Source organism: Mangifera indica, unplaced genomic scaffold (genome assembly GCF_011075055.1).
Source record: "Mangifera indica cultivar Alphonso unplaced genomic scaffold, CATAS_Mindica_2.1 Un_0002, whole genome shotgun sequence".
NCBI classification, from domain to species: Eukaryota; Viridiplantae; Streptophyta; class Magnoliopsida; order Sapindales; family Anacardiaceae; genus Mangifera; species Mangifera indica.
This window is the reverse complement of record NW_025401094.1, coordinates 1,199,420-1,343,598: the sequence shown is the minus strand read 5'-3', so window position 1 is coordinate 1,343,598 and position 144,179 is coordinate 1,199,420. Positions and strand designations below refer to the sequence as shown.

General features: G+C 33.1%; 8 protein-coding genes, 2 long non-coding RNA genes and 1 pseudogene across 36 annotated transcripts in view; 9 read left to right on the top strand and 2 right to left on the bottom strand.

Moving 5' to 3' along the window:
- Positions 1-395, top strand: part of LOC123205256 (disease resistance protein UNI-like) — a 3,194-nt gene extending 2,799 nt beyond the window's left edge. Inside the window, exons 1-2 of the mRNA XM_044622175.1 lie at positions 1-300; positions 384-395. The exon at positions 1-300 is cut by the window's left edge and continues 2,799 nt beyond it. Coding sequence (XP_044478110.1) covers positions 1-300; positions 384-395 — 312 coding nt within the window. The remainder of the gene's footprint in view (positions 301-383) is intronic.
- A 17-nt stretch (positions 396-412) lies between these two features.
- On the top strand, positions 413-2,976 carry LOC123205192. The gene is made up of 8 exons (XR_006499812.1): positions 413-458; positions 629-745; positions 1,062-1,171; positions 1,979-2,033; positions 2,158-2,344; positions 2,426-2,595; positions 2,691-2,800; positions 2,956-2,976. It is a non-coding gene; the product is annotated as an uncharacterized LOC123205192 (long non-coding RNA).
- A 15,857-nt stretch (positions 2,977-18,833) lies between these two features.
- LOC123205190 (probable disease resistance protein At1g61190) lies at positions 18,834-23,775 on the top strand. The gene is made up of 7 exons (XM_044622120.1): positions 18,834-20,369; positions 22,237-22,264; positions 22,408-22,955; positions 23,109-23,179; positions 23,297-23,378; positions 23,515-23,536; positions 23,616-23,775. The coding sequence occupies exons 1-3, from the start codon at positions 18,834-18,836 to the stop codon at positions 22,452-22,454; spliced, it is 1,611 nt and encodes a 536-aa protein (XP_044478055.1). The 3' UTR covers positions 22,455-22,955; positions 23,109-23,179; positions 23,297-23,378; positions 23,515-23,536; positions 23,616-23,775.
- A 5,174-nt stretch (positions 23,776-28,949) lies between these two features.
- On the top strand, positions 28,950-30,380 carry LOC123205255 (ferrochelatase-2, chloroplastic-like). Its single transcript, XM_044622173.1, has 5 exons — positions 28,950-29,002; positions 29,419-29,545; positions 29,767-29,836; positions 29,931-30,012; positions 30,086-30,380. Exons 1-5 carry the CDS (start codon positions 28,950-28,952, stop codon positions 30,378-30,380), a joined length of 627 nt encoding a protein of 208 aa, XP_044478108.1.
- Positions 30,381-34,323: 3,943 nt separating this feature from the next.
- Positions 34,324-39,887, bottom strand: LOC123205254 (annotated as a pseudogene).
- A 4,593-nt stretch (positions 39,888-44,480) lies between these two features.
- LOC123205253 (disease resistance protein UNI-like) lies at positions 44,481-55,280 on the top strand. Its single transcript, XM_044622172.1, has 6 exons — positions 44,481-47,692; positions 47,916-48,041; positions 48,172-48,198; positions 53,720-53,820; positions 54,980-55,109; positions 55,224-55,280. Exons 1-6 carry the CDS (start codon positions 44,591-44,593, stop codon positions 55,278-55,280), a joined length of 3,543 nt encoding a protein of 1,180 aa, XP_044478107.1. The 5' UTR covers positions 44,481-44,590.
- A 4,348-nt stretch (positions 55,281-59,628) lies between these two features.
- On the top strand, positions 59,629-70,542 carry LOC123205251 (disease resistance protein UNI-like). Its single transcript, XM_044622171.1, has 7 exons — positions 59,629-60,984; positions 61,261-62,730; positions 62,862-62,889; positions 68,172-68,311; positions 68,841-68,942; positions 69,306-69,356; positions 70,213-70,542. The coding sequence occupies exons 1-7, from the start codon at positions 59,629-59,631 to the stop codon at positions 70,540-70,542; spliced, it is 3,477 nt and encodes a 1,158-aa protein (XP_044478106.1).
- Positions 70,543-75,895: 5,353 nt separating this feature from the next.
- LOC123205250 (probable disease resistance protein At1g61310) lies at positions 75,896-79,174 on the top strand. The gene is made up of 2 exons (XM_044622170.1): positions 75,896-77,251; positions 79,118-79,174. Exons 1-2 carry the CDS (start codon positions 75,896-75,898, stop codon positions 79,160-79,162), a joined length of 1,401 nt encoding a protein of 466 aa, XP_044478105.1. The 3' UTR covers positions 79,163-79,174.
- Positions 79,175-80,029: 855 nt separating this feature from the next.
- LOC123205186 (probable disease resistance protein At1g61190) lies at positions 80,030-138,001 on the top strand. 22 transcript variants are annotated; one of them, XR_006499810.1, is made up of 19 exons: positions 80,030-80,113; positions 133,164-133,273; positions 133,427-133,497; positions 133,615-133,696; positions 133,833-133,854; positions 133,934-134,106; positions 134,202-134,311; positions 134,462-134,594; positions 134,738-134,808; positions 134,907-135,165; positions 135,294-135,955; positions 136,130-136,192; positions 136,453-136,499; positions 136,640-136,717; positions 136,805-136,873; positions 136,953-137,125; positions 137,222-137,422; positions 137,621-137,722; positions 137,816-138,001. XR_006499810.1 is itself a non-coding variant. In XM_044622100.1 (19 exons), exons 1-3 carry the CDS (start codon positions 129,144-129,146, stop codon positions 132,768-132,770), a joined length of 3,354 nt encoding a protein of 1,117 aa, XP_044478035.1. In that variant the 5' UTR covers positions 129,019-129,143; the 3' UTR covers positions 132,771-132,837; positions 133,164-133,273; positions 133,427-133,497; positions 133,615-133,696; positions 133,833-133,854; positions 133,934-134,106; positions 134,202-134,311; positions 134,462-134,594; positions 134,738-134,808; positions 134,907-135,165; positions 135,294-135,319; positions 135,611-135,636; positions 135,846-135,955; positions 136,130-136,192; positions 136,453-136,499; positions 136,640-136,717; positions 136,805-136,873. The 22 variants fall into 22 exon arrangements, 21 of the variants coding, with proteins under 21 accessions (XP_044478035.1, XP_044478029.1, XP_044478026.1 ...); XM_044622100.1 differs by lacking the exons at positions 80,030-80,113; positions 136,953-137,125; positions 137,222-137,422; positions 137,621-137,722; positions 137,816-138,001 and adding exons at positions 129,019-132,416; positions 132,547-132,574; positions 132,718-132,837 and having other exon boundaries at positions 135,294-135,319; positions 135,611-135,636; positions 135,846-135,955; XM_044622094.1 differs by lacking the exons at positions 80,030-80,113; positions 136,953-137,125; positions 137,222-137,422; positions 137,621-137,722; positions 137,816-138,001 and adding exons at positions 129,019-132,416; positions 132,547-132,574; positions 132,718-132,837 and having other exon boundaries at positions 135,294-135,319; positions 135,611-135,711; positions 135,846-135,955.
- On the bottom strand, positions 89,360-90,576 carry LOC123205197. The gene is made up of 5 exons (XR_006499818.1): positions 90,273-90,576; positions 89,963-90,180; positions 89,818-89,883; positions 89,528-89,708; positions 89,360-89,434 (listed from the first exon to the last, which is right to left on the bottom strand). It is a non-coding gene; the product is annotated as an uncharacterized LOC123205197 (long non-coding RNA).
- LOC123205188 (probable disease resistance protein At4g27220) lies at positions 112,815-116,957 on the top strand. 6 transcript variants are annotated; one of them, XM_044622115.1, is made up of 5 exons: positions 112,815-116,091; positions 116,222-116,250; positions 116,394-116,441; positions 116,673-116,782; positions 116,922-116,957. In XM_044622115.1, coding segments are annotated over exons 1-3 (3,126 nt in total). In that variant the 5' UTR covers positions 112,815-112,995; the 3' UTR covers positions 116,395-116,441; positions 116,673-116,782; positions 116,922-116,957. The 6 variants fall into 6 exon arrangements, with proteins under 6 accessions (XP_044478050.1, XP_044478048.1, XP_044478051.1 ...); XM_044622113.1 differs by having other exon boundaries at positions 116,394-116,548; XM_044622116.1 differs by having other exon boundaries at positions 116,394-116,548; positions 116,639-116,782; positions 116,931-116,957.
- Positions 138,002-144,179: the final 6,178 nt, after the last annotated feature.

The following is a 144,179-nucleotide window of genomic DNA, read 5'->3' as shown; positions in this document are numbered from 1 at the left end:
GAAGAAATAGTCACAAATGAGGAAGTATCATCATCATTAGTTGAGAAGATTGTTTTTCCTAGTTTGTCCAACTTGAGCTTTGAAGGGCTAAGTAACATTGGTTGTTTTAGTTCAAGCTCATATTCTATTGAATTTCCAGTTTTGGAGACACTTGAGATACGCACATGTCCAAATATGAAGATTTTTGGTTATGGAGAACAACTGACACCAAAGCTCAACAAAGATTTACATAGTTTTGACAACAAACGATGGATGGGTAACTTGAACTCCACAGTCGAACAATTGTTCATAGAAGAACAGGTATTCAAATTAGATAATTGTTTATTGTAAAAAATTATAAATATTTTTGAATAAATTGTATTGTCTTCTTAAAATATGTTTAGTTAGCAGTATGACATTAATAATCTAAAAATTGTGATTGGTTTTGCAGGAGAAAATTGCAAGGAAACGACTAATTGGTATGAAATATGTATCACTAATTCAATAACAAATTATTATTCTTGTTTGAGTAATTTAAAGATTTTATATTTATAATTACATCTTCAAATTTTGAATTTTTAAAAGCACTACTTCTGTTATGTCTCTGTTGTTTGGATTATAGAAGAAGAAGAAGAAGAAGACGAAGAAGAAGAAGATGAAGAAGAAGAAGAAGAAGAAGAAGAAAAAGTGAACACCTAACTGAGACAATGACAAGATTGATGGAAAGCTAGTAGGGAGACATGTTTCATAAGCTCGTTTAATCAAGGTACTGAAATTCCATCACTCTAAGGCCTACTCGCTGATAAAAGAGAAGGAAAGTCCTGAGTTCAACCTCTGTCACTCTTGTGAAAATTTTTAATTAATTACTTAATTTAAAAAAAAAAGAAAAAGGGAAGCAATTCCACAGGGGAAATTAGCGATAATTTTACAAGTATAGAGGGCTTTCAGTAATTTTATTCAAAGTGAGGGTCCATGTGCCCGGATTTGAGATTTTTTTAATATTATAAATTTGTTGTAACCGAAATGGTAGTTTTACCTTTATTTTTTCACGAACTGATCCCTACAATTACCTTTACTTAAAGGCGAAGGAAGATCTTCCTGTTAAAATCAACAGCCTTAGGCTTCCCGTCGATACCATCTGCCGCAACCCTAAAGGCTTTGAGTTCGACAAAGAAGTGTGCTCATGGCAGTGGTATGTGGTGCACTTTTTTCTTTTATTTTCTTTTATAATACTGTAGATTCTCTGTGTTGTTAATTTGCTCATTTTCTATGAATGCGGTGGATTTAGTTAGATTGAGCTGACTTTTCTATTAGAAATGAACTTTGATTTAATTAGTTGAAGATGGACAAAATCGGAAGTGTAATTAATTGATTTGATTGGATTTTTTTATCTTGTCAGAAAAAAAACAAAGTGAAAAAAGAGTTCAAAAACAGTAAAATCAAATTTCAAATTACATGCCTATATGTTCAGCAACTTTGGGCTTCAATGGCATGGGTCCTTGTTATGCAGGGCTTGAGTTATGTTCTTATTATGGTGGCATATATGCGTTCAAAATTTGAAACAGCTCCCATTAGATGTTTCTCTTTTGTTTGAATAACAATGAGAAGAAGGAGAAGAAAAAGCAATGAAAATTACCTGAAAATACATCAACTGAGACTTCATTCTGCAATGTATACTGGTGTGAATCAGGTTCATCAATTTTTTATGAACACAATGAAATTAAACATTAACTTAATATTGATTAATGAACTTCAAAGAGGCAATCTAATATCTAATAAATCGACGTGAGAATTGTTTTTAATGTTCATTTCCTAGCAATGCAAGATCTTGGGATGCTTATATATGAATTCAATTGAATTGTAAATATTTATACTATTCGTACAATATTTAGATGCAAAATACTTTTTTCTTTCTTCAATGGCTTGATTCCCCCTTACCATAATCCCAGCAAAATAGTTTGTTTAGATTCACATCAGAAAATTGTAACTGAAAATGCAGGGGAGTACAGGGCAAGGAATTGTAGCAGAAAAGGAAAAGCAGACAAGCTGAAGAGGTTTTCGATATCATTTGCAATTTATACTGTTGAATTTTAATTCCTTAAACTTTTCCTAGAAATAGCAAGGAATAAAATCCTTACTTCAATATTAATGATTATGCATTATCAATATCACAAACAGGTGGGCAATTTCAGTGTGGCAAGGTTGCACGCTGATGGAAACTTAGCAGATGAGATACTTGTCATATGCCAAATGAATTTGTCATACTGATACAGTTCTTTTCTTTTTGAACATAGAGTATTAAGAAAACATTCATTTGGTTGAAATTTGTGATGCAAAATTTAGGGGAAAATAAGCTTGAAAACAGGTATGTTAACAAATTGCCATCAATGTATTCTCATTATTACATTACGTGTAAGCTCAAATGACTTAGTGATCAAATATAAAGGAAATAATCATGAACAAGAAAGGAGAAAAGGCGGATGTTTGCATCAACAGAGAAGATGGTGTTCCTAGCTTAAATAAGATGAAACTTACTTTGTTTCAGAAGAGGATTTATCCACAGTTCTCTATTTCGACTACTAGGTCAAGAATCTGTCTGCTGGAGAGAATATTTAGGTGCTGCTTCTGTTTTAGTATATTCTCTCATTGCTTGCCTGTGGTAAATTAATTTTTATATCATAAACCATTTCTGGGTGAGAATAATATGCCAGGCAAGATGCATATATATCAAGGCTGCCTGTTTCTATCATACAGGCCCTAGTATCAACAAGTGGATGACGTGATTCAGAAAGCGTTGGAGAAATTCCCTAAGCCTGATGAGGTGCATTTAAATTTCTTGAGATACTCTTTCCTTATATGATTCTTTTGCAGCACAAAAATCAGTATATATATTAAAATATGACTTGCCTTGGTTGTGGTGATTTGATGGGATTAGTCTCTACAACTTTTCTTTGACTTTTATATGTGGAACTACAGGTAATGAAATTTTTTGGTGCCTATGGAGTACTAGTCAGTTATATTGAGAATGCTAGTGATCCATAAAAAAGGCCAGATGGAGGAGAGCAAAACTTGAAAAGCTGTGGATTTGGCAACAATCATACTCTGATTTGTCACATTGGACAGTAAAACCCAATTTCATAAGTTTTAGATTCATCTTTCTTGTCTGCCTGTAATGATGGGTACTGTCACAACTGTTGTTTATTGATTTTCTTAAGCTCTAATAATTTTTCCTACCATTAGGTTGGGAATGTTTTGTTGGTTAATTCCTTGGAATATTCATTTCTTTCCCCTTTTTTGGTTTTGTTAGTCGAGTAGGGCCTGTACAATGATGGAAGCCCGACAATGATGAAGTTCTCGTTGAGCTCGGCCAAAAGGGTGTTAATAGTCTTCTTGTAGTACCAGTCAGGTGCTTGACTAATTACAAAAACAGTAATTTTGTAGTTGATATTAGCACTAAAATGGCTATATACAAAATTAAATTAATTATAGTATTTACAATTGCAGCTTTGTGAGTAAGCACATAGAAACACTAGAAAAGATTGACATGGAGCACAGGGAGTTGCCTGTTGAATGCTTCATTCAAAACTAGGGATGTGTACCAGTTTTATATACACTTAAGATTTATGGATGTCCGATAATGAAGACCTTTGGTTATGGAAAGCAACACCAAGGCTCAACAATGTTGTGATACATCCATTGATTAAGATAGGAGGACGACGGATGCGTAACCTATAGTACAAAGATTTGTTCAGGTATGTGAATTAATTAGTTATTGATTGTAAACAATTATCATTTTTTTAATAAGTTGTGTTTGAAAATAATTCTTATGCGATAATAACTACTGTCTTCTTGTTTGAGTAGTTATATTTTATGGTAATTTATATATTTTTTTATAGTTGTGATTGTATCTTCAATTTTTCCTTTGTTTATGAATTCGAAGAAGAAGAAGAATCGGAAGAAGAAGAGACTTATTTTGCAATACGTTATAAAGGTGTGAATCATGTTCATCAATAATTTCCATTAATGTTTTCCAAAAAAAAAAAAGAATACCAACTACACATTTTTTTAGGCTTCCTGTCAATACCATCTGCCGCAACCCTAACACTTTGAGTTTGACAAGGAAGTGTGCTCATGGCAGTGGTATGTGCTGCTTTTCTCTTCTATCACAACTTTAGTTACTGTTTTTTTGTTAGTTTGCTCATTTTCCATCAATGTGGTGGGTTTAGTTAGGTTGAGCTGTCTTTTCTATAACAAATGAACTTTGATTTAATTATCTAGAGATGGACAAAATCTGAAGTGTAATTAATTGTAGTAGAAGTAAGAGCAGAAGGATTACCTGAAATACATCAACTGAGACATGATTCTGCTATGCATACTGGTTTGAATCTTGTTCTTCAAATTTTTATAATTAGAATCAAATTTAACATTAATTTTATATTTATTGAAGTTCATTTCCTAGTAATGCAAGAGCTTGGCATGTTTATGTAAGAATTCAATTCAACTGTAAATATTTATACTATTTGAACAATTTTTAGATGTAAAATACTTTCTTCTTTCTTCACTGGCTTGATGCCCCCTTACCATAATCACAACATAGTCTGTTTAGATTCACATCAGAAAAATGGTAACAGGAAATGCAGGGAAATACAGAGCATGGAATTGTAGCGGAAACAGAAAAGCAGACAAGATGAAGAGTTTTTAGATATCATTTGCAATTTATAGTCTGTTGAATTTTGATTCATTAATTTTTTTCCTAGAAATATCATCGAATAAAATCCTTAGTGCAACATTAATGATTATGCATTATCAATATCACAAACAGGTGGGCATTTTCAGTGTGGCAATGGGCATGCCGATGGACGCTTAGCAAAGCAGAAACATGTCATATGCTGATATAATTTTGGTTCTGCATTCCTCCACTCTTGCTGTTATAACTCCAATGCATATTTAATTTCTCATACTGATACAATTATATTGTTTTTGAGCATAGTATGGAGAAGGCATACATGTAGTTGAAAATTTGTAATGGAAAACTGAGGTGAAAACAAGTTTGGAAACAGGTATGTAACAGATTTCCATGAATGTTTTCCCATTATTACATTATATGTAAGCTAAAATGACTTAATGCTTGAATATAGAAGAAAGAATCATGAATGAGAAAGGAGAAATGGCTGCTGCTTGCATCAACAATTGGGTCAAGCATCTGTGTTCTGAAGAGAATATCTGGGTGCTGCTTTTGAAGAGTATATTCTGTAATTTCTTGCCTGTAGTAAATCAATTTGAACATCATAAACCATTTCTGAGTGAGAATAATATGTCAGGGAATATGCATATATATCAAGGCTGTTTCTATCATACGGTCCTGGTATCTGCTAGAGGTTACATCAAGTCTATGGCTGACATGATTCAGAAAGAATTGGAGAATTCTCTAAGCCTGAGGAGGTGCATTTAATTTACAGTTATACTTGTTTATGATTCTTTTGCAGCACAAAATCAGTAAATGTATTAAAATTTGACTTGCCTGGGTTGTGGTCATTTGTTGGGATTAGCTCTCTACAACTTTTTCTTTTGCATCTATATGTGAAACTACAGCTAATGTAATTCTTTTCTTCCCATGTAGTATCATTTACTTATGATGAGAACGCTAGTGTTCTATACAAAGACCAGATGGAGACGTGCAGAACTTGAAAGTCTGAGGATTTGACAACAATCATACTTTGACATAACAGGTCTAACTGTAAACCCAGTTTCATAAGTTTTAGCTTCCATCTTTCTTGTCTGTCCTTAATTATGAGCATTATCGCAATTGTTGTCTACCAACTTTCTAGATGACATATTTTTTTTCCTCTTCATTAGGTTGGGCACTATAATGTTTGGTTGGTTAATTCCTACACTGATGAAGTTCTTGTTGAGCTTGGCCAAAAAGTTTTTATTAGTCTTCTTGCATTTCGAATCAGGTACCTGATTAGTTACCAAAATAGCAATTTTGTGTGTTGATATGAGCACTAAAATGGCAATATACAGAGTTAAATTAATTGCAGTATTTACACTTGTAGCTTTGTGAGTGAACACATAGAAACATTTAAAAGAGATTTGCGAGGAGTACAGGGAGTTAGGTTTTGAATCCAGCATTCAAAAGTGGGGACATGTACCTGCCCTCAACAAACAGGTGTGTGACAAATTGCTATTAATATGTTCTCATTATTACATCATTTGTAAGCTCTTATGACTTAAATGCTTGAATATAGAACAAATAATCATGAATGAGAAAGGAGAAAAGGCTGCTGCTTGCATCAACAGAAAAGTTCGTGTTCCTAGCTTAAACAATATGAAACTTACTGTGTTTCAGCAGAAGTTTTTATCCACAGTCCTCTATCTCTACAACTGGGTCAAGCCTCTGTGTTTTGAAGAGAATATTTAGGTGTTGCTTCCGTTTTAGTGTATTCTCTAATTTCTTGCCTGTGGTATATCAATTTGTATATCATAAAACCATTTCTGAGTTAGAATAATATGTCAGGGAAGACGCATACCTATCAAGGATTTCTGTTTCTATCATATGGTCCTGTTGTCAACGAGAAGGTTACATCAAGCCTGTGGCTGACTTGATTCAGAAAGAGTTGGAGAAATTCTCAAGTCCTTAGTGGTCATGATATTCTTTAGTTCCTATGGAACCTTAAAGGCCAAGGAGTTGGCAACGATCATACTCTGACATACCAGGTTTGACTGTAAAACTCAATTTCATAAGTTTTAGCTTCCATCTTTCTTGTCTGCCCTAAATGATGAGCACTATCAGAACTATTGTCTATCCATCTCTCTTCATCTCTGATATTTATCCTCATCATTAGGCTTGGTATACAATGTTTGGTTGGTTAACCCCTTGGAATATTCATTTCTTTCAACATCTTTTGTTTTTTAGAGTTGAGTAGGGTCAGTACAATGGTTGAAGTCTACACCGGTGAAGTTCTCATTGAGCTTGGCCAACAAAAGTGTTTTGAGTCTTCTGACATTTTCATTCAGGTACACGATTAGTTACAGATGTAGCAATATTTTTTGTTGATATGAGCGCTGAAATGGCTATCTACGAAGTTAAATTAATTGGTGTATTTACAATTGCAGCTTTGTGAGTGAACACATAGAAACATTTGAAGAGATTGACATGGAGTACAGAGAATTGCAGATGAATTGAAAGCAGCTAGAAATGGAAGTAAATGACTGCATCCCATTCCCGGATGCAAACTGAGAGCCATACTCTTCACAAGCAGAGTGAAGGTCATGATGAAATTTAGCAGAGATCGAAGGAAAGGAAATTAACTGAAAGTGATGCTGTGTCCCACCAATTGGATTACTATGTTGTCAGTTGATGATAAATCATCGCAGTTTTCACATATTCATGAAATCATTTTATAGTATTGGATTTTCTTAGTATATTTCTAAATAGAATTTTTTAAATTTTTACAAGCCTGGTGTATATAGCTCTTCCTGTCGAGAAAATATTTTACCATTAGTTCTAACACAGTCTTGAGAGAAAAATCGTCACTGTAAAAGTACTCCTATCCATTGATCACGTTATAAATGGTTAATGTTTATTATCGAGTGTTGCCCAATCCCTCTGCAATAGCCACAGATTTTTTTGCAAGGTCGCTTTTTGAATATGTACTTTTAAAAAAAAAATCAATAAAATCATGTGTACTTGTAATAAGTAAATTTGGACACTAATAATAATATGTAACCATGCAATTGAGTGTTATTTTCCTTAATTCAAAACCACCAATCACAATTACATGGCAACATGTCATAATTGATATTTAAATTGAAACTTCATTCGACTTGTCAGACTCACAAGCTTAGGAAAGTATAATTCGAATAAATTAAAATGACATCATTTTGACAAAAATTTTATAATAATATTGTTTTGATTGATTTTGACTTAATTACAAAATATCAAATTATAATACTCACAAGTATGTCTCAAGCGTATGATAGTTATTTTATATGTTTATGTTTGATGGCAAGTGGATTTAAAGCTAAAATATGAATTTCGGGTTATACAAGACTATGTATGGGAAGGTTACGCCTGTGTGTTAATTGTCACATCAGTGAGATGAGGTTATTTTTGTGTGAAATTTAATTTGAATGATATATGACTGTGTATGTTGGAGACACACCCGTGTATAATGTATGTTACGTCTATTCAATTTAAATAAGGCATAAAGGCTGCATTTTAAGGATTTCAATCCTTATTGAAACACACACCTTTGAACAAAAAAAGAGTGGAGTGTTGACAATGATATTTAGGCCTTTTCATCAGCAGTTTCCGGCAACTTTTTCTGGAAACAAGGCGAGAGGAAGGTTAGACAGAAGGGGGCTTGTTCACCAACCTTGACTATAGCAACTTTTGATTAAGAGATAAGTAGGATTTACGCCCTTTCTCTGTCTAATATCGGTTCTTGTATGATTAGAGGGAGCCTCTTTTTGTCATGGGTTGGATCACAAGAATATATTGAGATGATTTCATGAAGTGAAGTTTAGAATTGAGATATTAAGTTGATTGTATAATATCAAGTTGAGTTGCTTTTGCTTGACTAATTTGCTGACGATGAGATTGTTATTAATGACATGTGAATTTGTGTACTTGAATTACTATAAAGAATGAATGGTATGATGATATTGAGAAGAAGGGCTTGATGTGCATTTTTTCATTGTAATAATGATCGTTTGAATTGATAATGTCTTGAGTTGGTGCTTAATGATCACTTAGATGTTTATTTGTGTTTAGAATTGGATTATGCTGATGTGTTTACCATTACTTCATGCCAAAGAATGTTTAGGCAGTGAATAAATGCATAAAAACAACTTAGGGATCGAATTAAGGTCTTCTCAATCTACTTTCTAAGTTCAATACACAACTATCTGGTATAAGATACATGCCCGTGTAAGTGAATTCCAGATTTCAGGTTGAGGTTTTTGGTGTTTTGATGACCGTTGGACCCCATTGACCAATGATCAATCAACTAGAACATATGGACTACCCGTCTATAATTTTAACACGACCCTGTGTGGGGTGAAATCACTAGAATACCCTTAATAAATAATGTAATCAGGATGAGTATATAAAAGGATTAAATATTTGATGGGCACACACCAGTGTTAACAAGACACACCCTCATGTATGTGGAAAATTGTTACACAGGGAGAGGCCACAAGGATGATGACTGTGTATAAGCAAATGTGGATACAACCCCAATATATTAGGAAGCACACGCCCATTTATATAGGATAGAGGAAAGAAAAGAGAAAAAAGAACTAGGCTAAGATCTATGGATAATCCCAAGTTAATAAAGCGATCTCGGGTATGCAATAGTACCCTAGGTGCTTAATAGATGAGAATTATAGGAGGCACAAGATATGAGTTGGGTGAAAGCTATACGAGCCAAGATGATTGAGAGCTCGTGACACATGCGTGTTAGATGTAACATCCACAAGTATACCCAAGGGTATATTGGTCTTTTGACCTTTTGTATAATGAATTGTGCTTTTAAATGATGGTGCCTACACCGAGTAAAGTTATTGTTATGTCAGATAGAAATTTAGAGAGTGATTTCTTGGTAATTGAGTAGGGTATAATGCGATCTGAGAGTTAAGATGTGTAGCCTAGACATTTTCTAGTATACTTATTTTGTGTACTCAAAATATATACACATAATATTACTCTTCTAAGAGAACTGACATACTATTTAGTATAGAAGACATTGCATAGACTCTTGGTTATTGTAATATTATTGCATTCTCAATGAAAGACTCTTGGCAATTTGTTAACATGCACAAATAGCATAAGTATGAGGGTCTTTTTGTCAATTTTTATTGAAAGTAAGGGGACATCTGGCTGGCTCTGGGTTATCTTTTTAATATTTTTTAAAATATATTGCAACCTAAATGATAGTTTTACCTTATATTTATTTTTTCAAAGACACCCCCACAATTATCTTTACTTTTCTCAAAGGCCAAGGAAGATCTTCCTGTTAAAATCGACAGCGTTTGGCTTCCTGTCGATACCAGCTGCTGCAACCTTAACACTTCGAGTTCGACAAAGAAGTGTGCTCATGGCAGTGGTATGTGCTGCTTTTCTCTCCTATCATAACTTTTGTTACTGTTGTTTGTTAGTTTTCTCATTTTCCATCAATGTGGTGGGTTTAGTTAGGTTGAGCCGGCTTTTCTATAACAAATGAACTTTGATTTAATTATCTAGAGATTGACAAAATCTTAAGTTTAGCAAGAGCAGAATCTTGTTCATCGAATTTTTATAATTCTGAAATAAATCAACTGAGACATGATTCTGCACTGCATACTGGTTTGAATCTTGTTCATCCAATTTTTATAATTAGAATCAAATCCAACATTAATTTTATATTGATTAAAGTTCATTTCCTAGCAATGCAAGAGCTTGGCATGTTTATGTAATAATTCAATTCAATTGTAAATATTTATACAATTTGAACAATAATTGAATGTAAAATACTTTCTTCTTTCTTCAATGTCTTGATGCCCCCTTACCATAATCACAGCATAGTTTGTTTAGATTCACATTGAAATATGTTAGCAAAAAATGCAGGGGAATACAGAGCATGGAATTGTAGCGGAAAAAGAAAAGCAGACAAGGTAATGTTTAGATATTTTTTGCTATTTATAGTCTGTTAAATTTTGATTCATTTAAAATTTCCTAGAAATAACATATTAGCATCAAATAAAATCCTTACTGCAGAATTAATGATTATGCATTGTCAATATCACAAACAAGTGGGCAATTTCAGTGTGGCAAGGTGGCACACCAATGGATGCTTAGCAGAGGAGACAAGTCATACTCTTGTTTAGTTTTGGTATTGAATTCCCTCACTCTTGGTGATATAGCTCTAATGCCTATCTAATTTGTCATGCTGATACAATTCTATTGTTTTTGAACATAGTATGAAGAAAACATACATGTTGTTGAAAATTTTTAATGGAAATTGAGGTGAAAACATACAATTCTATTGTTTTTGAACATAGTTTGAGGAAAGCATACATGTGGTTGAAAATTTGTAATGGAAAATTGAGCGAGAACAAGCTTGAAAACAGGTATTTAGGTGCTCTGAATAGAATATTTAAGTGTTGCATCTGTTTTAGTTTTCTTTTCTAATTTCTTGCCTATGGTATATCAATTTTTATATCATAAAACCATTTCTGAGTTAGAATAATATGTCAGGGAAGATGCATACCTATCAAGGATGTCTGTTTCTATCATATGGTCCTGTTATCAATGAGAAGCATACATCAAGCCTATGGCTGACTTTATTCAGAAAGAGCTGGAGAAATTCTCAAAGCCTTAGGTGGTCAAGATATTCTTTAGATCCTATGGAACCTTAAAGGCCAAGAAGTTGGCAACGATCATACTCTGACATACCAGGTTTGACTATAAAACTCAATTTCATAAGTTTTAGGTTTCATCTTTCTTGTTTGCCCTAAATTATGAGCACTGTCAGAACTGTTGTCTAACCAACTTTCTTCATCTCTGATATTTACCCTCATCATTAGGTTTGGCATACAAAATTTGGTTGGTTAACCCCTTGGAATATTCATTTCTTTCAACATCTTTTGTTTTTTAGAGTCGGGTAGGGCCAGTACAACGGTTGAAGTCTACACTGGTGAAGTTCTCATTGAGCTTGGCCAACAAAAGTGTTTGAGTCTTCTAACATTTTCATTCAGGTACATGATTAGTTACAAATATAGCAATTTTTGGTGTCTATATGAGCACTGAAATGGCTATCTACAAAGTTAAATTAATTGGTGTATTTACAATTGCAGCTTTGTGAGTGAACACATAGAAACACTTGAAGAGATTGACATGGAGTACAGAGAATTGCAGATGAATTGAAAGCAGCTAGAAATGGAAGTAAATGACTGCGTCCCATTCCCAGATGCAAACTGAGAGCCATACACTTCACAAGCAGAGTGAAGGTCATGATGAAATTTAGCAGAGATCGTAGGAAAGGAAGTTAACTGTAAGTGATGCTGTGTCCCACCAATTGGACTACTATGTTGTCAGTTAATGATAAATCATCACAGTTTTCACAAATTCATGAAATCATTTTATAGTATTGGATCCTGTTAGTGATGCCTGTCAAGAAAATATTTTACTATTAGATCTAACACTGTCTTGAGAGAAAATTGTAACTGTGAAAGTACTATTAGATCTAATGCTATAAATGGTTAATGTTTATTATTAGGTGTTGGCCTAATCCCTTCGCAATTACCACAGATTTTTCTTTTGAAAATTCACCTATTTAAAATGGTTAATGTTTAAATGGGTGAAAACTAATTATTTCAAACTTAAAGGGTAAAGAATTGTTATTTTATCAAACCTTGAGTGGGAAACGATCAATTGGCCTGTTAATAATAATTATATATATACCCATGCAAACCTAAACTACTTTTGATTAGTATATTGTGACATCAAAAAATCTTCAATAAAACCATGTGTATTTGTAATGAGTATGTTTGGACACTAATAATAATATATCATTATGAGAATATATCATAATTGATACCCAAATTGATGCTTATTAAGTTCAACTTGAGTTTGGTTATTGTATTATTATTGCATTCTCAATGAAAGTCTCAATTATCGATGTGTACAAAGCCATATTACCAAATTAAATAAAGGCATTTCAAATTTTAATGGTGGCATTCACCTGATCCGCATAATTGTATGTATGGTTAAGGAATAGAGTTCAAATATTATATATATAATGCTCTTCATGTGGTGGCCATTAGATGCATCAAACAAGCAAATTTGAGTTGGTTTCCATTTGACCCATTATATAGGCTCGATATAAGCTACTTGAGTTTGGCTCAACAAACTCTCTTCAAAGCAATTCGAGTTTGGTTACAATTTTCAAAATGAACTTGAATTGAGCTTGGTTTGACATAATGATTGAATCAAAATCGATTAAAATAATATCGTTTTAATAATATTAATTAAAATAATATCATTTTAATTTATTCGAATCAAATTTTTTTAAGCTTGTAAACTCGATGAGACAAACACCTCCAAATTAAGTTCAAGCTTGACAATATAAAATCTTTAAACTTGAGTTAGAACTTGGCAAAATCGATCTCTAGCATTATATATGGACATAAGAAATGCGGAGCCAGATCTTTAGGGTGAGGACAAGGTTGCATTTAATTTCTTGAATCCACTGTCATCGAAAAATTCTACAATTTGATTGTGTAGTCCTTAATGCACAACCTTTCCTTCCGCATCCAAATGATGCCATTTAAGAGTTCAAAGGTTTCTGATGCTGGTCGAAGAAATGAAATCAATACAATAGCATCTGTGATACTGTTAGAATAGGGGGACATTTGTACTTAATATATAGGTTAGATTTTATTATTTAAAAAAAGACAATCAAGGATATCAAAAATAGAAAGGAAAAAGAATAACGAAATTTGGGAGGGTTGTGGGTAGCTTTAAGGCTGATTGTAGGAGGTCTTGATGTCTAGAATGGTTGGAAACGAAACACTGACTCTTCGAATTGTTCGATTTATCCATTAAATACAACTATATTGAATAAAATGCACTCTGTTTTATTTATTTGTTGGTTGTATTAAATAAAATATGTATATTCCTATTTAATCTAATTTTGATTGGATCTAATTCTGATTTGATTAAATTTTGATTCAATATGTTTCTAATTTATAGTATATTATTTTTTCTATTTCATAAGATTAAGTTTATATTTTAGACTATATTATAATATTATATATTACACTATTAGGGTGAAGACAACATTGCTTTTAATTTAAAGAAATAATAACAATGATATAACTCTAAGGTTTGGGATTATTTATGCATCTATCCCTATAACTCGACAAAAACACATTAAAATTTTCTCATTTTGTGCATTAGGTATCTATCATTGTAAGATCTGATAGTTCATGTCATCAAATTTTATTCATATAGTATCAATTCGGGTTTTGTGTCAAAAACTTTCAACTCTAACTCGACCCAAATTAAAATCGTGTTAAATTTTTTTAACTTTAATCAAACCCTTTGATATTTAAGTTGACTTGACTTGACCCAAATTAATTTGAAATTATCTATTGTTTTCACTCTTCATAGTATTTTTATCATTTTAATTTATTCACCAAATTATCCTAATCAAATATTAGTAAAACACAAAATATAATATTTTATCTTATTTATAAAAATTACATACTAAGACCTTTAAAATGAGTCAATAATCTAACTAACCAAATTATATTCTTACTACTTAACAAAAAAATAAAATATTAAAGTAAAAAATAAAAAATAATATGAGTAATTACAATTATATAAAAATGCAACTATATGCAATTTGTAAAGTTTTCAATTATTGTTGATATTATTTTTCAATATTTCTATAATTTATCAATAGAAACTATGTGTTGTACACAATTGGCTAAAAAACTTGTTCCCATCAGAAGTATAGTAAAATTCCAAAGTCCTACCAAAGAACCAATTTTTGTTAAAATTTTTAGTTAGGTTTAAGAATAAAATCGTTATTTTAAAAATAATATTAAAAAAATATATAATTCATTATATTTTCCCCCGAAGTTTTAAAAATTTATAATTTTACCCTTGCCTAAAGTATTCTAAGTTTGAAAAGTCACATTTTCACTCTCAAACCTAGGGTTTCCATCTTTTTTCAACTTCAACAGCCCCTCAAAACTTTTAAAAACAACAGTTTCACCCCCCCCCCCCCACTTGAACTTTAGTTTTGTGGCATCCCTTTCGCCATCCTCTTCAACCTTCTCATTCACTTGAGCTAATGGGAAACAATGGTGTGACAAAGAGACAGCTCTTTGTCACACCACTATTTCCCATTGGCTTAGGGGAAATAGGATATTGGAGAGGATGTTGACAAAGGAGGATGTCAGAGAGGACGCTGATGATGGAGGATGTTGAAACGAATGTTGCTTTCAAGAGGGGGTGAAATGCTATTTTTAAGAGTTAAGGGGGGCAATTGAAGTTGGAAAAAGATGGAAACCCTAGGTTTGTGAAAAAAATATGATTTTTCAAAGTTAGAAAACTTTATGTAGGGAAGAAGTTATTAGTTTTTAAAATTAGTAGGGAAAGTATAATTAGTTATATTTTTTTAATATTATTTTTAAAATAATGATTTTACCCTTAATCATAACTGAAAATTTTAATAGAAATTGACCTATAAGTGAGACTTTATGTTTTTGAAAGTTAGAGGGTGGGACTTTAGGATTGCACTATACCTTTGGTGAGAACAAGTCTTTTGGCCTATACAATTTAGATACATAGATGATGTACTATTATGTAATTGGTCTTGAATTAAAGATAAAATAACACTCAATCATATGATGAATATCATTTGTGGATTCAAATTGTATACCAAAAGTGTATACACATAACATTACTCATAATTTATCCCTAACAAATTTTATTGAAGTAACATTTCTTCAAAACATTCAAGTCAATTCATGTCGTGTTGGGTTACTTTCATGTGAACCTTAATACTATCTGATTTAATTTCGAATCGTATTAGATTGACCTGAAATAAATTTCCTATTAGAAATACTTAATTCTAACATGATTTTTTTTGTATTGTATCGTGTTGGAATTGCAACTTAACCTAATCTCAACAACTAATCAAACTTTGAGAGCAACATACCAACTACTTTCTTTATAAAGTATAAATAATAATCAAATACTAAACAGTGAACAAGAATCAATTGCTTATAAGTTTAGTGTGAATGATTCAGTGTAAACTCAATTCATTCATCTATAGAAGAAAGTTCCACCGAATTCAATTTATTTAACTTTAATTGATTGATTGTGGAAACTTACCATGTGGACAGAATTATAATTTATCAAAGTAAGAAAAAAGAGACCTCCTTAATTAATTATTTTACAATTCAAAGTGGAGTAGTTGAACTTTATTCCTGTTTTTTCTGGTTTCACATTCTATTGTCGGGAAAGTTATCAATTATTAGGATTATCGGAGAGAAGTCACTGTCAAAATTATATTTATATTAATAAAATGTAATTCAATTTGATCTGCAATATATGGTATGGATTTAAAATTTTTAAATTAGATTAGATTTTGGAGAGAAATTTTGAGTCTCACCCATCTTCATCTTCACATAACACTAATTCAATATATCGCATAGGTTTAAAATTTTTCTTGCCTTTTTTGATTTCATACCTCGTAAACTCATTTGGATCTTCTAAGAACTTGTCGACTCACATTGACTGTACTCTTTAAATTAATACCCAATAAAATCAATATCTTCCTTGCATACCTGGTCAACAGCAAATTACAATTCCACACACTGTTTGTTAAATTATTTTCAAAACAAGAATCGAAAACTCCTGGCAGAAAAACATGGCATGTGTCTCTTTTTGTGATTACATTATAAAATCTATTAATTAATTAATTAGTATTTTCTAGTAGTTTGAATCAATACATATTCAAATAAAACTCAATTTGAATCTAATTCTAATCAATTTTGTAGTTTAGGAGGACTTCTACTATAACAAATTCTTGCAACAAATTTTAGACACAATCCATGAATTTTCAAATCAAGTTGAGGCTTGACAAGAAAGACTTGTGATCCATCATGATGCAATCTACAAAAATTAAAAAAATAAAATAAAAAATTATATTTACAATGAATTTGTATTGATTGATTTTTCTAAGTTTACTATAAATGATGGATCATCATCTCAATTCATTTACAATATGAAATGAAAGTTTCACGAAATTCAATTGATTTGACATTGGAAAATAACCACTCACTTTTTTTATTTGCAATGGAAAATCAAGAGTCAAGTTGTGGCTGGTAGATAATTAATCTACCAAAAACAGAGGCATCTTCCAGGAATAGCCACATGAAATTTAACTCCCATCCATCTTTATCTTCACCTTCACATAGTGGGTTTCCACTGTAATCTCTCTTTATCTTTAGTATCTTCTAGTCTCCAGATATCAACCATTCAAAAGTCACTCATAAAAAAGATTTGTTTATATACTCATAATTCTCGTTCACCCATTTTAATACCACTAAAAATACCTTTGCTCATAGCTTGATTTTTGGCTCCCATACATTCGAATATACATATTTAAAGGCTAAATTTTACTCTAATCCATCTTCATCTTCATAAGGTGGACCTCCACTTTAATCTCTCTTCCCTGCTTTTTCTTATTTTATACCTCATTAACTCATTTATGTCTTCCAAAAAGCAACCACATGACAGTGCCTATACTTTTCTAATGACAAAAATGAAAATACCGTAACTTAAAATGTGAAAGAAATCTTTTTGATTGTTGAGCAGTTAAATGAAGGATTTTGAATGAATTCTTAAATTATTTTTATTTTTCTTTTTCAAAGTCAGGAGACTGAATACACTTTCACTCCTACCCCTCTTTCACTTGGTGGGTCTCCTCCACAAAATTTAATGTCAGAAGGCATGATTACATGTTGTGTTAGTGGTTTCCAGCTAAAAAGTAAGGTCAGCTACTCTACGTTTTTAGGTCAAATGGACTTTGACAAAACAGAAGTTACTGTAGGAGAAAGACTTACATTAGTCCAATTGTTTCAAACATTTCATTGGTACTTTATTTTTCAAATTATTATCATTTTAGTCTTGTTCTTTTTCATTAAAAAAAGTTTAACTCAACTTCGATTTACCCAAAAAATACCTCAACTTTACTAATTGCATGGTTTGATTCTATGTTAAATTCAAATTATAATTTCAATTTGATAAATTATCCAAGAAAACAAAAATTCAATTAGATAATTTATTTTGAGTATAGTTTAAAATTCTGTTTGATAATATTTTTTATTATGTCAACAATATTATTTATCAGTTGTTGATATTATTTATTTATTAATAATATTATTTGTTATGTTGATAATCTTTAACAAAATATTTTTAAACAAACTCAATTTCAAACTATCGGTTGTGGATTCAAATTAAAATTAAATCAACTAATATTCAAATTTGATTCTACTCAAAATCTAATAATAATCAATTTTGTAGTCTATGCACACTGCTACCACTGTAGAGATTGAACTCTTCAAGCATCTCATTTGAAAATATGAAAAAAAAAATTGAAGTACAATAGAAAATTTGGTGTTGAAGGATTTTGAATGAGTTCTTTAACCTTTTTTACTTTTTAGATTTTGGAGACTAAATTTTACTTTCATTTATCTTCATCTTCATATGGTGAGTCTCCACTGCAATCTCTTTTCCCTGCCTTTTCTTAATTCTGCTTGTTCATCCATCTTCATCTTCATATTGTGAGTCTCCATTGCAATCTCTTTTCCTTGCCTTTTTTTAATTTCGCTATTTCATTACTGATTAACTCATTTGCACTTGCATAATTTGGTTCAATCCAACTCGAAAGTTGGGTAGTCTATGGTTTATTCTAGTTTAACTATGGAACCTAATTCGATTTGAATTATCTTAACCAATTATTACAAGAATTTCATTTTGTCTATTATCATATGAAATAATATTATTTCGTGATAGCTTAATTGTTTTAAATATTATAATTTTTAACCTTTTTTTTTCAAATTATTATTATTATTATTATTTTAATCTTGTCCTTATCTTTAAACATTTCTATCTTTAATTATTTTATAATTCAAAGTGGTGGAAAATGAAGATTAAACTAGGCAAAGTAGCATTAGCTTTATTAAGTGCTCTTGCAAAAGCTAAACTTTGTTATTAATTAATTAATAATTCATGCTTAATATAATAATACTTGTGCAAAACCTGAGCTGGTTTCCATTACCAAATTGTTGTAATGAGACAGTTTTTTTTTTTTTTTTCTGATTGTGGTGGGGAATCACTTCTACCACAAAAGGCAGAGGATAGAAGTATTATAAGAGATGAATTACATGCCATTCTCTTCTCTTTCCTACCTTCTATCCATCATTATTCATCCTCGATCTCTCGACAACCAAAAACACTCAAAATTTACAGCATGGAAATTGTTGCTTCATCTGTTAGTTCAATTTCTGAAATTATTTTCAGCCGCTTGTTCGATGCAGCAGGCCGCCAGATTGGCTACCTGCTTAACTACAATGACAACATCGAAGCATTACGAAATCAAGCTCAGCAACTCAAGGCTACCAGAGACAGCATGCAATTGAAAATTGATGCTGCTGAAAGAAACAGAGGAATTATCTTACCTGATGTCCAAAGCTGGATATCTGAAGTTGATGATGTCTCTGCAGAAGCAGAAAAGTTTTTTGAAGATGAAGGCAACGTGAACAAGATGTGCTTCAAAGGGTGGTGCATTAATGTCCGATCGCGTTACCGGTTCAGCAAGGTGGCAAAGCAGAAGATAACGGTGATCACTCAGCTCCGAGAAGATGGAAAATTTCAAACTCTGTCTCAGCCTGCTCCTCCTCCTTCAAGCATTATCATTCCAACTGTTGGATTTTCTGGAATTTTTGAATCCAGAGAATCAATCAAGAATGAAATTATGGAGGCCTTGAAAGATGACAAGGTCAGCATAATTGGAATATGTGGGATGGGGGGTGTGGGTAAGACCACACTGGTGAAACAAGTTGGCAAACAAACTGAGGAAGAGAAGTTGTATGATTCAGTAGTTTTTGTAGTTGTGTCTCAAACCCCAAATATCATGGAAATTCAAAAAGCAATTGCTTACAAGCTAGATCTGAAATCATTGTCGGATATTCCTGAATCAGCACGAGCAAGTTCCTTGTGGCAGAGAATTAAGCAGGAGAAACGAATTCTCATGATATTGGATGATGTTTGGGGAGAAATTGAATTGGCCGAGATTGGTATTCCTTTTGGGAAGGATCACGGAGGTTGTAAGATTGTGCTTACCTCTCGAAGTGAAAATGTGTGCGATGAAATGGATTGTGACAAAACATATATAGTCAAAACTTTATCAGAACAGGAATCGTGGGAGATATTCAAGGAGCACGTTGGAATGGATGTTGAAAATTCTATCAGAAGCTCAATCGCAAAAGATGTAGTTGCTGAATGTAATGGCTTGCCACTTGCAATTGTGACAATAGCAAAGACATTAAAGAACAAAAATGAGCATGTGTGGAAAGATGTAGCACGACAACTAAAAATGTCTGCTTATACAGATATCCCAGGGATGCAAAGAAGTGTGATTTCATCTTTAGAGTTGAGCATCAAATATCTAGAAAGCGATGATGCAAAATCATTGTTCTTCTTTTGTAGCGTGTTTTCAGAGGATTTTGAAATCCCAATTGAAGTTTTAGTTACATATGGAGTGGCTTTGAGGTGGTTCAAAAATGTTGAGACAATGAAGGATGTTAGGCACAGAGTTCACGCTATTGTAAGTACGTTGACCTCTTCTTTTCTCTTGATTTATGGAAAACATCGGTACAATATGGAAGAGTATGTAAAATTGCATGATGTTGTACGTGATGTTGCACATATAATAGCACCTAAGTACAATCAAATATTCTTGGTCAAAGCTGGCACTGGTCTAAAAAAGTGGCCAAACAGAGATACATATGAAGATCTCACATGTATCTCATTAATGTCAAATGATATTAAAGAAGTGTCAGATATGATGGAATGCCCAAAGTTACAATCTTTACTGTTGCAGGGAAATTCTAAAATGGTTTTCCCTAACAATTTTTTTCAAGGCATGAAAGATCTTAGAGTTTTAGACTTGAGTAAAACTCAATTATTGCCACTGCCAGAGTCACTTTCTTTGCTGGCAAATCTTAGAACATTGTATCTTAATGGTTGCGAGTTAGGCGACTTATCTATTATCGGGCAACTAAGTAAACTAGAAATTTTTAGCCTTAATGATTCTAATGTTAGGGAGATCCCAATATCTTTCAGTCAATTAATTCATTTGAGGTTATTAGATTTGAACGGTTGTGAAGAGCTTGCACGAATAGCACATGGTGTCATATCTTCTCTGTGTAAATTGGAGGAGTTGTATGTTTTAAGAAGTTTTGAGCATTGGGATTCTGAAGGAGATGAGGGGGGTTTGAGAAACAATGCAAAGCTTGCTGAGTTACAATCTTTGTCTAGATTGACTAGCTTGAAAATTATTATCCCAAACTTGAATTTCTTAATTGATAATGATGTGCCATTCAAAAACTTATCAAACTTTGCAATAATAATAGGTGGTGTAGGACGTTTTGAAAAGGTCAACTTCATGATTGGTTCAAAAGAATATTCAAGAAAATTGTTGATGTCAAATGATGATAAGGTTATGATTTCAGGATTGATTAATTGCCTAAAGAATTTGGTAATTGAACAAACGGAATATTTAGAAGTAGGCTGGTGTAAATCAATGGTATATGTATTTGATTGTGAAGTGCTTAAGGTGACATATGAAAAAACAAAGTTGCTTTCGTCATTAAAGGAACTATATTTGAAATATCTGCCAAACCTGACACATATATGGAAAGGTGAAACTCAATACATAAACCTTTGCAACTTGAAGAGAATAAAATTATGGATGTGCCCAAAGTTAGTTAAGATATTTTCACAAGATTTGTTGCAGAGTCTCATTTGTTTGGAAGAAATGGAGATATGTAGTTGTGACAATTTAGAGGAGATTTTCATAATGAGAGAAGAAGAGGAAATAATACCACCAAGGAAAGATCTCACCACAACCTCCCCAAGTTTGGGAAACTTAACTTCTATATATATTTTTAGTTGCAATAAATTAAAAAGCCTCTTCACCCCCTCCATAGTCAAAAGCCTTGTGAAGCTCTGGAAACTTAAAATATATGATTGCTCAGCATTGGAAGAAATAGTCACAAATGAGGAAGTATCATCATCATTAGCAAAGAAGATTGTTTTTCCTAGTTTGTCCGAATTGAAGCTTGTACAGCTAAGTAGCATTGGTTGTTTTAGCTCAAGCTCATATTCTATTGAATTTCCTGTTTTGGAGAAACTTATGATAATAAAATGTCCAAATATGAAGATTTTTGGTTATGGAGAACAACTGACACCAAAGCTCAACAAAGTTATGATGAGTTCTACCAGAGCATGATGGTTGGGTAACCTGAACTCCACAGTTGAGCAATTGTTCATAGAAGAACAAGTATGTGAATTAGATAATTGTTGAGTGTAAACAATTGTAAATATTTTTGAATAAATTGTATTGTCTTCTTAAAATATGTTTAGTTAGCTGTATGACATTAATAATCTAAAAATTGTGGTTGGTTTTGTAGGAGAAAATCGCAAGGGAACAACTAAATGGTATGAATCATGTATCACTAATTCAATAACAAATTATTATTCTTGTTTGAGTAATTTAAAGATTTTATATTTATAATTACATCTTCGAATTTTGAATTCTTAAAAACACTGCTTCTATAATGTCTCTGTTGTTTGAAATATAGAAGAAGAAGAAGAAGAAGAAGAAGAAGAAGAAAAAGTGAACACCTAACTGAGACAATGACAAGATTGATGGAAAGCTAGTAGCGAGACATGTTTCATAAGCTTGTTGAATCAAGGCACTGAAATTCCCTCACTCTAAGGTCTACTTACTGATAAAAGAGAAGGAAAGTCCTGAGTTCAACCTCTGTCACTCTTGTGAAAATTTTTAATTAATTACTTAATTAAAAAAAAAAAAAAAGAAGGGAAGCAATTCTACAGGGGAAATCAACGATAATTTTACAAGTATAGAGGGCTTTTGATGATTTTATTCAAAGTGAGGGTGCGCGTGGCCGGATCTGGGATTTTTTTAATATTATAAATTTGTTGTAACCGAAATGGTAGTTTTACCTTTATTTTTTCACGAACTGATCCCTACAATCACCTTTACTTTTTACTTAAAGGCGAAGGAAGATCTTCCTGTTAAAATCAACGGCCTTAGGCTTCCCGTCGATACCATCTGCCGCAACCCTAAAGGCTTTGAGTTCGACAAAGAAGTGTGCTCATGGCAGTGGTATGTGGTGCACTTTTTTCTTTTATAATACCGTAGATTCTCTGTTTTCTTTTACAAACTATACTGTAGGCTTATGGGTTCTGTTTCTTTCTTCAATGGCTTGATACCACAACAAAATGGTTTGTTTAGATTCACATGAGAAAATTGTAACAGAAAATGCAGGGGAGTACAGGGCATGGAATTGTAGCAGAAAAGGAAAAGCAGACAAGCTGAAGAGGTTTTAGGTATCATTTGTAATTTATACTGTTGTATTTTTATTCATTAAATTTTTCCTAGAAATAGCAAGGAATAAAATCCTTACTTCAATATTAATGATTATGCATTATCAATATCACAAACAGGTGGGCAATTTCAGTGTGGCAAGGTTGCATGCTGATGGAAACTTAGCAGATGAGACACTTGGCATATGCTCGTTTAATTAAGGTACTGAACTCTCTCACTCTTGCTGATACAGCTCTAATGCCAATTTAATTTGTCATACTGCTACAATTCTTTTCTTTTTGAGCATCGATTATTAACAAAGGATTTATTTGGTTGAAATTTGTGATGCAAAATTTAGGGGAAAACAAGCTTGAAAACAGGTTTGTTAACAAATTGCCATCAATGTATTCTCATTATTACATTACTTGTAAGCTCAAATGACTTAATGATCCAATATAGAAGAAATGATCATGAACAAGAAAGGAGGAAAGGCGGATGTTTGCATCAACAGAGAGGATGGTGTTCCTAGCTTAAATAAGATCAAACTCACTTTGTTTCAGAAGAGGATTTACCCACAGTTCTCTATTTCTACAACTGGGTTAAGAATCTGTCTGCTGGAGAGAATATACTAGGTGCTGCTTCTGTTTTAGTACATTCTTTGATTGCTTGCCTGTAGTAAATTAATTTTTATATCATAAACCATTTCTGAGTGAGAATCATATGCCTGGTAGGATGCATATATATCAAGGCTGCCTGTTTCTATCATTTGGGCCCTAGTATCAACAATTGGATGACGTGATTCAGAAAGCGTTGGAGAAATTACCTAAGCCTGATGAGGTGCATTTAAATTTCTGGAAATACTCTTCCTGTATATGATTCTTTTGCAGCACAAAAATCAGTATATGTATGTGTGTGTGTATTTATATATATATATATATATATATATATATATATATATGTTAAAATTTGACTTTTATATGTGGAACTGCAGGTAATGAAATTCTTTAGTGCCCATGGAGTACCAGTCAGTTATGTTGAGAATGCTTGTGATCCATAAAAAGACCAGACAGAGGAGTGCAGAACTTGAAAAGCTGTGGATTCGGCAACAATCACACTCTAACAAGCCAGGTTTGACAGTAAAACCCAGTTTCATAAGTTTTAGATTCATCTTCCTTGCCTGCCCGTAATTACGAGTACTGTCGCAACTGTTGTTTATTGACTTTCTTGATCTCTAATATTTTTTTCCACCATTAGGTTGGGCACTATAATGTTTTGTTGGTTAATTCCTTGGAATATTCATTTCGTTCCCTTTTTTTGTTTTGTTAGTCCAGTAGGGCCTGTACAATGATTGAAGCCCGACAATGATGAAGTTTTCATTGAGCTCTGCCAGAAAGGTGTTAAGAGCTCCTTGTAGCTCTGCCAAAATGGATATCCACAAGGTTAAATTGATTATAGTATTTACAATTGCAGCTTTATGAGTAAGCACACAGTCTTGAAAAGATTGACATGGAGCACAGAGAATTGCCTCTTAAATGCACTTCAAAACTGGGGAAGTGTACCAGTTTTATATACACTTAAGATTTATGGATGTCTGATAATGAAGACCTTTGATTATGGATGTCCTCCTATCTTAATCAGTGTTATGATACATCCATTGATTAAGATAGGAGGACAATGAATGCATAACCTGGACCCTCCAGTATAAAGATTCGTTCAGGTATGTGAATTAATTAGTTGTTGATTGTAAACAATTATCATTTGTTTAATAAATTGTGTTCGAAAATAATTTTTACGCGACAATAGCTACTTTCTTCTTAAAATATGTTTATTTAGTTAGTTATAAACTGTCTAAAAGTCTGATTTGTTTTTCAGGAGAATTAGGGAGGTTCAACTAAATGGTATGAATCTTTTATCACTAAATAATTTTTATTTTATTTTTGAATTCGAAGAAGAAGAAGAAGAGACTTATTTTGAAATGCGTTATAAATGTGTGAATCATGTTCATCAATAATTTCCATTGATTTTTTCCAAAAAGAAAAAGGAATACCAACTATATATTTTTGATGGTGCATTATCTTTTTTTTTTTTGGTTAACTTATTATGCATTGTCAATGTCAAAACACAGTTGGCAATTTAGCAAGGAGACTATTGTCACAATCTAGGTAGTGAAATTTCTACACTCTTGCTGATATGATATAGCTCTTAGGATGGGAAGCAAGTCTGCAATGGACTTAACGTTAATTTTACAAGTATGAGGGTCTTTTTTTAAAAATTTTATTGAAAGTAAGGGGACATCTGGCTGGCTCTTGGGTTATCTTTTTAATATTTTTTAAAATATATTGCAACCTAAATGATAGTTTTACCTTATATTTATTTTTGCAAAGACACCCACACAATTATCTTTACTTTTCTTAAAGGCCAAGGAAGATCTTCCTGTTAAAATCAAAGGCGTTAGGCCTCCTGTCGATACCATCTGCTGCAACCTTAACACTTTGAGTTCGACAAAGAAGTGCACTCATGGCAATGGTTTGTATGAATTCAATTGAATTGCAAATATTTATACTATTTGTACAATATTTTGGTGTAAAATGCTTTTTTCTTTCTTCAATGGCTTGATACCACAACAAAATAGTTTGTTTAGATTCACATGAGAAAATTGTAACAGAAAATGCAGGGGAGTACAGGGCATGGAATTGTAGCAGAAAAGGAAAAGCAGACAAGCTGAAGAGGTTTTAGATATCATTTGCAATTTATACTGTTGAATTTTTATTCATTAAATTTTTCCTAGAAATAGCAAGGAATAAAATCCTTACTTCAATATTGATGATTATGAATTATCAATATCACAAACAGGTGGGCAATTTCAGTGTGGCAAGGTTGCATGCTGCTGGAAACTTAGCAGAAGAGACACTTGTCATACGCTCGTTTAATTAAGGCACTGAATTCCCTCACTCTTGCTGATATAGCTCTAATGCCAATTTCATTTGTCATACTGATACAATTCTATTGTTTTTGAACATAGAGTATAAAGAAAACATTCATTTGGTCGAAATTTGTAATGCAAAATTTAGGGGAAAACAAGCCTGAAAACAGGTATGTTAACAAATTGCCATCAATGTATTCTCATTATTACATTACTTGTTAGCTCAAATGACTTGATGATAAAATATAGAAGAAATAGTCATGAACAAGAAAGAATAAAAGGTGGATGTTTGCATCAAAAGAGAAGATGGTGTTCCTAGCTTAAATTAGATGAAACTCACTTTGTTTCAGAAGAGGATTTATCCACAGTCTCTATTTCTACTACTGGGTCAAGAATCTGTCTGCTGGAGAGAATATTTAGGTGCTGCTTCTGTTTTAGTATATTCTCTAATTGCTTGCCTGTGGTAAATTAATTTTTATATCATAAACCATTTCTGAGTGAGAATAATATGCCAGGTAAGATGCATATATATCAAGGCTGCCTGTTTCTATCATATGGGCCCTGGTATCAACAATTGGATGACATGATTCAGAAAGCGCTGGAGAAATTCCCTAAGCCTGATGAGGTGCATTTAAATTTCTGGAAATACTCTTCCTGTATATGATTCTTTTGCAGCACAAAATTCAGTATATATATTAAAATTTGACTTGCCTGGGTTGTGGATATCTGATGGGATTAATCTCTACAACTTTTCTTTGACTTTTATATGTGGAACTATAGGTAATGAAATTCTTTAGTGCCCATGAAGCACCAGTCAGCTATGTGGAGAATGCTAGTGATCCATAAGACCAGATGGAAGAGTGCAGAACTTGAAAAGCTGTGGATTTGGCAAAAATCATACTTTGACATGCTAGGTTTGACAGTAAAACCCAGTTTCATAAGTTTTAGATTTATCTTTCTTGTCTGTGTGTACTGTCGCAACTGTTGGTTATGGACTTTCTTGATCTCTTATATTTTTTTCCATCATTAGGTTGGGCGCTTACACCAATGGTTGAAGCTCGACAATGTTGAAGTTCTCATTGAGCTCGACTAGAAAGGTGTTAAGAGTCTTCTTGTATTTCCAGTCAGGTACTTGAATAGTTACAAAAATAGTAATTTCGTAGTCGATATGAGCACTAAAATGGCTATCTGCAAAGTTAAATTAATTACAGTATTTACAATTGCAGCTTTGTGAGTAAGCACATAAAAACATTTGAAAAGATTGACATGGAGTACAGGGAGTTGCCTCTTGAATGCGGCATTCAAAACTAGGGATATGTACCGGTTTTATATACACTTAAGATTTATAGATGTCCGATAATGAAGACCTTTGGTTATGGAGAACAACTAACACCAAAGCTCAACAATGTTGTGATACATCCATTGATTAAGATAGGAGGACAATGGATCCATAACCTTAACCCTACTGTACAAAGATTTGTTCAGGTGTGTGAATTAATTAGTTCTTAATTTAAACCGTTATTATTTTTTTAATAAATTGTTTTTGAAAATAATTTTTACACAATAATTGCTATTGTCTTCTTAAAATATGTTTATTTAATTAGTCATAAACTGTCTGAAAGTCTGATTTGTTTTTCAAGAGAATTAGCAAGGTTCAACTAAATGGTATGAATCATATATCACTAATTCAATAACAAATTATTATTCTTGTTTGAGTAGTTATATTTTATAGTAAGTTAAAAATTTTTTTATACTTGTGATAGTATCTTCAATTTTTCCTTTGTTTTTGAATTCGAAGAAGAAGAAGAGACTTATTTTGCAATACGTTATAAAGGCGTGAATCATGTTCATCAATAATTTCCATTGATTTTTTCCTAAAAAGAAAAGAATACCAACTATATATTTTTTTGATTGTGCATGATCTTTTTTTTTTTTTGGTAATTGATAATGCATTATCAATATCAAAACGCAAGTGGCAATTTAGCAAGGAGACTCTTGTCATAATCTAGGTACTGAAATTTCTACACTCTTGCTGATATGATATAGCTCTTAGGAAGGGAAGCAATTCTACAAGGGAATTAACGATAATTTTGCAAGTCTAAGGGTTTTTTTTTTTAAATTTTATTGAAAGTAAGGGGATATTTGGCTGGCTCTGGGCTTTCTTTTTAATAGTTTTTTTAAATATATTGCAACCTAAATGCTAGTTTTGCCTTATATATATATATTTTTTGTAGAGACACCCTCACAATTATCTTTACTTTTCTAAAAGGCCAAGGAAGATCTTCCCGTTAAAATCAACGGCATTAGGCTCCCTATCAATACCATTTTCCACAGCCCTAACACCTTGAGTTCGACAAAGAAGTGTGCTCATGGCAGTGGTATGTGCTGCTTTTCTCTCCTATCATAACTTTTGTTACTGTTGTTTGCTAGGTGTCCCATTTTCCATCAATGTGGTGGGTTTAGTTAGGTTGAGCCGTCTTTTCTATAACAAATGAACTTTGATTTAATTATCTAGAGATTGATAAAATCTGAAGTGTAATTAATTGTAGTAGAAGTAAGAGCAGGAGGATTACCTGAAATACATCAACTGAGACATGATTCTGCAATGCATACTGGTTTGAATCTTGTTCGTGAAATTTTTATAATTAGAATCAAATTTAACATTAATTTTATATTGATTAAAGTTCATTTCCTACCAATGCAAGAGTTTGGTATGTTTATGTAATAATTCAATTCAATTGTAAATATTTTTACTATTTGAACAATATTTGGATGTAAAATACTTTCTTCTTTTTTGAATGTCTTGATGCCCCCTTACCATAATCACAACATAGTTTGTTTGGTTTCACATCAGAAAATGGTAACAAAAAATGCGGGGGAATGCAGAGCATGGAATTGTAGCAGTAAAAGAAAAGCAGACAAGGTGACGAGGTTTAGATATTTTTTTCTATTTATAGTCTGTTGAATTTTGATTCATTAAAATTTTCCTGGAAATAGCAACGATCAAAATCCTTACTGCAATATTAATGATATGCATTATCAATATCACAAACAGGTGGGCAGTTTCAGATTGGTAAGGTTGCACGCCGATAGAAACTTAGCAGAGGACGCACTTGTGCTTGTTTATGTAGGTACTGAATTCCCTTGCTCTTGCTGATAAAGCTGTAATGCCTATTTAATTTCTCATACCGATATTGATACAGTTCTCTATCTCTACAACTGGGTCAAGCATCTGTGTTCTGGAGTGAATGCTTCTGTTTTGTATATTCTCTAATTGCTTGCCTGTCGTAAATAAATTTTTATATCATAAATAATTTCTGAGTGAGAATGATATGTCAGGGAAGATGCATATATATCAAGGCTGCCTGTATCTATCATACGGTCCTGGTATCAGCAAGAAGGTTACATGAAGTCTATGGCTGAATTTATTAAGAAAGAGTTAGAGAAGTTCTCTAAGCTTGATGAGGTGCGTTTAATTTCTGGATATATTCTTCTTGTATATGATTCTTTTGCAGCACAAAATCAGCATATATATTAAAATTTGACTTGCCTGGGTTGTGGTCATTTGATGGGATTAGTCTCTACAAATTTTCTTTGACTTTTATATGTGGAACTTAAGATAATGAAATTTTTTTGTGCCCATCGAGTACCAGTCAATTATGTTGAGAATGCTAGTATTCCATACAGAAACCAGATGGAGGAGTGCAGAAAGATGAAAAGTCAAGGATTTGGCGACGATCATACTCTGGCATACCAGGTTTGACTTTAAAACCCAATTTCTTTAGTTTTAGCTTCCATCTTTCTTGTCTTTCTTGAATTATGAGCACTGTCTTATTTATCCTCATCATCAGGTTTAATTCCTACAGTTGAGTTCTCCCAGAAAGGTGTTAAGAGTCTTCTAGCAGTTCCAGTCAGTTATATGACTAAGGACTAGTTCCAAAAATAGCAATTTCATGTGTCGATACAAGCGCTAAAATGGCTATCTAAGGAGTATTTACTATTGCAGTTTTATGAGTGAGCACATTGAAACACTTGAAGAGATTGACATGAAGGCTCTTGAATCCAGCATTCAAAACTGGGGACATGTGCCCGCCCTCAACTGCATGTCTTCCTTCATCACTGATCTGGCAGATGCAGTACTAGAAGCCTTACCTTCAGCAACCGCTTTATCTTCCTCAAGGAACATCTCCAATGAAGATGACAATGACCTTGTGAGATATGCTATCAAAATGTTCTTCGGTTCTATATTAGCATTCTTTTTGCTTCTGTTGCAAAAAAATGATACTTGCATTCAAGAATAATCTCCTTTAAAGGCGATTTAGAGTAGTATGACACCAGATTTTCAAAAAAGTAGAATAGCAGCTGAGTATCATATGAACTGGTGATTTCATAGTTTGATCAAAATGGCATGACATGCCAGGGATTTTGTTTGCTGTACATGAAAATGGGGAGCTTTTATGCAGTGATGTTATTCTATCTTAGATGTTCTTTCTAATATCATTTATGTGGAAACATGTTATGATTTAAAGTGTCAAGTATGGACCAAATGTAAGATATGAAATTTGGATCCCATGTCAGAAAGTATGAGTTTCTAGTATGAGGTTTAAATGATTTTTTCTTATGCAATCAATAACTAACTTATAAGGTGTGATTCTTCTTAAATCGTGTAATTTTGTATTGGAGTCATCATCATATCTCTTAGTTGCAATCATGTGTCAAATGCACCTCAAAGTTGAACTTGACAGTGTAAAATCCCTTATGCTTGAATTTAAGCACGAACTTGATTAAACCGAGTTGACAATCGAGTTCGAACTAACTCACCTTAAATCTTACCTTATAAGAGAGTACTAAAACAAATACTCGCACCTATAATTTAGGCAAACTTCATTCGAGGCATTGTTTAAAACCCAAACCAAACCAATTGATCGAACTAGTTTGGTTGGGATTTGATGGTAATCTAGTCCAAGTCGATGTTTAAAATTTGATTAAATATTGAACTAGTAAACCACGTTAAACAAGACAAACCACATCAAGTCATGGTTCGACTATTGAGTTCATTCGGTCAAATCGTCATACTATACAATTTTACAATTGTTCAGACTTAAACTACATCTGATTTGTAAATAATATGCATCATATACTATTAGACCACAATTTTGTTTGATTAAATATCATTATAATATTTATTTATTCTATCTCTAACTGAACAATCAAGATTTAGAGCAGCCCCTAGACCGGGTCAAGGTCCACTATCAGTCTAAAAACATTGATTAAGTAACAGTTTTCCTTCTATATTCAAGAGAACAGCCAGAAATTATTAGAATCAAATGACACAATTTCTAAAATATATACAAGCACAAGGAGTTTTCACTTCATTTTCGCTCTTTGATGAGAGAATTTTTTCAACGTCTGGAAAGGATGAGCAAGCCAACGACTGTTAAACATGAAGCACCAACTATGGAGACAACAGGGGCAAATGCATAGGCAAGATTTGGAAACCTGAAATAGTTTTGGATCCTCTTCAAACCTGTCAACAAGTGAAGCCAGCGCTGCTGCTCCGGCAACTCCAAATGGCCTGGTTACGTTGTTCCTAGTCCACATGAAGATAACAATCTGAGGATTGATGGTGCACACATAATATCTCCATATAATAGTCAAAAGATAGGTTAAATGAAAAAAATTAGGCTGATGCCATGCTGGTGGTGTTTGCCAAGTTATGTGGTGGTGTCTACACTGTACAACCTTTGTTTCATGAATTTTATAAATTTCTACACAAATCGAAACATTACAAAACTTTGCTGGGGCAAAGAAGACATATAGATGGTTTACCAAAAATTATTCAGCTTTAAGAAACATATATAAAACTTCTCAAAAATTACTTCTTTCCACAACTCATGAACACAAACAACAGTTTTCAAGTTTGACAATTCAAGCTTCCAACAATTTTATAAAATTATATATAACTCAAAAATTTACAAAATTTTGCAAATATAAACTTAACATATTGATATTTTTCATCTGAAAATATGAACCTGAAAATATTTAAAAAACTATGTAAAACGAAATTTTTATCACAGACCATTAACACTGTCAAAAATATTTCAGATTGGACACATACTTTTGTAATAATTTTAATAGCTAGCATATAATTTATAAAATTTTGAAAACTTCCAGAATTAAACTATACATACTAATTTAATTATAAAAAAAAATTCAAGTCACAATTAATTTAAAAAAAAACTAAAAACTATATTTCTTTACTGGTCACAAATTCTGTCAAATAAATTTCAGGTTTAATACTCAATCCTATAACATTTTTAATAAATTATATTAAAATGATAAAATTACGAAAATTTTTAGAACATAACTAGACATATTGATTTAAATAAAAAAATATTTAAATTGAAAAAGATTAAGAAATATATATAAAAATAAATAAATCTTTTACAGGCATGAACTTCATCAAAAATTTCAGGTTTATCATTTAAAAATTCTAGCTAATTCTATGAAATTTTTATAACTTAGGAAATCTTAAAATTTCATAAAATAGTTAATAACTCTCTATAATATCTCAAATAAAATTTTTTTACAATTTTTTAAATAATATAAACTATCTATTTAAATTTACAAAGTTAAAATATCAGCAAATTACTAAAAATCCCTAGTTTTTTTATAAAATGAAATTAATATATAAAATAAAATAGAATTAAATGTATATAAATTTTTTTTTGCTTTTAGTTAATTTACAAACTAATCTAAAATTATCATGAAACAAACAATTTATAATACAAAATTGAATTGAATTCTAAAAAAAAGAAATCTAATCCTCAAATCATAAAACACCTATATACCCAAATAAATAAAAATATTGAGGCGTACCTTAATGCAATAAATTTATATCAACAACATTGTTTCACTATTCTAGCCTCCTTATCAACAATTCTTCTCTTTCTAAAACCAATACTCAAAGTCTTCCTGGTTGTTTTGAAAGAAATAAAAATCCTCTCTCCCTTTATTAATACTGATTTTTTTTTAAACGTAAGTTTTAAAATAAATCTATATTTATCACAAATAAAAATATCTCCTCTCTTTATAATAAATTTGACTATTATCTTGCTTTTACCTTATAAAAAATTTTTAAAATTTAAACTTACCTTATCCCCTAGAATTTAAACCTTATCCTATTTAAATAATAATAATAATAATAATAAATAAAGAGTGAATATTACACTGAGCCTGAATGAACGACTTTGAAACTATGTACAAAAAAGTAGAGCTTCCAAGCAACAAATACCGAAAGTGAAGTATTTCATACCCCTAAAAGTGCCTGGAGATTAGCAGCTGGGTTCTTGCCAGAACTTTTGTCATAGCCAAGGAATGCCAAGACAAAGAAAGTGGTATATGTAACGCCATCAAACAACCATTAAGCTGGCAATGCAGCAAGCCCAAGCTTTGCAATCTTTGGATTGATTTCAGCTGAGTTTAGCCTGGTGAAAACATAAAGAAAGATTCAAATACTATGTAGGTTGTCTACAACATGTAACTAAGGAAACAAAACTTCATTTCACCATAAGTTCCTAAGGAAAAACATTGTCAAAGTTTTGGTCGTTCTCTTTTTCTCCATTATTTTGGAGACAATTTCCGAAATCTTTAAGAACATATGGTTGTAACCAAAACACATTGTGATAGTTTATGACTCATAGACTATTTAATTAATCTTTTATTAGCATCTTTAAACGATACAAGATATTTATACATACTCAACACCTCTTTCGTGAATTATAGATGTGAAATTTTTCTAGAAGTGTTACAGTTATATTTTTCAACTAGTATTAAATGTTTTCAAGTCTCAAATACTCACAAAGCAGTTCCCAATTGTTTTTGCATAATGATAGAAAATATTAAATTATTAAAAAAAATTGCAATTTTAAACATTTATTTGACACATAGAAACTTAAAGAATCAATCTGAATTTTTTATTTCTTGGTGTGTGCACAAGAATATTTCTTGCAGGCTCGGAGACTTGGAGAGTACTTTACTGAAAATGATGAAAGTTACCCATAAAAGGAGTACTTATCTATCAAGTACTCTACGTACTAAGCAAAAGTTCGATGCAATTCATCTCCTTTTGGTCTTCCGGATACTTAAAAAATTTCTGCTATTCAATTTTCTGGTTCACTTTTGATGCTGCCAAGACTTGATACGTCAGCAAACAACCATAAAACTCAGAATTCTTTAACAAATTTAACCGTGTTCTGCTTGCCAAAGACCTGGAGTGGAGTTCTCCATTACCTCTCCAACTACAAATGCTTGTACCTGGTCCCCTGTTTGAACCCAACTGTAACCAGGATTTTTCTTTGCCCCTCTCGACTTCATCAATTCCCTAATCTTGTTTGCCTCATCCCATTTCCCAGCTTCTGCATACATGTTTGAAAGAAGAATATAATACCCACAATGTTCAGGTTTCAACTTAAGCAAATGCTCAGCTGCCCAAGACCCCAACTCTATATTACCATGGATTCGGCATGCCCCAAGCAAAGCACCCCATATATTGGACTCTGGTATGATGGGCAAATTTTTTATAAGTTCCACTACATCTTCCATAAGGCCAGCTCGTCCAAGGAGATCAACCATACAAGCATAGTGCATTTGTGTCGGCTTAATATTCTGAGCTTGCATTTCCTCAAAGTATTTCCTCCCTTTTTCAACAAATCCTCCATGGCTACAGGCTGACAAAACTGCAATATATGAAACTGAATCATATTGCACTCCACTTTCCCTCATATTTTCGAAGAGATCGATAGCCATGTCCAAATCACCAAGCATTCCATAACCCAAAATCATAGTATTCCAGGCTGCATCTTTATTTGGAATCCTCACAAAGATCTTGTCAGCTATATCAATCCGTCCACATCTGGAATAAAAGTCCAAAAGTGAATTAGCAACAAAGAGGTCTGTGTGTAAAAGCTTTCTCGTCACGACTGCATGGATTTCTATCCCTTGCTTGGTTGCAGCTAATTTTCCACAAGCTGATGTAGCACCCACAAAGGAAACCACATCATGCATCATACCCATGGGACCCATTTCTGAGAATAAACTCAAAGATTTTGAGCAATCACTAGTTTGAGCATAGCTTACTATTAATATATTATAAGATACTTCATCCCTACGGGATATGTCAAAAACACTTTGAGCCAGATCTAAGCAGCCACATTTTGCATACATGTCTGTCAGAGCATTGGTGACAAACAGATCAAGGTTGAACCCCATACGGATGGTCACTGCATGGATTTCTTTTCCCGGACGAAGGAAACCAACTCGTGCACAAGCTGGAAGAACATTCGTCAAAGTGACAGAATTAGGTATCTCGTTATGTACTGACATTGCTCTTAATAGCTCTAGAGCTGCTAATTCTTGCCCGTTTTGAGTAAAACTAGCAATCATGGCATTCCAAGTAACAACGTTCTTTACAAGCATATTGTGAAACACAGAGGAAGCTTCAGATTGATGGCCTGATTTTGCATACATATCAATCATTGGGTTGGCAACAAACGCATCAGATTCAATGCCCATTCTTACCCATGGATTTCCTTTCCTAACCCAAATAATTCTTCTTCAACCAATACAGGTAAAATACTAGAAAAGGCAATAGAGTTTGGTGTCAGCCCAGCACAAATCATCAGCCTGAACATATTTAATGCATCCTTGTTACACCCTGTATGAGCAAGACTAGCAATTATGGCATTCCAGGAAACTTCGCTCCTCTCTACCATTTCATCAAAAACTTGCCTTGAAGTAGACCTGGCCACGGTTCATGAACCGCCGGTTCAAGGTACGAAAATATAAGGACCCTGAACCGAAACTGTAACAGGACGGTTCGTCCACGGTTCGGAACCGCCGATTCTGGTTCGGAACAGATGGTTTCGGTTCGAAACCAATATTGAACCGTCAATTCTAATACATAATCTTGATTTAATTTTTAAATTATTAATTACAATAATTGAAAATAAAAAGAAAGGCTTGGACTTAATTTTTCAATTAAGCTTCTTATGTATCTTCTTGGGGTTTAGAAGAATCAAAGCCTACGTAGTTCTCTTACCTTTACATATCTAATAGCTAGCAGTACCTTCTTACCTTATCATTCACCTCCACTATCTTGAGTATTATTTCCCGTCGTCATCGAACTATCCGTAGTTAAATCAAGTGATTCTTCATTAAAGTCCACTTTCATTTCTTGTTGGCGTAATTCGGCTCTTGTCCAATCGTCCACGCATACTTGAGCTTCAATAGATTCGGGAGCCAAACTTGATCGTCTCTCATCCAATATATTACCCCCTTGACTAAAAGCTTGTTCTACTGCGACAGTTGATACTGGTGCTGTTAGAACTTGTTTAGCAATAGCTGCTAATATTGAAAAAGTTGATGTGTGTCGACTCCACCATTCTAAAACTGGAAAGTCTTTACCTATATTGTTGTCACCACACTCAAAAATAGTAGTTAAATAAATATCAAGCTCCGAGGTGGAGCCTAATGTTCCTCTTGGTCTTTTACCCCTTTGCATCATAATACGATCACCAGAACTCATATTTTGGGTTGATGATGGGGCAATAGGTGGTAGAGAGGAAGAAGAACCACCATAAATTAATGCATATTCAGCATAAATTTCTTTAATTAAATTCATAATATTAGTTATAGTTAATGGAATATTAACTTCATCTAATTGCAAACATTCATAATATAATGTTAAATAATCTGTGACACCATCTAATTTAAATCTAGGATAAAAAAAAGTGCAACAAGAAAAAGTTCTGGAATTATTTTATAGTAATTTAACCATTTTGTTTTCATCAAAGAAACAACTTCTTGTAGAATAATATCTTGTTCGGCTTCTTGTAAAGCGCCAATAATATTAACAGCTTCATTTAAAAACAAATGAGAAATGGGATAATAAACCCCACTAAAAGTATATGTTGCATTATTAAAATTTCTCAATACATTTAAAATTTTTTTACAAATATCCCAATGTTGGGGATATAATATAACTTGTGGCACATTTTGTGAAATAAATGAGCATAATAAATCCCTATAATCAAATGACTCATTGAGTAATTCATATGTTGAATTCCAACGAGTCGACACGTCTTTAGGAAATCTTTTTGATCTTTTATTATGTTGTTTACAAAATTTACCCCATTCTTTCATAGTTTGGGGATGTGTCCGTAAATATGAAATTGCTATTTTTATTGGACTAATAAAATTATTAAGACAATGTAAACCATCTTGTACACATAAATTTAACACATGACATGCACATCTAATATGAAAAAATCTATCACCTAAATTAGGTTTACAAATATCAATTAAATCATTTATTGAGACAGTATTTGAACGTGCATTATCAAATGAAATTGAAAAAATTTTATAAAGTAATTTATATTCTTCTAATATTCCTTTAATTATTCTATAAATATTATCAGCCGTATGTCGTTCATCAAACACCCTAAATGATAAAATTCTTTTTTGTAATAGAAAATCGTCATCTATCCAATGACAAGTTATACCCATATAAGAGTGAACTTGCCAATGGTCACTCCAAATATCACTACATAGAGATATACGTCCATTAAAATTTGTAAAAAATTGAATTAATTTTTTTTTTTGTTTTTTATATAAACTAAATAATGTTCTTTTTAATGTATTTCTTAGAATAGTTTTATGTGCAGGATTTAATGCAGTTTTACAATAATTATTAAAACCTAAATTTTCACCAAAACTAAATGCTAAATGATCTATTGCTACCATTTTTGCAAATTCTTCTTTACTTTTATTATCACTATACATAAATAAAGATTTGTGTGTAGAACCATACCCGGTTATTTGTGTTTGGCCTCGGCTTTATCCCATTTTTTCCGGATGCTTTGACTCCAATTGCCTTTTGAATGTCCCGTATCCACCTCATTGTTTGAATTTGTAAATTTGCCTACAATAATTGCAAGTAACATCAAAATTACCATCTTCCTTTTGTATTTTCTTGAAATGAATTTTGAAAATATCGGATGTAGGAATTTTTTGAGATTGTTGTTCCATCTCCATCTGTTGTTGATGTTGTTGTTGTTATTCCACCTCTTCATATTGGTTTTTACTTTCTTGTGAATGAAAATCATCTATAAATTGATTTTCATTCACATTTGATATATGTGAATATTGACCAAATCTCCTATTACCGGAAGAATTTCCACTACTTGTCATTTTTTTGATAATAAATAAAATTAATTATATAAATAAATTATATGATTAATTATAAAAGATAATAAATAAATAATAAATAAAATTAATTATAGAAATAAATTCTATAATTAATTATGAATTGTATAAAAAAAATTGAAATTGAAATTAATAAAAAATTAAGAAAGAATTTAATTAAATTTAAGAAAATTTGATTGAATTGAAAGATTGAGATAATATTAAGAGTTTAAAGAATGAGAATGAGAGTTTGAAGGATTGAGTGAGAGAGGAGAGAGATTGAGATTTGAGAGAATAGAATTTGAAGGGGTATATATAGAAAAAACTTTTTAAAAAAAAATTAAAAATGGGGGGGGGGGGGGGTGTGAATTGAAATTCTAAAAATTGCAGGGGACCAATGGTCCCCTACAACTTCTCTGCTCTGAAAATTGCAGGGGACCGTTGGTCCCTTGCATTTTTGCCTTCAAAGCCAACAGTTCCCTGCGCAGGGAACCGTTGGCTTTTTAAAAAAAATTCAAAAAAAAAATCAAATTTTTTTCGGTTCAGCACAGTAAACCGTCGGTTCATAAACCGATGTGAACCGGCAGTTCCACGGTTCCAATTTATGTGAACCAGAACCGAACAGTAGAACCACGGTTTCGGTTCCGGTTTAGTCCGGTTCCGATTTTATCCGGGCCGGTTTTGGTCCGGTTCACGGGCCAAACCGGCCCATGACCAGGTCTACCTTGAAGCCATCATATTTCCACATTTACCATACATATCAACCAATGCATTACTAATAGTCACCTGAACACCCAACCCAACCTTCACAACAAAACAATGAATCTGCCTTGCCATGACCTCATTTGCAAGGCTCCCGCAAACTGGCAAAACACTAACAACAGTAACTGAGTTTGGCTTAAACCCAGACCTTAAAATCATATCACAATATAAATCAAGCGCCTCCACATAACAGCCATTAACTGAAAGTAATCCTATAATTGTATTCCAGGAAACAATATCTCTTTCACGCATTTCATCAAACACACTCCTAACATTTTCCAAAAGCCCACAATTACCATAAAACAACAACAGGGTATTACCCACAAAAACATCCATTTCAAAACCAAGTTTGAACAGATGCCCATGAATCTCCATACCCTTTTGGAGTTCCAAATTATCAGCACATGCCTTGAGAACAAAAGGGAAGGTATGGTTATCAAGCGGAACTCTGGTCCTAACCATTCGATTATAGGTAACAAAACCATCATGAACACGGGCAACCAATAGAGCCGGAATGAAAGTATTCCACAGGAATGCAGTGTGGCAGTAACTAATAGCCTGTTCAAAGAGAACGAAACAAGCATTGGATTCTTGGAAAGGGGCATAGCGGAGGATCAAAGAGGCACAGAGAGAAACACTTCTAGGAAGAAATCCATTGTGGAGTGCAAAGGCATGGACTTGTTTAGTTTGGCGAAGAGATTTGGAGTTTGAGGCAATTGTGAGGAGATTCACATGTGTGTGGTTGGTTGATGAATGATAGGTACAGTGAGTCTTTCTCAACAGAAAGTGATATTTGCTTAAGATTCTTGAAGCTACTTGATGTCTATGCACATGAAAATTGTTAAATGCATTGTTCTGTAACAACATCGAAAGATAGCAAAGCAAAGGCCTTTTGGAGTTTGTATATCACCAATAGTTTTACTTTGCAATGGGGTTAGAATATATAATTTCCTATGCAGACACAAAGGTCAGCTGAATTGAGTTAAGTGGTCAAAAAATTCAAGTCACAATGCGAAAAGTTCCCCCTTGTTCCTTTTCTCTCGGTAATTTTCTCATCAGCCAAGTGAAAATTACATATAAAGAAAGAAAAAAAAAAAAAGAATTGATGATTGAGCTTATAGTTCAGCTTAAAAGGCTCTCACCTTCCATTAATCCCAGAACCCTTTACTCTCCTGAGACAACAAACAACAAAAACTAAATTTTCAGCCATAAAGTCCAAAACAGAGAAGCTGCAAATAAATAAATAATAAATATTTTTATCTGTACCTGTAAGTGCTGGTCATCTGTGATATTATCTCCAGCACTGGAAGTTCCCTGGCTGATGGAACAGTTGAGGCAAAGGCTCGATTCTGAGTGAAAAAAATGGAAGCCAGTCTAGTTGAAATCTTTTATTGCTAATGTTGTGTGAGTGATTGGTATGACAGAAATATGAAGAGCTGGATTTTACTTTGATGAGGTTCTAGTTGGGAAAGAAGAGTTGTTGTGGACAAAGGCTTGCAAGTGTTATGGCGGAGCTTAACATCTTCACTAGCTTTGGACATTATCAGTTGCATATCGGATTGATTCTGGAGGTTAAAAGTGAGAAGTCTGTTTTGTTAGGGGAATTAGTGAAAATAATCAGAATCCAAGGGTTATATTCAACTTTAAATAAAACTGGAACCGAATCGAGCTGTCTCGGTCTCAAAAACTGGCTTGGTTTAGTTTGGCTTGGCTTGTATTCATTTAAGTTAAACTCAAATTGAAATCGAATCAAAACAGTTGATTTGGATTTAAAACTGAATTGAGCTTAAATTACAAAGAGTTATGTTTGGTCTAACTTGCGAGTCGGACTGATAGCTTGATTCAGTTTAATTTGACTTACAATTCAATTCTAGTTATGTCAAATAATTATAAAAAAGACATTACTTTGTTTATTATGAGGTAAGTAACGTCATTGTCAACAGATATATATTTGAAGATCTCACATATATCTCATTGATGTCAAATGATATTAAAGAGATACCAGATGTGTTGGAATGCCCAAAGTTACAGTCTTTACTATTGCAGGGAAATTTCAAAATGATTTTCCATAACAATTTCTTTCAAGGCATGAAAGATCTTAGAGTTCTAGACTTAAGTGAAACTCAATTATTGCCATTGCCCGAGTCAAATTCTTTGTTGGCAAATCTTACAACATTGTATCTTAACGGTTGTGAATTGGGCAACTTATCTATAATTGGGGATCTAAGCAAACTGGAGGTTCTTAGCCTTAATGATTTTAATGTTAGGGAGATCCCAATATCTTTTAGTTAGTTAATTCATTTGAGGTTATTAGCTTTGAACAATTGTGAAAAGCTTGCACGAATAGAACATGGTGTCATATCCTCTCTGTGTAAATTAGAGGAGTTGTATGTTTTAAAAAGTTTTGAGCATTGGGATTCTGAAGGAGATGAGGGGGGTTTGAGAAGCAATGCAAAGCTTGCTGAGTTACAATCTTTGTCTAGACTGACTAACTTGCAAATTGTTATCCCAAACATGAATTTCTTGATGGACAATGATGTGCTGCTAAAAAACTTATCAAGCTTTGCAATAATAGTTGGTACAAATTATTGAATAGGTGAGTTTAGAATTTTAAAAGAATATTCAAGAAAATTGGTGATCTCAAATTATGATAAGGGTATGATTTCAGGATTGATTAATTGCCTAAAGAATTTGGTAATTGAACAAACAGAATATATAGAAGTATATTCGTGTGAATCAATGGCATACATATTGATTACGAAGAGCTTAAGGTGGCATCTGGAAAAACAAAGTTGCTTTCGTCATCAAAGGAACTACATTTGACAAATCTGCCAAATATGGCACATATATGGAAAGGTGAAACTCAATACATAAACCTTTGCAACTTGAAGAGAATAACATTATGGTGATTTGATGGGATTAGTCTCTACAACTTTTCTTTGACTTTTATATGTGGAACTACAGGTGATGAAATTCTTTAGTGCCCATGGAGTACCAATTAGTTATGTTGAGAATGCTAGTGATCCATAAAAAGACCAGATGAAGGAGTGCAGAACTTGAAAAGCCGTGGATTTGGCAACAATCATACTTTGACATGCCAGGTTTGATCGTTAAACCCTGTGTCATTGATTTTGGATTCATCTTTCTTATCTGCCCGTAATTATGAGCATTGTCGCAATTGTTGTTCATTGACTTTCTTGATCTCTAAAAAGGTTTCAGCGAAGAAAGTTTCAAACAGAGTAACATATTTTTTCAAAATGCCTAGACATAGCAAGGATTTTATTTGTTGTACAAGAAAATGGGGGAAATTATTTTTCCCATAACTAGGGAATAGATCTGTTGAACGCAGTTCTTGATTTAGTTTGATGTGTGAAAAGAATTTGTTTGGTGATACTTGGAAATAATCAATACAAGCACATTTCTGCTGCTTCTTTTTCTTTTAACATATCGTACATGTTCTTTTAACATTATCGAATCGATATTATAGAAACTTTAAAATGAGTTTGTACAGAAATTGGTTTTCTATGAATTAGAATAGTACTTGCCAATTTTATATGAAAATAATAGTAATGTTTTTATCAAGCCAGACTGAATGTGTCACTTCAAAGTGTTGAGAAATCAGAGCTTAGCTTTCTTGCTGAACTGAATCAAGTGTTGTGTAACCAGGTAACTGCTGATGGATTGCAGGGAACAAAAGCTGAAGAGAGTGCAAATAGTTCGCTGGGATCTAAAACTTATGCGAATGTGCAGGAGTTGCAGGGCGTAGAAACTGAAGCAAAATCCAGAGGTAGCCTCCAAGGGGTGGGCTTCCAAGGTGGAGAGCTTGGGTATAAATCCTTCGGGAGCATACTGAGATAATACTCTTGATTTATTGGCCACTAGACCCGGGGGTCAGGTGGGGTTTCTTGTTATCAAGGAAAGAAAAAACCCAAGAGCTACAAAAGGAAACAGAATCATTTATATGCATAAATTAGGGACTAAGACAATCATGTTTGTGCCATCTGTTAAGAAAATTGTTGCAGGAAGGATTGATTGTCAATCCTCGAGCAAAGTTTTCCTTCCCAATTTTGGAATGTGTTATGCAAGAAGGGTGCCAAAATGTTATGTGTTTTTTATCAATCAGAGAAGGGGACTTCTACCTTCCTTTTATTTAAAATTAAAAGAGTTAATTGGCCTCTCTCATCAAAAGCCTAATAACTTATATTAATTTACACTTATAACCTAAATTTGATAACTGACCCGTTTTTGAATGATTAAATTAGACTCATAAAATAATTTTTTTCTGAATTACACATTCACCTGATTTTTTATTAAAGGGTTAACAAATTTAATTCATGTATGCCCACGTTATTTCAACATATACAACATAATCAAAATTGTAGAGTAAATTTGTTATCTCTTAATTAATCTAATTTATCTCATGAGCAGGCTTGTGAAATCAGTAAATCATATTAAGTCCTTTTAGAATAAAAACAAGATCTCTACAAACACTTTAGTGATGATAGAAGAAAAGAAAAGAATATTAAGCTTGAGTTGAGAGCAAAACCTTTTGGAATTAGAGCAAAAAATGAGAGGAAAGAATAATCTTTTCAATTATATTAGAACCAAAGAAGCCTTGAGACCCAAAGCTTCTTCTATATGAAATCTTTTGTACTTTCAAAGCCTTTCTCTTTTCTCTTTCAATTGCTTGATGCTGTAATTCTTCTCCTTTTTGTTACAATGGATTCTTAATTTTGTTATGAGGATTCGAATCTTTCTTTAAGAGTTGAATTACGTGTCATTTACCTCTCTTTCCTACATTCTATCTATTATTGTACATCCTCAATCTCTCACAATCATAGACAATCAAAACAAAAGATATAAAGTATCCTATGAAAATGCCTTTGGCAGAAATAAATCAAAATATATACAAGTCATTTTCTATGGTCTTTAGTTTGAAAACAATATGTATATACTATATCCAACACATTTTCAAATATTAGAGTTATTATGATACATCAAATGAACAATCTGAATTGTGTTTAATTTTTGAAATTTTTTTAAAATAATAATCAAGAATATGTTAACTCTTATTAACTTCTTTTAAGGTAGAAATAATACATCAATCTGCATATTATAAAAGAAGAGAATATTAAGCAAGTAGCCTTGATTTAAGAGCAAAGGCAAAGATGGAACAAAGAAGACTTGAGAGGCAATTTAAAAATAAATGAATTCCAAAATACCAAAAGGAACTTTGGAAATTGTTTAAGTCATATAAGTCTATATGAAAGCTCCTCTGTTTTCCTCTGTTTTGTAGAATAGTTGAGATGATTCTTAACTCAAGAGTAGCTATGAAACAAAAGAATAACTTTGAAACGAATGGAACCAAGAAGCCTTGTGACAAAAGGCAAAGGATAGATGTATTATAAGAGATGAATTACTTGCCATTCTCTTCTCTTTCCTACCTTCTATCCATCATTATTCATCCTCGATCTCCCAACAATAAAAAACACTCAAAATTTACATCATGGAAATTTGCACTTCATTTGTTGGTTCAATTTCTGAAATTATTTTCACCCGCTTGTTTGATGCATCAGGACGTCAGATTGGCTACCTGCTTAAATACAATGACAACATCGAAACTTTACAAAAGCAAGCTCAGAAACTCAAGGCTACCAGACACAGCATGCAATTGAGAATTGATGCTGCTGCAAGAAACAGGGAAATTATCTTACCTGATGTCCAAAGCTGGATATCTGAAGTTGATAATGTCTCTGCAGAAGCAGAAGAGTTTTTGGAGGATGAACGCAATGTGAACAAGATGTGCTTCAAAGGGTGGTGTATTGATGTCCGATCGCGTTACCGGTTCAGCAAGGCGGCAAAGCGGAAGATAACGGTGATCACTCAGCTCCAAGAAGGTGGAACATTTCAAGCTATATCTCAGCCTGCTCTTCCTCCTTCAAGCATTATCGTTCCAACTGTTGGATTTTCTGGAATTTTTGAATCCAGAGAATCAATCAAGAATGAAATTATGGAGGCCTTGAAAGATGACAAGGTCAGCATAATTGGAATTTGTGGGATGGGGGGTGTGGGTAAAACCACTCTGGTGAAACAAGTTGGCAAACAAGCCGAGGAAGAGAAGTTGTATGATTCAGTAGTTTTTGTAGTTGTGTCTCAAACCCCAAATATCATGGAAATTCAAAAAGTAATTGCTCACAAGCTAGGTCTGGAATCATTATTGGATTGTCCTGAATCAGAACGAGCAAGTTCCTTGTGGCAGAGAATTAAGGAGGAGAAACGAATCCTCATAATATTGGATGATGTTTGGGGAAGAATTAAATTCGAGGAGATTGGTATTCCTTTTGGGAAGGACCATAGAGGTTGTAAGATCATGCTTACCTCTCGAAGCAAAGATGTGTGTGATGAGATGGATTGTAACAAAATATCTATTGTTGGAACTTTATCAAAACAGGAATCGTGGGAGCTATTCAAGGAGGTTGTCGGAATGGATGTTGAAAATTCTGTCATGAGTCCAATCGCAAGAGAAGTAGTCGCCGAATGTGATGGCTTGCCAATTGCAATTGTGACAATAGCAAGGGCATTAAAAAACAAAAATGAGCATGTGTGGATTGATGCGGCACGACAACTAAAAACGTCTACTCCAACAGATATCCCAGGGATGAAAGGAAGTGTGATTTCATCTTTGGAGTTGAGTATCAAATATCTAGAAATTGAGGATGCAAAATCATTGTTCTTCTTTTGTAGCGTGTTTCCAGAGGATTTTGAAATCCCAATTGAAGTTTTAGTTACGTATGGAGTGGCTTTGAGGTGGTTCAAAAATGTTGAGACAATGAAGGATGTTAGACACAGAGTTCATGCTATTGTAAGTACGTTGACCTCTTCTTTTCTCTTGATTTATGGAAAACATCGGTACACTATGGAAGAGTGTGTAAAATTGCATGATGTTGTACGTGATGTTGCATGTATAATAGCACCTAAGTACAACCAAATATTCTTGGTCAAAGCTGGCACTGGTCTAAAAGAGTGGCCAAACAGAGATACATATGAAGATCTCACATGTATCTCATTAATGTCAAATGATATTAAAGAAGTGCCAGGTGTGATGGAATGCCCAAAGTTACTGTCTTTACTATTACAGGGTAATTCTAAAATGGTTTTCCCTAACAATTTCTTTCAAGGCATGAAAGATCTTAGAGTTGTAGACTTGAGTAAAACTCAATTATTGCCATTGCCCAAGTCACTTTCTTTGTTGGCAAATCTTAGAACATTGTATCTTAATAGTTGTGAGTTAGGCGACTTATCTATTATCGGGCATCTAAGTAAACTAGAAATTCTTAGCCTTAATAATTCTAATGTTAGGGAGATCCCAATATCTTTCAGTCAATTAATTCATTTGAGGTTATTAGCTTTGAACTATTGTGAAAAGCTTGCACAAATGGCACGTGGTGTCATATCTTCTCTGTGTAAATTGGAGGAGTTGTATGTTTTAAAAAGTTTTGAGCATTGGGATTCCGAAGGAGATGAGGGGGGTTTGAGAAGCAATGCAAAGCTTGCTGAGTTACAATCTTTGTCTAGATTGACTAGCTTGCAAATTGCTATCCCAAACTTGGATTTTTTAATTGATAGTGATGTGCCGTTCAAAAACTTATCAAACTTTGCAATAATAATAGGTGGTGTAAGACATCTTGAAAAGCGCAACTTTATGATTTCTTCAAAAAAATATTCAAGAAAATTGTTGATGTCAAATGATGATAAGGTTATGATTCCAGGACTGATTAATTGCCTAAAGAATTTGGTAATTGAACAAACGGAATCTTTAAGTGTAGCCATGTGTAAATCAGTGGTATATATATTTGATTGTGGAGTGCTTAAGGTGACATATGGAAAAACAAAGTTGCTTTCGCCATTAAAGGTACTACATTTGACATATTTGCCAAGCATGACACATATATGGAAAGGTGAAACTCAGTACATAAACCTTTGCAACTTGAAGATAATAACATTATGGGAGTGCCCACAGTTAGTTAAACTATTTTCACAAGATTTATTGCAGAGTCTTTTTTGTTTGGAAGAAATGATGATATCTAGTTGCAACAATTTAGAGGAGATTTTCATAATGAAAGAAAAAGAGGAAATAATACCACCAAGGAAAGATCTCACCACAACCTCCTCAAGTTTGGGAAACTTAACTTCTATAGAAATAGGAAGTTGCCATAAATTAAAAAGTCTCTTCACCCCCACCATAGTCAAAAACCTTGTGAAGCTCAGTAGCCTTATAATACGTGCTTGCTCAACATTGGAAGAAATAGTCACAACTGAGAAAGTATCATCATCATTAGTAAAGAAGATTGTTTTTCCTAGTTTGTCCAAATTGGAGCTTTTATGGCTACGTAACATTGGTTGTTTTAGCTCAAGCTCATATTCTATTGAATTTCCAGTTTTAGAAACTCTTGTAATAATTGAATGTCCAAATATGAAGATTTTTGGTTATGGAAAACAACTGACACCAAAGCTCAACAAAGTTGTGAAAAATTTGATTAGTTTCGACAAAGAACGATGGATGGGTAACCTGAACTCTGCAATTGAGCAATTGTTCATAGAAGAACAAGTATGTGAATTAGATAATTGTTGATTGTAAATATTTTTGAATAAATTGTATTGTCTTCTTAAAATATGTTTAGTTAGCAGTATGACATTAATAATCTAAAAATTGTGATTGGTTTTGCAGGAGAAAATTGCAAGATTACAAACATCACTAACTGGTATGGATCAATAACAAATTATTATTCTTGTTGAAGTAATTTAAAGATTTGATATGTCCAAATATGAAGATTTTTGGTTATGGAGAACAATTGACACCAAAGCTCAACAAAGTTGTAACAAATCTTGTTTTTGGTGAAGGACGATGGATGGGTAACTTGAACTCTATAGCTGAGCAATTGTTCATAAAAGAACAAGTATGTGAATTAGATAATTGTTGATCGTAAACAATTGTAAATATTTTTTAATAAATTGCATTGTCTTCTTGAAATATGTTTAGTTGGCAGTATGACATTAATAATCTAAAAATTGTGATTGGTTTTGCAGGAGAAAATTGCAAGGGAACGACAATTGGTATGAATTATGTATCACTAATTCAATAACAAATTATTATTCTTGTTGAAGTAATTTAAAGATTTTGCATTTGTAATTACATCTTCGAATTTTGAATTGCAGAAGAAAATGAAGCAAAAGTGAACACCTAACTGAGACAATGACAAGATTGATGGAAAGCTAGCAAGGTACTGAAATTCCCTCACTGTACTTGCTGATAAAAGGGAAGGGAAGCAATTCTACTAGGGAAATTAGCGATAATTTTACAAGTATAGGGGGTTCATGGGAAATTCTATTCAAAATGAGGGTATGTCAGGGTGGCTCTGGGATATTATGAATATTATAAATTTATCGTCACCTAAATAACAGTTTTGCCTTTTAATTTTTCGCCATGTGATCCCCACAATTATCTTTACTTCTTCTTAAAGGCCAAGGAAGATCTTCCTGTTAAAATCGACGGCCTTAGGCTTCCCGTCGATACCATCTGCCGCAACCCTAACGACTTTGAGTTCGACAAAGAAGCGTGCTCATGGCAGTGGTATGTGCTGCACTTTTCTCTTTTATCATAACTGTAGATTCTCTTTTCTGTTAATTGCTCATTTTCTATGAATGCGGTGGATTTTGTTAGGTTGAGCGGACTTTTCTATTAGAAATGAACTTTGATTTAATTATTTAAAGATGGATAAAATCTGAAGTGTAATTAATTGATTTGATTGGATATTTTTACCGTGTCAAAAAAAAAAAAACAAAGTGAAAACAGAGTTCAAAAACAGTAAAATCAATTTTCAAATTACATGCCTATATGTTCAGGAACCTTGGGCTTCATTGGCATTGGTCGTTGTTATGCAGGGCTTGAGATATGTTCTAAGTATGGTAGCATACATGTGTTCAAATTTTGAAACAGCTCCCATTAGATGTTTCTCTTTTGTTTGAATAACAATAGAGAAGAAGAAGGAGCAGAAAAAGCAGTGAAAATTACCTGAAGATACATCAACTGAGACTTCCTTCTGCAATGCATACTGGTGTGAATCAGGTTCATCAATTTTTTATGAACACAATGAAATTAAACAGTAACTTCATATTGATTAATGAACTTCAAAGAGGCAATTTAATATCTAATAAATCAAAGTGAGAATTGTGTTTAATGTTCATTTCCTAGCAATGCAAGGTCTTGGGATGCTTATAAATGAATTCAATTGAATTGTAAATATTTATACTATTTGTACAATATTTAGATGTAAAATAACTTTTTCTTTCTTCAATGGCTTGATTCCCCCTTACCATAATCGCAACAAAATAGTTTGTTTAGATTCACATGAGAAAATTGTAACAGAAAATGCGGGGGAGTACAAGGCATGGAATTGTAGCAGAAAAAGAAAAGCAGACAAGCTGAAGAGGATTTAGATATCATTTGCAATTTGTACTGTTGAATTTTTATTCGTTAAATTTTCCTAGAAATAGCAAGGAATAAAATCCTTACTTCAATATTAATCCTTATGCATTATCAATATCACAAACAGGTGGGCAATTTCACTGTGGCAAGGTTCAAGCTGATGGAAACTTAGGAGATGAGACATTTGTCATATGCTCGTTTAATTAAGGTACTGAATTTGCTCACTCTTGCTGATATAGCTCTAATGCCAATTTAATTTGTCATACTGATACAATTCTTTTGTTTTTGAACATGGAGTATTAAGAAAACATTCATTTGGTTGAAATTTGTGATGCAAAATTTAGGGGAAAACAAGCTTGAAAACAGGCATGTTAACAAATTGCCATCAATGTATTCTCATTATTACATGTAAGCTCAAATGACTTAATGATCAAATATGGAGGAAATAATCATAAACAAGAAAGGAGAAAAGGCGGATGTTTGCATCAACAGAGAAGATGGTGTTCCTAGCTTAAATAAGATGAAACTCACTTTGTTTCAGAAAAGGATTTATCCACAGTTCTCTATTTCTACAACTGGGTCAAGAATCTGTCTGCTGGAGAGAATATGTAGGTGCTGCTTCTGTTTTAGTATATTCTCTGATTGCTTGAGCGTAGTAAATTAATTTTTATATCATAAACCATTTCTGAGTGAGAATAATATGCCAGGTAGGATGCATATATGTCAAGGCAGCCTGTTTCTATCATATGGGCCCCAGTATCAACAATTGGATGACGTGATTCAGAAAGCGTTGGAGAAATTACCTAAGCCTGATGAGGTGCATTTAAATTTCTGGAAATACTCTTCCTGTATACGATTCTTTTGCAGCACAAAAATCAGTGTATATAGATATTAAAATTTGACTTTTATATGTGGAACTGCGGGTAATGAAATTCTTTAGTGCCCATGGAGTACCAGTCAGTTATGTTGAGATTGCTAGTGATCCATAAAAAGACCAGACAGAGGAGTGTAGGACTTGAAAAGTTGTGGATTTCGGCAACAATCATTCTCTAACATGCCAGGTTTGACAGTAAAACCCAGTTTCATAAGTTTTAAATTCATCTTTCTTGTCTGCCCGTAATTACCAGTACTGTCACAACTGTTGTTTATTGACTTTCTTGATCTCTAATAATTTTTTCCACCATTAGGTTGGGCACTATAATGTTTTGTTGGTTAATTCCTTGGAATATTCATTTCTTTTCCCTTCTTTTGTTTTGTTTGTCGAGTAAGGCCTGTACAATGATTGAAGCCCGACAATGATGAAGTTCTCATTGAGCTCTGCCAGAAAGGTGTTAAGAGTCTTCTTGTAGTTCTGCCAAAATGGCTATCCACAAGGTTAAATTGATTATAGTATATACAATTGCAGCTTTATGAGTAAGCACGTAGTCTTGAAAAGATTGACATGGAGCACAGAGAATTGCCTCTTAAATGCACTTCAAAACTGGGGAAGTGTACCAGTTTTATATACACTTAAGATTTATGGATGTCCGATAATGAAGACCTTTGATTGTGGATGTCCTCCTATCTTAATCAATGTTGTGATACATCCATTGATTAAGATAGGAGGACAATGAATGCATAACCTTGACCTTGTAGTATAAAGATTTGTTCAGGTATGTGAATAAATTAGTTGTTGATTGTAAACAATTATCATTTGTTTAATAAATTGTGTCTGAAAATAATTTTTACGTGATAATAGCTACTTTTTTCTTAAAATATGTTTATTTAGTTGGTTATAAATTGTCTAAAAGTCTGATTTGTTTTTCAGGAGAATTAGGAAAGTTCAACTAAATGGTATGAATCTTGTATCACTAAATAATTTTTCCTTTATTTTTGAATTCATTGGAGAAGAAGAGACTTATTTTGTAATATGTTATAAAGGTGTGAAATATGTTCATCAATAATTTCCATCAATTTTTTCCAAAAAAAAAAAAAAGAATACCAACTATATATTTTTTTGATTGTGCATTATTTTTCTTTTGTTAACTTATTGTGCTTTATCAATGTCAAAACACAACTGGCAATTTAGCGAGGAGACTCTTGTCACAATCTAGGTAGTGAAATTTCTACACTCTTGCTGATATGATATAGCTCTTAGGAAGGGAAGCAATTCTACAAGGGAATTAACGATAATTTTTCAATTATAAGGGTTTTTTCTTTTTTTTAAATTTTATTGAAAGTGAGGGGATATCTGGCTGGCTCTGGGATATCTTTTTAATTATTTTTTTAAATATATTGCAACCTAAATGATAGTTTTACCTTATATTTATTTTTGCAAAGACACCCCCACAATTATCTTTTCTTTTCTTAAAGGCCAAGGAAGATCTTCCTGTTAAAATCAACGGCGTTAGGCTTCCTCTTGATACCTTAACACTTTGAGTTCGACAAAGAAGTGTGCTCATGGCAGTGGTATGTGCTGCTTTTCTCTTCTATCATAACTTGGGTTACTGTTGTTTGTTAGTTTGCTCATTTCCCATCAATGTGGTGGGTTGAGCTGTCATTTCTATAATAAATGAACTTTGATTTAATTGTCTAGAGATTGACAAAATCTGAAGTGTAATTAATTGTAGTGGAAGTAAGAGCAGAAAGATTACCTGAAATACATCAACTGAAACTTGATTCTGCAATGCATACTGGTTTGAATCTTGTTCATAAAATTTTTATAATTAGAATCAAATTTAACATTAATTTTATATTGATTAAAGTTCATTTCCTAGGAATGCAAGAGCGTGGCATGTTTATGTAAGAATTCAATTGAATTGTAAATATTTATACCATTTGAACAATATTTGGATGTAAAATACTTTATTCTTTTTTCACTGGCTTGATGCCCCCTTACCATAATCACAATATAGTCTGTTTAGATTGACATCAGAAAAATGGTAACAGAAAATGCAGGCGAATACAGAGCATGGAATTGTAGCAGAAAAAGAAAAGCAGACAAGGTGAAGAGTTTTTAGATATCATTTGGAATTTATAGTCTGTTGAATTTTGATTCATTAAAATTTTTCCTAGAAATAGCATCAAATAAAATCCTAATTGCAACATTAATGATTATGCATTATCAATATCACAAACAGGTGAGCAATTTCAGTGTGGCAAGGTAGCGCCGATGGACGCTTGGCAAAGGAGACGCATGTGATATGCTCATAATTTTGGTTCTGAATTCCTTCACTCTTGCTGTTATAGCTCCAATGCATATTTAATTTCTCATACTGATACAATTATATTGTTTTTGAACATAGTATGAAGAAAGCATGCATGTGGTTGAAAATTTGTAATGGAAAACTGTGGTGAAAACAAGTTTGGGAACAGTTATGCAACAGATTTCCATGAATGTTTTCCCATTATTTCATTATACGTAAGCTCAAATGACTTAATGCTTGAATATAGAAGAAATAATCAAGAATGAGAAAGGAGAAATGGCTGCTGCTTGCATCAACAATTGGGCCAGGCATCTGTGTTCTGAAGAGAATTTTTAGGTGCTGCTTCTGAAGAGCATATTCTGTAATTTCTTGCCTGTAGTAAATCAATTTGCCTATCATAAACCATTTCTGAGTGAGAATAATATGTCAGGGAATATGCATAGATATCAAGGCTGTTTCTATCATACAGTCTTTGTATCAACTGGAGGTTACATCAAGTCTATGGCTGACATGGTTCAGAAAGAGTTGGAGAATTCTCTAAGCCTGAGGAGGTGCATTTAATTTATGGATATACTCTTCTTGTAGATGAATCTTTTGGAGCACAAAATCAGTAAATATATTAAATTTGGCTTGCCTGGGTTGTCGTGATTTGATGGGATTAGTCTCTACAACTTTTTCTGTTACATCTATATGTGGAACTACAGATAATGTAATTCTTTACTGCCTATGGAGTGTCATATAGTTATGACGAGAATGCTGGTGATCCATACAAAGACCAGATGGAGAAGTGCATAACTTGAAAGGCTGAGGATTTGGCAACAATCATACTTTGACATGCCAGGTTTAACTATAAACCCAGTTTCAGAAGTTTTAGCTTCCATCTTTCTTGTCTGTCCTTAATTGTGAGCATTGTCGCAATTGCTGTCTATTGACACTAGATAACATTTTTTTTCCTGTTCATTAGGTTGGGCACTGTAATGTTTGGTTGGTTAATTCCTACACTGATGAAGTTCTTGTTGAGCTTGGCCAAAAGGTTTCTATGAGTCTTCTTGCATTTCCAGTCAGGTACCTGATTAGTTGCCAAAATTGCAATTTTGTGTTGATATGAGCACTAAAATGGCAATATACGTGGTTAAATTAATTGTAGTATTTACAATTGTAGCTTTGTGAGTGTACACATAGAAACATTTAAAAGAGATTTGCAAAGGAGTACAGGGAGTTAGCTCTTGAATCCAGCATTCAAAAGTGGGGAAATGTACCCACCCTCAACAAGCAGGTATGTAACAAATTGCTATTAATATTTTCTCATTATTACATCAGTTGTAATCTCTAATGACTTACATGCTTGAATATAGAAGAAATAATCATGAATGAGAAAGGAGAAAAGGCTGCTGCTTGCATCAACAGAGAAGATGGTGTTCCTAGCTTAAACGATATGAAACTTACTTTGTTTCAGCAGAGGATTTTATCCACGGTTCTCTATCTCTACAACTGGGTCAAGCCTCTATGTGTTCTGAAGAGAATATTTAGGTGTTACATCTGTTTTAGTATATTCTCTAATTTCTTGCCTATAGTATATCAATTTGTGTATCATAAAACCATTTCTGAGTTAGAATAATATGTCAGGGAAGATGCATACCTATCAAGGATGTCTGTTTCTATCATATGGTCCTGTTGTCAACGAGAAGCATACATCAAGCCTATGGCTGACTTTATTCAGAAAGAGCTGGAGAAATTCTCAAAGCCTTAGCTGGTCAAGATATTCTTTAGTTCCTATGGAACCTTAAAGGCCAGGAATTTGGCAACGATCATACTCTGACGTACCAGGTTTGACTATAAAATTCAATTTCATAAGTTTTAGCTTTCATCTTTCTTGTTTGCCCTAAATTATGAGCACTGTCAGAACTGTTGTCTAACCAACTTTCTTCATCTCTGATATTTACCCTCATCATTAGGTTTGGCATACAAAGTTTGGTTGGTTAAACCCTTGGAATATTCATTTCTTTCAACATCTTTTGTTTTTTAGAGTCGGGTAGGGCCAGTACAATGGTTGAAGTCTACACTGGTGAAGTTCTCATTGAGCTTGGCCAACAAAAGTGTTTAGTCTTCTAACATTTTCATTCAGGTACATGATTAGTTACAAATATAGCAATTTTTGGTGCCTATATGAGCACTGAAATGGCTATCTACAAAGATAAATTAATTGTTGTAGTTACAATTGCAGCTTTGTGAGATTGACATGGAGTACAGGGAGTTGGCTCTTGAGTCCGACATTCAAAACTGGGGATGTGTACCCGCCCTCAACTGCATATCTTTCTTCATCACGAATCTCCAATGAAGACGTCCATGACTTTGTGAGATATGCTATCAAAATGAGGAGGTGACAGAAGGAAACAGAATCAGAGTGATTCTGCCCCAACTAACATTTTTTGATAAATTGGAGACTCATGTTCCCATTTATGCAACAGAGTGAAACACATGCAGTTGCAGATGAATTGAAAGCAGCTAGAAATGGAAGTAAATGACTGCATCCCATTCGCATATGCAAACTGAGAGCCATACTCTTCATAAGCAGAGTGAAGGTCATGATGAAATTTAGCAGAGATCGTAGGAAAGGAAGTTAACTGTAAGTGATGCTGTGTCCCACCAATTGGACTACTATGTTGTCAGTTAATGATAAATCATCGCAGTTTTCACAAATTCATGAAATCATTTTATAGTATTGGATCCTGTTAGTGATGCCTGTCAAGAAAATATTTTGCTATTAGATCTAATGCTATAAATGGTTAATGTTTTATTATTAGGTGTTGGCCTAATCCCTTCGCAATTACCACAGATTTTTCTTTTGAAAATTCACCTATTTAAAATGGTTAATGTTTAAATGGGTGAAAACTAATTATTTCAAACTTAAAGGGTAAAGATTGTTATTTTATCAAACCTTGAGTGGGAAACGATTAGTTGGCCTGTTAATAATAATTATATTTATACCCATGCAAACCTAAACTACTTTTGATTAGTATATTGTGACATCAAAAAATTTTCAATAAAACCATATGTACTTGTAATGAGTATATTTGGACACTAATAATAATATGTCATCATGAGAATATGTCATAATTGATACCTAAATTGATATTTATTATAAGTTTAATTCGAGTTTGGTTATTGTATTATTATTGCATTCTCGATGAAAGTCTCAATTATCGATGCGTACAAAGCCATATTACCAAATTAAATAAAGCCATTTCAAATTTTAATGGTGGCATTCACTTGATCTACATAATTATATGTATGGTTAAGGAACAGAGTTCAAATATTATATATATAATGCTCTTCAAGTGGTGGCTATTAGATGCATCAAACAAACAAACTTGAGTTGGTTTTCATTTGACCCATTACATAGGTTGGATATAAGAGTTGGGCTTGACAAACTCTCTTCAAAGTAGTTCAAGTTTTGTTACAATTTTCAAACTGAACTTGAATTGAGTTTGGTTTGACATAATAGTTTAATCGAAATCGATTAAAATAATATCGTTTTAATAATATTAATTAAAATAACATCATTTTAATTTATTTGAATCAAACTTTTTTAAGCTTGTAAACTTGATGAGACAAACACCTCCAAATTAAGTTCAAGCTTGACAATATAAAATCTTTAAACTTGGGTTAGAACTTGGCTAAATCAATCTCTAATCTCTAGCATTATATATGGACATAAGAAATGCGGAGCCAGATCTTTAGGGTGAGGACAAGGTTGCATTTAATTTCTTGAATCCACAGTCATCGAAAAATTCTACAATTTGATTGTGTAGTCCTTAATACACAACCTTTCCTTCCGCATCCAAATGATGCCATTTAAGAGTTCAAAGGTTTCTTATGCTGGCTGAAGAAATGAAATCAATACAATAGCATCTGTGATGCTGTTAGAATAGGGGGACACTTGTACTTAATATATAGGTTAGATTTTATTAGTTAAAAAAGGACAACCAAGGATATCAAAAATAGAAAGGAAAGAGAATGGCGAAATTTGGGAGGTCTTAGAGTTGTGGGTAGCTTTAAGGCTGATTGTAGGAGGTTTTGATGTCTAGAATGGTTGGAAATGAAAACCCCGACTCTTCGAATTGTTCGATTTATCCATTAAATACAACTATATTGAATAAAATGCACTCTGTTTTGTTTATTTGTTGGTTGTATTAAATAAAATATGTATATTCCTGTTTAATCTAATTTTGATTGGATCTAATTGTGATTTGATCTAATTCTGATTTGATCAGATTCTAATTAAATATGTTTTTAATTTATTATATATTATTTTCCTTATTTCATATGATTAAAATTTCAGTTTAGACTATATTATAATACTATATATTGTACTATTAGGGTGAAGACAACATTGCTTTTAATTTAAAGAAATAATAACAATGATATATATAACTCTAAGGTTTGGGATTATTTATGCATCTATCCCTATAACTCGGCAAAAACGCATTAAAATTTTCTCATTTTGTGCATTAGGTATCCATCATTGTAAGATCTGATAGTTCGTGTCATCAAATTTTATTCATATAGTATCAATTCAGGTTTTATATCAAAGACTTTCAACTCTAACTTGCCCAAATTAAAATCATGTTAAAATTTTTTAACTTTAATCAAACCCTTTCATATTCGAGTTGACTTGCTTAACCCAAATTAATTTGAAATTATCTATTGTTTTCACTCTTCATAGTATTTTTATTATTTTAATTTATTCACCAAATTATCCTAATCAAATATTAGCAAAACACACAATATAATATTTTATTTTATTTATAAAAATTACATACTAAGACCTTTAAAATGAGTCAATAATCTAACTAACCAAATTATATTCTTACTACTTAATAAAAAAATAAAATATTTAAGTAAAAAATAAAAAATAATATGAGTAATTACAATTATATAAAAATGCAATTATATGCAATTTGTAAAGTTTTCAATTATTGTTGATATTATTTTTCAATATATCCATAATTTATCAATAGAAACTATGTGTTGTACACAATTGGCTAAAAGACTTGTTCCATCAGAGGTATAGTAAAATTCCAAAGTCCTACCCAAGAACCAATTTTTGTTAAGATTTTTAGTTAAGCTTAAGGGTAAAATCGTTATTTTAAAAATGATATTAAAAAAATATATAATTCATTATATTTTCCTCCGAAGTTTTAAAAAGTTATAATTTTACCCTTGCCTAAAGTATTTTAAGTTTGAAAAGTCACATTTTCACTCCTAAACCTAGGGTTTCCATCTTTTTTCAACTTCAGCAACCCCTCAAAACTTTTAAAAACAACAGTTTCACCCCACCTTGAACTTCAGTTTTGTGGCATCCCTTTCTCCATCCTCTTCAACCTTCTCATTCGCTTGAGCTGATGGGAAACAATGGTGTGACAAAGAGACATCTCTTCATCACACCACTATTTCCTATTGGCTTAGGGGAAATAGGATATTGGAGAAGATGTCGACAAAGGAGGATGTCTGAGAGGACGCTGATGAAGGAGGATGTTGAAAGGAATGTTGCTTTCAAGAGGGGGTGAAATGCTATTTTTAAGAGTTATGGGGGGCAACTGAAGTTGGAAAAAGATGGAAACCCTAGGTTTGTGAAAAAAAATGTGATTTTTCAAAGTTAGAAAACTTTATGTAGGAAAGAAGTTATTAGTTTTTAAAATTAGTAGGGAAAGTATAATTAGTTATATTTTTTTAATATTATTTTTAAAATAATGATTTTATCCTTAATCATAACTGAAAATTTTAGTAGAAATTGACCTATGGGTGAGACTTTACTTTTTTGAAAGTTAGAGGGTGAGACTTTAGGATTGCACCTTTGGTGAGAACAAGTCTTTTAGCCTATACAATTTAAATACATAGATGATGTGCTATTATGTAATTGGTTTTGAATTAAAGATAAAGTAATACTCAATCATATGATGAATATCATTTGTGGACTCAAATTGTATACCAAAAGTGTATACACATAACATTACTCATAATTTATCCCTAACAAATTTTATTGAAGTAACATTTCTTCAAAACATTCAAGTCAATTCATGTCGTGTTGGGTTATTTTCATGTGAACCTTAATACTACCCGATTTAATTTCGAATCGTATTAGATTGACCTGAAATAAATTTCCTATCAGAAATACTTAATTCTAACATGATTTTTTTTTTTGTATTGTATCGTGTTGGAATTGCAACTTAACCTAATCTCAACAACTAATCAAACTTTGAGAGCAACATACCAACTACTTTCTTTATAAAGTATAAATAATAATCAAATACTAACAGTGAACAAGAATCAATTGCTTATAAGTTTAGTGTGAATGATTCAGTGTAAACTCAATTCATTCATCTATGGAAGAAAGTTCCATCGAATTCAATTTATTTAACTTTAATTGATTGATTGTGGAAACTCACCATGTGGATAGAATTATAATGTATCAATAATTTGCTCAAATAAACCTCAGCTGGATTCAATTAGATAATTAATTATTTTATAATTCAAAGTAGTGGAAAATGAAGATTAAACTAGGCAAAGTAGCATTAGCTTTATAAAGTGCTCTTGCAAAAGCTAAACTTTGTTATTAATTAATTAATAATTCATGCTTAGTATAATAATACTTGTGCAAAACCTGAGCTGGTTTCCATTACCAAATTGTTGTAATGAGACAGTTTTTTTTTTTTTTCTGATTGTGGTGGGGAATCACTTCTACCACAAAAGGCAGAGGATAGAAGTATTATAAGAGATGAATTACGTGCCATTCTCTTCTCTTTCCTACCTTCTATCCATCATTATTCATCCTCGATCTCCCGACAACAAAAAACACTCAAAATATACATCATGGAAATTGTTACTTCATGTGTTAGTTCAATTTCTGAAATTATTTTCAGCCGCTTGTTCAAAGCAGCAGGCCGTCAGATTGGCTACCTGCTTAACTACAATGACAAAATCGAAGCATTACGAAATCAAGTTGAGGAACTCAAGGTTACCAGAGACAGGATGCAATCGAGAATTCATGCTGCTGAAAGAAACAGAGAAATTATCTTACTTGATGTCCAAATCTGGATATCTAAAGTTGATGATGTCTCTGCAGAAGCAGAAAAGTTTTTTGAAGATGAAGGCAACGTGAACAAGATGTGCTTCAAAGGGTGGTGCATTAATGTCCGATCACGTTACCGGTTCAGCAAGGTGGCAAAGCAGAAGAAAACGGTGATCACTCAGCTCCAAAAAGATGGAGAATTTCAAACTCTATCTCAGCCTGCTCCTCCTCCTTCAAGCATTATCATTCCAACTGTTGGATTTTCTGGAATTTTTGAATCCAGAGAATCAATCAAGAATGAAATTATGGAGTTCTTGAAAGATGACAAGGTCAGCATAATTGGAATATGTGGGCTGGGGGGTGTGGGCAAGACCACACTAGTGAAACAAGTTGGCAAACTAGCTGAAGAAGAAAAGTTGTATAATTCAGTAGTTATGGTAGTTGTGTCTCAAACCCCAAATATCATGAATATTCAAAGAGAAATTGCTTACATGCTAGATCTGAAGTTATTACCTGATTATCCTGAATCAGCGCGAGCAAGTGCCTTGTGGGAGAGAATTAAGAAGGAGAAGCAAATCCTCATAATACTAGATGATGTTTGGAGAAGAATTAAATTGGAGGAGATTGGTATTCCTTTTGGGAAGGACCACAGAGGTTGTAAGATCATGCTTACCTCTCGAAGCAAAGATGTGTGCGATGAAATGGATTGTGACAAAATATCTATTGTTAGAACTTTATCAAAACAGGAACCATGGGAGCTATTCAAGGAGCTTGTTGGAATGGATGTCGAAAATTCTAGCATAAGCCCAATCGCAAGAGAAGTAGTCGCCGAATGTGATGGCTTGCCAATTGCAATTGTGACAATAGCAAGCGCATTAAGGAACAAAAATGGGCATGTGTGGATTGATGCAACACGACAACTAAAAATGTCTACCCCAACAGATATCCCAGGGATGCAAAGAAGTGTGATTTCATCTTTGGAGTTGAGCATCAAATATCTAGAAAGTGATGATGCAAAATCATTGTTCTTCTTCTGTAGCGTGTTTCCGGAGGATTTTGAAATCCCAATTGAAGTTTTAGTTACATATGGAGTGGCTTTGAGGTGGTTCAAAAATGTTGAGACAATGAAGGATGTTAGACACAGAGTGCATGCTATTGTAAGTACGCTGACCTCTTCTTTTCTCTTGATTTATGGAAAACATCGGTACACTATGGAAGAGTGTGTAAAATTGCATGATGTTGTACGTGATGTTGCACATATAATAGCACCTAAATACAACCAAATATTCTTGGTCAAAGTTGGCACTGATCTAAAAGAGTGGCCAAACAGAGATACATATGAAGAGCTCATATGTATCTCATTAATGTCAAATGATATTAAAAAAGTGCCAGATGTGATGGAATGCCCAAAGTTACAGTCTTTATTATTGTAGGGAAATTCTAGAATGGTTTTCCCTAACAATTTCTTTCAAGGCATGAAAGATCTTAGAGTTCTAGACTTGAGTAAAACTCAATTATTGCCATTGCCAGAGTCACTTTCTTTGTTGGCAAATCTTACAACATTGTATCTTAATGGTTGCAAGTTAGGTGACCTATCTATTATCGGGCAACTATGTAAACTAGAAATTCTTAGCCTTAATGATTCTAATGTTAGGGAGATCCCGATATCTTTTAGTCGATTAATTCATTTGAGGTTATTAGCTTTGATCGAGTGTAACGAGCTTGCACGAATAGCACATGGTGTCATATCTTCTCTGTGTAAATTGGAGGAGTTGTATGTTTTAGAAAGTTTTGAGCATTGGGATTATGAAGGAGATGAGGGGGGCTTGAGAAACAATGCAAAACTTGCTGAGTTACAATCTTTGCCTAGACTAACTAGGTTGCAAATTAGTATCCCAAACTTGAATTTCTTAATTGATAATGATGTGCCGTTCAAAAACTTATCAAACTTTGCAATAATAATAGGTGGTGTAGGATATTTTGAAAAGATCGACTTTATGATTTCTTCAGAAAAATATTCAAGAAAACTGTTGATGTTAAATGATGATAAGGTTATGATTTCAGGATTGATTAATTGCCTAAAGAATTTGGTAATTGAACAAACGGAATATTTAGAAGTAGACACGTGTAAATCAGTGGTATATATATTTGATTGTGAAGTGCTTAAGGTGACATATGGAAAAACAAAGTTGCTTTCGCCTTTAAAGGAACTACATTTGACAAATCTACCAAATATGACACATGTATGGAAAGGTGAAACTCAATACATAACCCTTTGCAACTTGAAGAGAATAAAATTGTCGGGGTGCCCAAAGTTAGTAAAGCTATTTTCACGAGATTTATTGCAGAGTCTTATTTGTCTGAAAGAAATGGAGATAAGTTATTGTGGCAATCTAGAGGAGATTTTCATAATGAGAGAAGAAGAAGAAATAATACCACCAAGGAAAGATCTCACCACAACCTCCCCAAGTTTGGGAAACTTAACTTCTGTACAAATAGTAGGATGCAATAAATTAAAAAGTCTCTTCACCCCCTCCACAGTCAAAGGCCTTGTGAAGCTCAGAAGTCTTCTAGTATGTTCTTGCTCAACATTGGAAGAAATAGTTACAAATGAGGAAGTATCATCATCATTAGCAAAGAAGATTGTTTTTCCTAGTTTGTCCTACTTGGGGCTTGTGCAGCTAAGTAACATTGGTTGTTTTAGCTCCAACTCATTTTCTATTGAATTTCCAATTTTGGAGGCACTTCGCATATTTGCATGCCCAAAATTGAAGATTTTTGGTTATGGAGAACAACTGACACCAAAACTCAACAAAGTTACAATAGATATGTTTGGTTCAGACAGAGTACGATGGATGGGTAACCTGAACTCTACAGTTGAGCAATTGTTCATAGAAGAACAAGTATGTGAATTAGATAATTGTTGATTGTAAAAAATTGTAAATATTTTTGAATAAATTGTATTTGTCTTCTTAAAATATGTTTAGTTAGCAGTATGACATTAATAATCTAAAAATTGTGATTGGTTTTGCAGGAGGAAATTGCAAGGAAACGACTAATTGGTATGAATTATGTATCACAAATTCAATAACAAATAATTATTCTTGTTGAAGTAATTTAAAGATTTTATATTTGTAATTACATCTTTCATAATCAAGGTACTGAAATTCCCTCACTCTAAGGCCTACTTACTGATAAAAGAGAAGGAAAGTCCTGAGTTCAACTTCTGTCACTCTTGTGAAAATTTTTAATTAAAAAAAAAAAGAAGGGAAGCAATTCTACAGGGGAAATTAGCGATAATTTTACAAGTATAGAGGGCTTTTAATACTTTTATTCAAAGTGAGGGTGCATTTTGCCGGATCTGGGATTTTTTTAGTATTATAAATTTGTTGTAACCGAAATGGTAGTTTTACCTTTATTTTATCACGAACTGATCTACCTTTACTTTTTACTTAAAGGCGAAGGAAGATCTTCCTGTTAAAATCAACGGCCTTAGGCTTCCCGTCGATACCATCTGCCGCAACCCTAAAGGCTTTGAGTTCGACAAAGAAGTGTGCTCATGGCAGTGGTATGTGGAATATTATATATTTATAAAAGATTAATGTCATTAATAACAAATACAAACTATACTGTAGGCTTATGGGTTCTGTTTCTTTCTTCAATGGCTTGATACCACAGCAAAATAGTTTGTTTAGATTCACATGAGAAAATTGTAACAGAAAATGCAGGGGAGTACAGGGCATGGAATTGTAGCAGAAAAGGAAAAGCAGACAAGCTGAAGAGGTTTTAGGTATCATTTGTAATTTATACTGTTGTATTTTTATTCATTAAATTTTTCCTAGAAATAGCAAGGAATAAAATCCTTACTTCAATATTAATGATTATGCATTATCAATATCACAAACAGGTGGGCAATTTCAGTGTGGCAAGGTTGCATGCTGATGGAAACTTAGCAGATGAGACACTTGTCATATGCTCGTTTAATTAAGGTACTGAACTCCCTCACTCTTGCTGATACAGCTCTAATGCCAATTTAATTTGTCATACTGCTACAATTCTTTTCTTTTTGAGCATCGATTATTAACAAAAGATTTATTTGGTTGAAATTTGTGATGCAAAATTTAGGGGAAAACAAGCTTGAAAACAGGTTTGTTAACAAATTGCCATCAATGTATTCTCATTATTACATTACTTGTAAGCTCAAATGACTTAATGATCCAATATAGAAGAAATAATCATGAACAAGAAAGGAGGAAAGGCGGATGTTTGCATCAACAGAGAGGATGGTGTTCCTAGCTTAAATAAGATCAAACTCACTTTGTTTCAGAAGAGGATTTACCCACAGTTCTCTATTTCTACAACTGGGTTAAGAATCTGTCTGCTGGAGAGAATATATTAGGTGCTGCTTCTGTTTTAGTACATTCTTTGATTGCTTGCCTGTAGTAAATTAATTTTTATATCATAAACCATTTCTGAGTGAGAATCATATGCCAAGTAGGATGCATATATATCAAGGCTGCCTGTTTCTATCATATGGGCCCTAGTATCAACAATTGGATGACGTGATTCAGAAAGCGTTGGAGAAATTACCTAAGCCTGATGAGGTGCATTTAAATTTCTGGAAATACTCTTCCAGTATATGATTCTTTTGCAGCACAAAAATCAGTGTATGTATGTGTGTGTGTGTATATATATATATATATGTTAAAATTTGACTTTTATATGTGGAACTGCAGGTAATGAAATTCTTTAGTGCCCATGGAGTACCAGTCAGTTATGTTGAGAATGCTAGTGATCCATAAAAAGACCAGACAGAGGAGTGCAGAACTTGAAAAGCTGTGGATTCGGCAACAATCACACGTTAACAAGCCAGGTTTGACAGTAAAACCCAGTTTCATAAGTTTTAGATTCATCTTTCTTGCCTGCCCGTAATTACGAGTACTGTCACAACTATTGTTTATTGACTTTCTTGATCTCTAATATTTTTTTCCACCATTAGGATGGGCACTATAATGTTTTGTTGGTTAATTCCTTGGAATATTCATTTCTTTCCCTTCTTTTGTTTTGTTAGTCCAGTAAGGCCTGTACAATGATTGAAGCCCGACAATGATGAAGTTCTTATTGAGCTCTGCTAGAAAGGTGTTAAGAGTCTTCTTGTAGTGCCAGTCAGGTACTTGACTAGTTGCCACAATAGTAATTTTGTAGTCAATATGAGCACCAAAATGGCTATCTACAAGGTTAAATTAATTATAGGATTTACAATTGCAGCTTTGTGAGTGAGCACATGGAGCAGAGGGAGTTACCTCTTAAATGCACTTCAGAACTGGGGAAGTGTACCAGTTTTATATACACTTAAGATTTATGGATGTCCGATAATGAAGACCTTTGATTATGGATGTCCTTCTATCTTAATCATTGTTGTGATACATCCACTGATTAAGATAGAAGGACAATGAATGTGTAACCTTGACCCTACAGTACAAAAATTTGTTTAGGTATGTGAATTAATTAGTTGTTGATTGTAAACAATTATCTTTTTTTTTTTGATAAATTGTGTTTGAAAATAATTTTCACATGATAATAGCAATTTTCTTCCTAAAATATGTCTATTTAGTTAGTCATAAATTGTCTAAAAGTCTGATTTGTTTTTCAAGAGAATTAGGAAGGTTCAACTAAATGGTATGAATCTTGTATCACTAAATAATTTTTCCTTTATTTTTGAATTCGAAGAAGAAGAACAGACTTATGTTGCAATATGTTATAAAGGTATGAATCATGTTCATCAATAATTTCCATTAATTTTTTCCAAAAAAAAAAAAGAATACCAACTATATCTTTTTTTGATTGTGCATTATTATTATTTTCTTTTGTTAACTTATTATGCTTTATCAATGTCAAAACACAGCTGGCAATTTAGCGAGGAGACTCTTGTCACAATCTAGGTAGTGAAATTTCTACACTCTTGCTGATATGATATAGCTCTTAGGAAGGGAAGCAATTCTGTAAGGGAATTAACGATAATTTTTCAATTATGAGGGATAACTGGCTGGCTCTGGGATATCTTTTTAATTATTTTTTTAAATATATTGCAACCTAAACGATAGTTTAGACACCCCCACAATTATCTTTTCTTTTCTTAAAGGCCAAGGAAGATCTTCCTGTTAAAATCAACGGCGTTAGGCTTCCTGTCGACACCTTAACACTTTGAGTTCGACAAAGAAGTGTGCTCATGGCAGTGGTATGTGCTGCTTTTCTCTTCTATCATAACTTTTGTTACTGTTGTTTGTTAGTTTTCTCATTTTCCATCAATGTAGTGGGTTTAGTTAGGTTGAGCCGTCTTTTCTATAACAAATGAACTTTGATTTAATTGTCTAGAGATTGACAAAATCTGAAGTGTAATTAATTGTAGTAGAAGTAAGAGTAGAAAGATTACCTGAAATACATCAACTGAAACTTGATTCTACAATGCATACTGTTTTGAATCTTGTTCATCAAATTATTATAATTAGAATCAAATTTAACATTAATTTTATATTGATTAAAGTTCATTTGCTAGCAATGCAAGAGCGTGGCATGTTTATGTAAGAATTCAATTCAATTGTAAATATTTATACCATTTGAACAATATTTGGATGTAAAATACTTTCTTCTTTCTTCACTGGCTTGATGCCCCTTTACCATAATCACAATATAGTCTGTTTAGATTCACATCAGAAAAATGGTAACAGAAAATGCAGGCGAATACAGAGCATGGAATCGTAGCAGAAAAAGAAAAGCAGACAAGGTGAAGAGTTTTTAGATATCATTTGGAATTTATAGTCTGTTGAATTTTGATTCATTAAATTTTTCCGAGAAATAGCATCAAATAAAATCCTAATTGCAACATTAATAATTATGCATTATCAATATCACAAACAGGTGAGCAATTTCAGTGTGGCAAGGTAGCACGCCGATGGACGCTTAGCAAAGGAGACACATGTGATATGCTCATAATTTTGGTTCTGAATTCCTTCACTCTTGCTGTTATAGCTCCAATGCATATTTAATTTCTCATACTGATACAATTATATTGTTTTTGAACATAGTATGAAGAAAGCATGCATGTGGTTGAAAATTTGTAATGGAAAACTGTGGTGAAAACAAGTTCGGGAACAGGTATGCAACAGATTTCCATGAATGTTTTCCCATTATTACATTCTATGTAAGCTCAAATGACTTAATGCTTGAATATAGAAGAAATAATCATGAATGAGAAAGGAGAAACGGCTGCTGCTTGCATCAACAATTGGGTCAGGCATCTGTGTTCTGAAGAGAATTTTTAGGTGCTGCTTCTGAAGAGCATATTCTGTAATTTCTTGCCTGTAGTAAATCAATTTGTATATCGTAAACCATTTCTGAGTGAGAATAATATGTCAGGGAATATGCATATATATCAAGGCTGTTTCTATCATGCAGTCCTTGTTTCAACTGGAGGTTACATCAAGTCTATGGCTGACATGATTCAGAAAGAGTTGGAGAATTCTCTAAGCCTGGGGAGGTGCATTTAATTTATGGATATACTCTTCTTGTATATGATTCTTTTGCAGCACAAAATCATTAAATATATTAAAATTTGGCTTGCCTGGGTTGTGGTCATTTGATGGGATTAGCTCTCTACAACATTTTCTGTTACATCTTTATGTGGAACTAGAGATAATGTAATTCTTTACTGCCTATGGAGTATCATTTAGTTATGTTGAGAATGCTGGTGCTCAGAACAAAGACCAGATGGAGAAGTGCATAACTTGAAAGGCTGCGGATTTGGCAACAATCATACTCTGACATGCCAGGTTTAACTGTAAACCCAGTTTCATAAGTTTTAGCTTCCATCTTTCTTGACTGTCCTTAATTATAAGCATTTTCACAATTGCTGTCTACTGACACTAGATGACATATTTTTTGTCCTCTTCATTGGGTTGTGCACTGTAATGTTTGGTTGGTTAATTCCTACACTGGTGAAGTTCTTGTTGAGCTTGGCCAAAAAGTTACAATGAGTCCTCTTGCATTTCCAGTCAGGTACCTGATTAGTTGCCAAAATAGCAATTTTGTGTTGACATGAGCACTAAAATGGCAATATACAATGTTAAATTAATTGCAGTATTTACAATTGTAGCTTTGTGAGTGTACACATGGAAACATTTAAAAGAGATTTGCAAGGAGTACAGGGAGTTAGCGCTTGAATCCAGCATTCAAAAGTGGGTACATGTACCCGCCCTCAACAAACAGGTATGTAACAAATTGCTATTAGTATTTTCTCATTATTACATCATTTGTAATCTCTAATGACTTAAATGCTTGAATATAGAAGAAATAATCATGAATGAGAAAGAAGAAAAGGCTGCTGCTTGCATCAACAGAGAAGATGGTGTTCCTAGCTTAAACGATATGAAACTTACTTTGTTTCAGCAGAAGATTTTATCCACAGTTCTCTATCTCTACAACTGGGTCAAGCCTCTGTGTTCTGAAGAGAATATTTAGGTGTTACATCTGTTTTAGTATATTCTCTAATTTCTTGCCTATAGTATATCAATTTGTGTATCATAATACCATTTCTGAGTTAGAATAATATGTCAGGGAACATGCATACCTATCAAGGATGTCTGTTTCTATCATGTGGTCCTGTTATCAACGAGAAGGTAACATCAAGCCTATGGCTGACTTGATTCACAAAGAGTCGGAGAAATTCTCAAAGCCCTAGGTGGTCATGATATTCTTTAGTTCCTATGGAACCTTAAAGGCCAAGGAGTTAGCAACGGTCATACTCTGACATACCAGGTTTGATTATAAAACTCAATTTCATAAGTTTTAGCATCCATCTTTCTTGTCTGTCCTAAATTATGAGCACTGTCAAAACTATTGTCTATCCATCTTTCTTCATCTCTGATATTTACCCTCATCATTAGGTTAGACATACAATGTTTGGTTGGTTAATCCCTTGGAATTTTCATTTCTTTCCTCATCTTTTGTTTTTTAGAGTCGAGTAGGACCAGTACAATGGTTGAAGTTCTACACTGATGAAGTTCTCATTGAAATTGGCCAACAAAAGTGTTATGAGTCTTCTAACATCTTCATTCAGGTAAATGATTAGTTACAAAAATAACAATTTTTAGTGTTGATATGAACTCTGAAATGGCTATCTACAAAGTTAAATTAATTGTTGTTTTTACAATTGCAGCTTTGTGTGTGAACACATAGAAACACTTGAAGAGATTGACATGAAGTACAGGGCTTTGGCTCTTGAATCCAACATTCAAAACTGGGGACATGTACCCGCCCTCAACTGCATATCTTCCTTCATCAGGAATCTCCAATGAAGACGTCCATGACTTTGTCAGATATGCTATCAAAATGAAGAGGTGAGAGAAGGAAACAGAATCAGAGTGATTCTGTCCCAACTAACATTTTTTGATAAATTGGAGTCATGTTCCCATTTATGTAGCAGAGTGAAACACATGCAGTTGCAGATGAATTGAAAGCAGCTAGAAATGAAGTAATTGACTGCATCCCATTCCCAGATGCAAACTGAGAGCCATACTTTTCACAAGCAGAGTGAAGGTGATGATGAAATTATGCAGAGATCAAACGAAAGGAAATTGACTGAAAGTGATGCTGTGTCCCACCAAGTGGATTACTATGTCGTCCATTAATGATAAATCATTAATGTTTATCCATTGATCATGCCATTTATGCTTAATGTTTATTATTAAGTGTTGGCCTAATCTCTTTCAGAATTCGGGTCACCACTATACTATATAAATAAAATTGTGAAATAAATTGCTTTTCTCTTAATTGATCAAATTTATTTCATGCATAGGCTTGTGAAATCATTAAATCATGTAATAGAAATAAGATCTCCACAGCACTTTATTGATTTTATGAGAAAAGAATATTAAGCCCGAGTTGAGAGCAAAGCTGTTTGGAATTGGAGCAAAGAATGAAAGGAAAGCATAATCTTTTCAATTATATTGGAACCACAGAAGCCTTGAGACCCAAGGCAAAGTATAAGTCTATATGAAATCTTTTGTACTTTAATGCTTTTCTCTTTTCTCTATCAATTGCTTGACGCTGTAATTCTTTTCCTTTGTGTTACAACAGATTCTTAATTTTGTTTTGAGGAAAAGAATATCTTTTTAAGAGGTGAATTACAGGCCATTCACCTCTCTTTCCATCATTTTTCTCACATCATCTTTCAACAATCAGAAACAAAGAAAATTAAGAACAGGGAAATTTGTGTTTCAACTGTCAGTTCAATTGCAGGGAACATTTCCAATTGCCTGTTCGATGTAGCAGGCAGTCATATTGGTTACCTGCTTAACTACAATGACAACATTGAAGGACTAAGATAGCAAGGTCAGAGACTCGAGGCTATCAGAGGTGACATACAAGTGAAGATTGATACTGCTGAAAGAAACAGCGAAATTATTTTACTTGCTGTCCAAAATTGGATATCAGAAGTTGATAATGCCATTGCTGAAGCTGAAAAGTTTTTGGAAGGGGAAGTCAAAGCAAACAAGACAGGCTTCAGAGGGTGGTGCATCAATCTCAGATTGCGTTACCAGTTAAGCAAGCTGGCAGAGCAGAAGACGGCAGTGATCACTCAACTCCAAGAAGATGGAAAATTCCAGGCTCTATCTCTGTCTGCTCCTCCTCCTTTGGGCATTATCATCCCAACTTAGTTGAAATATGTCATGGTAACCTCTCAATTCAGTCTTTCATTAAGCTTAACTCTTTAATTGTGGATAATTGCTATAGGCTGTCGAATATTTTTACAAGTTATCTATTACAAAGGTTTCAAAATCTACAATATTTGAAAGTAAGTGGTAAATCAGTGGTATCTATATTAGATTGTAATGAGCTTAAGTTGGCATATGGAAAAACACAGATGCTCTCATCATTAAAGGATTTAGATTTGGATGATCTGCCCAAGATGATGCATATATGGAAGGGTGACACTTGACTTATAAATCTCTACAACTTGAAGAGATACCAAAAGTTAATTAAGCTATTTTCACAGGATTTATTGCATAATCTTATTTGTTTGAATAAATTGACGGTTATATTGTGTGATAATTTAGAGGAGATTTTCATAATGAAAGAAGAAAAGGAAATAATACCATCAAGTAAAGATCTCAACACAACCTCCACAAGTTTGGGAAACCTGACTTCTATTGATATATCATGTTGCCCAAATTTGAGAAAGCTCTTCACCCCCTCTACAGTTAAAAGCCTAGTAAAGCTTAGAACCTTCGGAATAATTGAATGCTCGACACTAGAAGAAATAATCACAAATGAGGAAGAAACATCATCAACATCATTAAAGAGGATTTTGTTTCCTAGTTTATCCTAGTTGAACCTTGAAAGACTAAACAACCTCGGTTCTTTTAGCTCAAGCCCATATTCTATTGCATTCCCAGTTTTAGAGACACTTCATATATTTGGATGTCCAAATATGAAGATCTTTTGTAATGGAGAATTGCTAACACCAAGACTCAATGAAGCCGTGTTGAATATTCATACTCATAAAGGAAGATTGATGGATAACCTTACCTCCATCATCCAACTATTGTTCTTTGAAGAACATGTATGTAAATTAATTAGTTGTTTATTATAAATTATGGATAATACTATATGTACAAACAAATCATTTAAACATAAGGTAATAGCATTTCATTAGGTAATTTTAAAATGAGAAAAAAAAGTAAACAATTATGTCACCTTGTCATAAGTTGTCACCTCAATTTATACATAAAATTTTGTACAATTCTTATGATTCTTGTTTTGAGTAATTTAAAGATTTTATATTTGTAATTACTTCTTTAATTTTTGAATTCAGTTGTTACTGAAATTTCCTCACTGGAGGACCTACTTATTGTCTGATAAAAGGGAAGGGAAACAATTGTACAAGGGAAATTAACGATAATTTTACAAGTATGGAGGGTTTTTGTGATAATTTTATTCAAAGTGAGGGGAAATCCGGCTGGCACTCGGGTTTCTTAATATTTTTTAAATTTATTGTAACCTAAATGATAGTTTTACCTTTTAATTTTTGGCAAAGACACCCCACTATTATCTTTACTTTTCATGATGGCCAAGGAAGATCTTCCCGTTATCAACAGGGCTAAGCTTCCCGCCAATACCATTTGCTGCAACCCTACTGGCTTTAAGTTCGACAATGAAGTGTGCTCATGGCAGTGGTATGTGCTCCACTTTTTCTCTTTTATCATAACTTTAGATATATATTTTTTTTTTGGTTTGGTCAATTTCTAATCAATGTGGTGGGTTTAGTTCGGTTGAGCTATCTTTTCTATTACAAATGAACTTTGATTTAATTATCTAAAGATGGACAAAATCCGAAGTGTAAATAATTGTAGTGGAAGAAAAGGCAGAAGGATTACCTGAAAAGGCATGGAATGAGACTTGATTCTGCAATGCATACTGGTGTGAATCATGTTCATCAATTTTTTATAAACACAATGAAGTTAAACATCAACTTAATATTGAATAGTGAGCTTCAAAGAGGCAATTTGCTATCTACCAAATCAAAGTGGGAATTGTGTTCAATGTTCATTTCCTAGCAATGTAAGTCCTCGAGATGTTAATATAAGAATTCAATTCAATTGTAAATATTTATACTATTTGAACAATATTTGGATGTAAAATAGTTTTTTCTTTCTTCAATGGCTTGATGCCCCCTTACCATAATCACAATATAATTTGTTTAGATTCACATCAGAAAACTGTAACAGAAAATGCAGGGGAATACAGAGCATGGAATTGTAGCAACAAAAGAATTGCAGGCAAGCTGAAGAGGTTTTAGATATCAGGTGGAATTTTATAGTCTATTGAATTTTAATTCATTAAATTTTTCCTAGAAATAGTGACAATCAAAATCCTTACTGCAATATTAATGATTATGCATTATCAATATCGTAAACAGGTGGGCAGTTTCAGATTGGCAAGGTTGCATGCTGACAGAAACTTAGCAGAAGAGACACTTGTCATACACTCGCTTAATTAAGGTACTGGATTCCCTCACTCTTGCCGATATAGCTCTAATGCCAATTCAATTTGTCATACTGATACAATTCTATTGTTTTGGAACCTAGAGTATGAAGAAAACATTCATTTGGTTGAAATTTGTAATGCAAAATTTAGGGCTGCCTGTAGTAAATCAATTTTCATAACATAAACCATTTCTGAGTGAGAATAATATGCCAGGGAAGATGCATATGTATCAGGGCTGCCCGTTTCTATCATACAGGCCCTTGATTCAGAAAGTGTGGGAGAAATTCCCTAAGCCTGATGGGGTGCATTTAATTTCTGGAAATACTCTTCTTGTATATGATTCTTTTGCAGCACAAAAATCAGTATATATATTGAAATTTGACCTGCCTGGGTTTTGGTGTTTTGATGGGATTAGTCTCCACAGTTTTTCTTTGACTCTTATATGTGGAACTACAAGTAATGAAATTCTTTAGTGCCCATGGAGTACCAATCAGTTATGTTGAGAATGCTAGTGATCCATAAAAAGACCAGATGGGGGAGTGCAAAACTTGAAAAGCTGTGGATTTGGCAACAATCATACTTTGACATGCCAGGTTTGACTGTTAAACACTGTGTCATTAATTTTGGATTCATCTTTCTTGTCTACCCGTAATTACAAGCACTGTTGCAATTGTTATTCATTGACTTTCTTGATCTCTAAAAAAGTTCGGCAAATAAAGTTTCAAACACAGTAACATTTTTTTTTCAAAGTTCCAAGACATAGCAAGGATTTTGTTTGTTGCACAAGAAAATGGGGGAAATTATTTTTCCCATAATTAGGGAATAGATCTGTTGAATACAGTTCTTGATTTAGTTTGATGTGTGAAAAGAATTTGTTTGGTGATACTTGGAAATAATCAATACAAACACATTTCTGCTGCTTCTTTTTCTTCTAACATATCGTAGATGTTCTTTTAACATTATCAAATCCATATTATAGAAACTTTAAAATGAATTCGTACAGAAATGGGATTTCTATGAATTAGATTGCTACTTTCTAATTTTATATGAAAATAATAATAATGTTTTTATTAAGCCAGAGTTAATGTGTCACTTCAATGTGTTGAGAAATCAGAGCTTAGCTCTCTTGCTGAACTGAATCAAGTGTTATGTTACCAGGCAACTGCAGATGGATTGCAGGAAACAAAAGCTGAAGAGAGTGCAAATAGGATGCTGGGATCTAAAACTGATGTGAACGTGCAGGAGTTGCAGGCATAGAAACTGAAGCAAAATCCAAAGCTAGGCCCCAAGGGGTGGACTTCCAAGGTGGAGAGCTTGGGTATAAATTTTCTGAGAGCATACTAAGATAATACTCTTGATTTATTGGTCACTAGACCCAGGGGTTCAGGTGGGTTCCTCGTTACCAAGAAAAGAAAAAACCCAAGAGCTACGAAAAGAAAACAGAATCATTTATATTCGTAAATTAGGGACTAAGACAATCATGTTTGTGCCATCTGTCAGGAAAATTGATGCAGGAAGGATTGATTGTCAATCCTGCAGCAAAGTTTTCCTTCCCAATTACAGAATGTGTTATGCAAAAAGGGTGTCAAAATGTTATGTGTTTTTTATCATTTGGAGAAAGGGACTTCTACCTTTCTTTTATTTAAAATTAAAAGAGTTAATTGGTCTCTCTAATCAAAAAGCCCAATAACTTATATCAATTTACACTTATAATCTAAATTTGATAACTACAATAGGAAGTATGTTGACCCATTTTTGAATGATCAGATTAGACCTATAAAATAATTTTTTTCTGAATTACACATTCACTCGGTTTTTAATTAAAAGGTTAACAAATTTAATCCATGTAGGCCCAAGTTATTTCAACATATACAACATAATTAAAATTGTAAAGTAAATTGATTATCTCTTAATTAATCTAATCTATCTCATGCGTGGGCTTGTGAAATCAGTAAATCATATTAAGTATTTTTAGAATAAAAATAAGATCTCTACAACACTTTAGTGATTATAGAAGAAAAGAAAAGAATATTAAGCTTGAACTGAGAGCAAAGCCGTTTGGAATTTGAGCAAAAAATGAAAGTAATGAATAATTTTTTCAATTATCTTAGAACCAAAGAAGCCTTGAGACCCAAGGCTTCTTCTATATGAAATCTTTTGTACTTTAAAGTCTTTCTCTTTTCTCTTTCAATTGCTTGACGTTGTAATTCTTCTCCTTTTTGTTACAATAGATTCTTAATTTTGTTACAAGGATTTGAATATCTCTTTAAGAGCTGAATTACATGTCATTTACCTCTCTTTCCAACATTCTATCCATTATTGTTCATCCTCAATCTCTCACAATCAAAGACAATCAAAGACAATAAAAGCAAAAGATATAAAGTATCCTATGAAAATGCCTTTGGTAGAAATAAATCAAAATATATACAAGTCATTTTCTATGGTCTTTAGTTTGAAAACAATATGTATATACTATATCGAACACATTTTCAAATATTAGAGTTATTATGATACATCAAATGAACAATCTGAATTGTGTTTAATTTTTGAAATTTTTTTTAAATAATAATCAAGAATATGTTAACTCTTTTTAACTTCTTTTAAGGTAGAAATAATACATCAATCTGCATATTATAAAAGAAGAGAATATTAAGCAAGTAGCCTTGATTTAAGAGCAAAGGCAAAGATGGAACAAAGAAGACTTGAGTGGCAATTTAAAAATAAATGAATTCCAAAATACCAAAAGGAACTTTGGAAATTGTTTAAGTCATATAAGTCTATATGAAAGCTCCTCTGTTTTCCTCTGTTTTGTAGAATAGTTGAAATGATTCTTAACTCAAGAGTAGCTATGAAACAAAAGAATAACTTTGACACGAATGGAACCAAGAAGCCTTGTGACAAAAGGCAAAGGATAGATGTATTATAAGAGATGAATTACTTGCCATTCTCTTCTCTTTCCTACCTTCTATCCATCATTATTCATCCTCGATCTCCCAACAATAAAAAACACTCAAAATTTACATCATGGAAATTTGCACTTCATTTGTTGGTTCAATTTCTGAAATTATTTTCACCCGCTTATTTGATGCATCAGGACGTCAGATTGGCTACCTGCTTAAATACAATGACAACGTCGAAACTTTACAAAAGCAAGCTCAGAAACTCAAGGCTACCAGACACAGCATGCAATTGAGAATTGATGCTGCTGCAAGAAAAAGGGAAATTATCTTACCTGATGTCCAAAGCTGGATATCTGAAGTTGATAATGTCTCTGCAGAAGCAGAAGAGTTTTTGGAGGATGAACGCAATGTGAACAAGATGTGCTTCAAAGGGTGGTGTATTGATGTCCGATCGCGTTACCGGTTCAGCAAGGCGGCAAAGCGGAAGATAACGGTGATCACTCAGCTCCAAGAAGGTGGAACATTTCAAGCTATATCTCAGCCTGCTCTTCCTCCTTCAAGCATTATCGTTCCAACTGTTGGATTTTCTGGAATTTTTGAATCCAGAGAATCAATCAAGAATGAAATTATGGAGGCCTTGAAAGATGACAAGGTCAGCATAATTGGAATTTGTGGGATGGGGGGTGTGGGTAAAACCACTCTGGTGAAACAAGTTGGCAAACAAGCCGAGGAAGAGAAGTTGTATGATTCAGTAGTTTTTGTAGTTGTGTCTCAAACCCCAAATATCATGGAAATTCAAAAAGTAATTGCTCACAAGCTAGGTCTGGAATCATTATTGGATTGTCCTGAATCAGAACGAGCAAGTTCCTTGTGGCAGAGAATTAAGGAGGAGAAACGAATCCTCATAATATTGGATGATGTTTGGGGAAGAATTAAATTGGAGGAGATTGGTATTCCTTTTGGGAAGGACCATAGAGGTTGTAAGATCATGCTTACCTCTCGAAGCAAAGATGTGTGTGATGAGATGGATTGTAACAAAATATCTATTGTTGGAACTTTATCAAAACAGGAATCGTGGGAGCTATTCAAGGAGGTTGTTGGAATGGATGTTGAAAATTCTGTCATGAGTCCAATCGCAAGAGAAGTAGTTGCCGAATGTGATGGCTTGCCAATTGCAATTGTGACAATGGCAAGGGCATTAAAAAGCAAAAATGAGCATGTGTGGATTGACGCAGCACGACAACTAAAAATGTCTACCCCAACAGATATCCCAGGGATGAAAGGAAGTGTGATTTCATCTTTGGAGTTGAGTATCAAATATCTAGAAAGCGATGATGCAAAATCATTGTTCTTCTTTTGTAGCGTGTTTCCAGAGGATTTTGAAATCCCCATTGAAGTTTTAGTTACATATGGAGTGGCTTTGAGGTGGTTCAAAAATGTTGAGACAATGAAGGATGTTAAACACAGAGTGCATGCTATTGTAAGTACACTGACCTCTTCTTTTCTATTGATTTATGAGAAAGACTCCTACTTTATGGAAGAATATGTAAAATTGCATGATGTTGTACGCGATGTTGCCCATATAATAGCACCTAAATACAACTAAATATTCTTGGTCAAAGCTGGCACTGGTCTAAAAGAGTGGCCAAACAGAGATACATATAAAGATCTCACATGTGTCTCATTAATGTCAAATGATATTAAAGAAGTGCCAGACGTGATGGAATGCCCAAAGTTACAGTCTTTACTATTGCAGGGAAATTTTAGAATGGTTTTCCCTAACAATTTCTTTCAAGGCATGAAAGATCTTAGAGTTTTAGACTTGAGTGAAATTCAATTATTGCCACTACCGGAGTCACTTTCTTTGTTGGCAAATCTTAGAACATTGTATTTTAATGGTTGTGAGTTAGGCGATTTATCTATTATCGGGCAACTAAGTAAACTAGAAATTCTTAGCCTTAACAATTCTAATGTTAGTGAGATCCCAGAATCTTTTAGTCGATTAATTCATTTGAGATTATTAGCTTTGAACGATTGTGAAATGCTTGCACGAATAGCACATGGTGTCATATTTTCTCTGTGTAAATTGGAGGAGTTGTACGTTTTAAAAAGTTTTGAGCATTGGGATTCCGAAAGAGATGAGGGGGGTTTGAGAAGCAATGCAAAGCTTGCTGAGGTACAATCTTTGTCTAGATTGACTAGCTTGCAAATTGCTATCCCAAACTTGGATTTCTTAATTGATAATGATGTGTCGTTCAAAAACTTATCAAACTTTGCAATAATAATAGGTGGTGTAGGATATGTTGAAAAACACAACTTTATGATTTATTCAAAAGAATATTCAAGAACATTGTTGATGTCAAATGATGATAAGGTTACGATTTCAGGATTGATTAATTGCCTAAAGAATTTGGTAATTGAACAAACGGAATATTTAGAAGTAGGCTGGTGTGAATCAGTGGTATATATATTTGATTGTGAAGTGCTTAAGGTGACATATGGAAAAACAAAGTTGCTTTCGTCATTAAAGGAACTATATTTGAGAGATCTGCCAAACATGACACATATATGGAAAGGTGAAACTCAATACATAAACCTTTGCAACTTGAAGAGAATAAGATTACTGTGGTGCCCAAAGTTAGTTAAACTATTTTCACAAGATTTATTGCAGAGTCTTATTTGTTTGGAAGAAATGGATATAGATTATTGTGACAATTTAGAGGAGATTTTCATAATGAAAGAAGAAGAGGAAATAATACCACCAAGGAAAGATCTCACCACAACCTCCTCAAGTTTGGGAAACTTAACTTCTATAGAAATAGGAAGTTGCCATAAATTAAAAAGTCTCTTCACCCCCACCATAGTCAAAAACCTTGTGAAGCTCAGTAGCCTTATAATACGTGCTTGCTCAACATTAGAAGAAATAGTCACAACTGAGAAAGTATCATCATCATTAGCAGAGAAGATTGTTTTTCCTAGTTTGTCCAAATTGGAGCTTTTATGGCTACGTAACATTGGTTGTTTTAGCTCAAGCTCATATTCTATTGAATTTCCAGTTTTAGAAACGCTTGTAATAATTGAATGTCCAAATATGAAGATTTTTGGTTATGGAGAACAACTGACACCAAAGCTCAACAAAGTTGTGAAAAATTTGATTAGTTTCGACAAAGAACGATGGATGGGTAACCTGAACTCTACAATTGAGCAATTGTTCATAGAAGAACAAGTATGTGAATTAGATAATTGTTGATTGTAAATATTTTTGAATAAATTGTATTGTCTTCTTAAAATATGTTTAGTTAGCAGTATGACATTAATAATCTAAAAATTGTGATTGGTTTTGCAGGAGAAAATTGCAAGGAAACGACTAATTGGTATGAATTATGTGTGATACCCCTAGGCGAATCCCACATCGACAAAGCACGGGAGAGATGCTGGGTCTATGTGTGCTCTGTCTTTGGATCCCACATTGGTTAGTGGTGGGAGAATTGGATTGGTTAAATAGCCTGTGAGCTCCTTAACTATTAAGACGCGTTTTGGGTTGCAAAGCCCAGAAGCAAACCCATGATGGACTGTGTGTCCAAAGTGGACAATATCTTGACAGTGGGCCGGGTTATTGGACCTGGGGTGTTACAAATGGTATCAGAGTAACTCCGCGTGTCCTCTTGAACGATGGTGGGGCAAACCTCAGCGAGGACGCTGAGTCCCGTAAGGGGGGGTGTATGTGATACCCCTAGGCGAATCCCACATCGACAAAGCACGGGAGAGATGCTGGGTCTGTGTGTGCTCTGTCTATGGATCCCACATTGGTTAGTGGTGGGAGAATTGGATTGGTTAAATAGCCTGTGAGCTCTTTAACTATTAAGACGCGTTCTTGGGCCAAGCCCTGACCAGGCCTCTGAGTCCAAGGAACAAAACCCCAAAAAGGCTGGGCCGTAAGGGGACAATATCTTGGCAGTTGAGTGAGGGCCCACTCGTTTCCCTGCAAGACGCGTTTTGGGTTGCAAAGCCCATAAGCAAACCCATGATGGACTGTGTGTCCAAAGTGGACAATATCTTGACAGTGGGCCGGGTTATTGGACCTGGGGTGTTACATTATGTATCACAAATTCAATAACAAATTATTATTCTTGTTGAAGTAATTTAAAGATTTTATATTTGTAATTACATCTTTGAATTTTGAATTCTTAAAAACACTACTTCTCTTATGTCTCTATTGTCTGAATTACAGAAGAAAAAGTAAAAACAGAAAAGTGAAAAGGATTAAACACCAACTGAGACAATGATGGGATCGATGGAAAGCTAGCAGGGGAGACATGTTTCATAAGCTCGTTTAATCAAGGTACTGAAATTCCCTCCCTCTAAGGCCTACTTGCTGACAAAAGGGAAGGAAAGTCCTGAGTTCAACCTCTGTCACTCTTGTGAAAATTTTTAATTAATTACTTAATTTAAAAAAAAAAAAAAGAAGGGAAGCAATTCTACAGGGGAAATTAGGATAATTTTACAAGTATAGAGGGCTTTTAATAATTATATTCAAAGTGAGGGTGCACGTGGCCGGATCTGGGATTTTTTTAATATTATAAATTTGTTGTAACCGAAATGGTAGCTTTACCTTTATTTTTTCACGAACTGATCCCTACAATTACCTTTACTTTTTTACTTAAAGGCGAAGGAAGATCTTCCTGTTAAAATCAACGGCCTTGGGCTTCCTGTCGATACCATCTGCCGCAACCCTAAAGGCTTTGAGTTCGACAAAGAAGTGTGCTCATGGCAGTGGTATGTGGTGCACTTTTCTCTTTTATTTTCTTTTATAATACTGTAGATTCTCTGTGTTGTTAATTTGCTCATTTTCTATGAATGCGGTGGATTTAGTTAGATTGAGCTGACTTTTCTATTAGAAATAAACTTTGATTTAATTAGTTGAAGATGGACAAAATCTGAAGTGTAATTAATTGATTTGATTGGATTTTTTTATCTTGTCAGAAAAAAAACAAAGTGAAAAAAGAGTTCAAAAACAGTAAAATCAATTTTCAAATTACTTGCCTATATGTTCAGGAACTTTGGGCTTCAATGGCATGGGTCCTTGTTATGCAGGGCTTGAGTTATGTTCTTATTATGGTGTTCAAAATTTGAAACAGCTCCCATTAGATGTTTCTCTTTTGTTTAAATAACAATGAGAAGAAGGAGAAGAAAAAGCAGTGAAAATTATCTGAAAATATATCAACTGAGACTTCATTCTGCAATGTATACTGGTGTGAATCAGGTTCATCAATTTTTTATGAACACAATGAAATTAAACATTAACTTAATATTGATTAATGAACTTCAAAGAGGCAATCTAATATCTAATAAATCGAAGTGAGAATTGTTTTTAATGTTCATTTCCTAGCAATGCAAGATCTTGGGATGCTTATATATGAATTCAAATGAATTGTAAATATTTATACTATTTGTACAATATTTAGATGTAAAATACTTTTTTCTTTCTTCAATGGCTTGATTCCCCCATACCATAATCCCAGCAAAATAGTTTGTTTAGATTCACATCAGAAAATTGTAACTGAAAATGCAGGGGAGTACAGGGCAAGGAATTGTAGCAGAAAAGGAAAAGCAGACAAGCTGAAGAGGTTTTCGATATCATTTGCAATTTATACTGTTGAATTTTAATTCCTTAAATTTTTCCTAGAAATAGCAAGGAATAAAATCCTTACTTCAATATTAATGATTATGCATTATCAATATCACAAACAGGTGGGCAATTTCAGTGTGGCAAGATTGCACGCTGATGGAAACTTAGCAGATGAGATACTTGTCATATGCCAAATTAATTTGTCATACTGATACAGTTCTTTTCTTTTTGAACATAGAGTATTAAGAAAACATTCATTTGGTTGAAATTTTTGATGCAAAATTTAGGGGAAAACAAGCTTGAAAACAAGTACGTCAACAAATTGCCATCAATGTATTCTCATTATTACATTATGTGTAAGCTCAAATGACTTAGTGATCAAATATAAAGGAAATAATCATGAACAAGAAAGGAGAAAAGGCGGATGTTTGCATCAACAGAGAAGATGGTGTTCCTAGCTTAAATAAGATGAAACTTACTTTGTTTCAGAAGAGGATTTATCCACAGTTCTCTATTTCGACTACTAGGTCAAGAATCTGTCTGCTGGAGAGAATATTTAGGTGCTGCTTCTGTTTTAGTATATTCTCTCATTGCTTGCCTGTGGTAAATTATTTTTTATATCATAAACCATTTCTGAGTGAGAATAATATGCCAGGCAAGATGCATAAATATCAAGGCTGCCTGTTTCTATCATACAGGCCCTAGTATCAACAATTGGATGATGTGATTCAGAAAGCGTTGGAGAAATTCCCTAAGCCTGATGAGGTGCATTTAAATTTCTTGAAATACTCTTTCTTTATATGATTCTTTTGCAGCACAAAAATCAGTATATATATTAAAATATGACTTGCCTTGGTTGTGGTGATTTGATGGGATTAGTCTCTACAACTTTTCTCTGACTTTTATATGTGGAACTACAGGTAATGAAATTCTTTAGTGCCTATGGAGTACTAGTCAGTTATGTTGAGAATGCTAGTGATCCGTAAAAAAGACCAGATGGAGGAGTGCAGAACTTGAAAAACTGTGGATTTGACAACAATCATATTCTGATTTGTCAGGTTGGACAGTAAAACCCAATTTCATAAGTTTTAGATGCATCTTTCTTGTCTGCCCGTAATGATGGGTGCTGTCACAACTGTTGTTTATTGATTTTCTTGAGCTCTAATATTTTTTCCTACCATTAGGTTGGGAATGTTTTGTTGGTTAATTCCTTGGAATATTTCTTTCTTTCCCCTTCTTTTGTTTTGTTAGTCGAGTAGGGCCTGTGCAATGGTGGAAGCCCGACAATGATGAAGTTCTCGTTGAGCTTGGCCAGAAGGGTGTTAAGAGTCTTCTTGTAGTACCAGTCAGGTGCTTGACTAATTACAAAAACAGTAATTTTGTAGTTGATATTGGCCCTAAAATGGCTATCTACAAAATAAAATTAATTATAGTATTTACAATTGCAGCTTTGTGAGTACGCACATAAAAAGAATACCAACTACATATTTTTTTAGGCTTCCGGTCGATACCATCTGCTGCAACCCTAACACTTTGAGTTTGACAAGGAAGTGTGCTCATGGCAGTGGTATGTGCTGCTCTTCTCTTCTATCACAACTTTAGTTACTGTTTTTTTGTTAGTTTGCTCATTTTCCATCAATGTGGTGGGTTTAGTTAGGTTGGGCCGTCTTTTCTATAACAAATGAACTTTGATTTAACTATCTAGAGATAGACAAAATCTGAAGTGTAATTAATTGTAATAGAAGTAAGGGCAGAAGGATTACCTGAAATACATTAACTGAGACATGATTCTGCTATACATACTGGTTTGAATCTTGTTCTTCAAATTTTTATAGTTAGAATCAAATTTAACATTAATTTTACATTGATTAAAGTTCATTTCCTAGCAATGCAAGAGCTTGTCATGTTTATGTAAGAATTCAATTCAATTGTAAATATTTATACTATTTGAACAATTTTTAGATGTAAAATACTTTCTTCTTTCTTCACTGGCTTGATGCCCCCTTACCATAATCACGACATAGTCTGTTTAGATTCACATCAGAAAAATGGTAACAGGAAATGCAGGGAAATACAGAGCATGGAATTGTAGCGGAAACAGAAAAGCGGACAAGATGAAGAGGTTTTAGATATCATTTGCAATTTATAGTCTGTTGAATTTTGATTCATTAATTTTTTTCGTAGAAATATCATCGAATAAAATCCTTATTGCAACATTAATGATTATGCATTATCAATATCACAAACAGGTGGGCATTTTCAGTGTGGCAATGGGCATGCTGATGGACGCTTAGCAAAGCAGACACATGTCATATGCTGATATAATTTTGGTTCTGCATTCCTCCACTCTTGCTGTTATAACTCCAATGCATATTTAATTTCTCATACTGATACAATTATATTGTTTTTGAGCATAGTATGAAGAAGGCATACATGTAGTTGAAAATTTGTAATGGAAAACTGAGGTGAAAACAAGTTTGGAAACAGGTATGTAACAGATTTCCGTGAATGTTTTCCCATTATTACATTATATGTAAGCTAAAATGACTTAATGCTTGAATATAGAAGAAAGAATCATGAATGAGAAAGGAGAAACGGCTGCTGCTTGCATCAACAATTGGGTCAAGCATCTGTGTTCTGAAGAGAATATCTAGGTGCTGCTTTTGAAGAGTATATTCTGTAATTTCTTGTCTGTAGTAAATCAATTTGTATATCATAAACCATTTCTGAGTGAGAATAATATGTCAGGGAATATGCATATATATCAAGGCTGTTTCTATCATACAGTCCTGGTATCCACTAGAGGTTACATCAAGTCTATGGTTGACATGATTCAGAAAGAGTTGGAGAATTCTCTAAGCCTGAGGAGGTGCATTTAATTTACAGATAGACTTTTCTTGTTTATGATTCTTTTGCAGCACAAAATCAGTAAATATATTAAAATTTGACTTGCCTGGGTTGTGGTCATTTGATGGGATTAGCTCTCTACAACTTTTTGTTTTGCATCTATATGTGGAACTACAGCTAATGTAATTCTTTACTTCCCATGTAGTATCATTTACTTATGTTGAGAACGCTGGTGATCTGTACAAAGACCAGATGGAGACGTGCTGAACTTGAAAGTCTGAGGATTTGACAACAATCATACTTTGGCATGCCGGGTCTAACTGTAAACCCAGTTTCATAAGTTTTAGCTTCCATCTTTCTTAGCTGTCCTTAATTATGAGCATTATCGTAATTGTTGTCTACCGACTTTCTAGATGACATATTTTTTTTCCTCTTCATTAGGTTGGGCACTATAATGTTTGGTTGGTTAATTCCTACACTGATGAAGTTCTTGTTGAGCTTGGCCAAAAAGTTTTTATAAGTCTTCTTGCATTTCCAATCAGGTACCTGATTAGTTACCAAAATAGCAATTTTGTGTGTTGATATGAGCACTAAAATGGCAATATACAGAGTTAAATTTATTGCAGTATTTACACTTGTAGCTTTGTGAGTGAACGCATAGAAACATTTAAGAGAGATTTGCAAGGAGTACGGGGAGTTAGCTCTTGAATCCAGCATTCAAAAGTGGGGACATGTACCTGCCCTCAACAAACAGGTATGTAACAAATTGCTATTAATATTTTCCCATTATTACATCATTTGTAAGCTCTTATGACTTAAATGCTTGAATATAGAACAAATAACATGAATGAGAAAGGAGAAAAGGCTGCTGCTTGCATCAACAGAGAAGATGGTGTTCCTAGCTTAAACAATATGAAACTTACTTTGTTTCAGCAGAAGTTTTTATCCACAGTCCTCTATCTCTACAAGTGGGTCAAGCCTCTGTGTTCTGAAGAGAATATTTAGGTGTTGCATCCGTTTTAGTATATTCTTTAATTTCTTGCCTGTAGTATATCAATTTGTATATCATAAAACCATTTCTGAGTAAGAATAATATGTCAGGGAAGATGCATACCTATCAAGGATTTCTGTTTCTATCATATGGTTCTGTTGTCAACGAGAAGGTTACATCAAGCCTGTGGCTGACTTGATTCAGAAAGAGTTGGAGAAATTCTCAAGTCCTTAGTGGTCATGATATTCTTTAGTTCCTATGGAACCTTAAAGGCCAAGGAGTTGACAATGATCATACTCTGACATACCAGGTTTGACTGTAAAACCCAATTTCATAAGTTTTAGCTTCCATCTTTCTTGTCTGTCCTAAATAATGAGCACCGTCAAAACTATTGTCTATCCATCTTTCTTCATCTCTGATATTTATCCTCATCATTAGGTCTGGCATACAATGTTTGGTTGGTTAACCCCTTGGAATATTCATTTCTTTCCCACTTTTTTGTTTTTTAGAGTCGAGTAGGGCCAGTACAATGGTTGAAGTTCTACACCGATGAGGTTCTCATTGAGTTTGGCCAACGAAAGTGTTATGAGTCTTCTAACATTTTCATTCAGGTATATGATTAGTTACAAATATAGCAATTTTTGGTGTCTATATGAGCACAGAAATGGCTATCTACAAAGTTAAATTAATAGTTGTATTTACAATTGCAGCTTTGTGAGTGAACACATAAAAACACTTGAAGAGATTGACATGGAGTACAGAGAATTGCAGATGAATTGAAAGCAGCTAGAAATGGAAGTAAATGACTGCGTCCCATTCCCAGATGCAAACTGAGAGCCATACTCTTCAAAAGCAGAGTGAAGGTCATGATGAAATTTAGCAGAGATCGTAGGAAAGGAAGTTAACTGTAAGTGATGCTGTGTCCCACCAATTGGACTACTACGTTGTCAGTTAATGATAAATCATCGCAGTTTTCACAAATTCATGAAATCATTTTATAGTATTGGATCCTGTTACTGATGCCTGTCAAGAAAATATTTTGCTATTAGATCTAACACTGTCTTGAGAGAAAATTGTAACTGTGAAAGTACTATTAGATCTAATGCTATAAATGGTTAATGTTTTATTATTAGGTGTTGGCCTAATCCCTTCGCAATTACCACAGATTTTCCTTTTGAAAATTCACCTATTTAAAATGGTTAATGTTTAAATGGGTGAAAACTAATTATTTCAAACTTAAAGGGTAAAGAATTGTTAATTTATCAAACCTTGAGTGGGAAACGATCATTTGGCCTGTTAATAATAATTATATATATACCCATACAAACCTAAACTACTTTTGATTAGTATATTGTGATATCAAAAAATTTTCAATAAAACCATGTGTACTTGTAATTAATTGATTTTTTATCGCTTGACCCATGGATCAAGGCCCGCAAATAAAACGGACCGCATCAGGGCCTCACCAGTCAACATGAAAGAACCCATCAAATTTTAAAAAATTTAAAAATTATATTTTTGTGGGTGGGCCTAAAAAAATCTCAGAAGGGTATAACTTCCCATAACGTGGGCTGTTATGGGTCTTAAGTTCGGTAGGCCAGCATAGTCCAAAGCCCTAGACACAACACGACACACGGTATGCTGAACCTTGATAAGCTCCATTGAGGATAAATTTTTGTGATGTTATAGTGATGGTCAAATTAGAGGGTGGGTTATTGGTCATGTAATGATTCAGCCAAATGAAGTTCATAAGGAAAATTATAGTCCTAGTTTTATTTCGACGGTTGGACACATATTTCTAGATTAAAATAACACATAAAAATGTGAAATTTTATTAAATTGTGTCTGATCTAGTTTAATTTCAATAATCAATAAAGATTTAGTAAAATTATACTATAGTCAATGTAATCTTATTATAGCCAACTTGTATTTTAATTTTTCCTTTTTTCAAAACTTTGAAAGTGTTAAATAATTATTACGCCATTCTATAATTTATTATTTTATTTTTTATTGAGTTAAGTTTTTTTATAAGAATTTGTAATTTAAGCATTCATACCGTGGGAAGATAGTTTAGGTGGGAAAAGTATTCGACTCTAAAATATATCTATGTATTTAAAGGAGAGAAGTTACAATAATTCAATTTAGGACATTTATATGTTTTTTGCAATTTATTTTAACGAAAATTTGATAAATTTATTGAGAATGATTTCAAATTTTAATATCAAAATTTAATTATTAAAAAACTATTATTTTGATGAAATAAAAAAAATAAAATTTAATGTAATTTGATGAAATAAAAACAGTAACAATGAAATTTAATGGATGAATGGGTGGGTATCTGGATTTTCAATAGGTAGTGGGTGGAAAGTGGATTTGCACCAAACCTTGGGTGGGAAATAGTGATTTGGCCCTGCAAAACAATGAGAAACAACAATAGCAGCATTCCAGCAACAACAACAACAATATTTCAGCAGCAAACAACAGCAAACTATCAGCAGCAAGATATTCTTCATACAGCCATATACCAGGTCCTCTAGCTTCTTCCAAGGCATAATTTCAGGATTTGCATCATTCTCAGTATTAACCATGAATTTGTCCTGCATGAAAAAAAAGTTTAACCAGTCACACAATGTTGTGATGTGCTTCCAAAGTCCAAAAAATACAAAAGATACCAGCCAATAACATAACAAATAATTTGATTTTAACGATGTTTTTCTTAGATTATAATTAAAATGTAATGAAAACAGAGCTTAATTACTTATTACCTGTGGCTTCAGGGTGTTAGTTATTGTTCACTTTGCACAAGATGACAGTTGACGAAAACAGAGCCTAATAACATGTTAAACATTGCAAGAAAATTTGTCAACAGTTTCCCAGATTGAGTCTTGAAGAGGGTAACAATGAAGGCTCAAGAAATCTCTCTAGTTGCCCACCTTTTCGATCTTAACATTAAAACTAGTGGAGAGTCTAGTGGTTTTAGAAGGGTCATCAGAGTAACTCTTCAACCTCCCACTCTCCGGCAGTTTGAAAAATTTTCTTGCAATGTTTAACATGTTATTGATCATTTCCCCTGAAATTCCGTGGTTCTTCACCTAGATGGACAGGTGTATATACATACACAGATTAAGAATTAGTCAAGTTAAAAGATTATCGCAAATAATAAAGGATAAACCTGAAAGAAACCCTCGTGGCGGCATGCTAAACCAATCTGTTTGATGATTTCACAGTGGCAGGGGCCGTCAAGACCATCAAGGTCGACAAGAGGAATAAAAGAAGCATCTGATACTCGGACTTGTGTGAGATTTGGACGGTCATTGATGGGTCTGATGTAATTAGAGGGAACATTTTGAACAGCGGATGAAAAGACAGAGAGGGTGGAAGTGGTAGGTGTAGCCATATGGATGATGAATTGAAGATGGTGGGTTAGAATCAGGTAGTGTTGAATTTATAGGAATTAGGAAAACAAATTGCAGCATGAAAGAAGAGAGAGGACAAGGTAGCAGGAATTGGCGACTGAAAATTGGTGCTGGACGATAGATATCAATGTCAGCTCCGATTGAGTGTGCCGTTAGAATTGACAAAATAATTGCTACTGTTGTATTCAAAAATCTTAATCTGGGAGTGGGAAACAAAGTGATTGAAATTTCAATATTAATACATTTCTCAAACAGAAATAAATCTTACAGTTCAACAGAATAAAAGGAGCTAATCAAAATCATCTAACAAGAATGTGAAATTTCTACTTTCTCGTATACAAACAAGTGTCCACCATTGTTAATGAGAGAATTAGGTAAGTTTTAGCTCATGAACTATGGATATATCTCTGCCATTCAAAACACCTTTCAACATTTAAACCTCGGAGTGTTCTGGTCGAAGAAACTTGGGGCAGTAGTCCTAATGGAGCATTCCTCCATTGATCAGTCACTCATCTATTTAGGCCAACCAAAGTTCAACAAATTAACTCCAATGAAAATTAAACTCTGCATTGTGGCAGACAGGAGCATAACTGGTTACTATATATAAATGTTCAAAATCATAATTAGAAAAGATAAACAACAGGATAATTACATGATGGTGTTAACAAAAGGCTTTACGAAATCTTGTTAGGTGAAAAAACTAACCAGAAGATGGAAAGAAAGCCTCAATAGAATCTCATTGGAGAATTTACTCCACACAAAGGCTGCATAATTTATAAACTGCCAGAGACAACAATTATCAGTATACAAATAAGTGTAACATGCGTGGATTTTAAAAGTTTGCTTTTTGAATGATCTTTTTAAAAGCCATACCTGTCATTGATTGGGAAAGGCAGCACGTAGCAGTATCCAATTCTATTTTTTCATCTCCCATCGTTGTTGGGGAGAAACAATAACTGATGAACATAGAAACTGCAGATCTTCCCAAAGACCTCATCCCAGAAGAATAAAAGTAATATAGAAAGCCACACAGCATTAAACTTCCTTTCTCCACCTAATTCAAAATTAAGGGTGCTAGTTTAGGATGACAATTAAACTTTCCAACGACTTTATTATCTCAAAAAATACATATATATATGTATATATTAAAAGGGACAGCTTACATGGAAAATCAAAACAGAGATCAAACAGGTTACATTGTAACCCTTTGCAGTGAATCCTCCCCTCCCCTGTAACAATAATCATTATTAATTAGAACATTTGAAATGAAACATTAAATAAGTATATAGAATATCAATTACCAATTACCTGTTTTCTTGTATCACTGCATCATTGAGAGCACCAAAAGAACCACAATCTGAAACCAGAATGGAAACTTCTTCAGAGCCAGTAAAAATAGAACAAAACACACACACACATATATATATTCAACAATTGATCAATTTAGTCCAAACTTTTGTTGCCTCCAAACTCTTTGATGAGTTGATGTAGCTCCTAGCCGTATCCAAATTTAGTCCCTCATAGACCTGGAAACAATTGGAAAAATTAGGAATTTCATTGCATTAACACAACGGAAGGCTATAGATAAAGCAAGTATTCCCTAGAACATTAGACATACAAGTTTCTTGTGAAATTGTTGAAAAGCCAGGCAAAACTTTTCTGCATCAGCTGAACTTACCTATAAGACACATCAAGAAAAATCAGGTTTCACCAAAGTAATAAGTTAACTACACCATTTCTATAAACTTAAAAGAAGCCTGTATCACAGAAGAAGATGCACTTATAATCATTGTTAAAAAAAATGAATAATTCATTTCCAATAATTATAACAAATTAGTAGCATAACACTAAGGCATCTCAAAAGATGGAATTAAATCAATCCCATGTCTATCTGTTCTGTTAACATCCATTAGTTTTGAAGGGAAAATGAACTTTGAAAAAGAAAATGAAGCAAGAAAATAACTAGAGCAGGCAGGTTGGGGTGGCTTTATTTTAAAATATTCTATATTATATCTTAAAAACAGCTTAAACAATATTTTTTCTGTAATTCATCCATAAAGTGAAGACTTCTAAAATTCATTGTAAGGGTAGCCTTAGTAATAAAAGAAGTTGGTGAGTTTTGGTGGCACACTAACAGGTGATTTAGTGGAGAATCTACAGAAGTGTAATGTCTTCATGACAACAAATAGAAGCTGTTAGAATTATACACCATCCACATGAAAAGAAAATCTAAAAATCATGACAATTGTCTAGCTATTGCAGGAAAAATCATCTCGTGAAATAACTAGATTGAACGAACATAACTTGACTCTCCATCTGCATTTTATCTTCTTCATTCGAAGCATCTTGCCACTCATCTAGCCTCTGTACAAATTTCAAAATAACTTAAGCCTGCGCAAAATATACACTCAGCAGGATGGTATGCTGCAGATAGTAACAAAACCAAACTGAACTAAGGTGAGGCAGCTTTTAAACCCAAGCAGAGTCATAAGACCGATAACAGTCAAGCTGAAAGAAATTGTGAGGAGAAAATCATGGCTTGCTAAACTTGCTCCACTACATCACTGGAAAAGGCAAAAAAAGTAACCAGAAGATGGAAAAAGCATTAAACTTCCTTTCTCCACCAAATTCAAAATTAAGGGTGCTAGTTTGGGATGACAATTAAACTTTCCAAACACTTTATTATCTAAAAAAATACATATAAATACATATATACATATATATATATATATATATATATATATATATATATATATATATATATATATATATATATGTATGTATGTATGTATGTATGTATGTATGTATAAAATAAAAGGGAGAGCTTACATGGAAAATCAAAGCAGAGATCAAACAGGTTACTTTGTAACCATTTGAAGTCAATCTTCCCTTCCCCTGTAACATTAATCATTATCAAGTACAACATTTGAAATGAAGCATTAAAGAACTGAAAAGAATATGAAATTACCAATAACCTGTTTTCTTGTTTCATTAGATCCTTGGGAGTACCATAGTAACCTCAATCTGAAACCAGACTGGAAACTTCTTCAGAGGCAGTAAAAATAGAAACACACATACCCAGAAGACTTTAAGAACTTATACTTAATTGAAAAAAAAAGAAATAATAAGTTGAAGTGATTAATTATTAAACTTGAAATAATAAAAAAGATACCAGACAGTAACATAACCAATATTTTGACTTAAACAATGCTTTTATTAGATTATAATTAAAATGTAATGAAAACAGAGCCTAATTACTTATTACCTGTGGCTTCTGGGGTGATGGTCATTGCTCACTTTGTACAAGTTGAGGATAGATGCTGATATCAGGGATGTGAGAGATCTTGGGCCAGTTCTCTCCTGTTTCCATGTTGTATCGTTCACTTAGAATAGGACATCCAATAATATCCAATTGCCGGAGTGTTGTCCTCTGCAGAAGGCTGTCTGGCAGTGCCTTTAACTTGGGGCAATCCTCAAGTCTTAACTCCTTCAGTTTGGTTAAAGTCGTCCAAGTGGAGGGGAATGTGTTGCCTTTGTAGTAGTATATCCGTAGACTCTCTAAATTTGGTGGTGGCTGTGAGGTTTCAAGTATTAGTTCATCATCCTCATCTAGTCTCTCCACTTCTCCACGTTTATCAAATTTTAAAATCAACTGATAGAGTTTTTCCTTGTTCTTAAAAACTTCTGCCAGTTTCCCATTGTTGACATCTGTTAAATTTCCCAATCCTCTTACTGTAAGGCTCCCTTCAAGACGATTCAAATTTTTCAGTCCTTCAAAACTGCATGCTTTGTCATCATGACCACCACCACCTCGTATGACAAATGAACCTAGACTTCGAAGACCTGTCAATTTCTCAACCCCTTTTGACGTGTAAAGTAGTGTACCCAAAAAATCATTATATTCTAAACGCCTCAAATTTACTAATTTTTCAATCCCTTAGGTAATGTTATGAGGGATTCCGTTCTAGCAGTGTGTAAATTAAATAATTCACACAAACTTTCAGGCAATTTTATTATTTTGTACAAAGAATTGCTAGACAATTCAAGATGTCTTAAATGTATCAATTTTCTTATCTCCTTTGGAATCTCTTCAATATTCAATTCACCATCCAACCGTAATAACCGTAAACATGCCAATTCATTAAATAATCTCACTAGAACATCACTATTCAAGCAATTAGTGCCACCATGAGAATATGTAAGTAGGAGACTACGTAGCCATTTTAATCTAAAAGTAGATTCAGGAAATGAAGCCCTAACTTCAATAAAATCTATCATTAAGTGACGAACTTTGTCGTTAAAAGAGTTTTTAAGTGGGTCTTCAATGCCATAGACTTCAATTGATAAACACTCTTTGTCACCCAAAAATTGTGCAAAGTCGTGCACTATATCATGCATCTTATAATACGTATGCCGAGACTCATTCTTTTGCAAGAGAGATTTTGTCACTAAATAGTCAAAATACTCTTCACCAATCATCTTCTTGTTCTCATCATCTTTTTCTACCCTAAAATAACCTTGAGCCATCCATAAATTAATTAACATGTCTTTATAGATATAATTATAATCTTTTGGATATATGGAGCAATATACAAAACACTATTTTACCGTTGGAGGTAAATCATTATAACTCAACATCAAAGGGGTTAAAAGGTCTTTTTCAATATCTTCAAATTTCCACATTTCACTACCTAACACACGTTGCCATTGCTGTTTAAATTTTTTAAATCGCAAGAGACTCCCAATAGTTTTTATGGCAAGAGGAAACGCCTTACACTTCCTAACTATTTTGCTACTAATTTCTTCTAAATTTTCATACTCATTAGTAGGTCTTTTAGAAAGTGCTAGCTTTCTAAACAATGACCAATTCTCCTCATAAGACAATTCACTAACATTGATAATATCAATTGAACTCATCATACGTGCAACCAACTCTTTACGTATGGTAATTAAAATTTTGCTTCCACGACAACAATTCTTTAAACAATTATAAAATGGCTCCCATTTTTTGTAATTTTCATTCCACACGTTATCTAAAACAAGTAGAAATTTTTTATTTTTAATAGAGTCACAAATATGCTGAAGAAGAGATTCTAATTCTGCTACATTAGGAGTATAACCTTCGAGAGACTCAACGATGGTTTTGGCAATACTAACCTCATGAAAAGAATCTGATACACAAACCCATATTCTTTTATCAAAATTGTTCTTCACCTTATTGTTATTGTAGGCAAATTGAGCAAGAGTTGTTTTTCCAATTTCCCCCATCCCTACAAGCGAGATGACATGGAGGTTTTGTTCACTACCCTTACACAATAACTTGCTTACCAAATCATTCTTCAAATTATCTCTACCAATTATATCAGACACATCAATAAAAGAAGTAGTTTGCATTTGCTGATTATCAGGTTCCTCAATAGCCATAATCACATTAAGATTATAATCACTTTTCTGTTTGGCCATAGCATCTAACTTTTTATTTATATCAGTTATCCTAACTGCAATATCGTGACGTAAAACAGCTTCTTTAAAACCAAAACAAGGAGATGGAAAGAAGCAACACACCTTCGGAGCAATAGCATCATGATCATGACCTCCCTCAATTCGCAATTTCAAGATTGCAGTATTCCACTCATCCAGCACATCTTCCAGGTCATAGCATACATCTTTGAGACGATGTAACCATAGTCTCACAGCTGCATTCTTCATTTGTTTTTGCTCTGCATCAAATAGTACAGCTTGGATGGCCTCAAGGTTGTGCGTAAGGTTCTCTACTTCTTCGTCAACATCCCCAACATGGCTCACTTGTTTTCTGATGTAGCCAGACGCCTGCTCAGAAAGAACTGAACCCAGTTGCTTCAAGACAAAAGAAACAATTGCTTCAGCCATGGTATTGAATGATGAAAGGTAAAGTTATCAAATGTGTTTGTGTTTGTGAAAATGCTACCGTCCTTTGTTTCAAATGTTTATAATGCATGAAAGATGAGGAATATTTTAGGTTTTGGGCAAAGTGAAACCTCGGTTTGATGCTGGTTTAGGTATAAATAAAGCTAGCTATTCCAATTGTCCTTCCTTTCGTTTACCAGAAGTTCCTTTAAAGCAAAATCATTTCTGCTTCTTTCACAATTTGTCTTGCGTTACTTCGTATTTCATAAAGCAAGACTCCGAAGAATGAGTGTAAAACAAGTAACTGCAGAAAATTAAGAAAAGCAGATTCCTGAAAGCAAAAGTGAACAGGAGATTTCTGATTGATTTCTATGTGCTGTTCAAATATAAATCCTAAACAAGATTCCGACGTCAAATAATAAGAAAGGAATGAGGGTTAGGGTCTTGTTTTCACAATTGACAGAATTGCTCAAATTTTCATTTTCAAAATCAATTGAATTTTATTATAAATTATGAATATTCTATACCAAATGACTATTTCCCATCCAGCTTTAGCGAAACAGTAAAATTTTCACTCCTTAAATTAAAAAAAAAAAACTATTTTCTCATCCCAATGTTAAATCAATTAAAAAATATGTTTTTTTTTTAAATAAAATTATTGAAAAGATATAAACATAATTTTACTAAATATCACATTACTTCTAAAATTTTATTAAACATAATTTTACATCTAATTTATGTTAATTTTAATTTAAAATTATATTAAAAGTCCTCCATTTAAATTCTGTTTCATAATACCTGTGTGATTTGTAGACCAATATCTTCTCTAAGCAAAGCGCGAGCCATGGTTCTCTTTCCGACTCCTGGAAGGCCTTCAGTTATGTAATGACTGGATTTTTCAGGTTTCACCTGTTAATCTTAAAAGTTTTCACCATCATTTTGGTTTCTCTACCAAAAATCCCAGCATTTCATTCATACATTCAAATTAGTATCATAATCATTGTGGTCGAATCACATATCGAAAACTTAATTTTTCGTATCATGTATTGTGTATTGAGTATTATATCGTATCGTATAATACAATTTTTTAAAAATAGAATAACAAAAATTTTTTAATATACATATTATTATTTTGAAAAATATCATAAACATATCTAAAAATTTAAAATTTTTTCTTATATACACCTCTATTATATTATCATTTTTTTTTTAAAAAGTGCATTAATTCATTTCGGTAATATGTATTGTATCGTACGATACATCTACTATATCTTATTAATTTGATACACTTCATGACACATATAGTTTTCTATTTAGATCATATTATATGATAGAATACGTATCATGGATCGTATAATTGCAATGCAAAGTTAAAACGAAATCAAACAAAAAAAACACCGCAGTGCACAGCAATTCAGCTCCCTCTTTATGGTAGATGAAATCTTTCAACGCCTTACGCTGATGCTTCTTTGCCCAATTCAATATTTACTATTTAGGTAAAATGACATTTACAAAGAATTTTGATAAATAAATGAGAAAATGATTTTTTTTTCAAACTTAATCTATCAGAACCATAGGTCGCTTGATCAACATAAGTACCTTCACCAAGTTGAGATTCTTTATCTTAATTGAATAATACAAACCATTTAATATGATATGTTTGAGGCCGGCCGTGGAATTTATGGTTGAATTATAGCCTCCTATCTTCGGGATATTGTAGTTTTAATTTCCACAATGAAATTACGAAAAAAAACAAAAGTAGTTGCTTTCTCGTCTAGGTTAAGTGATAAAAAAGGAAACTCTATATATAATAGAATATGAGTTTAAGTCTTTTTTGATGATATATTAAAATAAAACTCTTAACTTACCTGATTCATGATTCAATGGATGTAGTAGTCATAGTATTTTTCTATCTCGTAGTTTTGGAAAACCATTCTCACAATCGTTAGATCTAATTTCTCTTTTTTTATTCATTTCATGTCAAAGAATAACCTATAACCCCTATTTTCAAAACATTCACAATTGTATATCAGTTTCTTATTAAGATAAAATTTCTTTTATTTCATCATTCTTTACAAAAAAAAAAAATCTTTTTTCTATTATTATTACAAAAAAAAACTCATTTCATTTCTCTTAATTACAAAACAATTATTTATTTTATAGAGTATAACTTAAAGATATTCTATTTATTTACTTGGCTATCATATAATTAGAATTTCTTTTCAGTGCCTTACAAATTTTGGCACATGATTCTTGTTTCTATTAGTAAAAGGAAACGATTGATTGAAAAAAAAAAAACAGCTCCCAAAATAGGATCCTATTTTGGCTGTAGATAAGGCAAAACGTACCAGAATCTGTCATTTCCAGAGGGCCACATGAGTTTGGTGAAACTCTGAGCTCCTTCCAAAGTGGTTAAATTTTCAGTGTCTACACGCTCATGTTCAGGGCAAAACGAGGTTGATCTTCTGAGAGGATGGTCGATCTGATGACCAGGTTTCTGCTGTTTGAGTTCTTTTGGCAAATCGAACAAATCCACACGATTTTACTGTGAAGATCCAAAGAAACTTGACTGCTTTCGATCACAAAGAAACTTGAGTTCTTTTATTTCAGTTTTGAATGTTTTGTAGAATAGTTGAAAAGATTCTGAACTCAAGAGTAGCTATGAAACAAAAGAATAACTTTGAAAAGAATGGAACCAAGAAGCCTTGAGACAAAGACAAAGGATAGAAGTATGATAAGAGATGAATTACATGCCATTCTCTTCTCTTTCCTACCTTCTATCCATCATTATTCATCCTCGATCTCTCGACAACAAAAACCACTCAAAATTTACATCATGGAAATTGTTATTTCATATGTCAGTTCAATTTCCAAAATTATTGTCAGCCGCTTGTTCGATGCAGCAGGCCTTCAGATTGGCTACCTGCTTAACTACAATGACAACATCGAAGCATTACGAAAGCAAGCTCAGGAACTCAAGGCTACCAGAGACAGCATGCAATTGAAAATTGATGCTGCTAAAAGAAACAGAGAAACAATCTTACCTGATGTCGAAAGCTGGATATCTAAAGTTGATAATGTCTCTGCAGAAGCAGAAAAGTTTTTGGAAGATGAAGGCAATGTGAAAAAGATGTGCTTCAAAGGGTAGTGAATTGATGTCCGATCGCGTCACCAGTTTAGCAAGGTGGCAAAGCAGAAGATAACGGTGGTCACTCAGCTCCAAGAAGATGGAAAATTTCAGACTCTATCTCTGCCTACTCCTCCTCCTTCAAGCATTATCATTCCAACTGTTGGATTTTCTGGAATTTTTGAATCCAGAGAATCAATCAAGAATGAAATTATGGAGGCATTGAAAGATGACAAGGTCAGCATAATTGGAATATGTGGGCTGGGGGGGGGTGTGGGTAAGACCACACCAGTGAAACAAGTTGGCAAACTAGCTGAAGAAGAAAAGTTGTATAATTCAGTAGTTATGGTAGTTGTGTCTCAAACCCCAAATATCATGAATATTCAAAGAGAAATTGCTTACATGCTAGATCTGAAATCATTACCTGATTATCCTGAATCAGCACGAGCAAGTCTCCTGTGGGAAAGAATTAAGGAGAAGAGACGAATCCTCATAATACTGGATGATGTATGGGGAAGAATTAAATTGGAGGAGACTGGTATTCCTTTTGGGAAGGACCATAGAGGTTGTAAGATCATGCTTACCTCTTGAAGCAAATATGTGTGCAATGAAATGGATTGTGACAAAATATTTATTTTTGGAACTTTCTCAATACAGGAATCGTGGGAGCTATTCAAGGAGCTCGTTGGAATGGATGCTGAAAATTCTATCAGAAGCTCAATCGCAGAAGATGTAGTTGCTGAATGTGATGGCTTGCTGATTGCAATTGTGACAATAGCAAGCGCATTAAAGAACAAAAATGAGCATGTGTGGATTGATGCAGCACAACAACTAAAAAAGTCTACTCCTACAGATATCCCAGGGATGCAAGAAAGTGTGATTTCATCTTTGGAGTTGAGCATCAAATATCTAGAAAGCGAGGATGCAAAATCATTGTTCTTCTTTTGTAGCATGTTTCCAGATGATTTTGAAATCCCAATTTAAGTTTTTGTTACATACAGAGTGGCTTTGAGGTGGTTCAAAAATGTTGAGACAATGAAGGATGTTAGACACAGAGTGCATGCTATTGTAAGTACCCTGACCTATTCTTTTCTCTTGATTTATGGAAAACATTGGGACACTATGGAAGAGTATGTAAAATTGCATGATGTTGTATGTGATGTTGCACATATAATGACACTTAAGTACAATCAAATATTCTTGGTCAAAGCTCGCACGGGTCTAAAAGAGTGGCCAAACAAAGATACATATGAAGATCTCACATGTATCTCATTGATATCAAATGATATTAAAGAGATACTAGATGTGATGGAATGCCCAAAGTTACAATCTTTACTATTGCAGGGAAATTCCAAATTGGTTTTCCATAACAATTTCTTTCAAGGCATGAAAGATCTTAGAGTTCTAGACTTAAGTAAAACACAATTATTGCCATTGCCCGAGTCACTTTCTTTGCTGGCAAATCTTAGAACATTATATCTTAATGGTTGCCAATTAGGTGACTTATCTATTATCGGGCATCTAAGTAAACTAGAAATTCTTAGCCTTAATGATTCTAATGTTAGGGAGATCCCAATATCTTTTAGTCTATTAATTCATTTGAGGTTATTAGCTTTGAACAATTGTAAGAAGTTTGCACAAATAGCATATGGTGTCATATCCTCTCTATGTAAATTAGAGGAGCTGTATGTTTTAGAAAGTTTTGAGCATTGGGATTTTGAAGGAGATGAGGGGGGTTTGAGAAGCAATGCAAAACTTGCTGAGTTACAGTCTTTGTCTGGACTGTCTAGCTTGCAAATTATTATACCAAACTTGAATTGCTTAATTGATAATGATGTGCCATTCAAAAACTTATCAAGCTTTACAATAATAATAGGTCTTGCGGGATATTTTGAATTTATTTGACATTGAATCTATTTGTAATATTTTGTAATGATAAAATTAAAATAAATTGAGATTAAAAATATAATAAAATAATTGAGATTGAGAGTTTGAGAGATTGAAAGTTTGAGAAATTTATAATTGTAATTGAAGGTGAAAATGAAAAAGTTAGTAGGTTTTTATAAGAAAAAAATAAATTAATTAAAAAATATAAAAAAAAAAAGTTAATCAGATGCTGGGAGAAGCAGGCTTCTCCTTCTGCTTCTCTTCTGCCTTCTGCCGCAAGGCAGATTCTGCTTCTGCTGCCTTGCGGCAGAAGCAAGGAAAACTTTTTTTTTTTTAACAAACAGTACCGGCCAGGCCAGCCCATGGGTATTATATAAAGGCTCAAGGCCTGGCCCTATAGGCCTGGCCCGACACTCTACAATACCAGGCTAGGCTTTATCGTGCCCGGGCTTTTTTTCGTGTTTCGGGTCAGGCCTCCATTCGATCCGACCCAATTGACATATCTAGCTACTGTCTTATTAAAATATGTTTATTTAGTTAGTCATAAACTATCTAAAAGTCTTATTTGTTTTTCAGGAAAATTAGCACAGTTCAACTAAATGGTATGACTCATGTATCACTAATTCAATAAGAAATTATTATTCTTGTTTGAGTAGTTATATTTTATAGTAATTTAAATATTTTTTTATACTTGTGATTGTATCTTCAATTTTTCCTTTGTTTTTGAATTCAAAGAAGAAGAAGAGACTTATTTTGCAATATGTTATAAAGGTGTGAATCATGTTCATCAATAATTTCCATTGATTTTTTCCAAAAAAAAAAAAAGAAGACCAACTATATTTTTTTTTTGATTTTGCATTATCTTTTTTTTTTTTGGTAACTGATTATGCATTAGGCAAGGAGACTCTTGTCATATTCCAGGTACTGAAATTTCTATGCTCTTGCTGATATGATATAGCTCTTAGGAAGGGAAGCAATTCTACAAGGGAATTAAAGATAATTTTTCAGGTATGAGGGTTTTTTTTGTTTTTAATTTTATTGAAAGTAAGGGGATATCTGGCTTGCTCTGGGTTATTTTTTAAAATATACTGCAACCTAAATGACAGTTTTACCTTATATTTATTTTTACCAAGACACCCCCACAATTATCTTTACGTTCTAAAAGACCAGGGGAGATCTTCCTGTTAAAATCAATGGCGTTAGGCTTCTTGTCGATACCATCTGCTGCAACCTTAACACTTTGAGTTCGACAAAGAAGTGTGCTCATGGCAGTGGTATGTGCTGCTTTTCTCTTCTATCGTAACTTTTGTTACTGTTGTTTGTTAGTTTTCTCATTTTATATCAATGTGATGGGTTTTGTTAGGTTGAGCCGGCTTTTCTATAACAAATGAACTTAGATTTAATTATCTAGAGATTGACAAAATCTGAAGTGTAATTAATTGTAGTAGAAGTAAGAGCAGGAGGATTACCTGAAATACATCAACTGAGACATGATTCTGCAATGCATACTGGTTTGAATCTTAATCAAATTTAACATTAATTTTATATTGGTTAAAGTTCATTTCCTAGCAATGCAAGAGCTTGGCATGTTTATGGTAACAAAAATGCAGGGGAATACAGAGCATGAAATTGTAGCGGAAAAAGAAAAGCAGACAAGGTGATGAGGTTTAGATATTTTTTGCCATTTATAGTCTGTTGAATTTTGATTCATTAAAATTTTCCTAGAAATAACATATTAGCATCAAATAAAATCCTTATTGCAGCATTAATGATTATGCATTGTTAATATCACAAACAGGTGGGCAATTTCAGTGTGGCAAGGTGGCACTCCAATGGATGCTTAGCAGAGGAGACAAGTCATACTCGCGTTTAATTTTGGTATTGAATTCCCTCACTCTTGCTGATATAGCTCTAATGCCTATCTAATTTGTCATACTGATACAATTCTATTGTTTTTGAACATAGTATGAAGAAAACATACATGTTGTTGAAAATTTTTAATGGAAATTGAGGTGAAAACATACAATTCTATTGTTTTTGAACATAGTTTGAGGAAAGCATACATGTGGTTGAAAATTTGTAATGGAAAATTGAGCGAGAACAAGCTTGAAAACAGGTATTTAGGTGTTCTGAATAGAATATTTAGGTGTTGCATCTGTTTTAGTTTTCTTTTCTAATTTCTTGCCTATGCTATATCAATTTTTATCTCATAAAACCATTTCTGAGTTAGAATAATATGTCAGGGAAGATGCATACCTATCAAGGATGTCTGTTTCTATCATATGGTCCTGTTATCAATGAGAAGCATACATCAAGCCTATGGCTGACTTTATTCAGAAAGAGCTGGAGAAATTCTCAATGCCTTAGGTGGTCAAGATATTCTTTAGTTCCTATGGAACCTTAAAGGCCAAGAAGTTGGCAACGATCATACTCTGATATACCAGGTTTGACTATAAAACTCAATTTCATAAGTTTTAGGTTTCATCTTTCTTGTTTGCCCTAAATTATGAGCACTGTCAGAACTGTTGTCTAACCAACTTTCTTCATCTCTGATATTTACCCTCATCATTAGGTTTGGCATACAAAATTTGGTTGGTTAACCCCTTGGAATATTCATTTCTTTCAACATATTTTGTTTTTTAGAGTCGAGTAGGGCCAGTACAATGGTTGAAGTTCTACACCGATGAGGTTCTCATTGAGTTTGGCCGACGAAAGTGTTTTGAGTCTTCTAACATTTTCATTCAGGTATATGATTAGTTACAAATATAGCAATTTTTGGTGTCTATATGAGCACAGAAATGGCTATCTGCAAAGTTAAATTAATAGTTGTATTTACAATTGCAGCTTTGTGAGTGAACACATAAAAACACTTGAAGAGATTGACATGGAGTACAGAGAATTGCAGATGAATTGAAAGCAGCTAGAAATGGAAGTAAATGACTGCGTCCCATTCCCAGATGCAGACTGAGAGCCATACTCTTCACAAGCAGAGTGAAGGTCATGATGACATTTAGCAGAGATCGTAGGAAGGGAAGTTAACTGTAAGTGATGCTGTGTCCCACCAATTGGACTACTACGTTGTCAGTTAATGATAAATCATCGCAGTTTTCACAAATTCATGAAATCATTTTATAGTATTGGATCCTGTTAGTGATGCCTGTCAAGAAAATATTTTACTATTAGATCTAACACTGTCCTGAGAGCAAATTGTAACTGTGAAAGTACTATTAGATCTAATGCTATAAATGGTTAATGTTTTATTATTAGATGTTGGCCTAATCCCTTCGCAATTACCACAGATTTTTCTTTTGAAAATTCACCTATTTAAAATGGTTAATGTTTAAATGGGTGAAAACTAATTATTTCAAACTTAACGGCAAAGAATCGTCATTTTATCCAACCTTTAGTGGGGAATGGGAATTGGCCTGTTAATAATATACCCATGCAAACCTAAACTACTTTTGATTAGTATATTGTGACATCAAAAAATTTTCAATAAAACCATATATATTTGTAATGAGTAAATTTGGACATTAATAATAATTTGTCATTATGTAATTGGGTGTTATTTTCTTGAATTCAAAACCACGAATCACAATTACATGAAAATATGTCATAATTGATACTTAAATTGATACTCATTATAAGTTTAATTCGAGTTTGGTTATTATAATATTATTGCGTTCTCAATGAAAGACTTAATTATTGATGCGTACAAAGCCATATTACCAAATTAAATAAAGCCATTTCAAATCTTAATGGTGGCATTTACCTGATCTGCATAATTATATGTATGGTTAAGGAACAGAGTTGAAATATTATATATATAATGCTCTTCAAGTGGTGGCCATTAGATGCATCAAACAAGCAAACTTGAGTTGGTTTCCATTTGACCCATTATATAGGTTGGATATAAGCTGCTCAAGGTGGGCTTGACCCAAATTAATTTGAAATTATCTATTGTTTTCACTCTTCATAGTATTTTTATCGTTTTAATTTATTCACCAAATTATCCTAATCAAATATTAGTAAAACACACAATATAATATTTTATCTTATTTATAAAAATTACATACTAAGACCTTTAAAATGAGTTAATAATCTAACTAACCAAATTATATTCTTACTACTTAATAAAAAAATAAAATATTTAAGTAAAAAATAAAAAATAATATGAGTAATTACAATTATATAAAAATGCAACTATATGCAATTTGTAAAGTTTTCAATTATTGTTGATATTATTTTTCAATATTTCCATAATTTATCAATAGAAACTATGTGTTGTACACAATTGGCTAAAAGACTTGTTCCATCAGAGGTATAGTAAAATTCCAAAGTCCTACCCAAGAACCAATTTTTGTTAAGATTTTTAGTTAAGCTTAAGGATAAAATCGCTATTTTAAAAATGATATTAAAAAAATATATAATTCATTATATTTTCCTCCGAAGTTTTAAAAAGTTATAATTTTACCCTTGCCTAAAGTATTCTAAGTTTGAAAAGTCACATTTTCACTCCTAAACCTAGGGTTTCCATCTTTTTTCAACTTCAGCAGCCCCTCAAAACTTTTAAAAACAACAGTTTCTCCCCCCTTGAACTTCAGTTTTGTGGCATCCCTTTTGCCATCCTCTTCAACCTTCTCATTCGCTTGAGCTGATGGGAAACAATGGTGTGACAAAGAGACATCTCTTTGTCACACCACTATTTCCTATTGGCTTAGGGGAAATAGGATATTAGAGAAGATGTCGACAAAGGAGGATGTCTGAGAGGACGCTAATGAAGGAGGATGTTGAAAGGAATGTTGCTTTCAAGAGGGGGTGAAATGCTATTTTTAAGAGTTATGGGGGGCAACTGAAGTTGGAAAAAGATGGAAACCCTAGATTTGTGAAAAAAAAATGTAATTTTTCAAAGTTAGAAAACTTTATGTAGGAAAGAAGTTATTAGTTTTTAAAATTAGTAGGGAAAGTATAATTAGTTATATTTTTTTAATATTATTTTTAAAATAATGATTTTATCTTTAATCATAACTGAAAATTTTAGTAGAAATTGACCTATGGGTGAGACTTTACGTTTTTGAAAGTTAGAGGGTGGGACTTTAGGATTGCACCTTTGGTGAGAACAAGTCTTTTAGCCTATACAATTTAAATACATAGATGATGCGCTATTATGTAATTGGTTTTGAATTAAAGATAAAGTAATACTCAATCATATGATGAATATCATTTGTGGACTCAAATTGTATACCAAAAGTGTATACACATAACATTACTCATAATTTATCCCTAACAATTTTTATTGAAGTAACATTTCTTCAAAACATTCAAGTCAATTCATGTTGTGTTGGGTTACTTTCATATGAACCTTAATACTATCCGATTTAATTATGAATCGTATTAGATTGACCTGAAATAAATTTCCTATCAGAAATACTTAATTCTAACATGATTTTTTTTGTATTGTATCGTATTGGAATTGCAACTTAACCTAATCTCAACAACTAATCAAACTTTGAGAGCAACATACCAACTACTTTCTTTATAAAATATAAATAATAATCAAATACTAACAGTGAACAAGAATCAATTGCTTATAAGTTTAATGTGAATGATTCAGTGTAAACTCAATTCATTCATCTATGGAAGAAAGTTCCACCGAATTCAATTTATTTAACTTTAATTGATTGATTGTGGAAACTTACCATGTGGACAGAATTATAATTTATCAAAGGGAGAAGGACTATTTCCCACCCAACTTTTGATGCATTTTCAAGATGCCACCCACGCCAGATGAAAATTCAGTTTTCCCACCCATGACCAAACTGCCGTCCATTTTTTCAGTTAGGAACAGGGGCAAAATCGTCATTTACTATTTAAAACATTAAAACTTTAAAATTTAACCGTTTCCCCCTTCAGGTTTCAAAAAGTAATTAACCTATCCTCAAAGTTTAAAAACTTTAATTTCACCCCCTAGGGTTTTGCTTCCTTCTCCGGCCACCACCGACGGCAGCTGCAATCGATCGATGGGAGATCTCCGACTACAAAGGACGACGAAGGACGACCCTTCGTCGCCCAGATCTGGACGACGAACCGTCGTCCAGATCTGGAAGAACAGACGAAGGACGACGCTTCGTCGTCCTTCGTCGTAGAGTTTGGATGGAGCGACGAAGAGAGACCTCTTCGTCGCACGGTGGTGCGATGAAGAGATCTCTGTCTCTTCGTCGCATTGTGCGACGAAGAGATCTCCGTCTCTTCGTCGCACCGTGCACCAGGAGAAGGAGATCTCCATCTCTTCCTTCTTCGGCCACCACCGCCGTCGCACCAGGAGAAGGAGGAGGCAGGTGACTACGCCGGAGACGATGTCGGGAGATGAAGTTGAAGAATGGGGGTGAAACTGCTAGTTTTGAAAGTTATGGGGGGCGACTGTTTTTTTGAAAAATTTGGAAACCCTAGGTTTGGGGGTGAAAATGTTAGTTTTCAAAGTTTAAAAACTTTAGGTAAGATGAAATGTTAGTTTCTAAAACCTAAGGGGGGTGAAGGAAAACCCTCACATCAATTTTGGGATGAATTTTGCAGAGGGGTATTTTTGTCATTTCATCTAACAAGGGTAAAATAGACATTTTACCCTTATGCAAACAGAAACCATCCACATTAACAACTCATGGGTGGGAAAACTGGATTTTCATCTGGCGTGTGTGGTATTTTGAGAACGCATCAAAAGTTGGGTGGGAAATAGTCCTTCTTCCTTTATCAAAGTAAGAAAAAAGAGACCTCATCAATTAATTATTTTACAATTCAAAGTGGAGTAGTTGAACTTTATTCCTGCTTTTTCTGGCTTCACATTCTATTGTCGAGAAAGTTATCAATTATTAGGATTATTGGAGAGAAGTCACTGTCAAAATTATATTTATATTAATAAAATGTAGTTCAATTTGATCCACAATATATGGCATGGATTTAAAATTTTTAAATTAAATTAGATTTTGGAAAGAAATTTTGAGTCTCACCCATCTTCATCTTCACATGACACTAATTCAATATATCGCATAAGTTTAAAATTTTTCTTGTTTTTTTTTGATTTCATTCCTCATAAACTCATTTGCATCTTTTAGGAAGCTATCAAATCACATTGACTGTACTCTTTAAATTAATACCCAATAAAATCAATATCTTCTTTGCATACTTGGTCAATAGCAAATTACAATTTCACACACTGTTTGTTAAATTATTTTCAAAACAATAATCGAAAACTCTTGGCAGAAAAACATGGCATACGTCTCTTTTTGTGATTACATTATAAAATATATTCATTAATTAATTAGTATTTTCTAGAAGTTTGAATCAATACATATTCAAACAAAACTCAATTTGAATCTAACTCTAATCAATTTTGTAGTTTAGGAGGATTTCTACTATAATAGATTGTTGTAACAAATTTTAGATATAATCTGCTAATTTACAAATCGGGTTGAGGCTTGACAAGAAAAGCTTATGATCCATCATAATGCAATCTACAAAAATTAGAAATATAAAAAAAAATTATATTGATTGTGAACACGTATTGACTCAATTCATTGAAATGGAAGTTTCATAAAATTCAACTGATTTGACACTAAAAAATGACCACTCACCTTTTTTATTTGTGGTGGAAAAGGAAGAGTCAAGTTATGGCTAATAGATAATTAATCTGTCAAAGACAGAAACATTTTCCAAGAAATAGCCATAGGAAAATTGACTTTCATCCATCTTTATCTTCATCTTCACCTAGTGGGTATTTACTATAATCTCTTTTTATCTTCAGTATCTTCCGGTCTCTAGATATTAATCATTCAAAAGCCACTCATAAAAAAAAATTGTTTATATACTCATAATTCTTGCTCACCCATTTTAATACCACTAAAAATACCTTGGCTCATAGCTTGTTTTTTGGCTCCCATACGTTCAAATATATATTTTGGAAACTAAATTTTACTTTAATTCATCTTCATCTTCATACTGTGAATCTCTACTATAATCTCTTTCTCCTCTTTTTTTTATTTTATACCTTATTAACTCATTCACAGACGGTGGATTTTGAATGAATTCTTTAACTTTTTTTTTTTTCTTTTCAAGCTCAGAAGACTGAATAAACTTTCTCTCTTACCCATCTTCACATGGTGGGGTCTTCCCCACAAAATTTAAAATCTGAAGGCGTGATTACAGGTTGTGGCAGTGGTTTCTAGCTAAAAAGTAAGGTGTGCTACTGTACGTTTTCACGCCAAATGGACTTTGACAAGACAAGAATTACAGTAGGACAGTAGGAGAAAGACTTGCGTTAGTCCAATTGTTTCAAAATTATTTTTGTACTTTATTTTTCAAATTATTATTATTTTAGTCTTGCTCTTTTCCATTTTAGAAAAAAGTCTATCTCAACTTCGACTTACGCAAAAAACCTCAACTTCACTTGTTGTATGGTTTGATTTTAGGTTGAATACAAATTATAATTTCAATTTGATAAATCACCCTCAAAGTAAAAATTCAATCAGATAATTTATTTTGAGTTCAATTAGATAATAAAAATCGTGTTAAATTTTTTTAACCCTAATCCAACCCTCTAATATTTGAGTTGACCTGACTTGACCAAAATTAACGTGAAATTATCTATTGTTTTCATTCTCTAAAATATTTTTATCGTTTTAGTTTATTCACTAAATTATCCCAACAATTATTAGTAAAACGCATAATATAATATTTTATCTTATTTACAAATAGTCTAAAAATTACATACTAAGACCTTTAAATTGCATCAATAATCTAACTAACCAAATCACATTCTCACTACTTAATAATAAAATTAAATATTTAAATAAAAATAAAAAATAATATAAGTAATTACAATTATATAAAAATGCAACTATGTGCAATCCATAAAGTTTTCAATTGTTGTTGATATTATGTTTCAGTAATTCTATAATTTATCAATAAAATTATGCGTTGTACACAATTGGCTAAAAGACCTATTCCCACCAAAAGTATAGTGAAATTCCAAAGTCCCACCCTCCAACATTCGAAAACCCAAACACCCACCTATAAATCAATTTTTGTTAAAATTTTTAGTTAGAGGTAACAGTAAAATATTATTTAAAAAATAATATTAAAGAATTATATAATTCATTATATTGTCCCCCAAGTTTTAAAAACTAATAACTTCACCCTTGCCTAAAGTTTTCTAAGTTTGAAAAGTCACATTCCACCTTCCCAAACCTGGGGTGAAGTTGTTAGTTTTTAAAACTTGTAAGGAAAGTATAATGAGTTATATATATATTTTTTAATACTATTTTTAAAATAATGATTTTACCCTTAACCATAACTGAAAATTTTAACAGAAATTGGCTCATAAATGAGTGTTTGGATTTTTGGAAGTTGGAGGGTTAGACTTTGAGATATCACTATACTTTGGGAGGGAACAAGGCTGTTGGCCTTCACAATTTAGGTATATAAATTATGTATTATCATGTAATTAATTTTGAAATTAAAGATAAGTAACACCCAATCACATGATAAATATCATTTGTGTACTCAAAGGGTGTTGGCCTACACAATTTAGGTATATAAATGACGTATTATCATGTAATTAATTTTGAAATTAAAGATAAGTAACACCCAATCACATGATGAATATCATTTGTGTACTCAAATTTTATACCAAAAGTGTGTATACACAACATTGTTCATAATTTATTCCTAACAAAATTTATTAAAGTAACATTTCTTAAAAATATTCGAGTTGATTCATGTCATGTCGAGTTACTTTCATGTGAATCTTAATACTATTCGATTTAATTTCGAATCGTATTAGATTGATCCAAAATAAACTGTGTCAGAAAAACTTAACTTTAACCTGATTTTTTTTCATGTTGGGTTAATGGATCATGTTGAAATTGTAGCGTAATCTAATCTCAACAACTATGCAAACTTTGAGAGCAACATACTAACTACTTTCTTCATGAAGTATAAACAATAATCAAATACTAACACTGAACAAGAATCAATTGCTTATAACTTTAGCGTGAATGATTTAGTGTAAACTCAATTCATTCATGTATGAAGAAAGTTCCACCGAATCAATTGATTTAACTTTAATTGATTGATTGCATTATGTAATTGGTTTTGAATTAAAGATAAAACAACACTAAATCATATTATGAATATCATTTGTGGACTCAATTTATATAACAAAAGTGTATACACATAATATTATTCATAATTTATCTTTAACAAATTTTATTGAAGTAATATTTCTTCAAAACATTCAAGTTAATTCATGTCATATTGGGTTACTTTCATGTGAACATTAATACTACCCGATTTAATTTTGAATCTTGTTAGATTGATCTGAAATAAATTTCCTATCAAAAATACTTAACTCTAACATGATTTTTTATGTATTGTATCTGTTGGAATTGCAGCTTAACCTAATCTCAACAACTAAGCAAACTTTGAGAGCAACATACCAACTACTTTCTTTATAAAATATAAATAATAATCAAATACTAACAGTGAATAAGAATCAATTGCTTATAAATTTAGTGTGATTGATTCAATGTAAACTCAATTCATTCATCTGTAGAAGAAAGTTTCACCGAATCAATTGATTTAACTTTAATTGATTGATTGTGGAAACTCACCATGTGAACAGAATTATAATTTATCAAAGTAAGGAAAAAGAGAACTCATTAATTAATTATTTTACAATTCAAAGTGGACTAGCATCAGCTTTATTATTGCTCTGGCAAAAGCTGAACTTTGTTCCTGCTTTTTCTGATTTCACATTCTATTGTCGGAAAAATTATCAATTATTAGGATTATTGGAGAGAAGTCACTGTCAAAATTATATTTATATTAATAAAATGTAATTCAATTTGATCCACAATACATGGCATGGATTTAAAAATTTTAAATTAAATTAGATTCTGGAAAGAAATTTTGAGTCTCATCCGTCTTTATCTTCATATGACACTAATTCAATATATGACATAGGTCTAAAATTTTTCTTGCTTTTTTTAATTTCATATCTCATAAACACATTTGCATCTTTTAGAAAACTATCAAATCATATTGATTGTACTCTTTACATTAATACCCAATAAAATCAATATTTTCTTACATACCTGATCAACAACAAATTACAATTTCACACATTGTTTGTTAAATTATTTTCAAAATAAGAATCAAAAACTCATAATAGAAAAACATGGCATACATCTCTTTTTATGATTACATCATAAAATATATTTATTAATTAATTAGTATTTTCTAAAAGTTTGAAAAAATACATATTCAAACAAAACTCAATTTGAATATAATTCTAATCAATTTTATAGTTTAGGAGGACTTCTACTATAACAAATTGTTGCAACTGATTTTAGACACAATCCGCAAATTTACAAATCGGATTGAAGCCTGATGAGAAAGGCTTACGGTCCATCATGATACAATCTATAAAAATTAAAAAAAATAAAAAAGAATTATATCATTTAATTGATTTGACGCTGAAAAATGACCACTCACCTTTTTTTTGTGTGTGGTGGAAAATGGCAACTTTCTGGCATACCCATTTGAAATTTGACTTCCATTCATCTTTATCTTGATCTTTGTGTGATGGGTCTCTAATATAACCTCTCTCTTATCTTTAATATCTTTCAATCTTGAGATATCTTCCACTCATAAAAAAGATATGTTTATTATAATCTTGTCCTTATCTTTAAACATTTCAAGTCTATTCCATCAGATTAGGGATGACAATGGGGAGGGGCAGGGAGGGGATATCAATCCCCGTCCCCGTCTCTGTAGGGGATTTCAATCCCTATCCCCGCCCCGTCCCCATTATGGGGATAAAAAAAAATCCCCGTCCCCTCCCCGCAAAGGAAAATCCCCTCCCTATCCCCTCCCCGTCCCCGTGGGGAAAAATCCCCTCCCCATCCCCGCCCCGTCCTTACGGGGAAAAATCCCCTCCCCATCCCCGTCCCGTCCCCGCGGGAAAAAATCCCCTCCCTATACCCGTAAATATAAATTTTAATTCCTTTATGTATTTCAATAAATAAAATAAATTATATTCTCCAAAAATATCACTTGCTACAAGAGCTACAAAATATTCATTGTTATTTTAGTTCAAATACAAAGTTTTCATAAAATCTAACAATATGCAATAATCAATCTCTTCATTAGTAGCTCTTCATGTATGTGATTTAGGGTAATTTTATAATAACATTAAATTTAACACTTTTCATTCACTTTAATTGATTTTATCAAGTTATAATTTGTTTTTTTTTTTGTGTAAAACCTGGTGGATTGACTAACTGAAGTTGAAATAGAATTAATATGATACATTTGTATTTTATGATAATGAGATTCTGATGTTTTTTTTAATATATTAGATTAATAGTTTAGAAATTAGTAAAAACTAATAATTGATAATTCAAAAATTAGTAAAATTAAAGTTATAGTTTTAATAAATCACAATGTAAAAATTTCTAGAACTTAATAGTTTATAAATTATTATATTAATATATTAGATTTAGGGGTGGGGTGGGGAGGGGAAGGGATGGGATGGGGCGGGGCGGGGCGGGGAGGGGAGGGGAGGGGAGGGGAGGGGCGGGGCGGGGCGGGGCGGGGCGGGGCGGGGACATATGTATCCCCGTCCCCGCCCCGTCCCCGATTACGGGGATTTTTTTCATCCTCATCCCTGCCCCTTTTCCCGTTTTTATCGGGGAATCCCCTCCCCGTTAGGGTCGGGGCCCCTAAAGTCTGGCCCAAATTGCCATCTCTACATCAGTTCATAGCATAACCAACGTTTGAAATGATATATCACAAATAAGTCAAAACGTTTCATTTCAACCTAAAGCTTCGTATCGGTTTTACTGGTGGATTCATACCAAACTAATTCAACTCAAGTTTTGCGTTAAATTTGATTTGAATAAAATTCAGATTAAAATTTCAATTTGATAGTTTAATCTAAGTTTAATTCAAATCTTCATCTAATAATAATTTTCATCATCGTATCAATAATTTGCTCAAATAAACCTCAGCTGGATTCAATTAGATAATTAATTATTTTATAATTCAAAGTAGTGGAAAATGAAGATTAAACTAGCAAAGTAGCATTAGCTTTATTAAGTGCTCTTGCAAAAGCTAAACTTTGTTATTGATTAATTAATAATTCATGCTTAATATAATAATACTTGTGCAAAACCTGAGCTGGTTTCCATTACCAAATTGTTGTAATGAGACAGTTTTTTTTTTTTTTTTATCTGATTGTGGTGGGGAATCACTTCTACCACAAAAGGCGGAGGATAGAAGTATTATAAGAGATGAATTACGTGCCATTCTCTTCTCTTTCCTACCTTCTATCCATCATTATTCATCCTTGATCTCTTGACAACAAAAAACACTCAAAATTTACATCATGGAAATTGTTACTTCATGTGTTAGTTCCATTTCTGAAATTATTTTCAGCCGCTTGTTCGATGCACCAGGACGTCAGATTGGCTACCTGCTTAACTACAATGACAACATCAAAACTTTACAAAAGCAAGCTCAGAAACTCAAGGCTACCAGAGACAGCATACAAGTGAGAATTGATGCTGCTGAAAGAGACAGAGAAATTATCTTACCTGATGTCCAAAGCTGGATATCTGAAGTTGATGATGTCTGTGCAGAAGCAGAAAAGTTTTTTGAAGATGAAGACAGCGTGAACAAGATGTGCTTCAAAGGGCGGTGCATTAATGTCCGATCACGTTACCGGTTCAGCAAGGTGGCAAAGCAGAAGATAACGGTGATCACTCAGCTCCAAGAAGGTGGAAAATTTCAAACTCTATCTCAGCCTGCTCCTCCTCCTTCAAGCATTATCATTCCAACTGTTGGATTTTCTGGAATTTTTGAATCCAGAGAATCAATCAAGAATGAAATTATGGAGGCCTTGAAAGATGACAAGGTCAGCATAATTGGAATATGTGGGCTGGGGGGTGTGGGCAAGACCACACTAGTGAAACAAGTTGGCAAACTAGCTGAAGAAGAAAAGTTGTATAGTTCAGTAGTTATGGTAGTTGTGTCTCAAACCCCAAATATCATGAATATTCAAAGAGAAATTGCTTACATGCTAGATCTGAAGTCATTACCTGATTATCCTGAATCAGCGCGAGCAAGTGCCTTGTGGGAGAGAATTAAGAAGGAGAAGCAAATCCTCATAATACTAGATGATGTTTGGAGAAGAATTAAATTGGAGGAGATTGGTATTCCTTTTGGGAAGGACCACAGAGGTTGTAAGATCATGCTTGCCTCTCGAAGCAAAGATGTGTGCGATGAAATGGATTGTGACAAAATATCTATTGTTAGAACTTTATCAAAACAGGAACCATGGGAGCTATTCAAGGAGCTTGTTGGAATGGATGTCGAAAATTCTAGCATAAGCCCAATCGCAAGAGAAGTAGTCGCCGAATGTGATGGCTTGCCAATTGCAATTGTGACAATAGCAAGCGCATTAAGGAACAAAAATGAGCATGTGTGGATTGATGCAACACGACAACTAAAAATGTCTGCTTATACAGATATCCCAGGGATGCAAGGAAGTGTGATTTCATCTTTGGAGTTGAGCATCAAATATCTAGAAAGTGATGATGCAAAATCATTGTTCTTCTTCTGTAGCGTGTTTCCAGAGGATTTTGAAATCCCAATTGAAGTTTTAGTTACATATGGAATGGCTCTGAGGTGGTTCAAAAATGTTCATACAATGAAGGATGTTAGACACAGAGTGCATGCTATTGTAAGTATGCTGACCTCTTCTTTTCTCTTGATTTATGAAAAACATCGGTACACTATGGAAGAGTGTGTAAAATTGCATGATGTTGTACGTGATGTTGCACGTATAATAGCACATAAGTACAACCAAATAATCTTGGTCAAAGCTCGCACTGGTTTAAAAGAGTGGCCAAACATATATACATTTCAAGATCTCACATGTATCTCATTAATGTCAAATGATATTAGAGAGGTACCAGATGTGATGGAATGCCCAAAGTTACAGTCTTTACTATTGCAGGGAAATTCTAGAATGGTTTTTCCTAACAATTTCTTTCAAGGCATGAAAGATCTTAGAGTTTTAGACTTGAGTAAAACTCTATTATTGCCACTGCCAGAGTCACTTTCTTTGTTGGCAAATCTTACAACATTGTATCTTAACGGTTGCAAGTTAGGTGACCTATCTATTATCGGGCAACTAAGTAAACTAGAAATTCTTATCCTTAATAATTCTAATGTTAGGGAGATCCCAGAATCTTTCAGTCGATTAATTCATTTGAGGTTATTAGCTTTGAACGATTGTGAAAAACTTGCACGAATAGCACATGGTGTCATATCTTCTTTGTGTAAATTGGAGGAGTTGTATGTTTTAAAAAGTTTTGAGCATTGGGATTCTGAAGGAGATGAGGGGGGTTTGAGAAACAATGCAAAGCTTGCTGAGTTACAATCTTTGTCTAGACTGACTAGCTTGCAAATCATTATCCCAAACTTGAATTTCTTAATTGATAATGATGTGCCATTCAAAAACTTATCAAACTTTGCAATAATAATAGGTGGTGTAGGATATGTTGAAAAGCACAACTTTATGATTTCTTCAAAAGAATATTCAAGAAAATTGTTGATGTCAAATGATGATAAGGTTATGATTTCAGGATTGATTAATTGCCTAAAGAATTTGGTAATTGGACAAACGAAATATTTAGAAGTAGGAAGGTGTGAATCAGTGGTAGATATATTTGATTGTGAAGTGCTTAAGTTGACATATGGAAAAAGAATGTTGCTTTTACAGTTAAAGGAACTACATTTGAAATATCTGCCAAACATGACACATATATGGAAAGGTAAAACTCAATACATAAACCTTTTGAACTTGAAGAGAATAGAATTACGGATGTGCCCAAAGTTAGTTAAAGTATTTTCACAAGATTTATTGCAGAGTCTTATTAGTTTGGAAGAAATGATGATATCTGTTTGTGACAATTTAGAGGAGATTTTCATAATGAAAGAAGAAGAGGAAATAGTACCACCAAGGAAAGATCTCACCACAACCTCCCCAAGTTTGAGAAACTTAACTTCTATAGAAATAGTAGGATGCAGTAAATTAAAAAGTCTCTTCACCCCCTCCATAGTCGAAGGCCTTGTGAAGCTCAGAAGGCTTCAAGTATATTCTTGCTCAACATTGGAAGAAATAGTCACAAATGAGGAAGTATCATCATCATTAACAAAGAAGATTGTTTTTCCTAGTTTGTCCAACTTGGGGCTTAAATGGCTAAGTAACATTGGTTGTTTTAGCTCAGGCTCATATTCTATCGAATTTCCAATTTTGGAGATGCTTGTGATAATTGAATGTCCAAATATGAAGATTTTTGGTTTTGGAGAACAACTAACACCAAAGCTCAACAAAGTGATGATAGATATGTTTGATGAAGGACGATGGATGGGTAACCTTAACTCCACAATTGAGCAATTGTTCATAGAAGAACAAGTATGTGAGTTAGATAATTGTTGATTGTAAACAATTGTAAATATTTTTGAATAAATTGTATTGTCTTCTTAAAATATGTATAGTTAGCAGTATGACATTAATAATCTAAAAATTGTGATTGGTTTTGCAGGAGAAAATTGCAAAGGAAACGACTAATTGGTATGAATTATGTATCACTAATTCAATAACAAATTATTATTCTTGTTGAAGTAATTTAAAGATTTTATATTTGTAATTACATCTTTGAATTTTGAATTCTTAAAAACACTACTCCTATTATGTCTCTATTGTCTGAATTACAGAAGAAAAAGTAGCAGGGGAGACATGTTTCTTAAGCTCGTTTAATCAAGGTACTGAAATTCCCTTCCTCCAAGGCAAAAGGGAAGGGAAGCAATTCTACAAGGGAAATTAACAATAATGTTACAAGTATAGAGGGGTTTCTGATAGTTTATTCAAAGTGAGGGTATATCTAGCTGGCTCTGGGATATTTTAATATTGCAAATTTATTGTAACCTAAACAATAGTTTTACCTTTTATTTTTGTGCAGACTGATCCCCACAATTATCTTTACTTATGGTCAGGCCAAGGAAGATCTTCCTGTTAAAATCAACGGCCTTAGGCTTCCTGTCGATACCATCTGCCGCAACCCTAACGACTTTGAGTTCGACAAAGAAGCGTGCTCACGGCAGTGGTATGTATGAATTCAATTGAATTGCAAATATTTATACTATTTGTACAATATTTAGGTGTAAAATACTTTTTTCTTTCTTCAATGGCTTGATACCACAACAAAATAGTTTGTTTTGATTCACATGAGAAAATTGTAACAGAAAATGCAGGGGAGTACAGGGCATGGAATTGTAGCAGAAAAGGAAAAGCAGACAAACTGAAGAGGTTTTAGATATCATTTGTAATTTATACTGTTGAATTTTTATTCATTACATTTTTCCTAGAAATAGCAAGGAATAAAATCCTTACTTCAATATTAATGATTATGCATTATCAATATCACAGACAGGTGGGCAATTTCAGTGTGGCAAGGTTGCATGCTGATGGAAACTTAGCAGAAGAGACACTTGTCATACGCTCGTTTAATTAAGGCACTGAATTCCTTCACTCTTGCTGATATAGCACTAATGCCAATTTCATTTGTCATGCTGATACAATTCTATTGTTTTTGAACATAGAGTATAAAGAAAACATTCATTTGGTCGAAATTTGTGATGCAAAATTTAGGGGAAAACAAGCTTGAAAACAGGTATGTTAACAAATTGCCATCAATGTATTCTCATTATTACATTACGTGTAAGCTCAAATGACTTGATGATCAAATATAGAAGAAATAATCATGAACAAGAAAGGAGAAAAGGTGGATGTTTGCATCAACAGAGAAGATGGTGTTCCTAGCTTAAATAAGATGAAACTTACTTTGTTTCAGAAGAGGATTTATCCACAGTTCTCTATTTCTACTACTAGGTCAAGAATCTGTCTGCTGGAGAGAATATTTAGGTGGTGCTTCTGTTTTAGTATATTATCTCATTGCTTGCCTGTGGTAAATTATTTTTTATATCATAAACCATTTCTGAGTGAGAATAATATGCCAGGCAAGATGCATATATATCAAGGCTGCCTGTTTCTATCATACAGGCCCTAGTTTCAACAATTGGATGACGTGATTCAGAAAGCGTTGGGGAAATTCCCTAAGCCTGATGAGGTGCATTTAAATTTCTTGAAATACTCTTTCTTTATATGATTCTTTTGCAGCACAAAAATCAGTATATATATTAAAATATGACTTGCCTTGGTTGTGGTGATTTGATGGGATTAGTCTCTACAACTTTTCTTTGACTTTTATATGTGAACTACAGGTAATGAAATTCTTTAGTGCCTATGGGGTACTAGTCAGTTATGTTGAGAATGCTAGTGATCCGTAAAAAAGACCAGATGGAGGAGTGCAGAACTTAAAAAGCTGTGGATTTGGCAACAATCATACTCTGATTTGTCAGGTTGGACAGTAAAACCCAATTTCATAGGTTTTAGATACATCTTTCTTGTCTGCCCGTAATGATGGGTACTATCACAACTGTTGTTTATTGATTTTCTTGAGCTCTAATATTTTTTCCTACCATTTGGTTGGGAATGTTTTGTTGGTTAATTCTTTGGAATATTCATTTCTTTCCCCTTCTTTGGTTTTGTTAGTCGAGTAGGGCCTGTGCAATGGTGGAAGCCCGACAATGATGAAGTTCTCGTTGAGCTTAGCCAGAAGGGTGTTAAGAGTCTTCTTGTAGTACCAGTCAGGTGCTTGACTAATTACAAAAACAGTAATTTTGTAGTTAATATTAGCACTAAAACGGCTATCTACAAAATTAAATTAATTATTGTATTTACAATTGCAGCTTTGCGAGTAAGCACATAGAAACACTAGAAAAGATTGACATGGAGCACAGGGAGTTGCCTATTGAATGCTTCATTCAAAACTGGGGATGTCTACCAGTTTTATATACACTTAAGATTTATGGATGTCTGATAATAAAGACCTTTGGTTATGGAAAGCAACACCAAGGCTCAACAATGTTGTGATACATCCATTGATTAAGATAGGAGGACAATGGATGCGTAACCTTAACCCTACAGTACAAAGATTTGTTCAGGTATGTGAATTAATTAGTTGTTGATTGTAAACAATTATCATTTTTTTAATAAATTGTGTTTGAAAATAATTTTTACGCGATAATAGCTACTGTCTTCTTGTTTGAGTAGTTATATTTTATGGTAATTTATATATTTTTTTATAGTTGTGATTGTATCTTCAATTTTTCCTTTGTTTATGAATTCAAAGAAGAAGAAGAATCGAAAGAAGGAGAGACTTATTTTGCAATACGTTATAAAGGTGTGAATCATGTTCATCAATAATTTCCATTAATTTTTTCCAAAACAAAAAAAAAGAATACCAACTGCATATTTTTTTAGGCTTCCTGTCGATACCATCTGCCACAACCCTAACACTTTGAGTTTGACAAGGAAGTGTGCTCATGGCAGTGGTATGTGCTGCTTTTCTCTTCTATCACAACTTTAGTGACTGTTTTTTTGTTAGTTTGCTCATTTTCCATCAATGTGGTGGGTTTAGTTAGGTTGAGCCGTCTTTTCTATAACAAATGAACTTTGATTTAATTATCTAGAGATGGACAAAATCGGAAGTGTAATTAATTGTAGTAGAAGTAAGGGCAGAAGGATTACCTGAAATACATCAACTGAGACATGATTCTGCTATGCATACTGGTTTGAATCTTGTTCTTCAAATTTTTATGATTAGAATCAAATTTAACATTAATTTTATATTGATTAAAGTTCATTTCCTAGCAATGCAAGAGCTTGGCATGTTTATGTAAGAATTCAATTCAATTGTAAATATTTATACTATTTGAACAATTTTTAGATGTAAAATACTTTCTTCTTTCTTCACTGGCTTGATGCCCCCTTATCATAATCACAACATAGTCTGTTTAGATTCACATCAGAAAAATGGTAACAGGAAATGCAGGGAAATACAGAGCATGCAATTGTAGCGGAAACAGAAAAGCGGACAAGATGAAGAGTTTTTAGATATCATTTGCAATTTATAGTCTGTTGAATTTTGATTCATTAATTTTTTTCCTAGAAATATCATCGAATAAAATCCTTATTGCAACATTAATGATTATGCATTATCAATATCACAAACAGGTGGGCATTTTCAGTGTGGCAATGGGCATGCCGATGGACGCTTAGCAAAGCAGACACATGTCATATGCTGATATAATTTTGGTTCTGCATTCCTCCACTCTTGCTGTTATAACTCCAATGCATATTTAATTTCTCATACTGATACAATTATATTGTTTTTGAGCATAGTATGAAGAAGGCATACATGTAGTTGAAAATTTGTAATGGAAAACTGAGGTGAAAACAAGTTTGGAAACAGGTATGTAACAGATTTCCATGAATGTTTTCCCATTATTACATTATGTGTAAGCTAAAATGACTTAATGGTTGAATATAGAAGAAAAAATCATGAATTAGAAAGGAGAAACGGCTGCTGCTTGCATCAACAATTGGGTCAAGCATCTGTGTTCTGAAGAGAATATCTAGGTTGCTGCTTTTGAAGAGTATATTCTGTAATTTCTTGCCTGTAGTAAATCAATTTGTATATCATAAACCATTTCTGAGTGAGAATAATATGTCAGGGAATATGCATATATATCAAGGCTGTTTCTATCATACAGTCCTGGTATCCACTAGAGGTTACATCAAGTCTATGGCTGACATGATTCAGAAAGAGTTGGAGAATTCTCTAAGCCTGAGGAGGTGCATTTAATTTACAGATATACTTTTCTTGTTTATGATTCTTTTGCAGCACAAAATCAGTAAATATATTAAAATTTGACTTGCCTGGGTTGTGGTCATTTGATGGGATTAGCTCTCTACAACTTTTTCTTTTGCATCTATATGTGGAACTACAGCTAATGTAATTCTTTACTTCCCATGTAGTATCATTTACTTATGTTGAGAACGCTGGTGATCTGTACAAAGACCAGATGGAGACGTGCAGAACTTGAAAGTCTGAGGATTTGACAACAATCATACTTTGGCATGCCAGGTCTAACTGTAAACCCAGTTTCATAAGTTTTAGCTTCCATCTTTCTTATCTGTCCTTAATTATGAGCATTATCGCAATTGTTGTCTGCCGACTTTCTAGATGACATATTTTTTTTCCTCTTCATTAGGTTGGGCACTATAATGTTTGGTTGGTTAATTCCTACACTGATGAAGTCTTGTTGAGCTTGGCCAAAAAGTTTTTATAAGTCTTCTTGCATTTCCAATCAGGTACCTGATTAGTTACCAAAATAGCAATTTTGTGTGTCGATATGAGCACTAAAATGGCAATATACAGAGTTAAATTAATTGCAGTATTTACACTTGTAGCTTTGTGAGTGAACGCATAGAAACATTTAAAAGAGATTTGCAAGGAGTACGGGGAGTTAGCTCTTGAGTCCAGCATTCAAAAGTGGGGACATGTACCTGCCCTCAACAAACAGGTATGTAACAAATTGCTATTAATATTTTCTCATTATTACATCATTTGTAAGCTCTTATGACTTAAATGCTTGAATATAGAACAAATAACATGAATGAGAAAGGAGAAAAGGCTGCTGCTTGCATCAACAGAAAAGTTCGTGTTCCTAGCTTAAACAATATGAAACTTACTATGTTTCAGCAAAAGTTTTTATCCACAGTCCTCTATCTCTACAACTGGGTCAAGCCTCTGTGTTCTGAAGAGAATATTTAGGTGTTGCATCCGTTTTAGTATATTCTCTAATTTCTTGCCTGTAGTATATCAATTTGTATATCATAAAACCATTTCTGAGTTAGAATAATATGTCAGGGAAGATGCATACCTATCAAGGATTTCTGTTTCTATCATATGGTCCTGTTGTCAACGAGAAGGTTACATCAAGCCTGTGGCTGACTTGATTCAGAAAGAGTTGGAGAAATTCTCAAGTCCTTAGTGGTCATGATATTCTTTAGTTCCTATGGAACCTTAAAGGCCAAGGAGTTGACAATGATCATACTCTGACATACCAGGTTTGACTGTAAAACCCAATTTCATAAGTTTTAGCTTTCATCTTTCTTTTCTGCCCTAAATAATGAGCACTATCAGAACTATTGTCTATCCATCTTTCTTAATCTCTGATATTTATCCTCATCATTAGGTTTGGCATACAATGTTTGGTTGGTTAACCCCTTGGAATATTCATTTCTTTCCCACTTTTTTGTTTTTTAGAGTCGAGTAGGGCCAGTACAATGGTTGAAGTTCTACACCGATGAAGTTCTCATTGAGCTTGGCCAACAAAAGTGTTATGATTCTTCTAACATTTTCCTTCATGTACATGATTAGTTACAAATATAGCAATTTTTGGTGTCTATATGAGCACTGAAATGGCTATCTACAAAGCTAAATTAATTGTTGTATTTACAATTGCAGCTTTGTGAGTGAACACATAGAAACACTTGAAGAGATTGACATGGAGTACAGAGAATTGCAGATGAATTGAAAGCAGCTAGAAATGGAAGTAAATGACTGCGTCCCATTCCCGGATGCAAACTGAGAGCCATACTCTTCAAAAGCAGAGTGAAGGTCATGATGAAATTTAGCAGAGATCGTAGGAAAGGAAGTTAACTGTAAGTGATGCTGTGTCCCACCAATTGGACTACTACGTTGTCAGTTAATGATAAATCATCGCAGTTTTCACAAATTCATGAAATCATTTTATAGTATTGGATCCTGTTAGTGATGCCTGTCAAGAAAATATTTTGCTATTAGATCTAACAGTGTCTTGAGAGAAAATTGTAACTGTGAAAGTACTATTAGATCTAATGCTATAAATGGTTAATGTTTATTATTAGGTGTTGGCCTAATCCCTTCGCAATTACCACAGATTTTTCTTTTGAAAATTCACCTATTTAAAATGGTTAATGTTTAAATGGGTGAAAACTAATTATTTCAAACTTAAAGGGTAAAGAATTGATATTTTATCAAACCTTGAGTGGGAAACGAACAATTGGCCTGTTAATAATAATTATATATATACCCATGCAAACCTAAACTACTTTTGATTAGTATATTGTGACATCAAAAAGTTTTCAATAAAACCATGTGTACTTGTAATGAGTATGTTTGGACACTAATAATAATATATCATTATGAGAATATGTCATAATTGATACCCAAATTGATACTTATTATAAGTTCAATTTGAGTTTGGTTATTGTATTATTATTACATTCTCAATGAAAGACTCAATTATTGATGCGTACAAAGCCATATTTCCAAATTAAATAAAGGCATTTCAAATTATAATGGTGGCATTCACCTAATCCGCATAATTGTATGTACGGTTAAGGAACAGAGTTCAAATATTATATATACAATGCTCTTCACGTGATGGCCATAGATGCATCAAATAAGCAAACTTGAGTTGGTTTCTATTTGACCCATTATATAGGCTCGATATATGCTACTCGAGTTTGGCTCAACAAACTCTCTTCAAAGCAATTCGAGTTTGGTTACAATTTTCAAAATGAACTTGAATTAAGTTTGGTTTGACATAATGATTGAATCAAAATCGATTAAATTAATATCGTTTTAATAATATTAATTAAAATAACATCATTTTAATTAACTTGAATCAAATTTTTTTAAGTTTGTAAACTCGATGAGACAAACACCTCCAAATTAAGTTCAAGCTTGACAATATAAAATCTTTAAACTTGAGTTAGAACTTGGCTAAATCAATCTCTAGCATTATATACGGACATAAGAAATGCGGAGCCAGATCTTTAGGGTGAGGACAAGGTTGCATTTAATTTCTTGAATCCACAGTCATCAAAAAATTCTACAATTTGATTGTGTAGTCCTTAATACACAACCTTTCCTTCCGCATCCAAATGATGTCATTTAAGAGTTCAAAGGTTTCTTATGCTGGCTGAAGAAATGAAATCAATACAATAGCATCTGTGATGCTGTTAGAATAGGGGGACATTTGTACTTAATATATAGGTTAGATTTTATTAGTTAAAAAAGGACAACCAAGGATATCAAAAATGGAAAGGAAAAAGAATAGCGAAATTTGGGAGGCCTTAGAGTTGTGGGTAGTAGCTTTAAGGCTGATTGTAGGAGGTCTTGATGTCTAGAATGGTTGGAAATGAAAACCCCAACTCTTCGAATTGTTCGATTTATTCATTAAATACAACTATATTGAATAAAATGCACTCTGTTTTGTTTATTTGTTGGTTGTATTAAATAAAATATGTATATTCCTGTTTAATCTAATTTTGATTGGATTTAATTCTGATTTGATCAGATTCTAATTAAATATGTTTTTAATTTATTATATATTATTTTCCTTATTTCATAGGATTAAAATTTCATTTTAGACTATATTATAATACTATATATTGTACTATTAGGGTGAAGACAACATTGCTTTTAATTTAAAGAAATAATAACAATGATATAACTCTAAGGTTTGGGATTATTTATGCATCTATCCCTATAACTCGACAAAAACGCATTAAAATTTTCTCATTTTGTGCATTAGGTATCCATCATTGTAAGATTTGATAGTTCGTGTCATCAAATTTTATTCATATAGTATCAATTCGGGTTTTGTGTCAAAAACTTTCAACTCTAACTCGACCCAAATTAAAATCGTGTTAAAATTTTTTAACTTTAATCAAACCCTTTGATATTTAAGTTGACTTGACTTGACCCAAATTAATTTGAAATTATCTATTGTTTTCACTCTTCATAGTATTTTTATCATTTTAATTTATTCACCAAATTATCCTAATCAAATATTAGTAAAACACAAAATATAATATTTTATCTTATTTATAAAAATTACATACTAAGACCTTTAAAATGAGTCAATAATCTAACTAACCAAATTATATTCTTACTACTTAACAAAAAAATAAAATATTAAAGTAAAAAATAAAAAATAATATGAGTAATTACAATTATATAAAAATGCAACTATATGCAATTTGTAAAGTTTTCAATTATTGTTGATATTATTTTTCAATATTTCTATAATTTATCAATAGAAACTATGTGTTGTACACAATTGGCTAAAAGACTTGTTCCCATCAGAAGTATAGTAAAATTCCAAAGTCCTACCAAAGAACCAATTTTTGTTAAAATTTTTAGTTAGGTTTAAGAATAAAATCGTTATTTTAAAAATAATATTAAAAAAATATATAATTCATTATATTTTCCCCCGAAGTTTTAAAAATTTATAATTTTACCCTTGCCTAAAGTATTCTAAGTTTGAAAAGTCACATTTTCACTCTCAAACCTAGGGTTTCCATCTTTTTTCAACTTCAACAGCCCCTCAAAACTTTTAAAAACAACAGTTTCACCCCCCCCCCCTTCCCCTTGAACTTTAGTTTTGTGGCATCCCTTTCGCCATCCTCTTCAACCTTCTCATTCGCTTGAGCTAATGGGAAACAATGGTGTGACAAAGAGACATCTCTTTGTCACACCACTATTTCCCATTGGCTTAGGGGAAATAGGATATTGGAGAGGATGTTGACAAAGGAGGATGTCAGAGAGGACACTGATGAAGGAAGATGTTGAAACAAATGTTGCTTTCAAGAGGGGGTGAAATGCTATTTTTAAGAGTTATGGGGGGCAATTGAAGTTGGAAAAAGATGGAAACCCTAGGTTTGTGAAAAAAATATGATTTTTCAAAGTTAGAAAACTTTATGTAGGGAAGAAGTTATTAGTTTTTAAAATTAGTAGGGAAAGTATAATTAGTTATATTTTTTTAATATTATTTTTAAAATAATGATTTTACCCTTAATCATAACTGAAAATTTTAATAGAAATTGACCTATAAGTGAGACTTTATGTTTTTGAAAGTTAGAGGGTGGGACTTTAGGATTGCACTATACCTTTGGTGAGAACAAGTCTTTTGGCCTATACAATTTAGATACATAGATGATGTACTATTATGTAATTGGTCTTGAATTAAAGATAAAATAACACTCAATCATATGATGAATATCATTTGTGGATTCAAATTGTATACCAAAAGTGTATACACATAACATTACTCATAATTTATCCCTAACAAATTTTATTGAAGTAACATTTCTTCAAAACATTCAAGTCAATTCATGTCGTGTTGGGTTACTTTCATGTGAACCTTAATACTATCCGATTTAATTTCGAATCGTATTAGATTGACCTGAAATTAATTTCCTATTAGAAATACTTAATTCTAACATGATTTTTTTTGTATTGTATCGTGTTGGAATTGCAACTTAACCTAATCTCAACAACTAATCAAACTTCGAGAGCATCATACCAACTACTTTCCTTATAAAATATAAATAATAATCAAATACTAACAGTGAATAAGAATCAATTGCTTATAAGTTTAGTGTGAATGATTCAGTGTAAACTCAATTCATTCATCTATAGAAGAAAGTTCCGCCGAATTCAATTTATTTAACTTTAATTGATTGATTGTGGAAACTTACCATGTGGACAGAATTATAATTTATCAAAGTAAGAAAAAAGAGACCTCCTTAATTAATTATTTTAGAATTCAAAGTGGAGTAGTTGAACTTTATTCCTGCTTTTTCTGGTTTCACATTCTATTGTCGAGAAAGTTATCAATTATTAAGATTATCGGAGAGAAGTCACTGTCAAAATTATATTTATATTAATAAAATGTAATTCAATTTGATCTGCAATATATGGCATGGATTTAAAATTTTTAAATTAAATTAGATTTTGGAGAGAAATTTTGAGTCTCACCCATCTTCATCTTCACATAACACTAATTCAATATATCGCATAGGTTTAAAATTTTTCTTGCCTTTTCTGATTTCATACCTCGTAAACTCATTTGCATCTTCTAAGAAGCTGTCGAATCACATTGACTGTACTCTTTAAATTAATACCCAATAAAATCAATGTCTTCCTTGCATACCTGGTCAACAGCAAATTACAATTCCACACACTGTTTGTTAAATTATTTTCAAAACAAGAATCGAAAACTCTTGGCAAAAAAACATGGCATGCGTCTCTTTTTGTGATTACATTATAAAATCTATTAATTAACTAATTAGTATTTTCTAGAAGTTTGAATCAATACATATTCAAACAAAACTTAATTTGAATCTAATTCTAATCAATTTTGTAGTTTAGGAGGACTTCTACTATAACAGATTGTTGCAACAAATTTTTGACACAATCCGTGAATTTACAAATCAGGTTGAGGCCTGATAAGAAAGACTTATGATCCATCATGATGCAATCTACAAAAATTAAAAAAATAAAATAAAAAATTATATTTACAATGAATTTGTATTGATTGATTTTTCTAAGTTTACTATAAATGATGGATCATCATCTCAATTCATTTACAATATGAAATGAAAGTTTCACGAAATTCAATTGATTTGACATTGGAAAATAACCACTCACTTTTTTTATTTGCAGTGGAAAATCAAGAGTCAAGTTGTGGCTGGTAGATAATTAATCTACCAAAAACAGAGGCATCTTCCAGGAATAGCCACATGAAATTTAACTCCCATCCATCTTTATCTTCACCTTCACATAGTGGGTTTCCACTGTAATCTCTCTTTATCTTTAGTATCTTCCAGTCTCTAGATATCAACCATTCAAAAGTCACTCATAAAAAAGATTTGTTTATATACTCATAATTCTCGTTCACCCATTTTAATACCACTAAAAATACGTTTGCTCATAGTTTGATTTTTGGCTCCCATACATTCAAATATATATTTTAAAGGCTAAATTTTACTCTAATCCATCTTCATCTTCATACGGTGGACCTCCACTTTAATCTCTCTTCCCTGCTTTTTCTTATTTTATACCTCATTAACTCATTTACGTCTTCCAAAAAGCAACCACATGATAGTGGCTATACTCTTCTAATGATAAAAATGAAAATATCGTAATTTAAAATGTGAAAGAAATCTTTTTGATTGTTGAGGAGTTAAATGAAGGATTTTGAATGAATTCTTAAATTATTTTTATTTTTCTTTTTCAAAGTCAGGAGACTGAATACACTTTCACTCCTACCCCTCTTTCACTTGGTGGGTCTCCTCCACAAAATTTAAAGTCAGAAGGCATGATTACAGGTTGTGTTAGTGGTTTCCAGCTTAAAAGTAAGGTCTGCTACTGTACGTTTTTAGGTCAAATGGACTTTGACAAAACAGAAGTTACTGTAGGAGAAAGACTTAACATTAGTCCAATTATTTCAAATGTTTCTTTGGTACTTTATTTTTCAAATTATTATCATTTTAGTCTTGTTCTTTTTCATTAAAAAAAGTTTAACTCAATTTGGATTTACCCAAAAAATACTTCAACTTTACTAATTGTATGGTTTGATTCTAGGTTGAATTCAAATTAAAATTTCAATTTGATAAATTATCCAAAAAACCAAAAATTCAATTAGATAATTTATTTTGAGTATAGTTTAAAACTCTGTCTGATAATATTTTTTTATTATGTCAACGATATTATTCATCAGTTATTAATATTATTTATTTTATTAATGACGTTATTTGTTATGTTGATAATCTTTAACAATATTTTCAAACAAACTCAATTTCAAACTATCGGTTGTGGATTCAAATTAAAATTAAATCAACTAATATTCAAATTTGATTCTACTCAAAATCTAATAATAATCAATTTTGTAGTCTATGCACACTGCTACCACTGTAGAGATTGAACTCTTCAAGCATCTCATTTGAAAATATGAAAAAAAAAATTGAAGTACAATAGAAAATTTGGTGTTGAAGGATTTTGAATGAGTTCTTTAACCTTTTTTACTTTTTAGATTTTGGAGACTAAATTTTACTTTCATTTATCTTCATCTTCATATGGTGAGTCTCCACTGCAATCTCTTTTCCCTGCCTTTTCTTAATTCTGCTTGTTCATCCATCTTCATCTTCATATTGTGAGTCTCCATTGCAATCTCTTTTCCCTGCCTTTTTTTAATTTCGCTATTTCATTACTGGTTAACTCATTTGCACCTGCATAATTTGGTTCAATCCAACTCGAAAGTTGGGTAGTCTATGGTTTGTTCTAGTTTAACTATGGAACCTAATTCGATTTGAATTATCTTAACCAATTATTACAAGAATTTCATTTTGTCTATTATCATATGAAATAATATTATTTCGTGACAGCTTAATTGTTTTAAATATTATAATTTTTAACCTTTTTTTTTTCAAATTATTATTATTATTATTATTTTAATCTTGTCCTTATCTTTAAACATTTCTATCTTTAATTATTTTATAATTCAAAGTCGTGGAAAATGAAGATTAAACTAGGCAAAGTAGCATTAGCTTTATTAAGTGCTCTTGCAAAAGCTAAACTTTGTTATTAATTAATTAATAATTCATGCTTAATATAATAATACTTGTGCAAAACCTGAGCTGGTTTCCATTACCAAATTGTTGTAATGAGACAGTTTTTTTTTTTTTTTCCTGATTGTGGTGGGGAATCACTTCTACCACAAAAGGCAGAGGATAGAAGTATTATAAGAGATGAATTACGTGCCATTCTCTTCTCTTTCCTACCTTCTATCCATCACTATTCATTCTCGATCTCCCGACAACAAAAAACACTCAAAGTATACATCATGGAAATTGTTACTTCATGTGTTAGTTCAATTTCTGAAATTACTTTCAGCCGCTTGTTCGATGCAGCAGGCCGTCAGATTGGCTACCTGCTTAACTACAATGACAACATCGAAGCATTAAGAAATCAAGCTCAGGAACTCAAGGCTACCAGAGACAGCATGCAATTGAGAATTGATGCTGCTGAAAGAAACAGAGAAATTATCTTACCTGATGTCAAAAACTGGATATCTAAAGTTGATAATGTCTCTGCAGAAGCAGAAACGTTTTTGGAATATGAAGGCAACGTGAACAAGATGTGCTTCAAAGGTCGGTGCATTAATGTCCGATCGCGTTACCGGTTCAGCAAGATGGCAAAGCAGAAGATAACGGTGATCACTCAGCTCCAAGAAGATGGAAAATTTCAAATTCTCTCTCAGCCTGCTCCTCCTTCTTCAAGCATTATCATTCCAACTGTTGGATTTTCTGGAATTTTTGAATCCAGAGAATCAATCAAGAATGAAATTATGGAGGCCTTGAAAGATGACAAGGTCAGCATAATTGGAATTTGTGGGATGGGGGGTGTGGGTAAAACCACTCTGGTGAAACAAGTTGGCAAACAAGCTGAGGAAGAGAAGTTGTATGATTCAGTAGTTTTTGTAGTTGTGTCTCAAACCCCAAATATCATGGAAATTCAAAAAGCAATTGCTTACAAGCTAGATCTGAAATCATTGTCGGATATTCCTGAATCAGCACGAGCAAGTTCCTTGTGGCAGAGAATTAAGCAGGAGAAACGAATTCTCATGATATTGGATGATGTTTGGGGAGAAATTGCATTGGCCGAGATTGGTATTCCTTTTGGGAAGGATCACGGAGGTTGTAAGATTGTGCTTACCTCTCGAAGTGAAAATGTGTGCGATGAAATGGATTGTGACAAAACATATATAGTCAAAACTTTATCAGAACAGGAATCGTGGGAGCTATTCAAGGAGCACGTTGGAATGGATGTTGAAAATTCTATCAGAAGCTCAATCGCAAAAGATGTAGTTGCTGAATGTAATGGCTTGCCACTTGCAATTGTGACAATAGCAAAGACATTAAAGAACAAAAATGAGCATGTGTGGAAAGATGTAGCACGACAACTAAAAATGTCTGCTTATACAGATATCCCAGGGATGCAAAGAAGTGTGATTTCATCTTTAGAGTTGAGCATCAAATATCTAGAAAGCGATGATGCAAAATCATTGTTCTTCTTTTGTAGTGTGTTTTCAGAGGATTTTGAAATCCCAATTGAAGTTTTAGTTACATATGGAGTGGCTTTGAGGTGGTTCAAAAATGTTGAGACAATGAAGGATGTTAGGCACAGAGTTCACGCTATTGTAAGTACGTTGACCTCTTCTTTTCTCTTGATTTATGGAAAACATCGGTACAATATGGAAGAGTATGTAAAATTGCATGATGTTGTACGTGATGTTGCACATATAATAGCACCTAAGTACAATCAAATATTCTTGGTCAAAGCTGGCACTGGTCTAAAAGAGTGGCCAAACAGAGATACATATGAAGATCTCACATGTATCTCATTAATGTCAAATGATATTAAAGAAGTGTCAGATATGATAGAATGCCCAAAGTTACAATCTTTACTGTTGCAGGGAAATTCTAAAATGGTTTTCCCTAACAATTTTTTTCAAGGCATGAAAGATGTTAGAGTTTTAGACTTGAGTAAAACTCAATTATTGCCACTGCCAGAGTCACTTTCTTTGCTGGCAAATCTTAGAACATTGTATCTTAATGGTTGCGAGTTAGGCGACCTATCTATTATCGGGCAACTAAGTAAACTAGAAATTTTTAGCCTTAATGATTCTAATGTTAGGGAGATCCCAATATCTTTCAGTCAATTAATTCATTTGAGGTTATTAGATTTGAACGGTTGTGAAGAGCTTGCACGAATAGCACATGGTGTCATATCTTCTCTGTGTAAATTGGAGGAGTTGTATGTTTTAAGAAGTTTTGAGCATTGGGATTCTGAAGGAGATGAGGGGGGTTTGAGAAACAATGCAAAGCTTGCTGAGTTACAATCTTTGTCTAGATTGACTAGCTTGAAAATTATTATCCCAAACTTGAATTTCTTAATTGATAATGATGTGCCGTTCAAAAACTTATCAAACTTTGCAATAATAATAGGTGGTGTAGGACGTTTTGAAAAGGTCAACTTCATGATTGGTTCAAAAGAATATTCAAGAAAATTGTTGATGTCAAATGATGATAAGGTTATGATTTCAGGATTGATTAATTGCCTAAAGAATTTGGTAATTGAACAAACGGAATATTTAGAAGTAGGCTGGTGTAAATCAATGGTATATGTATTTGATTGTGAAGTGCTTAAGGTGACATATGGAAAAACAAAGTTGCTTTCGTCATTAAAGGAACTATATTTGAAATATCTGCCAAACATGACACATATATGGAAAGGTGAAACTCAATACATAAACCTTTGCAACTTGAAGAGAATAAAATTATGGATGTGCCCAAAGTTAGTTAAGATATTTTCACAAGATTTGTTGCAGAGTCTCATTTGTTTGGAAGAAATGGAGATATGTAGTTGTGACAATTTAGAGGAGATTTTCATAATGAGAGAAGAAGAGGAAATAATACCACCAAGGAAAGATCTCACCACAACCTCCCCAAGTTTGGGAAACTTAACTTCTATATATATTTTTAGTTGCAATAAATTAAAAAGCCTCTTCACCCCCTCCATAGTCAAAAGCCTTGTGAAGCTCTGGAAACTTAAAATATATGATTGCTCAGCATTGGAAGAAATAGTCACAAATGAGGAAGTATCATCATCATTAGAAAAGAAGATTGTTTTTCCTAGTTTGTCCGAATTGAAGCTTGTACAACTAAGTAGCATTGGTTGTTTTAGCTCAAGCTCATATTCTATTGAATTTCCTGTTTTGGAGAAACTTATGATAATAAAATGTCCAAATATGAAGATTTTTGGTTATGGAGAACAACTGACACCAAACCTCAACAAAGTTATGATGAGTTCTACCAGAGCACGATGGTTGGGTCACCTGAACTCCACAGTTGAGCAATTGTTCATAGAAAAACAAGTATGTGAATTAGATAATTGTTGAGTGTAAACAATTGTAAATATTTTTGAATAAATTGTATTGTCTTCTTAAAATATGTTTAGTTAGCTGTATGACATTAATAATCTAAAAATTGTGATTGGTTTTGCAGGAGAAAATCGCAAGGGAACAACTAAATGGTATGAATCATGTATCACTAATTCAATAACAAATTATTATTCTTGTTTGAGTAATTTAAAGATTTTATATTTATAATTACATCTTCGAATTTTGAATTCTTAAAAACACTGCTTCTATTATGTCTCTGTTGTTTGAAATATAGAAGAAGAAGAAGAAGAAGAAAAAGAAGAAGAAGAAGAAAAAGTGAACACCTAACTGAGACAATGACAAGATTGATGGAAAGCTAGTAGCGAGACATGTTTCATAAGCTCGTTTAATCAAGGTACTGAAATTCCCTCACTCTAAGGCCTACTTAGTGATAAAAGAGAAGGAAAGTCCTGAGTTCAACCTCTGTCACTCTTGTGAAAATTTTTAATTAATTACTTAATTAAAAAAAAAAAAGAAAAAAAGGGAAGCAATTCTACAGGGGAAATTAACGATAATTTTACAAGTATAGAGGGCTTTTGATAATTTTATTCAAAGTGAGGGTGCACGTGGCCGGATCTGGGATTTTTTTAACATTATAAATTTGTTGTAACCGAAATGGTAGTTTTACCTTTATTTTTTCACGAACTGATCCCTACAATCACCTTTACTTTTTACTTAAAGGCGAAGGAAGATCTTCCTGTTAAAATCAACGGCCTTAGGCTTCCCGTCGATACCATCTGCCGCAACCCTAAAGGCTTTGAGTTCGACAAAGAAGTGTGCTCATGGCAGTGGTATGTGGTGCACTTTTTTCTTTTATAATACCGTAGATTCTCTGTTTTCTTTTACAAACTATACTGTAGGCTTATGGGTTCTGTTTCTTTCTTCAATGGCTTGATACCACAACAAAATAGTTTGTTTAGATTCACATGAGAAAATTGTAACAGAAAATGCAGGGGAGTACAGGGCATGGAATTGTAGCAGAAAAGGAAAAGCAGACAAGCTGAAGAGGTTTTAGGTATCATTTGTAATTTATACTGTTGTATTTTTATTCATTAAATTTTTCCTAGAAATAGCAAGGAATAAAATCCTTACTTCAATATTAATGATTATGCATTATCAATATCACAAACAGGTGGGCAATTTCAGTGTGGCAAGGTTGCATGTTGATGGAAACTTAGCAGATGGGACACTTGTCATATGCTCGTTTAATTAAGGTACTGAACTCTCTCACTCTTGCTGATACAGCTCTAATGCCAATTTAATTTGTCATACTGCTACAATTCTTTTCTTTTTGAGCATCGATTATTAACAAAAGATTTATTTGGTTGAAATTTGTGATGCAAAATTTAGGGGAAAACAAGCTTGAAAACAGGTTTGTTAACAAATTGCCATCAATGTATTCTCATTATTACATTACTTGTAAGCTCAAATGACTTAATGATCCAATATAGAAGAAATAATCATGAACAAGAAAGGAGGAAAGACGGATGTTTGCATCAACAGAGAGGATGGTGTTCCTAGCTTAAATAAGATCAAACTCACTTTGTTTCAGAAGAGGATTTACCCACAGTTCTCTATTTCTACAACTGGGTTAAGAATCTGTCTGCTGGAGAGAATATATTAGGTGCTGCTTCTGTTTTAGTACATTCTTTGATTGCTTGCCTGTAGTAAATTAATTTTTATATCATAAACCATTTCTGAGTGAGAATCATATGCCAGGTAGGATGCATATATATCAAGGCTGCCTGTTTCTATCATTTGGGCCCTAGTATCAACAATTGGATGACGTGATTCAGAAAGCGTTGGAGAAATTACCTAAGCCTGATGAGGTGCATTTAAATTTCTGGAAATACTCTTCCTGTATATGATTCTTTTGCAGCACAAAAATCAGTATATATATTAAAATTTGACTTGCCTGGGTTGTGGATATTTGATGGGATACTAGAACTTTTCTTTGACTTTTATATGTGAAACTACAGGTAATGAAATTCTTTAGTGCCCATGAAGCACCAGCCAGTTATGTGAGAATACTAGTGATCCATAAGACCAGATGGAGGAGTGCAGAACTTGAAAAACTGTGGATTTGGCAAAAATCAGACTTTGACATGCTAGGTTTGACAGTAAAACCCAGTTTTATAAGTTTTAGATTTATCTTTCTTGTCTGCGTATATTGTTGCAACAGTTGGTTATGGACTTTCTTGATCTCTAATATTTTTTTCCACCATTATGTTGGGCACTTACACTAATGGTTGAAGCTCAACAATGCTGAAGTTCTCATTGAGCTCGACTAGAAAGGTGTTAAGAGTCTTCTTGTATTTGCAGTCAGGTACTTGAATAGTTACAAAAATAGTAATTTTGTAGTCGATATGAGCACTAAAATGGCTATCTACAAAGTTGAATAAATTATGGTATTTACAATTGCAGCTTTGTGAGCAAGCTCATAGAAACACTTGAAAAAATTGACATGGAGCACAGGGAGTTGGCTCTTGAATGCGGCATTCAAAACTGGGGATGTATACCAGTTTTATATACACTTAAGATTGATGGATATGTGATAATGAAGACCTTTGGTTATGAAGAACAACTAACACTAAAGCTCAACAATGTTGTGATACATCCATTGATTAAGATAGGAGGACAATGGATGCGTAAACTTAACCCCATAGTACAAAGATTTGTTCAGGTATGTGAATTAATTAGTTGTTGATGGTAAACAATTATCTTTTTTATACGTGATAATAGCTACTGTCTTCTTAAAATATGTTTATTTAGTTAGTCATAAACTATCTAAAAGTCTGATTTGTTTTTCAGGAGAATTAGCAAGGTTCAACTAAATGGTATGACTTATGTATCACTAATTCAATAATAAATTATTATTCTTCTTTGAGTAGTTATATTTTATAGTAATTTAAATATTTTTTTATACTTGTGATTGTATCTTCAATTTTTCCTTTGTTTTTGAATTCAAAGAAGAGGAGACTTATTTTGCAATACGTTATAAGGTTGTGAATCATGTTCATCAATAATTTCCATTGATTTTTTCCCAAAAAAAAAAAGAATACCAACTATATATTTTTTTGATTGTGCATTATCTTTTTTTTTTTTTTGGGTAACTGATTATGCATTAGGCGAGGAGACTCTTGTCATAATCCAGGTACTGAAATTTCTATACTCTTGCTGATATGATATAGCTCTTAGGAAGGGAACCAATTCTACAACTGAATTAAAGGTAATTTTACAAGTAAGGGGATATCTGGCTTGCTCTGGGTTATTTTTTAAAATATATTGCAACCTAAATGATAGTTTTACCTTATATTTATTTTTGCGAAGACACCCCTGCAATTATCTTTACTTTTCTTAAAGGCAAAGGAAGATCTTCCCTGGTAAAATCAACGGCGTTAGGCTCCGTGTCGATAACATCTGCTGCAACCCTAAGACTTTGAGTTTGACAAAGAAGTCTGCTCATGGCAGTGGTATGTGCTGATTTTCTCTTCTATTGTAACTTTAGTTACTGTTGTTTGATAGTTTGCTCATTTTCCATCAATGTGGTGGGTTTAGTTAGGTTGAGCCATCTTTTCTATAACAAATGAACTTTGATTTAATTATCTAGAGATTGACAAAATCTGAAGTGTAATTAATTGTTGTAGAAGTAAGAGCAGGAGGATTACCTCAAATACATCAACTGAGACATGATTCTGCAATGCATACTGGTTTGAATCTTGTTCATCAAATTTTTATAATAAGAATCAAATTTAACATTAATTTTATATTGGTTAAAGCTCATTTCCTACCAATGCAAGAGCTTGGCATGTTTATGTAATAATTCAATTCAATTGTAAATTTTTATACTATTTGAACAATATTGGATGTACAATACTTTCTTCTTTCTTCAATGTCTTGTTGCCCCCTTACCATAATCACAACATAGTTTGTTTAGATTCACATCAGAAAATGGTAACAAAAAATGCAGGGGAATACAGAGCATGAAGTTGTAGCAGAAAAAGAAAAGCAGACAAGGTGATGAGGTTTAGATATTTTTTGCTATTTATAGTCTGTTGAATTTTGATTCATTAAAATTTCCTAGAAATAACATATTAGCTTCAAATAAAATCCTTATTGCAGCATTAATGATTATGCATTATCAATATCACAAACAGGTGGGCAATTTAAGTAGCAAGGTGGCACACCGATGGACGCTTAGCAGAGGAGACAAGTCATACGCTCGTTTAATTTTTGTATTAAATTCCCTCACTCTTGCTGATATAGCTCTAATGCCTATTTAATTTGTCATACTGATACAATTCTATTGTTTTTGAACATAGTATGAAGAAAACATACATGTTGTTGAAAATTTTTAATGGAAATTGAGTTGAAAACAAGCTTGAAAACAGGTATGTAACAAATTGCTATTAATGTTTTCTCATTATTACATCATTTGTAAGCTCAAATGACTTAAATGCTTGAATATAGAAGAAATAATTATGAATGAGAGAGAAGAAAAGGCTGCTTCTTGCATCAACAGAGAAGATGGTGTTCCTAGCTTAAACGAGATGAAACTTACTTTGTTTCAGCAGAAGATTTTATCTACAGTGCTTTATCTCCACGACTGGATCAAGCCTCTGTGTTCTGAAGAGAATATTTAGGTGTTGCATTTGTTTTAATATATTCTCTAATTTCTTGCCTATAGTATATCAATTTGTATGTCATAAAACCATTTCTGAGTTAGAATAATATGTCAGGGAAGATGCATACCTATCAAGGATGTTTGTTTCTATCATACGATCCTGTTATCAACAAGAAGGTTACATCAAGCCTATGGCTGACTTGATTCAGAAAGAGTTGGAGGAATTCTCAAAGCCTTAGGTGGTCATGATATTCTTTAGTTCCTATGGAACCTTAATGGCCAAGAAGTTGGCAATGATCATACTCTGACATATCAGGTTTGACTATAAAACTCAATTTCATAAGTTTTAGCATCCATCTTTCTTGTCTGCACTAAATTATGAGGACTGTCAGAACTGTTGTCTAACCAAATTTCTTCATCTCTGATATTTACCCTCATCATTAGGTTAGGCATACATGTTTGGTTGGTTAATCCCTTGGAATTTTCATTTCTTTCCCCATCGTTTGTTTTTTAGATTCAAGTAGGGCCATTACAATGGTTGAAGTTCTACAGTGATGAAGTTCTCATTGAGCTTGGCCAACAAAAGTGTTATGAGTCTTCTAACATTTTCATTCAGGTATATGATTAGTTACAAATATAGTAATTTTTTGTGTCGATATGAGCACTGAAATGGCTATCTAAAAAGTTAAAATAATTGTTGTATTTACAGTTGCAGCTTTGTGAGTGAACTCATGGAAACACTTGAAGAGATTGACATGGAGTACAGAGAGTTGCAGATGAATTGAGAGCAGCTAGCAATGAAGTAAATGACTGCATCCCATTCCCAGATGGAAACTGAGAGCCATACTCTTCACAAGCAGAGTGAAGGTCATGATGAAATTTAGCAGAGATCAAAGGAAAGGAGTGATGCTGTGTCCCACCAACTGGATTGCTATGTTGTCAGTTAATGATAAATCATCGCAGTTTTCACATATTAATAAATGTTGCAGATGGTGGATTTTTCCACCCCCTATTTTTGACTTTAGCCAAAGGAGATGGGAAGGCATTAAATGCCTCAAAAACTTAGCCTGGAAGGGATTATTTTTATTGGCTGGAGGGGAGGCAAATTGCCTATAAATACCCCCCCTCTCTTCATGTAATTTGCACAATTTTCTCTTCTCTTCATCCGGAAATAATAATTGCTTTGCTCTCTTCCTCTCTTTTTATTCAATTCTTCTTCAATAATTTATCTTTGCTAAATTAATTTTATAACACGTTATCAGCACGATCAGCTCAGGTATATAATATCTTATTATTATGCTGTTATGTTGCTTAAATATTATAAATACGGATATCCCAGTTGTGATGTCCCAGTTGCTTTTTAATTTCTGTTATATTTCTGCTTAATTTTCTTTATAATTATACAATATTTGCAACCCGAAGTTTGCAAAATTGTAAATCTGGACCTGAAGTCTTGAAACTCTTGAATCTAGACCTGAAGTCTGAAATATCATAAATCTGAACATGAAGTTCTGAATCTTATTTGTAACCTGAAGTTTACAAAATTATGAATTTGGACCTGCAGTCTTGAATATCATGAATCTGGATCTGAAATCCTGAATATCGTTCGTAACCCGAAGTTTACGAAATTATAAATTTGTGACCTGAAGTCATAAATATTACTTGTAACCTGAAGTTTACAAAACCAAGAATCTAGACCAGAAGTCCTGATATTATTTAAATGTTTATTTTTATTGTATTCCATTTATTTGAATATTTATTTATTCACATATTTATTTATTTGAATCTTTATTTTTATTTATATCCGATTTACAACCTGAAGTTTGTAAAATTGTGAGAAAATCATATATATGGGCCCGAAGTCTCGAGTTTTACGATTTACAACTTGAAGTTTGTAAAATCATGAGAATACATGTTTATGGGCCGGAAGTCCCCAGTTTCATCAAAGTCTTTATTTTAATAATGATATCACTTTTGCAACCTGAAGTTTGCATAAAGTGTGAAAAATATGGACTTGAAGTCCAAAACATAATCAGAATACGTATTATAATATTCTGAAAACTAATTACAAAACCAGAAGTTTTGTATATATGGGATAATATATGGACCTGAAGCTTCCAAAATTAATCCCAATATTTCTCCTACAAAATCAGCTGTTTTGTAAATATGAAATAATATTTGAACCTGAAGTTTCAAAGATTAACTCATATATATTGTTTACAAAACCAGAAGTTTTGTAAATATGACAATAATTGAACCTGAAGTTCCTAAAATTAGATGGATAATATTAAATGAGTTTTTTACGTGAGTCACCACCTAGAATTTGTGAGCCTTGAAAAACTAACTAAATAAAATATCCCAGAAGGACAAATACAAGGCTATTATCTTTTGGCATCATATCCCTGAAGGATTACAAGCCGAAATATGAATACAATGACTCTATATTTAGTATAACTCTGTAATATTCAGAATCTTTTCTTGAATGTGGAAGATAAAATATTCTCCACATTTTATTTTTGCTCCTGTAGTAGCAATATCAGAAAAGAAATTCTGAATTAATATTTTCTCATTATACATCGTTCCCTGAAGTGAACGCAACTACCAGAAGTAGTTATTATGAGTATAAAATGCCCAAAATTTTTAATCCATCATATATATTTATTTTGGAGTCATGCATATTATTTTGTATTTTATTGTCATGTTTTTCCTTTCAATATTTTGTGTACGTTATAACTAACGTAATTTTTAAATGAAAGGAAATGAACTCCAAAATTGAAGCGTTGACTTCAAAAGCTGATGTGGGAGACATATGTTTGGTGGACAGTGCAACAACGCACACAATCTTTAAGGAAAAGAAATTTTTCTTATCTTTAGCATTAATTGAAGCTAAAGTAACCACCATATCAGGATCAATTGATCTGATAGAAGGCTCCGGAAGAGCCACAATTATGTTAAACAATGAGACCAAATTAAGCATCAATGATGCATTATATTCAAGTAGATCCAGAAGAAATCTACTAAGTTTTAAAGATATAAGAAAAAATGGTTATCATCTTGAAACCATGAGTGAAAATGGTGCAGAATTCATCTGTATAACTAGTAATGCCTCCGGAAGAAGGCTTATACTAGAAAAATTGCCTGCTTTATCATCTGGATTGTATTATACAACCATAAAGGCAATTGAGACCTACGCAGTATCGAACCAGAAGTTCGTTGATCCAAAAGCATTTATGCTTTGGCATGATCGTTTAGGCCACCCAGGATCTACAATGATGCGTAAGATTGTTGAAAATTCACATGGACATACATTACAGAATCATAAAATTTTATTGTCTAGTGAACAATTCTGCACCGCCTGTTCTCAAGGCAAATTAGTAATAAGACCATCCCCCTCCAAAATTGGAGGTGAATCCCCATCATTTCTACAAAGAATTCAAGGGGATATATGTGGACCCATTCACCCACCAAGTGGGCCATTTCGTTATTTTATGGTCTTAATTGATGCATCTGCACGATGGTCTCATGTTTGTTTATTGCCTACTCGAAATGTTGCATTTGCTAAACTGTTAGCACAAATTATCAAATTAAAGGCACATTTCGCAGATTATTCAGTCAAGTCAATACGGCTAGATAATGCTGGTGAATTTACATCTAAAACATTTGATGATTATTGCATGTCAATGGGAATTGAGGTTGAACATCCAGTCCCGCATGTCCACACACAAAATGGATTAGCTGAGTCTCTTATCAAACGACTCCAGGTAATTGCACGCACTTTATTACTAAAAAGTCAATTACCTACTTCTATGTGGGGACATGCTATATTACATACTGCAGCGTTAATTCGCTTGCGACCTTCTTCTTATCATCAATATTCTCCCTTACAATTGGTTCTTGGTCACCAACCTGATGTATCTCATTTGAGAATTTTTGGTTGTGCTGTATATGTCCCTATTGCGTCCCCTCAACGCACAAAAATGGGACCCCAACGTCATTTGGGAATATATGTTGGATATAATTCACCATCCATTATCAGGTACCTGGAACCATTAACAGGTGATCTTTTTACTGCACGATTTACAGATTGTCACTTTGATGAGACAACTTTCCCATCTTTAGGGGAAAAGAAAATGCCTCCTGAAGTTAGGCATGAACTTACTTGGTATGTACCTACCATGTCTCATTTAGATCCTCGCACATCCCAAAGTGAAACTGAAGTGCAAAGGATAGTTCGATTACAAATTATTGCCAACCAAATGCCTGATGCATTTGTTGATACAGCAAAAGTGACAAGATCACATGTTCCAGCTGCTAATACACCAACAAGAATCAATGTGACTGCTGAACAGTCCATTCGAGCCGTGACTGATCCATCTACCTCACGCCAGAAGCGTGGTAGACCTGTTGGATCGAAGGACACTGTTCCTCGAAAAAGAAAGGCAAATAATCAAACAAATATTCCTCCAGAAGAGGTTATAATCCCTGAAGAGACACAAGCCCCTGAAGTGGCACAAACCCCTGAAGTGGTACAAACCTCTGAAGTGGCACAAACCCCTGAAGTGGTACAAAATCCTGAAGAACAGGAAAATGAGAATATTGAAATATCTTTAAATTATGTTCATATGCAAAAAATGTGGAATCGTGAAACAATTATAGTTGATGATATATTCTCATTTGCAGTAGCTACTGAAATTCTGAATGATGATGATTTTGAACCACGTACTGTGGCTGAGTGCAAACAAAGACATGATTGGCCTAAATGGGAAGAAGCAATTCAAACAGAATTAGCTTCCCTAGCAAAACGTCAAGTGTTTGGGCCTGTAGTTCCAACACCTCAAGACGTACAACCCGTTGGATATAAATGGGTATTTGTGAGAAAAAGAAATGAGAAAAATGAAATTGCTAGATATAAAGCCACGCTTGTAGCCCAAGGCTTTTCCCAAAGGCCTGGTATAGACTTTGATGAAACATATGCACCTGTAATGGATATAATCACATTCAGGTATTTAATCAGTTTAACAGTCTCTGAAGGACTGGATATGCGTCTAATGGATGTAGTTACTGCTTATTTGTATGGAAATTTAGACACTGAAATTTATATGAAACTCCCTGAAGGATACAAATTGCCTGAAGCAAAAAGTGTCAATTCAAGAGGCTTGTACTCAATTAAATTACAACGATCATTGTACGGATTAAAACAATCCGGACGTATGTGGTACAATCGCCTCAGTGAATATTTGAAAAAAGAGGGTTATGTGAATGACTCTATATGCCCATGTGTCTTTATCAGAAGGTCAGAATTGGGATTTGCTATTGTAGCAGTTTATGTTGATGACATGAATTTAATTGGGACTCCTGAAGAGCTCTCAAAAACTGCTGAATATCTGAAAAAAGAATTTGAAATGAAGGATTTGGGGAAAACAAAATATTGTCTCGGCCTGCAGATCGAGCACAATTCAAATGGAATACTTATCCATCAAGCAGCGTATATTGAAAAATTATTAAAATGCTTTAATATGGATAAGGCTTATCCTTTGAGCACCCCAATGGTTGTTCGGTCTCTTGATCCAAAAAAGGATCCATTTCGTCCTAAAGAAGAAGATGAAAAGATACTTGGTCCTGAAGTACCATATCTTAATGCCATTGGAGCCTTATTATATTTGGCCCAATGCACGAGACCAGATATATCCTTTGCAGTCAATTTATTAGCCCGATTTAGCTCTGCACCAACCCGTCGCCATTGGAACGGAATCAACATATACTCCGTTACCTATGTGGAACTAAAAATTTGGGATTATTCTATTCTGTCAAATCCCCTAAAAATCCTAGTTTGGTTGGATATGCAGATGTTGGTTATCTTTCTGACCCTCATAAGGCCCGTTCACAAACGGGATATGTTTTTACTTATAATGACACAGCTATATCATGGCGCTCCACCAAGCAGACCTTGGTTGCAACTTCTTCAAATCATTCAGAAATTTTAGCTCTCCATGAAGCCAGCCGAGAATGTATATGGTTACGGTCTGTCATCCATCATATTCAGAATGCATGCAGTCTTCCTTCTACAACAAACACTCCTTCCATATTATATGAAGACAATGCAGCATGTATAGCCCAAATTAGAGGTGGGTACATCAAAGGAGACAGAACCAAACATATCTCACCGAAGTTCTTTTACACGCATGAGCTCCAGCAGAGCAAAAAGATTGATGTCAAGCAAATCAGATCCAGTGAGAATCTTGCAGATTTGTTCACTAAGACACAACCGACATCAACATTTGAGAAGTTAGTGTATAACATCGGTATGCGGCGGCTCAACACGCAACCAAGTTAATCTTACTACAAAGAAGGGGAGCGTTCATCAGGGGGAGCATTCATCAGGCAAAATTTTGAAGTTTATACAATATTGGACAAAAGATGCACTGTACTCTTTTTCCCTTCACTAGGTTTTGTCCCACTGGGTTTTTCTAGTAAGGTTTTTAATGAGGCAGTTTAAGCACGTCCAACGCCAACTTACAGGACATTTAATAATTATGTTCCTTTGCTTTGGTTTTTATCCCACTGGATTTTTCCTTAGCAAGGTTAATATAATTATCTGTAAGTGGTGGAAATCCAATGGGGAGTGTTGCAGATGGTGGATTTTTCCACCCCCTATTTTTGACTTTAGCCAAAGGAGATGGGAAGGCATTAAATGCCTCAAAAACTTAGCCTGGAAGGGATTATTTTTATTGGCTGAAGGGGAGGCAAATTGCCTATAAATACCCCCCCTCTCTTCATGTAATTTGCACAATTTTCTCTTCTCTTCATCCGGAAATAATAATTGCTTTGCTCTCTTCCTCTCTTTTTATTCAATTCTTCTTCAATAATTTATCTTTGCTAAATTAATTTTATAACAATAAAATCATTTTATAGTATTGAATCTTGTTTGTATATTTCTGAAAATAATTTTATAAATTTGTACATGCCTGGTGCATAGAGCTCTGCCTGTCAGGAAAATATTTTACCATTAGTTCTAACAGAGTCTTGAGAGAAAAATCTTTAACTGTGAAAGTACTTATATCCATTGATCACAT

Bases quoted from the DNA above. Each gene is read 5' to 3' on its own strand.
- LOC123205186 (XM_044622106.1), top strand. From the start codon at position 129,144: ATGAGACAGTTTTTTTTTTTTTTTCCTGATTGTGGTGGGGAATCACTT. The intron at 132,417-132,546 runs GTATGTGAATTA...TTGGTTTTGCAG, and splicing joins AATTGTTCATAGAAAAACAA to GAGAAAATCGCAAGGGAACA. The intron at 132,575-132,717 runs GTATGAATCATG...TTTGAAATATAG, and splicing joins CGCAAGGGAACAACTAAATG to AAGAAGAAGAAGAAGAAGAA.
- LOC123205253 (XM_044622172.1), top strand. From the start codon at position 44,591: ATGGAAATTTGCACTTCATTTGTTGGTTCAATTTCTGAAATTATTTTC. The intron at 48,042-48,171 runs GTATGTGAATTA...TTGGTTTTGCAG, and splicing joins AATTGTTCATAAAAGAACAA to GAGAAAATTGCAAGGGAACG. The intron at 48,199-53,719 runs GTATGAATTATG...CCTGTTCATTAG, and splicing joins TTGCAAGGGAACGACAATTG to GTTGGGCACTGTAATGTTTG.
- LOC123205255 (XM_044622173.1), top strand. From the start codon at position 28,950: ATGCGGGGGAATGCAGAGCATGGAATTGTAGCAGTAAAAGAAAAGCAG. The intron at 29,837-29,930 runs GTTTGACTTTAA...CCTCATCATCAG, and splicing joins ATCATACTCTGGCATACCAG to GTTTAATTCCTACAGTTGAG. The intron at 30,013-30,085 runs GTTCCAAAAATA...TTACTATTGCAG, and splicing joins AGTTATATGACTAAGGACTA to TTTTATGAGTGAGCACATTG.
- LOC123205190 (XM_044622120.1), top strand. From the start codon at position 18,834: ATGAGACAGTTTTTTTTTTTTTTTTCTGATTGTGGTGGGGAATCACTT. The intron at 20,370-22,236 runs GTAAGTACGTTG...TTGGTTTTGTAG, and splicing joins GGCACAGAGTTCACGCTATT to GAGAAAATCGCAAGGGAACA. The intron at 22,265-22,407 runs GTATGAATCATG...TTTGAAATATAG, and splicing joins CGCAAGGGAACAACTAAATG to AAGAAGAAGAAGAAGAAGAA.
- LOC123205188 (XM_044622115.1), top strand. From the start codon at position 112,996: ATGGAAATTGTTACTTCATGTGTTAGTTCCATTTCTGAAATTATTTTC. The intron at 116,092-116,221 runs GTATGTGAGTTA...TTGGTTTTGCAG, and splicing joins AATTGTTCATAGAAGAACAA to GAGAAAATTGCAAAGGAAAC.
- LOC123205250 (XM_044622170.1), top strand. From the start codon at position 75,896: ATGGAAATTTGCACTTCATTTGTTGGTTCAATTTCTGAAATTATTTTC. The intron at 77,252-79,117 runs GTAAGTACACTG...TTGGTTTTGCAG, and splicing joins AACACAGAGTGCATGCTATT to GAGAAAATTGCAAGGAAACG.
- LOC123205251 (XM_044622171.1), top strand. From the start codon at position 59,629: ATGGAAATTGTTACTTCATGTGTTAGTTCAATTTCTGAAATTATTTTC. The intron at 68,943-69,305 runs GTAAATGATTAG...CCATTTATGTAG, and splicing joins CTTCTAACATCTTCATTCAG to CAGAGTGAAACACATGCAGT. The intron at 69,357-70,212 runs GTAATTGACTGC...GGACTAAGATAG, and splicing joins TGAAAGCAGCTAGAAATGAA to CAAGGTCAGAGACTCGAGGC.